The sequence below is a fragment of the Antechinus flavipes genome, chromosome 3 (genome assembly GCF_016432865.1).
Source record: "Antechinus flavipes isolate AdamAnt ecotype Samford, QLD, Australia chromosome 3, AdamAnt_v2, whole genome shotgun sequence".
Lineage (NCBI taxonomy): Eukaryota > Metazoa > Chordata > Mammalia > Dasyuromorphia > Dasyuridae > Antechinus > Antechinus flavipes.
In genome coordinates this window covers 628,595,849-628,714,997 of record NC_067400.1, presented here as the reverse complement: position 1 = coordinate 628,714,997, position 119,149 = coordinate 628,595,849, and the positions used below count along the sequence as shown (strand labels likewise).

At 34.6% G+C, this 119,149-nt stretch overlaps 2 protein-coding genes and 1 pseudogene across 2 annotated transcripts; all 3 read left to right on the top strand.

Annotated features, from left to right (window-relative positions):
* Positions 1-14,223: 14,223 nt before the first annotated feature.
* LOC127557652 (vomeronasal type-2 receptor 26-like) lies at positions 14,224-69,076 on the top strand (annotated as a pseudogene).
* A 25,611-nt stretch (positions 69,077-94,687) lies between these two features.
* Positions 94,688-104,859, top strand: LOC127556681 (vomeronasal type-2 receptor 26-like). The gene is made up of 3 exons (XM_051989981.1): positions 94,688-94,977; positions 96,466-96,754; positions 102,119-104,859. Exons 1-3 carry the CDS (start codon positions 94,754-94,756, stop codon positions 102,359-102,361), a joined length of 756 nt encoding a protein of 251 aa, XP_051845941.1. The 5' UTR covers positions 94,688-94,753; the 3' UTR covers positions 102,362-104,859.
* LOC127557651 (vomeronasal type-2 receptor 26-like) lies at positions 102,628-110,424 on the top strand. Its single transcript, XM_051990962.1, has 3 exons — positions 102,628-102,648; positions 106,030-106,150; positions 108,614-110,424. The coding sequence occupies exons 1-3, from the start codon at positions 102,628-102,630 to the stop codon at positions 109,516-109,518; spliced, it is 1,047 nt and encodes a 348-aa protein (XP_051846922.1). The 3' UTR covers positions 109,519-110,424.
* Positions 110,425-119,149: the final 8,725 nt, after the last annotated feature.

The window sequence follows — 119,149 nt, the reverse complement described above, 5'->3', positions numbered from 1 at the left end:
CACTGAGAAGTGGATCAAAGAGACCATAGCTGATCTGAATAGGGACCAAACGCGAAACTTTTTTCAGTTTCATGAAATCACCATTGTAAAAAATCCCCCCATTCTACCATTACACATCTGAAATTACTCTCTTCACACACACACACACACACACACACACACACACACACTCACACTCACACACACACACACACACACACACACACACACACTCTACCTGAATGGATTTATTCTTCACATTTGCCTGTTAAAGCACTTCTGATCATTTGGACCTCCACTGAGGGGTTATCTCTTTCATTAAACCTTCCCAAAGTGAAATAGCTATAGGTTGTTTCTGTCTTTTTACTTTTTTGTTTCCCAAGAACTGAATACAGAGACTTGCAAATATTAGATGCTTAATAGATATTTGCAGGATTCAATCGCATAATTTCAAAATCTTCATAGGTCAAAATATGCTGCTTGCTTCTAGACATAATGAAGAAAGCAAGTCTGAGCTCATTTTCTGTATTTTCTTTTTCTTTTCTGAGAGTTTTCTAAAGGAAAAACTAAAAACAAGGATCCTCTAAAGCTATTTGGGGGCTGAATTTCTAGTGGTAGACCCTTAAAGCCCTGTCTTTGCTCTCCGACTAGTATTGGCTAAATTCAGCCTATCCTTCCCTACCTGTGGGAATTTATAAAGTTCCAATAGGGTTCCCATAGAAAAAATCATTTCAGAAGTAGCTCCTCCAATGATCCCTACAGATTTGCCCTCCTTCCCACAGCTGTAATTGGGAATGGTCTGTCCCTGGCCTGACAGCCACATGAGGGAACTCTCCAAGGTCCTCTCATCATTGTGATAGGCATTGTAGATGTGAAATCCCAGAGTAAAGTTGGGTAACAGATTGGGGTTCTTGTTGATTTCTTCTACAGCAAACATTAAAGCCAGAACTTGATAATAGTGTTTGGGCAACCACCTGTGGTAGAAGGAACATAGTCAAGGTCAAGAAATATATCTGATTCTACTCGCTAATGAAAAGGAACTGGACATATTGGAAGAAGAATTTCTTCACCCATACAAAGTCACAATTTTAGGTCCACAACATTTAACTACAGCTATCTTTATACATATATATGTTTAAGCACATTGTTATATTCTGAATATTTATTCTAATCTTAACTCTGGACAACAGGGCTTTTATCATCTTATTCGTATTTGGCCTGAAGGCATCAAGTGTAATTTCAGAAACTCTACCACACCCACTTTCAGATTTTTTACCACAATTAAAACTTCTCAGAAGCTCTCTACAAATACCAATTCATCTGGAAATATTTACAAGCAGCTTCTCCAAGAATGAAAAAATTCTTCAGATAATCAATGCATTAAATTTACTACAATCATGAAAAAGACAAATAAATTAATCAAATATTTTGATACACCTTGAAATCAGTTTGGTAGAAAATTGTTCCCTTCAAAATAGTCAATAACTATAATAAAAGTGTTTGACAAATCCAAAGACTCCAATTTTGGGGATAAGAATTCACTGTTTGACAAAAATTGCTGAGCAAATTGGAAATTATTATGGCAGAAACTAGGCATTGACCCACACTTAATACTGTATACTGAGAAAAGGTAAAAAAAAAAAAAAAGGTTCATGATCTAAGCATAAAAAATGGGATTGTAAGATTTCCTCTCAGTTTACCTCTCAGACTTGTGGATGAAGAAGGAATTTGTGACAAAAGAAGAATTAGAAATCATGATTGATCACAAAATAGAAAATTTTATTATATTAAGTTAAAAAGTTTTGGAATAAACAAAACTAATGCAGAGAAGATTATAAGGAAAGCAATAAATGAGGAAAGCATTTTTACAGTCAAAGGTTCTGATAAAGGCCTCATTTCCAAAATATATAGAGAATTGACTCTAATTCATAAGAAATCAAGCCATTCTCCACTTGATAAATGGTCAAAGAATATGAACAGACAATTTTCAGATCAGGAAATGGAAACTATTTCTAGCCATATGAAAACATGTTCCAAATCATAATTGATCAAAAAAATGCAAATTAAGACAACTCTGAGATACCACTACACACCTCTCAGATTAACTAGAATGACAGGAAAAGGTAATAACGAATGTTGGAGGGGATCTGGGAAAACTGGGACACTGATACCTTGTTGGTGGAATTGTGAATGCATCCAGCCGTTCTGGAGAGTGATTTGGAACTATGCTCAAAAAGTTATCAAACTATGCAAACCCTTTGATCCAGCCATGTTAATGCTGGGCATATATCCCAAAGAGACACAAAAGAAGGGAAAGGGAACTGTTGGTGCAAAAAATGTTTGTGGTGGCCCTTGTTGTAGTGGCTAGAAACTGGAATTGAATGGATGCCCATCAATTGGAGAATGGCTGAATAAATTGTGGTATATGAATGTTTTGGAATATTATTTTTCTGTAAGACATGACCAGCAGGATGACTTCTGAAAGGCCTGGAGAGACTTACATGAATTGATACTGAGTGAAATGAACAGGACCAGGAGATCATTATACACTTCAACAACAATATTATATGATGATCAATTCTGATGGACTTGTTTCTCTTAAACAATGAGATGACCCAAATCAGTTCCAATTCTTTAATAATGAAAAGACTCAGCTACACTCAGCAAAAGAACTTAGGAAATGAGTGTGGACACAACAAAACATTTCCACTCCTGTTTTTGTCTGCTTGCATTTTTGTTTTCCTTCTCAGGTTATTTTTTATCTATTTTCTAAATCCAAGTTTTCTTGTGCAGCAAGATAACTGTATAAATATGTATACATTTATTAGATTTAATATATACTTTAACATATTTAACACGTATTGGTCTACCTGCTATCTAGGGGAGAGAGTGGGAGGAAAGGAAGGGAAAAGTTGGAACAAAAAGTTTTGCAAGGGTCAATGCTGAAAAATTACCCATGCATATGTCTTGTAAATAAAGAGCTATATTAAAAAGGGTAAAGAAAAACAAAGAAAATTGGTTCCTTACCTAAAGACATTTTAATAATAGATGAATAGATGAATAACTCCAAATTGATAAATAATTTAGAAATTTAAAAAAATCATTACAATTAGAGAAATGAGGAAGGAATGATTTCCAGCATTTTAAATTGAAGAAGAATTCATGATCAAAAAAGGAATACAGAAAAAGAAGGTAATATAGAATTTTTTTATTACATAAAAACAGAAATCCAATGTAACTAAAGTTGGAAGGGATCCAGTTAAATGAGAAAAAAAATATTTTTGCTACATTTCCCCTTTTATCCTTTTTTATTTCCATGAATGGATAATGATTCTTATTTGTAACAACAAGTGAAATTTTCCAGTGGAGGAATTGTCAATGGACAATTATCAAGGTAAGAAATCCACCTTATCTCTACATATAACCTCCCATTCTTCAAATTGGCAATGTTAACCAGAAAAAAATTAAAAGATACAAGGACATGGAAAGTAACACTCATATCATTGTGCTGTTCATGAAACAATTACTAGGTTTAACATTCTGGAAAGCAATTTGCAGTCATGATTAACATGTATGATGAAGAAATCCCTCAAAGAGGTAAAAACAAAAAAACAAAAAAGAAGAAGAAAAGAAACTACATGTAATGAAATATATAAAGCATTTCCTTTTTGTAGTAACAAAGATCTGGACATGAAGAAGTGATTACAAAATGACTGAATAAATATGGGCATGCTAATATAATTGAATACTATTATGCTGTTGAACTTGAAGCAATATAATATAATATATGCAGAAGACTTGTCGGAACTGATATAATATGAAGAGAGAAGAGGATAATTTAAACTGTAACAGCAATATTATAAAAGTGAACAATGGCAAAAAACAAAACAAAACAGAATCTCTTAGGAACACAGTGCTTTATAAGGATCACAAAGGACTGAGTATGAAGAATGCATCTATATTTAAAGTTAAGAGGTTAATATACAAAATAAGGCATTTATTTTTATTTGTCTATTGTGGAAATGTGTTTTGCTTAATTATATTTGATAATTTTAAAAATTAATTACAAATAAAATAGAATAAGCACTTACTGATAGTCTTTAGTATTGTATTGAGGATGAAACCAAAACATTTTCCAATAGTTTAATTCAATGAACTTATTTATGAATAAAGGGAAAAATCCTCCAACAATAAGATCCCCATCTCTGTAATCTGTGGGACTGAAAGTCCTTTTTAGGTGGCAGAGAGCCCCTTCCTCCCTGCCCACAGAGGATGGCAACTGTAGGAATAGGAAGAAGAAAAGCAGAGAGGACATCAGAGCGATGGTTCTCCAGCTCCCAGCTAAGGCCGACATTTCTTCTAGCCAAATTTTTCAAATGTTGTGGAGGAAGCAGAGCAATAGCAGTTGTAGCAGTTTCAGGTGCCTGGGAAGGGAGAACTTTCCTGGAGTTAATTGTCTCTTTCTTGAGCAGCTGCTTAAAGTTTTGCTCTGCTCCTCACACCCGTGGATACAGGATGCAATATGCCTTGGGCACATGTCCAAGGTAGAAATATTTCTGGGTACGAGAGGGTGTATTTAAGAGCATTTGTTCTGCCTAAAATATCATTGAAATGTCCTTTGTAGTATATGGGGATAGAATTCTGTGTTTACAATGTTCCACCCTGAGAGAAAGAGCATAGTCCACAAGTTACTCTTGGGACCATTGTTGCTTGAGGCTCTACACCTGTCTCCCTATGTCTGAGTGAAAAATTTGTTTTCTCATCCCTCTTTCCCAACACCTGTGTCCTCCACACAGATGATTGGCATAAAGTGGGTAGGAGCCCCGGTGACTTCTGAAGCAGGGGAATTTAGAATACCATGTGAAAACCTGTGTAGTAATGTGGGTACCTCTGGACTGATGCATCACAGTAGAGCCTATGAAAGATGATGTTGTTAGAAAGAGCTAGTGACTGAACAAGATTAAGGATCGATAGCCAGAGAAACTGAAATCTTCTAGCTCTGGCCCACCTCATTAAATATCCATCAATCAGGGCTAATTTTATTATTCTTATTTGCTAGGGCAATCTTTTCCAAAAGTATATTAAGATTTTGTCTTGGTTTTGAGAAAAAAAAACTTCTGAGTATTAATTTACTAATTATTAGTTAGCCTAATTAATTATTGTTTATTATTTACTCAGAAATTCTCAGGTTTTTTTTTCCTGAATTATATCTCAGTTTCCCCAAATTGTAATAACTCAGTTTCCCTGTGTTATTATGCTATATCCTAAATAAAATTATTATGGGTGTCCTACACACATTAAGCTCTGATAACTCTCACATCCCAGTAAGTAATAAAGTTCCAAGTGGCTTATCTCAAATGTCTGCTGGGATTTGTCCCTCAGATACCCTGTCTCCTGCCCTGGACCTCCTTATCTTGACCTCCAATCTGCCAGGACTAAGTTATGATCCTTTCCTGAAATTATGACTTACCCAGTATTCCTCCTCCTTTTCCCTATTTGCCTTTGTTTCCCTGATAACTGGAGCCCTTTAAAAATCTTTGGAATCAATTGCTCAGTGCTGAATGCTTTAAGACAAGTGGCACATTTAGCTGGCTAGTATCAGGTAGACCAAATTCTCCACTATAGAAATATGAAAAATCCAATTTCTGTCTTGTCTCAATTTCTCTGGTATTACAAACTCTGATCAATGAAAATTTAGTTTAGAAAACTACCAGGACAGATGATTGCTGCTTCCAAATACTGAAAGAACTGTTCCAAAGAGGGAATTAGTTTTTCCATATTTAAAACCAATAGAAATATCAATTATTGTGATTTTTAAGAGACCAAAAATAAGGATCTGTAGATGAAAACCAAAAATGAATCCTGTTCAATTTGACTTTTATAATGGTCAGATTTAGCAGCAAAATGAAAGGGCTTTTGGTAGGGAGTGAATTTTTCACAGCAGTAGAGGTTTCTTGATAAAAGTAGCTTCCTTATTGAACAAACACTTGCCATTCAAAGCTGAATGGATTCCCACTGTGTTTGACCAACCCCTCAATGGCCATGATGTTTCCACCAAACTAGTTAATCTGTTAAGTATCACCCCAAAAAGGCATGAGCTTCTTTTTTGCTTCTTTCCTTAAAGGAATAATAATCTATGAACTTTATTTTAAAGTCAATAAATGTCTTCAATTCCACTTCTTGTTAGGATTCTTTACCTCTTGGCAACAATGGGTAATACTACAAACAAGGATCTTTTTTTTATCTCCTCTCACTAGGAAACTATAACAAAAAGTAACTTCTCCATCTGATTCTTCTCAGAAAAAGTTCTAATAGAAAGACAAATATTGACTATTTTTTTTCTTCTTAGCAGCAAGTGAATGTAAGAACTCTTCTCTTTCCTTAGCCAACCATTGCTCCTAGAAACACCTGACAATATGCAGAATGTTATGATTTTTTTTTTGTTAACACACCTGGGTTAAAAATCTCTTATCTTTCTGGACTCATGAATAAAAGTTGTTGAACAAATCAATCTTAGCTTACAGTTAGTAACCAAATTTATGATAACAAAAATTAGCAATTTATAACACCTTCAGTGTTCCCAATGGCCTTATAAGTTTTATCTCATTTCATCCTGATAACAATCCTAGAGGGTACTTGCAATTATTACTCCCATTTTTTATAGCTGTGTAAACTAAGGCAAACAAATTCAATGACTTGTCCAGAGTTATGGAAGCAGGGAATATCTAAGACCACAAATAGTAAAGGAACTCAGGGATGTAGAAGGCTCTTCAGCCCAGAGAGAACCTGCTGATAGTGTCTGGTTTGGCTCTCTATCTCCCCTAAGGGCTCTCAGACTTCCTGAGAAGTCAAGAGGCAGTGACAACATATATTGTAATTAAACAGAGTGATACCAGGTGGATAAGAGACATTTACACACAATAGCGAGTTTTTGTCATTGTTGGTGTTGTTGTTATAATTGTAACTTTTTTTTTTTGTTTGTTTTAAATTTTTTATTTAATAATTACATTATATTGACACTCATTTCTGTTCCGATTTTTTTTTCCCCTCCCTCCCTCCACCCCCTCCCCTAGATGGCAAGCAGTCCTTTATATGTTGGATATGTTGCAGTATATCCTAGATACAATATATGTTTGCAGAACCGAACAGTTCTCTTGTTGCGTAGGGAGAATTGGATTCAGAAGGTATAAATAATCCGGGAAGAAAAACAAAAATGCAGATAGTTCACATTCGTTTCCCAGTGTTCTTTCTTTGGGTGTAGCTGCTTTTGTCCGTCATTTATCAAATGAAACTCAGGTCTCTTTGTCAAAGAAATCCACTTCCATCAAAATATGTCCTCATACAATATCGTTGTCGAAGTGTATAATGATCTCCTGGTTCTGCTCATTTCACTTAGCATCAGTTCATGTAGGTCTCTCCAAGCCTCTCTGTATTCATCCTGCTGGTCATTTCTTACAGAACAATAATATTCCATAACATTCATATACCACAATTTACCCAGCCATTCTCCAATTGATGGGCATCCATTCATTTTCCAGTTTCTAGCCACTACAAACAGGGCTGCCACAAACATTTTGGCACATACAGGTCCCTTTCCCTTCTTTAGTATTTCTTTGGGATATAAGCCCAATAGAAACACTGCTGGGTCAAAGGATATGCACATTTTGATAATTTTTTGGGCATAATTCCAGATTGCTCTCCAGAATGGTTGGATTCGTTCACAACTCCACCAACAATGTATTAGTGTCCCAGTTTTCCCGCATCCCCTCCAACATTCATCATTATTTTTTCCTGTCATCTTAGCCAATCTGACAGGTGTGTAGTGGTATCTCAGAGTTGTCTTAATTTGCATTTCTCTGATCAATAATGATTTGGAACACTCTTTCATATGAGTGGTAATAGTTTCAATCTCATCCTCTGAAAATTGTCTGTTCATATCCTTTGACCATTTATCAATTGGAGAATGGCTTGATTTCTTATAAATTTGAGTCAGTTCTCTATATATTTTGGAAATGAGGCCTTTATCAGAACCTTTAACTGTGAAAATGTTTTCCCAGTTTGTTGCTTCCCTTCTAATCTTGTTTGCATTAGTTTTATTTGTACAAAGGCTTTTTAATTTGATGTAATCGAAATTTTCTATTCTGTGATCAGTAATGGTCTCTAGTTCATCTTTGGTCACAAATTTCTTTCTCCTCCACAAGTCTGAGAGATAAACTATTCTATGTTCCTCTAATTTATTTATAATCTCGTTCTTTATGCCTAGGTCATAGACCCATTTTGATCTTATCTTGGTATATGGTGTTAAGTGTGGGTCCATGCCTAATTTCTGCCATACTAATTTCCAATTATCCCAGCAGTTTTTATCAAATAATGAATTCTTTTCCCAGAAGTTAGGGGCTTTGGGTTTGTCAAACACTAGATTGCTATAATTGACTATTCTGTCTTGTGAGCCTAGCCTTTTCCACTGATCCACTAATCTATTTCTTAGCCAATACCAAATGGTTTTGGTAACTGCTGCTTTATAATATAATTTTAGATCAGGTACAGCTAGGCCACCTTCATTTGATTTTTTTTTCATTAGTTCCCTTGAGATTCTCGACTTTTTATTGTTCCATATGAATTTTGTTGTTATTTTTTCTAGATCAATAAAATATTTTCTTGGAAGTCTGATTGGTATAGCACTAAATAAATAGATTAGTTTAGGGAGTATTGTCATCTTTATTATGTTCGCTCGGCCACTCCAAGAGCACTTAATATTTTTCCAATTATTTAAGTCTGACTTTATTTGTGTGGAGACTTTTTTATAATTTTGCTCATATAATTCCTGACTTTCCTTTGGTAGATAGATTCCCAAATATTTTATGGTATCAACAGTTATTCTGAATGGAATTTCTCTTTGTATCTCTTGCTGTTGGGTTTTGTTGGTGATGTATAAAAATGCTGAGGATTTATGGGGATTTATTTTGTAGCCAGCTACTTTGCTAAAATTATGAATTATTTCCAATAGCTTTTTGGTAGAATCTCTGGGGTTCTCTAGGTATACCATCATATCATCTGCAAAGAGTGATAGTTTGGTTTCCTCATTGCCTACTCTAATTCTTTTTATATCTTTCTCGACTCTTATTGCCGAGGCTAGTGTTTCTAATACGATATTAAATAATAATGGTGATAGTGGGCAACCTTGCTTCACTCCAGATCTTACTGGGAAAGGTTCCAGTTTTTCCCCATTGCATATGATGCTTACTGATGGTTTTAAATATATGCTCCTGACTATTTTAAGGAAAAGTCCATTTATTCCTATGCTCTCAAGTGTTTTTATTAGGAATGGATGTTGGATTTTATCAAATGCTTTTTCTGCATCTATTGAGATGATCATGTGGTTTTTGTTTGTTTGGTTATTGATATAGTCAATTATGCTAATAGTTTTCCTAATATTGAACCAGCCCTGCATTCCTGGTATAAATCCTACTTGGTCATAGTGTATTATCCTGGTGACAATTTTCTGTAATCTTTTTGCTAATATTTTATTTAAGATTTTAGCATCAATATTCATTAGGGAGATTGGTCTATAATTTTCTTTCTCTGTTTTCAGCCTACCTGGTTTAGGTATCAGTACCATATCTGTGTCATAAAAGGAGTTTGGTAGGACTCCTTCAATCCCTATTTTTTCAAATAGTTTATATAACATTGGAGTTAATTGTTCTTTAAATGTTTGGTAGAATTCACATGTAAATCCATCTGGTCCTGGGGATTTTTTCTTAGGGAGTTGATTGATAGTTTGTTCTATTTCTTTTTCTGAGATGGGACTGTTTAGGATATTTACTTCTTCCTCTGTTAGTTTGGGCAAGCTGTATTTTTGGAGGTATTTTTCTATTTCATTTAAGTTGTCGAATTTATTGGCATAAAGTTGAGCAAAGTAACTCCTAATTATTGCTCTAATTTCCTCTTTGTTACTGGTGAGTTCTCCCTTTTCATTTTTAAGACTAACAATTTGATTTTCCTCTTTCCTTTTTTTAATCAGATTTACTAAGGGTTTGTCTATTTTGTTGGTTTTTTCATAGAACCAACTCTTAGTTTTATTAATCATTTCAATAGTTTTTTTACTTTCAATTTTATTGATCTCTCCTTTTATTTTTAGAATTTCAAGTTTAGTGTTTGACTGGGGGTTTTTAATTTGTTCCTTTTCTAGCATTTTTAGTTGCAAACCCAATTCATTGATCTTCTCTTTCTCTATTTTATACAAATAGGCCTCTAGAGATATGAAATTTCCCCTTATTACCGCTTTGGCTGCATCCCATACATTTTGGTATGATGTCTCATTATTATCGTTTTCTTGGGTGAAGTTATTAATTATGTCTATGATTTGCTGTTTTACCCAATCATTCTTTAGTATGAGATTATTTAGTTTCCAATTATTTTTTGGTCTACTTCCCCCTGCTTTTTTGTTGAATGTAATTTTCATTGCATCGTGGTCTGAAAAGGATGCATTTACTATTTCTGCCTTACTACATTTGAGTTTGAGGTTTTTATGTCCTAATATATGGTCAATTTTTGTATAGGTTCCATGAACTGCTGAAAAGAAAGTGTATTCCTTTCTGTCTCCATTACATTTTCTCCAGAGATCTATCATATCTAGCTTTTCTAGTATTCTGTTTACCTCTTTGACTTCTTTCTTATTTATTTTCTGGTTTGATTTATCTAATTCTGAGAGTGCAAGGTTAAGATCTCCCACTATTATAGTTTTACTGTCTATTTCTTCTTGCAGCTCTCTTAGTTTCTCTTTTAAGAATTTAGATGCTACCCCACTTGGTACATATATGTTTAATATAGATAGTGCTTCATTATCCATGCTACCCTTTAGCAAGATATAGTGTCCTTCCTTATCTCTTTTAATTAGGTCAATTTTTGCTTTAGCTTGATCTGAGATCAGGATGGCTACCCCTGCTTTTTTGACTTCACCTGAAGCATAGTAGATTTTGCTCCAACCTTTTACCTTTAACCTGCATGTATCTCCCCGCTTCAGGTGTGTTTCCTGTAAACAACATATTGTAGGATTCTGGCTTTTAATCCATTCTGCTAACCGCTTCCTCTTTATGGGGGAGTTTACCCCGTTCACGTTTATGGTTAGAATGACCAATTCTGTATTACTTGCCATCTTGTTAACCCCGGTTTATGCTTTCCTCCCTTCTTTCCCCTTTCCCCCCCTTCCAAGTATTAAGCTTGTGAGCACCCCTTGCTTCTCACAGCCCTCCCTTTTTAGTGTCCCTCCCCCCGCCTTAGAGTTCCTCCCCCTGTCTTACCCCTTTCCCTCCCAGTTCCCGTATTCCCTTCCCCTTAGCTTATTCCTTCCCTTTCCACTTTTCCCTTCTCACTTTTCAATGAGATGGGAGAAGTTTCACCATAGATTGAATATGTCTTAAGATTTTTCACTTAAAGCCAATTCTGAAGGCAGTAAGATACCCACTATATTCATCCCCCTCCATTCTTTCTCTCAGATATAATAGGTTTCCTATGCCTCTTCATGAGATGTACTACCCCCACTTTACCCTTTTTCTGGTACAATGTCCTTTCCACATCAATTTCTAGAACAAGGTATACAAGTATTCTTTATACATCTATATAGTCAAAATATAGTTCCCAAGATTAATCTTTACCTTTTTAGATTTCTCTTGAGTTCTATATTTGTAGATCAAACTTTTTGTTAAGTTCTGGTTTTTTCATCAGAAATAGATGAAATTCGCTTACTTCATTGAATGTCCATCTTCTTCCCTGGAAAAAGATGCTCATTCTCGCTGGGTAAGTTATTTTTGGTTGCATACCAAGTTCCTTAGCCTTTCGGAATATCATATTCCAGGCCCTTCGATCTTTTAATGTGGATGCTGCCAGATCCTGGGTGATCCTTATTGTGGCTCCTTGATACTTGAATTGGGTTTTTCTAGCCGCTTGCAATATTTTTTCTTTCATCTGAGGGTTCTGGCATTTGGCCACTATATTCCTTGGTGTTTTGATTTTAGGATCCCTTTCAGTGGGTGATCGATGAATCCTTTCAATGTTTATTTTTTCCTCTGTTCCTATGACTTCTGGGCAGTTCTCTTTGATAATTTCCTGGAAGACAGTGTCCAGGCTCTTTTTTTCATCATGTTTTTCTGGGAGTCCAATGATTCTCAGATTGTCTCTCCTGGATCTGTTTTCCAGGTCTGTTGTCTTTCCCAGAAGGTATTTCACATTTTTCTCCATTGTTTGATTTTTTTGGATTTGCTTGACTGATTCTTCTTGTCTCCTCGAGTCATTCAATTCCACTTGTTCAATTCTGATTTTCAGTGAAGTATTCTCTTCACTCACTTTTTTAAAATCTTTCTCTAATTGTCCCATTGAGTTCTTTTGTTCTGTGGAATTTTTTTCCATTTCGCCAATTTTGTTTTCCAGTTCACCAATCCTATTTTTCAAGGATTTTACTTCTTTATCCACTCTCTCTTTAACTTTCTCCAGGCTCTTTTGCCAAGCCTCCCTCTCCTTTTCCCAAGCTTCCTTCTCCTTTTGCCAAGCCTCACTCTGCTTTCCCCATTTTTCTTCTAGCTCCCTTGTGAGAGCCTTTTTAATCACTTCTATGAGGTTCATCTGTGCTGAGGAACAGACGATCTCCTCCTTTGGGGAATCACCTGGGGACTGCCTGTTTTTAGTCTCCTCAGGATTTAGAGTCTGCTCTCTATCTGTGTAGAAGCTGTCAAGGGTTAAAGTCCTCTTCAGCTTCTTGCTCATTCTGTCTATTAATCAGAGACAAACTACCAAAGAAAAACAGAAAAAACTGGAGTCTTTCTTTGGGGGGGGCTGGGTGTGTTATCGAGCTTCCTCTACAGACTGCAGGGGGCAGCAGTGAGGCACTAGCAGGACTGTGCTGCGCCTGCGCTCTGAGATCCCAGAGCGTGCTGAGTCACTGAGGGGGGGGGAAGGGGGGGGCGGCCAGGTCCTGAGAGACTCCAGCTGTTTGCGGTTGTGTTCTTCAGCCCCGGTGTTTTTAGCTTCTCTGCTGGGCTGCTGATTTGCTGCAGGTTCCAAACCTGTAGCGAAGCTCTCCCTGCAGAGACGGCTACGATCACTCCCCACCCCCTCTCCAGTCTGCTCCCGTGCTCTCACTGCCGCTGCCCTCAGCCTGCGCCCGATCTAAAACCGCCCCAGCCCTCCAGTAAAGACAGACCTTTCTTGGCGGATCTCAAGGATGGCTTCTCTTGGTAACTATATGTGGGTTTTTTTCAGTCAAGCATTGATTCAGAGGCTTGTAATGAAGTGGATAGTGAGAGAAAGCGCGGAGCTTATGCAACTGTGAGCCTCCTCTCCGCCATCTTAACCGGAAGTAATTGTAACTTTTTATTGACAGAACATATGCCTGGGTAATATTTTTAAACAACATTATCCCTTGCACTCACTTCTATTCTGACTTTTCCCTTTCCTCCCTCCCCTGGATGGCAAGCAATCTTATACATGTTAAATATGTTATAGTATATCCTAGATACAATATGTATGTGTAGTACCGAACAGTTCTCTTGTTGCACAGAAAAAATCGGATTCAGAAAGTAAAAATAACCTGGGAAGAAAAACAAAAATGCAAACAGTTTACACTCATTTCCCAGTGTTCTTTCTTTAGGTGTAACCACTTCTGTCTATCATTGATCAACTGGAACTGAATTAGATCTTCTCTTTGTCGAAGAAATCCACTTCCATCAGAATACATCCTCATATAGTATCATTGTTGAAGTATATAATGCTCTCCTGGTTCTGCTCATTTCACTTAGCATCAGTTCATGTAAGTCTTGCCAGTCCTCCCTGTATTCATCCTGATGGTCATTTCTTACAGAACAATAATATTCCATAACATTCATATACCACAATTTACCCAACCATTCTCCAATTGATGGGCATCCATTCATTTTCCGGCTTCTAGCCACTACAAACAGAGCCACTGCTGGGTATGTGGCAGTAAAGTGTGTATGTGGCAGAAAAATGGCTGGAAGGACAGGATGTTTATTTAAAAGATTGATAACTAGCTCAGAATAATCTGCAACGTGGCAGGACAAAGGATAAAGGAAATCTAGGCTGGACAGGATGTGAAAGGGGTCTATAAAAGTATTGTAACTGCACCAGAGGGAAGCAGGAGTTTCAGAGGAGTTTTAGAGGAGTTACAGAGGGGAGTCACAGAGAAAAAATGTAGAGCAGATAATAAACATTTACTGTGTAAAACAAACTGGTATGGCCCAGGTATTTTGTGAGAAAGACCACAGCTGGAGGAGAATTGTGCCAGAGACGTCCGAAGACCTGGAATGGTAAGAATCCAATTGAGACCCTCTTGGTGAGTAGAGGGATTCTTATAGACTGCCACAAACATTTTGGCACATACTGGTCCCTTTCCCTTCTTTAGTATTTCTTTAGGATATAAGCCCAGTAGTAGCACTGCTGGATCAAAGAGTATGCAGAGTTTGATAACTTTTTGGGCATAATTCCAGATTGCTCTCCAGAATGGTTGGATTTGTTCACAACTCCACCAATAATGCATCAATGTCCCAGTTTTCCCACATTCCCTCCAACATTCATCATTATTTTTTCCTGTTATCTTAGCCAATCTGACAGGTGTGTAGTGGAATAGCAAGTTGTTTATATACTCCTGCATGAGCAGTATATAGTTAGCACATGCCCAGTGTGCTATGGTTGTATAAAAGTATTAGGGTATATAAGGCTGAGAGAATTTGGAATAAAAAGACTCCTTGTTTGACCATCACTGTGAGCCCCACCTCTTATTCCTTTTCTAAGACCAAAGACTGAGGCTGGTATCAAGATCCTTCAGAGAGCAAGTCTAGACACAATATTTGTACTTTTAACTCTTTCCAGTCTGATGTTTGACATTATTCAAATGAATTTTTTTAGAAGTTACCCATGATCACCTGGTGGTCAAATTTAATGACATTTTCTCAGTTCTCATCTTTGACTTCTTTGCAGCTTTTGACACTGTCAATCAATCAATCAATCAACATTTGTTAAGTATCTACATTGTGCCAGGCACTGTGCATCACCCCTTTTCCTTAATACTCTCTCTTCTCTAAATGGCCATTAAACTGTGAAAACATAGATTTCTTTCTGTCTGTTTGCTTATTTCCATTCTCCTTTGCTAGTTATTCATTGAAGTCATTCCCAAAAGCCTTGCATATTTAACAAGATCTATGACCTGGGCCTTCATCCATTTTACTTTTATATACTTAGTATAATTTGATTAAACTCTACATAATCTAAATCGAACTCATTATCATCTCCCTCTCTACTCCCAATTTTCCCTCTGAATTTTCCTATTATTGTCAGTGTCATCACTATCTTCCCAGTCACCCAAGCTCATCACCTGGGGAATGTCCTTTGGGGGAATGTACATTTTTGTTGCTGTTTCCACAGGTGGTGCTGGGTCTTTCTTCCAAATAACTTGTCAAAAGCTTGTGGAAATTAACTCAAAATGAAGTTTACAATGGAAGTGCTGAGAGACCTTTAAATCTAGTATCATAAATTAGCAATGCCATAATCCTTCACCTCTTACTTCAAAGACAATAAGTGAATGTTATTAACATGCTCCCAGAGTTCATTTTAGACAAACTAATATATAATGTAGATATAGTAGGTGTTAAGTTGTATGTAAATATCAGAATAAATCTTGATTTAGGAACTAGAGTTATTTTTTTAAAATTTTCCTGGTCTATTCTCAGACGAAGAAATTGAAACTATTTCTAGCTATATGAAAAAGTGCTCCAAGTCATTATTAATCAGAGAAATGCAAATTAAGACAATTCTGAGATACCACTACATACCTGACAGATTGGCTAGAATGACAGGGAAAGATAATGAGGGATGTTCGAGGGCATGTGGGAAAACTGGGACACTGATACATTGTTGGTGAAATTGTGAATATATCCAGCCATTCTGGAGAGTAATTTGGAACTATGCTCAAAAAGTTATCAAATTGTACATACCCTTTGATCCAGCAATGTTACTACTGGGCATATATCCCAAAGAGATTTTTTAAAAGGGAAAGGGACCTGTATGTGCAAGAATCTTTGTGGCAGCCCTCTTTGTAGTGGCCAGAAACTGGAAACTGAGTAGATATCCATCAATTGGAGAATGGCTAAATAAATTGTGATATATGAATATTATGTATTTTATCTTTCTGTATGAAATGACCAGCAGGATGATTTCAATAGGGCCTGGAGAGACTTACATGAACTGATGCTAAGTGAAATGAGCAAGACCAGAAGATCATTATGTACTTCAACAACAATACTATATGATGATCAATTCTCATGGATGTGGCCCTCTTCAACAATGAGATGAACCAAATCAGTTCCAATAGAGCTATAATGAACTGAACCAGCTACACGCAGTGAAAGAACTTTGGGAGATGACTAGGAACCATTACATAGAATTCCCAATCCCTCATTTTTGTCCACTTGCATTGTTATTTCCTTTAAAGGCTAATTGGACACTATTTCAAAGTCCAATTCTTTTTGTATAGCAAAATAACTGTTTGGACATGTATACATATATTGTATTTAACTTATACTTTAACATATTTAACATGTATCGGTCAACCTGCCATCTGGGGGAAGGGGGGAAAAGTCAGAACAAAAGATTTTGCAATTGTCAATGCTGAAAAATTACCCATGCATATATCTTGTAAATAAAAAGCTATAATAACAATAAAAAAACAAAGAAAAGTTTTCCTGGTGTTCCTGTGGAGCTGCAGAAGGATCACATAGCATTTGGGGATGAAGATGCAGCCTAACAAGCCAGGGCTGGAGCTAAAGATGGAGATCTCCATGGCCACCATTATCTTCCCCTTGGTGCTCAAGTACATGGAGGAGGAGACTAGACACTGCAGAATGCCAGCTTGCTGAAAGTGAAGAACTTGGCTTCCTTGAAAATAGCAGGGAGATTTCTGGCTAGAAAAGCCACAGTGACGCTTACCATGGCCAAGACTCCCATTAGCTCAGGAAAAATTAGAAGGCAATGAAGGAACTACATAACCATATAAATGCAAATCTTTTTTACAAATAATATTCACAAAGTGCTTTTTAAATATGAGATGTTATTCTTAGTAGTAAGGACAATAATAAAAAGTAATAAAAAGAATAAATATGAAAGTAGCATGTCAAAGTCAAAAAAGGAGGTTTATTGATGACTTCATTTCCTGGATTTGGGCCATCCTCATCTCTCTAAGTGTTCATTTCCTTACCTTGGTGTTCTCTGTTCTTTGCAGGTTCTTCTCAACCAAATATGATTCTATTGCACTTAACATGGTTCCTTTACTGATCAGTGACTATTGCAATAATTTTCTTCATATTTTCCTTGAGGCCTTGTTCTAGGTCAGAGTGGTTCATCATTATGCATTTTTTTTCCTTATTTTCCCCTCACATTCGCAGTAATTCCCCAAATTTCTTCCTATTTATTCACTTTGTCAGCTTAAACTATATGCATCTTCCCACAAATCAGATTCTTATGTTCAAAGAATTGAATTTTAGGCTCAAAAGAAGACACTGTCAAGCAGAAAGACAAGGAATTTCATGAGGGACAGATGAGATCAGGGTAGATATATTGGTGCCTTCTTGGCATGCATCATGTAGCATATGAATAAACATCCAGGAAAGAATCTGGAGATAAATTGGAAAATATGATAGATTACAGTCTTATGCCCTGGCTGGAATCCCAGCAGTCTTTAATATCTATCTGACTTGGATGGTCACTTTATTTACTCTTTTGTTGTATATATGTATGTATGTATGTATGTGTGTGTATTTTTATTTTGCCCTTGCTCTCTTGATAGGATAGAATTGTTGAAAACACTTAAGCCCTACCTAAATGTAAGAGATCATTGTAAATAAGTATTTCTTCCAGCAATCTATCACTGAACAATTGAGCTACAGAAAAACTGGGCAAGAAAATGCTAATTTAATGGACCTTGAATCCATAAACTCTCAATAATATGGATCACTGTGGACATTCAATTTATTTGACCTTTCTTCCACACTTTCCTGAAACTCTGGACATTTTGTTCTGTAGAGGGCGGTAGATAGTGGGGGAACTCTGGGTACGATATAAAACTCTTCAGCCCAGTGGGAACTGCTGAAAATGTCTGGTTTGGCTCCCCATCTTCCCTAAGGGCTCTCAGCCTTCCTGAGAAGTCAAGAAGGGCAGGCCACCTGTGTTCTACTTGAAGCAAGGTATACTCACAGGAAAAAGAGGCATTTCCATATCAATAGCAGGGTGCTTATAGTTAGCACTACCTCAGTATGATGTGATGATGTAAAGGTTCTCTAGTTGGCATATGCTTTGTGTGCTGTGATGATGTAATCATACTAAGGTATTGAAGAGCTGAGAGGACTTGAAATAAAGGAACTCCATCTTTGACCATCCTGCTAAGTCTCCTGCCTCCTTCACTCCTCCAAAGACTTAGGCTGGTCCCAAGATTCTCCAGTGAGCTTGTTTGGATAGCATATTTTGGGACCACAATTTGGGGGCTCTAGAAAGCACACTACATTTTAGCACCTAAACATGAGGCTCTAGACACGAGGCCCTACACTCAGTAGTTTGACTGATGTGATTGTGCAGTTCAGTGGAGAAGTCCCAGTGACCCAGAAATTGGGTAAGAATAATAATAGGCAAGTAGGAAAATTCAGTAAGGGCTAAATTAGTCACTTTCATTTTTCAGCTGAAATTTTCCATTGTCTGATTGTAACCAGGAAGAATTATTCAGCTTTCTTTTGCTATTCTAGATCCATGTTTGATGAGGAGGAATAGAAGTGTCCTCACAGACTTACCTGTCCTTCTGGATAGGGGACTCAATCAAAATAGTATCCAGACTTTCCTCCCTGGGCTTTCATCTGGAATCTAAGATCATAGCTTCTAATGTCACTGGAGTAAGGAGGTACACAAAGAAGTATCCAAAGGCTTTTGAAGCAGCATTATTCATGAGTTACCAATGCTTAGTTTGTATTAGCAACATACACAATCTGATTGTTCTGCAAAAACCCCCAATTCTGTTTTTTTTTACTTTAATTTTTCTTTTATTTGATGATTTGCCTAGAAACAAATGGTTGATGCAGCAAGTCCACATTAACAACTAGCTATTTCCTCTTAGTAATATAATCAATTTGACTTTTTTGTGGCAATGTTCAATGTTTGCCAAATCTTGTTCCTTTTTTTTAAAAACAATGAATATTTAGTTTTTCATTAAAGCTTTTTATTTCAAAAACATGTGCATGGATAATTTTTCAACATTAACCTTTGTAAAACTTTGTGTTCCAGTTTTCCCACACTGCATCCCCTCAGTTTCCAATTTCTTGCCACTACAAAAAGGGCTGCTGCAAACATTCGGTGTCCATGTGAGTATACCAGTCATTTCAACAAAGCTTGGATTACTTTTCTTGCAAAAAGTCCCAGATAATTAAAAATCCTACAAGTTGTATTTCTTCCCTATTGCAGAAGAGATCTTGCTTTTAGGGTCAGAAGAAATAGTTGAGGTTTTCATAATTAGTCAATATAAATAAATAGACGAAAATAATAGAATGGGAAATATAAGAGAGGTGTTGGAAAAATAGATATTAAGGGAAACTTTCATGTAATAATGATAAGAGTTTAACAGAAGCAGAACATAATCTGAACAGCTGGGAAGAAAACACAGAAGAATAATACAACCAAGGTCTTCACATTGCCAATAACCATGAATCAAACACCTTGGAGAATAAAATCAAGTGTGGCTTAGGAAGTATTGCTAATAATAATGCTAGTGGAAATAATAGAATTCTGCCAGTGCTTTTTAAAACTCTAAAATATGTTTTTAAAATGTTGCATTCAATATGCCAGTCAATTTGAAAAGCCCAACAGTGGCCAGTGAATTGAAAGATTAGTCTACGTGCCCATTTTAAAGAAGGAAAATCGCAAGGAATTTTTAAATTCTTGAACAATTGCACTATTTCACAAGCCAATAAGCTCATATTTATGATTTTTAACCTAGGCTTCAACAATATGTGAAACCCGTGTTACCCAAACAACAGGCTGGTTTTCAAAGAAGCAGAAGAACTAGAGATCAAAAGGCCAACATTTATTGGATTTTTCAGAATGCAAGGGAGATTTAGTGAAAAAAAAATCTATCTGAATTTTCAGAGGATGAAATTGAAACTATTACCACTCATATGAAAGAGTGTTCCAAATCATTATTGATCAGAGAAATGAAAATTAAGACAACTCTGAGATACCACTACACACCTGTCAGATTGGCTAAGATGACAGGAAAAAATAATGATGAATGTTGGAGGGGATGCGGGAAAACTGGGACACTAATGCATTGTTGGTGGAGTTGTGAACGAATCCAACCATTCTGGAGAGCAATCTGGAATTATGCCCAAAAAATTATCAAATTGTGCATACCCTTTGATCCAGCAGTGTTTCTATTGGGCTTATATCCCAAAGAAATACTAAAGAAGGGAAAGGGACCTGTATGTGCCAAAATATTTGTAGCAGTCCTGTTTGTAGTGGCTAGAAACTGGAAAATGAATGGATGCCCATCAATTGGAGAATGGCTGGGTAAATTGTGGTATATGAATGTTATGGAATATTATTGTTCTGTAAGAAATGACCAGCAGGATGAATACAGAGAGGACTGGTGAGACTTACATGAACTGATGCTAAGTGAAATGAGCAGAACCAGGAGATCATTATACACTTCGACAACGATATTGTATGAGGACATATTTTGATGGAAGTGGATTTCTTTGACAAAGAGACCTGAGTTTCAATTGATAAATGACAGACAGAAGCAGCTACACCCAAAGAAAGAACACTGGGAAATGAATGTGAACTATCTGCATTTTTGTTTTTCTTCCCGGGTTATTTATATCTTCTGAATCCAATTCTCCCTGTGCAACAAGAGAACTGTTTGGTTCTGCAAACATATATTGTATCTAGGATATATTGCAACATATCTAACATATATAGGACTGCTTGCCATCTAGGGGAGGGGGTGGAGGGAGGGAGGGGAAAAATCGGAACAGAAATGAGTGCAAGGGATAATGTTGTAAAAAAATTACCCTGGCATGGATTCTGTCAATATAAAGTAATTATTAAATAAAAATTTAAAATAAAAAATAAATAAATAAGAATGATGAAAAAAAAATCTGTCTGCTACATTGACTACATGTTGACCTTTTGATTTACCACAAATGTGGCAAGTGACCAAAGAAATGGGAAAACGGATCATCTTACTTGTCTCCCAAGCAAATTGTGTATGAGCCAAGATGCAACAATTAGAACTAAGCATACAACAACTGATTTGTTGAAAATTGAAAAAAAAATATGAGAAGACTGTATGTTATCAACTTATTTATTTAATTTATATGCAAGGTACATCATGAGAAACAGAAGGCTGGATGAAAGAAAAACTGAAATTAAGTTTTCCAGGAGAAGTACAAATAATCTCAGATATGTGGACAACAACTTTCTTAGGGGAAAAATGAAGAAGAATGAAAAAGTCTCTTGCTTAGAATGAAACAATTGGCTTCAAGGTGAAAATTAAAGAAAAACAAGATCTTGGACACTGATTTCATTACTCTGTTGTCAACAGAGGGAAAATGAATGGAAATTGTGGCTTTTTATTTTCTTAACTTCAAAGATCACTGCAGATAGTGACTGCAACCATGAAATTAAGACACTTGCTCCTTGGAAGAAAAGCCATGGCAAGTCTAGAAAGCATATTAAAATCAGAGACATCACTTTGTCAACAAAAATTCGTACAGGTAAAGCTATTTTTTTCCTATTAACAATATATGGCTATGAGAATAGGAATAGCAGGAAAGCTGAATTCTATAGAATCAACACTTTCAAATTCTGGCATTATAGATTTTTGAAAGTTCCTGCATTAGCAAAAATGATTGAATTAATTAAACATTTACAAAAAGCAATACAGTGTATTCAATTGAAAGATCAAATAATAATAATGCCTCAGTTCTTCAGGCACAAACTAAGAAGAGACTTACTGGAAAAGACTTTGATGTTGTGAAAGATTAAAGACAAAAGCAAAGAGTTATTGCAGAGGATGAGATATATGATGAAATTATGGGGGAAAATAATCATAGATTTGGAATAACTTCAAGAAATAGCACTGGATAGAATGGCCTGGTGTGCTACATTCCATGGAGTCACATATATTTGGATAAGACTGAATGACAGAGGAATAACAACAGGAGGTGGTGCTGTATTTTCTCCCAGTACTGAAATTTTAAATCTTCTGGGAAGGAGAAAATGTTAATTATCAGTATTTATTACCAATGATGATTTTCCCAAGTCTCTTTAATTAAGTATAAAGTATTTTAAAAGGATAATAAAGATTTCATAAGTCATAAAAAAATCTGAGGTCTAAACTTTGTTAAATACTCCAGTGAATATCTTCACAACAACAAATACTAAAACCCCTTTTCATGTGTCTGTGTATGCACTCATTCATGTGTCTCTGTATGTGCAGAGTGTAACAGTATCATCATTGATTATTCTTTCCACATAAAAGTGATCACCGTTATTAAGTAACACTGTGCAAATGATTCTGACTGAATCGAGTGTGAACAGTAGCTATCCATTTCCTTGAATCATTTAAAGTTATCATTTGAGAGACTTGGTCATAAACAAAGGAATTTATATAAAGGTCAGTAACTTTTTCAGAATTAAAATTTCTGAGGATCTGGAAGTGGAGATACTGGAACAAGCTTGGTATTTCAATATTCCTCTGGAGAGCAAAGTGAAGAGTGAGTTATCAGTTCTACACAAAACATTTTTCAGCAAAAGCCCTAGAGTAATGGAAGTGCTGAGAAAATTTTAGCTCCTTTTCTAATTCCCATTCCTATCCCCTATCTATTTACAGAGAGCATAAAAAAAAAAAAAAAAAAAACATGGTTTTTCGGTACAAAAATGTTTCTAGGAACCTGAATTTTGCCTCAATTATGAAAAGGTCAAAGAAGCAAAGTAACATTATAAGAAAAAAAATAAGGCAATGAATGAGTGATAGGAAATTTTGAAAAAAATGGAGATGACTATAGTCTATCATGTGAGAATTGCTTGATGAAATCTGAAATTGTAAATTTGAGCAGAACAGATAGAAATTGGGCATATAACCTGGTTATAATTACTTATGAATTTATCACATTAAAGGAAAACAGACATTCTGTTTAGTCCCAGAAGGAAGGCTCAGTGTAATGATAATGATGATGATGATGATGATAGTGGTGGTAGGATTGTTCAAAAGTTTGGAATACACTACCAGGAAGAGTTACTTAATTCCAAAATTATTTCCTGGATGTTGGCATCCTTCAAGCAGCAGCAGCTAGATGATCAATTACCAGTTATATTATACTGGGGATTTATTTTGGCAAGGCTCTATCTAAATGGCTATAATTGTAAACTCTCCAGCTCTTTAGCTCTGTGTTTCAATAATGTACATGTTTATGGAGAAAGTGCAACACCTAACACATTTTAAAGGAGTGGTGAGGTCAATTTTCAAGTTACCTGAAGAAGGAAAAATATAAAATGTAGAAAATCTCAATTTTTGTTTATCAAAAAGACAATGTAGAAAATATCAGTCTTTGTTAATCCATATTGCTATTTTCCCCACCTATGCTGAATTATTTTTAAGAATAGTCTCTACCTGTGAAGAAAATCCTTGATCACTGAAGGATATACATAGACTTTTACAAGAAACAAGTTCACATTAAATAGCATTGTTACTATGGCAATTTATTGAAATATATTGAGAATAGATTTTATTCTGATCAATTGTTCATTAGATTTTTATAATTCCAGAGCCAACCACTGCCATAAATGTTTCTCATACCCATTTTAAAATTGTCATTAAATGTCACAAATCATCTTTTTTGATGACCTCTGATCATTAATCTCATGTGGTATAAAACAGAAACATATATGCTCACCAATGTTCTTTGTCACTTTTATTTTTTTTTTAAAACCAGTTAAGTGTTCAAGTATGACAATATTAGCATTAAAAATGATGATAATTTACCTGTGTATAACATGTCAAACACTGAACTGAGCACTTTAGATTCATTTTCTTATTTGGTCCTCATAATAACACTGGGAGGCAGGTGCTATTTTAATATCTGTTTTAGAAATAAGAAAACTAAACCAAAGTGAGATTTAGTTATTTGTCCAAGGTCATCAGCTAGTGTTTGAGATCATATGCAAACTCAGGTCATCCAGACCCTAGAAATTATAAGAACTCTGAATTATTCTGCTAGAAATGGTCCTAATTTAACAACAACCACAATACCAATTCTGGAAATGAAATATTAGCTAGACAAGAACATGATTAAGTTTGAATTACTAAGAAATACAAATGTAAAAGATAATTATTTAATATGTTTTAATTTGTGCTTTAAGGAAATACAGTTGAGAAATATAGCAGGGCAACCAAAATCTAATAGACTCATTGTCTGGTTTGACATAGTTGTTTCCCATATTTCACTGTCCTGAATAGACCACCTTTGGTCTATTTGGAGTATCCATATATATTATTTGGAGTATCCATATATCCTGAGTACTTTCTGGAAAAAATGAGATTCGCAAGCTAAAAGACATCCAGAGGAGGACATTCATTATTGTGAGAGGACTGAAAATAAATGGAAAAATCACAATCTCATTAAAGTAAAGGTTGAAAACTATTTTTAAAAAGAAAAGAAAGAAAATATTGACTATTATAAAATATATAAGTTGATTTTAAAATGTGGCTTTTACATCTTAATGAAAAGTCAACTATCAGGTATTCTCAAAATGGGTCATTTTAATTTATAAGTACAGGATAAAAGAAATGTTAACAGTGAGGGATACATCAGGAAAGATATTCAAGCCCTAAATGGAGATTAGTGCAATTTTGCTGTTTAAAATAAATATTCCTACTTCAACAATGATACTGTATGAGGATGTATTCTGATGGAAGTGGATTTCTTCAACAAAGAGAAGATCTAACTCAGTTTCAATTGATCAGTGATGGACAGATGAAGCTACATCCAAAGAAAGATGATTCTGGGAAATGAATGTAAACTGTTTGCATTTTTGTTTTTCTTCCTAAGTTATTTTTACCTTCTGAATCCAATTCTTCCTGTGCAACAAGAGAACTGTTTGGTTCTGAACACATATATTGTATCTAGGATATACTGTGACATATTTAACATGTATAGGACTGCTTGCCATCTGGGAGGGGAGTGGAGGGAGGGAGGGGAAAAGTCAGAACAGAAGTGAGTGTAAGGGATAATGTTGTAAAAAATTACATGGACATGGATTCTGTCAATAAAAACTTATAATTATTAAACAAAAAAGAGAATAAAATAATAAAATAAAATAAAAATTCCTGGTACTGTAATTCATTATTCTATTGATCTTTGATTATGGGGATAATTATATGGATTGTCATGAAGCCAACAGTAGAAAGTATCATGTCCTGTAGTTTAGGAAGTGCTAAAAAATTGTACCTGGAAAAGGTTTTAGGGATGATCTTAGACTTGTCTTAGTAGGATCCTCCTGACTGTCTTTCCATATTTTATCATTTTCTTGCTATAAAGGAAAATTTCCCCTCCTGTAGGTACTCTAAAGTTTTGCCTTTAACGCTTTGTGACTATATGATTGGCTGTCAGATATTACTCATGCCTAGAACAAAGCTAAGGGAACTTTTTCTTCTAAGAGAGAAAGTTTTTTTTTTTCCCCCTTGTTATGGTATATTGATATGACATTGTTATAACTATGTTCCTCTTTTACTTTTTATAGAAAATTTCTATAAACAAGATGTTTTGTAAGTACAAAACTAAATCTATCAAATACTATAGTGATACTGAAATATCTCTGAGTTACTATAATAGAATATAAGTATGACCATCTTACAATTTTAACATACATAAATTATAATTTGGTGATTACATCTTTCTAAGGGGAAAATGATTAGAAAAAGTAATAAGAAAGGTGTAATATTAAAGTTCTGCAATTAAATGGAATGGTAAATTTTGAGAAAAGCTGTAGAATTAGACTATTTTTTCTCAAAAATCTCTCTCTAATTATGTATCTATTTCTAGAATGATAAATATCTATCATAGAAGTTCATGCTTTGAGTATATTTTCATAATAACATCTCAGAATTGGGTTAAGGATTTATTAGTTTAGCATCAAGGACTTTACACAAACTGTTTTTGATAATGGTAAAGAAAGTAAGATTATTTCCCCATTTTTAAAGTACATGTCTGATGGCTTTAGAAGAACAGGCTACAAATGAGTTTCCTAAGAAAAAAGCTCAAGGATCAGATAAATTTGCAAGTAAATTACATCAAACATTTAAAGATCAACTAATTACAATATTAAGTAAATTATTTAGAATAAATAGGCAAAGAAGGGTTTCTATCAAACTTTTTTATGAAAGAAATATGACAGTGATACATAATCAGGAAAATTAAAAACAGAAAAAGAACATTGTAGATCAATTTCATTAATGAATACAGATGATGAAAATTGTACCTTCTGACCTAGTGATTTATACCAGAGATACAATGATAATTCAACATAAGGAAAACAAGGAAAATAATTGATCTTAGGAGATGCAGAAAAATACATGCAGAAAAAGTTTTTGATAAAGAACAATACTCATTTCTATTTAAAAATTTGAAAATAACAGCATAAACAGATTTTTTCTTAAATTGATGAAAATCGTGTTTATCCAGAACCATAAGGAAGCATCATTTGTAATGGGCATAAACTAGAAACCTTCCTAGTAATGTGAAACAAGGATGCCCACTGTTTCCAATATTATTCATATTGCATTGGAAATTCAATCAATGGCAAGCAGAGGATTACTAAAACTATCTGGTGATTGCTAAGAAATAGAAAATAATTCATAAGTTAAAACAAAAGATGCGATAGATACAGGATTTAGGTAATGATAGAAACAACAAATGATATATAAACTAAAATTCTTTGAAGTTTCAAAATTGAAAAGCCAAAATCAAGTGAATGCATTAGATTATGCCGAGTGCTTTTAGATTTAGAAGCAAAGAAGCAAAGCCACTTTTTTGAGATGTTCTGAAATAAAGCCTATTATCCAAGAAAAGATAACGAGGAACCAGATAATTACATGCAACATCTGAGACTTAAAATCATGAATATTGATAATGGGTTACTAGGATACAAGGAGACTTGATTTTAGTTAACATTGGTGATAACTATTTTGCTTCTTTTGTTGTTGTTTTGTTTGTTTCAAGATGTTTCTGTTTAAGCTTTCATGCTGACGTGTAAATCTTTTTTCAGAATTAGTTCATTTTGAGTCCTCTAAGTAGTTTGATCTGTATCCAAATTAATGCAATTATGAAATTATGGGAGTTGTTGCAAAAAGCATTGTTAGAATCAAAGGTTGTATAGCTGGAAAACTGGATCATCTATGTGAACAATTGTACATTTTAAGCAACTCATATCTTATCTGAAAACTGTCAATAAGTCATGGTTTTAAAGGGCCCTAACAGGTCATTCTAACTATTCCCACAGCTATCAAACTTGTGGGTATTTAATTATTTGCCCTATCATCAAGGTTCTGATTCAAGCATATGTTGTTTTTTATTCCACCTACATTCCTGACCTGTCACTTTTTCTGCTTGCAAGCAGACATTGGTTAGCAATGATACCCGGGATATATATCCCCGCTGGATCAGATACTACACTCCTATTTCCACTCCACTAACTCCTGTTTTTATAAAATTGGATTTGGTTCTGTACTTCACTGAATGAAAACAAGGCTCAGCAAATCTTAAGACTTGAGATAATCAACTTGGGAATTGCAACCAACACAGTTGCTGTCTTCTTGGAAGAGATAAAAACTCCTTTTATTATACAGAAAAAGGAAAGAACAAATAACATATCTTTTTGACATAGTAATTTTGTGAGGCTAACAAAATAGATATTTGTGAGGTATCTTAGGACATACTGGAATGGCAGATAGCTATTTTTATTTTAATTTTAACTATTTTTTTTCTTAGCTCGTCTGGATTTCTGAATTCCACTTAATCCAGATGGATGCAGACCTTCCTAAAATTAACTTAAGCCCAGTGGATGAAGATCCAGTTATAAAATTAATAGAAAATAAAATCAACAATATATCAATATAGAATAATCACTGCTAATCTTAATTTTGATGTTTTCAAAATAGATATTTATCATAAATATTTCAGAAAGAAGGGAACGTGATACTTGCTTATCAATGGCATGTGGTTAAAATTGTAATAGACTAGAGAGTGAGTCCAAAAAAAAATTATGATGTAACAGCAAACTAAAGTTATTGTTACTAAATAAATATTTAATATTTTTTATGTATAAAGCCCTTTTAACTTCAAAAATAACCTTGTAAAGACTTTACAAGTCTTCTTATAACAATTCTACATATAAGAAAACAAATTCAAGAAAGTTTAAGATGTTACAAATGTTATGGTGCTCCTAAATTACAGAGGCAGGATTCCTAAATATCCCTATATCTAACATCAGGAACTTGTTTTCTACACCATTTTTCTTCACAACTATTTGGAGGCCTTTACAAGTAGCAGAATTCAAGGTGAGGAGAAAAAAAAAAGCAAGATATTCTCCACACAACATAAAAACTAGTAGGGTCTAATGCATAGGTATCAAATACTTCTGAGTGTGATTTGAACAGTATTAAAATGTAATTTGAAGTAGTTAACAAAATTAATGGGTATGCAATAAATCACTGATAATGTTAACATTAAGCAAGAACCCTTAGGTATAGCTTAGTGTCCTCTATTTCTATTTTTATTTGACTTTAGATCAGTTACTGGTCTAATGGAAAGAAAGTAGATTTGAAATCACCAGATATTAGTTTTAAAAAAATGTCACTTGTAAATTATGTCACACAATATCTGGAATATGATTCTCTGTTCTAGAAGATAAAAAGATTTACATACATACATGATTGTAGAAGTCCTTCCTAGTTGTAGGTCCTAAAATAATTGGATTCTAATATTCTTGCCCCTCTCCTATCTGTTTCTAAAAGATATTTGTTTCTCATAGTGTTAGGGCAGAGTGCTGATGGAGATTTGGTTCAGGACAGCATGGGATAGGAGACAGCAATGTTGCCTATGCCACAGAGTGTACCAATATTTGAGGAGTTGGGAGTCACAGTAGATCAGCACAAAAGGGCTGATGGCTGGGAACCATGCGGCTAGGAAGTCACACATAGCCCCAAGCCAATGCTGATATTGGTCTATCTTAAAGAGGTAAAATGACAAACTAGAATTAATGGAATAAAAGAATACATATGTGCTCATGAGTAGAAGAATAGCCTGGGTGGCTCTTTTCTCAGGAAAAGTTCTGGGAGAAAGATGATAACTGTGAATATGTTGTACTTGCTGATGGTGTCTATGCAGGAGAAACACTAAGTAGGCACTGGACCAGATCATGAAGGCTACACACATAATATCAGGAATAGAAAAGACAATTGCAAAAAGTACAGCATTAAAAGAGGCAGGAGCTGTAATTAAACAATATCCCAAATGCCATGTCTTTGTATGATTAGTAATGTACCTTGAGTTATGCATAGTACCAAACAAAATAAAATTTATCAGCAGCTGGAAGAACCAGCAGAGGAAACAGAAAGGGACAGTACACCTTGGGGCTTGGATTTTGAGTTCTGCCCACCTAGAGTTATGGGGACTGATAGTGATGACCTGAAAACCACTCAAGAGGCAAGTGATACTCAGGGAAACACTTCGAGCCATGCTATGAAGGTAAAGGATAAGTTTACACTTAAAATGATCAAAGAAATTTTTGATGCCCAAACAGACAATTATCTGAGGGATTCCCTTGGAGAGAAGCACTTCTGAGTTGGCTAAGGCTAAGTGGATAAAAATACATTCTTTGGGCCTCAGCTTGTGCCCACTGAATAAAGAGGAAGTGTATAGACCCAGAAGGAAGAAATTCCCAAGGATACCAACTCCCATCTGAATAAGGAAGAGAATACCCAATAGCAGGTAACTAAACATCATTTTCCCCAAGTGTTAGGAAAAAGTGTGGCCGATGCTGACAACTCTTGGGGGAAAAAGAGAAATGTTATTTGTAAAGGGTGTTACAGAAGAATATAAGGTTTTATTTGGGGAACACCGGAATAACTTGGGTGTTGAGCTTGATTCTGATATAATTGAGCTGGAAATGAGTGGGGTGCACCACTGAGACTAATTAGCATTTCTTATATTTTTCTTGGTTACCAGAATGTGAAAATTAGTCAAATTGAAGAAAAGAAGACAGTTATGACACCAGAAGTTCACCTTCCGATATGGAACCTTTTTTCTCTTAGTTATTTTGATCCAATTCCTGGAAGAATGAATTTACAAGTTCAGTCCTAAAAGCCTAGGGTAGGAATGTTTTCATAATACATTATTAAGATATGATTGCTTATAAAAATGATAACTTTACATGAGAAATTATCACAGAAAATCATGTGACTCTGAGCAATCAACTTCTCTCATTTTCAGTTTCCTGTCACATTAAATGAAATAAAAGTAGCTACTTAACCAGGTTTTTGTAGGGATCAAATGAGATAATATAGCAAATGGATTGCAAACTTTAAGGCATTGTTAAAAACTATTCATTTATTATTATTATTATAATTGGGTATATTTTTATTCATTACAATTCTACTACTTAACTTGGGAAAAGGATGATATTTGACAGCTTAGATGTAAGGGAAAAGATGTTGCAATAAAGATCATGAGAATTATTTGGAATCCTATGCTGAAAATGGTTTAGGAATCACAAAATTCTTCCAGCCAGTTAAACAAATGAAATATATTTAAAAACAAAAACATTCCTGCTTACTGCCAAAATATAAGGAAATGTATAGAACATATGATATGATAAAGATGCGATAAAACTAAAATCAACAAATCTTGTTAATAGATCAAAGAGGAAGGGTGAGAGACAATAGGTAAAAAAGGAAGAAACCTAGTTATGAGCCTATATGACCAGGAAGATGTTGGTATACGCAACAATATGATTTATCTTAATTAAATCATAAAGTAACAAAAAAATCAGAATTTCTAAATTTTTGTACATTAATATAAAAGAATTGCATAGTTCTATAAAAGAGACAAATATTAAGAATCAGATACTTAATAAATAAGTATCTATCAAATTATATTCCAGGTAATGTCCAAGATCCTATCCTATGAATACAATAAAATAGAGATAATTCCTATCTTCAATTAACTTTAGTTCTACCAAGAACACAAGATTTTATGAAAGTGAAATAAATGAAAATCAAAACAATATACTCATTGTCTATTTTTTTAAAACAGAAATAGAAGGGAGGAAAATATGGGAAAGTAATAATAAATACAATAATAAAAGAAGAGCAACAAAAAAAGAACAGCTAAAAAATAAGTACAACAATAATATGAAGCCTTTAAACAATGCCAATCATTTGTCGATCACTATATTAAGTGTTTTATAAATAATATCTATTTTTAAAAAAATAGCTTTTTATTTACTAGTTATATGCATGGATAATTTTACAGCATTGACAATTGCCAAACCTTTTGTTCTAATTTTTCCCTTCTTTTCCCCACCGCCTCCCATAGATGGCAGAATAACCAATACATGTTAAACATATTAAAGTATAAATTAAATACAAAACAAATATACATGTCCAAACCATTATTTTGCTGTACAAAAAGAATCGGACTCTGAAATATTGTACAATTATCTTGTGAAGGAAATAAAAAATGTAGGCGGGCAAAAATATAGGGATTGGGAATTCAATTACAAATAATATCTTAACACTGAACAAATGCAAAGTGTGTGTGTGTGTGTGTGTGTGTGTGTGTATAGGTGTATATAATGAAGATTTTATTATTTTTTCCATATAATTACTTTTAAATTGCTCATTATGATTCTGGTGAAAAAGTATTTCTGGCTTTTTCTCTTTGAAGATTGGACACATCTTGCTGATTTCACAGCTCTGACCAAACTTTAAATAGGGTTTTGAAAATAGAATGAATCTTTTGTTTGGTCATGACAACCCAGAAAATAAAGGAAAAACAAAATGTCCTCATTACTGTCCAACTATTTCCATTTCCATGGATTAACAAAAATGTGAAGGACAGTGGGGCTAAATATGTTTTAAAATATTATATATGTTTTAGCAAATTTGGAATCATCATTTCATCTTTTTATTCTCAAAGTGAAAGCTCATGGCAATGATTTAGAAAAGGATTTCAGTACTGATGGAAAGGGATTGTGCCAATTTTCATATTCTTGCTATAAATTAAACCAAAAGAAAAAAGGAAATTGGAGATAAAAGAAAGACTAATTCAAAGGTTCTTCATGAACATATCAATGAAGTAAATGTATCCAGGAACAAGTAATATCATATCATGGCACATGTAATCATCATGTGAGTACTCACAAAATAACAAGATCATAATAAAACAATTGGAACTTGTATATTAGTTATCAAGAACAGCTAAATATTTATGTGAAACAAAACAGAAGCCATTTAGTCAGTCATTCATTCAATAAACATTTATTCAGAATGAATTATTTCCTAGACACTGTGCTAAGAGCTAGGGATGACAAGAAAAACTAATATAGTCCTTGTCTTCAAGTAGCTTACAGTCTAATGGAGAAGATGATGTGCAAATGACTATGTTGGTACACTAAAAAACAATTTTTTTGTTTGTTTGTTTTTGGAAATGAGTGGGGTGCACCACTGAGACTAGTTTGCATTTCCTATATTTTGCAAATGTACAAATCAAAAACAATCACCAAAGGGAAAGCACCAGAATCTAAGGGAATGTGGAAAGGAAGCAGGTACTTCCTGTAAATTCCCACTTGATGTAATTTTGTTGAAATTTGAAGTAGTGCACTGAAGCAAAGAGACAGAAGAGAAGAACAGTAACTCCAGGAATGGAGAATAGATAGTAAAATGTGCAGAGTAATGAGCTTGAATGTCCGAGAAAAAATAAAGGGGCCATCTCACAGAATCACAGAGTACCAGTAGAAGGAAAACAGAAGGTATGGACATGTGAAAGCTGAAAATATAGGAAGAGGAAATTATAATGGACTTGGAATAATAAAGAATGGATTTCATATTTTAATCCAGGAGGTCATGGTTAAACCCCTAGTTTCTATGGAATAGAAGAGAGACATAGTCAGGCCTATGATTTAGGAAAGTATGGTTATAAACAGAGTGGAAGAGGAATGGGAGTATAGAAAGACTTTTGGCAGGGTGACCAACTTGCACATTTTGTAATAATCCAACTGTGAGTTCCTATCCAAGTGATTAAAATATTAGAGGAAAGAAGTTGTATGGAACATGTGATGTGACAAAGATGTGATAAAACTAAAATCCACAAAACTTGGCAATAGATCAGATAAGAGGGAGAGAGACTATAGGTAAAAAGAGAAGAAACCTAGTTTTACACTTATGTGACCAGGAAGATGTCACTCAAAAATGACAGGGAAGTTCTAGAGTGGGGAAAGTTTTGAAAGAAAACTAATGGGTTCAAGTTGCAAAATGCCCAAAAGGTAAATGCAGAGGTAAAATGAAAGATTAGCAGAAAGATTAGCCCTGGAATAGTCAATTTATCACCATCAGCAGAGATAATATAATCTATAAGAGCTGATAAGATCACCAAATAAATATTATGATGGTAGAAGAAAAGTGAGCTCTTGAAAGAGATCTGTGGTGTGCCAGTTTTCATCAGGGAAGGCCTGAATAAAGATTCAACAAAGAAGACTGAGAAGAAGCAGTCAGGTCAATAGGACAACCAACAGGAAAAAAAGTCATGGAAACATAAAGGAATATGAAGGAGAAGAAGGTCATCTAACATTTGCTTAGATAGCTATAAGGATTGAGAAGTCTATTCTAAATAGTAAAATTTTAGTAACTTTAGAGAGAGCAGATTCATTTTAATAAGATTAGAAGCAAAAATATAGAGTTAGGAAGTGAGAAAGAATAGAACAGAAGAGACTTTCTATGGATAGTCTTATTGTAAAGGTTATCAAAAAACAGGAGATAAAGAATGATCCCCAACAAAAATGGATAGATAAAATGAGTTTTGTTGTTGTATTGTTAATGATATATTTGTTTGAAGATATGTTTTTAGGTATTATAAAGGCAGTGAGAACATAAGGAAGTATTAAATATAAATGAGAAAATAAGGTGATAGAAGATATAAACTGCTATAGAAGACAAGATGCAATGAGACTACTTGTGCATGTAGAAATTTTTGCTTTAACAAGGAGAGAGGCTATGTCTTAATACAAGATGAATAAAGAGAAGAGAAAAGTGGAAAGTATCCGAGTTCTTTGAGATGAAGAAGAGAGGGTAAGAATAAATGGTTTTGGACAATTGTGTCTTTTCCAATCAAATAGGAGGCAAAATTCTCATCAGAAAGAAAAGGGAAGAGGTGCTATAGGAGGTATGAGGGGAGTTGAAAAGTTCAAGAAATAACACTGTAGAGAGAGGTAAAGCAAGTCAATTAGGGAAGTATGAAAAGATTGACTTGCCACAATCCCAGTTGAGATTACATAACATAAATGAGTAGGAGCTAAAACTGAATAGCCTTCTTTCATTTTGTTCAGTCCCTTTGTTTTATAAAAATGGAAAATGACAAAGGTTAAGTGACTTGTTTAATTACATACAATTAGGAACATAATTATCAATTAGCAAACTTGAAAATTCAAACAAAACTAGAAGAAAGAATTAAAATTAGAATTAAATCTATGTTTTGAGAGAAAATTAATTAAAATAATCCTAAAACACTTTAATTATTATTATTATTATAGCTAACATTTATATAGTGCCTTCTTATTTCATTTGATCCCACAACAATCCTGGGTGGTGGATGCTATTTTTATCATTATTTTACAGATGGAGAAATTGAAGCAAATAGGCTAAATGACTTGCTCAGAGTAACATTACTAGTAAGTGTGTCTTGCTATATTTGAATTTATCTATTCCTAATTTTATACCCAGTATTCTGCCTTGTATCTTTTGTCTAAGTTTACCTTAATGATGAAAAAATCAGAAATGGTTAGAATGAAAATTTATCTTAGTTATGGCAACTGTAAAATACAATTTTGGTTCTGAATAAATTGCCATGACAGAAAGGCAGAAAGACTCAAAAAGGAGAGGAAAGAGGAGCAGAAAAAATAAAATGTTCAATCTGTCTGTCAGGAATGAAAGTAAAAGGAAGAAAGATGTTGATATACCAGTCAGAATCTAGAATAGATAAGAACAGAGACTGTCAAAAACCAAAACGACCAGTGAAGTGATGTCAGGAGAATAGAGTTTGGAAAAATGCTCCTGATCACATATGCTGAATAAATGTGGTGAGAATTCTCAAGTCAGGGACAAAAGTTAAGTTGAAAAAAAAAAGTCAAGTTGAAATATCACTGATGAGGGAGTAAGTCATGGAGTAAGAGAGAAGATCTCAATAATGATAGTAATGTATTAACTTATCAAGAAAAAAAAATCTAAGACCTTTTCCATAGCCTTTTCAAAGTCCCTTTACTGTCCCTACATAGATAGGAACTGAATGACAATCTAGTCTTATTATATTTCCTGGAACAGTTTTCTGCTTCAAAGCTCATAGATGTAAAACATATTTAAGACATGCTCACCTGGTTGTTCTGTGCTTCTAGAATGAAAAGAAGGTTGCACCAAACAGAATCTCAATCTCTCTCTCTCTCTCTCTCTCTCTCTCTCTCTCTCTCTCTCTCTCTGTCTCTTTGCATGTGTTTGTGTGTGTGTGTGTGTGTGTGTGTGTGTGTGTGTGTGTGTGATGGCACAGGCAGGTCCTAGTTATATCCACAGGATTTTCTGAGTCTCTGTCTCTAGAGCTGTGATTATCATGTCATAGACAGGAGCAGTGACATTAATCTTCTAAGGGAAAAAGGGATGTGTCTAAAAGTCTGAACTTTTTCCCACATGAAAAGATCTTCAAGGATTCCTACTGATTAAGAATTCTCTATCTGCAATTAGTAATTCATAATAACTGGCCAAGTCATCAACTAATCACAAAAAGGAAAGATGCTTTCCTGGGCTTCAAGAGACCAGATGTGCAGCTGTCAAAACTATCTTTGTATGTATGTGGAAAAATAATGTACTATTCAAAAATAAACAATATACCTGAAAAGTGGGGGTTAAAAGAAAGAAATTAGCTCCAATCACCAGGTGGAGATCTTTGTCAGGCAATAAGCACAGAAAAAATGTCAATGGGTTGTAAGAAGAACTAGTGAAAAGATATCTGATACAGGACCTATGTCAGAGAATATTATTTATTTAGGCGTCAGTGCTTCCTGGTTTGAGATTATGGATAACAGGAAGTTGAGATCTCCTAAATCATTTAATCAGTACTACTTTCTGATCTCATCACCTCTCATAGACTTTATTCTGATGCATCAGAACAGAATTACCTAGTTTCTATTGGATTTCACATGGAATGAAATTTCCCTGCCTCTGGAGAGGTCACTGGGGCTTCTATCCCACTTGATGCCATTTAACATGGCTGAGGATAGAAGAGTTGGGAAAGAGAATTGAGAAAAACAAATTTTCCACTCATAGAAAGACACAGATGTATAGCAAAAAAGAAAACAAAAAAGTCTCAAAAGTCCTGCATGGACTAAAGTCCCTCTCAGGGAGGAGGAATGAGAACACAAGATTCTGCACACAGGGACATTTCAGTAGTCTAGGAACAAGTCAAATCCTCATAAATACACTCTGGCATTGTAATATCCCTGTCTTACCTATGGGCTAAAGTCCCATATCCCAAACATCCCAAAAATATTACATTCTGTCTCCACAAATGTAAGAGACAGAGCAAAATCTGAGCAACTGCTCAAAAATGAAATCATATATTTGTGGGTGTTTTCCCATTCCAAGGCACCTAAAGCTGCAATAGCTGCAGTTGTCCTGCTTCTTCTCCAGGCTAGAAGACAGTCGGATCTTGACTGGGAACTGGAGAGCAATCTCCCTGAAGTTCTCCCTGCTTTTCTTCTTGATTTTGCAGCTGCCATTCAAATTGGGACTAGAGAAAAGGGCCCTCTGCCAACTAGAAAGGACTTTCAGACCCACATACATACTGAGAACTGGGCAAATCTCTTTTCCCTTGCAGCCTTAGTTACTCCACTGTGTCATAGTATAATGAACATAGTTCTTGTTCTAAAGTCAGAGAAACTGGGTTCTAATCCTCCCTCTAACACTTATTCCCTAGGTGCCACTGAATAAATTATTTGAATTTTCCACGTTTTACCTGTAAATAAGTAAAATTGAATTAAATAACATCTAAGGTCCCTTTCAGCTTTACACCTAACTTTTTTTTCTTTTTTTCTTTTTTGCAAGAAAATCAGAATTAAGGGCCACATAACTAGTATCTTAGGCCAGATTTAAACTTAAGTCCTCCATCTATTCTATCCACTGAGCCATCTAGATGATCGTTTCACTGTAAATCTTAATATCAGATGTTAAATCTTAAAACAAGGATTTATATATTGGCTTTGCTAAAATATAAGCTCCTTCAGGACAGGGATTTTTTACTTTGTGCTTTGTCTCCAGCACTAGCATGACACCTAGACCACTTGGGAAGTTGTTGAATGGAAAAACATTTTAACTGCCCTCTTAGATTCTTTTTTCTTTTATCTTCAACTCATAATTTACAGAGCTTTCAATCCATCAACAAATGGGCATTTAAAATAGTTCTACTCAGGAAAAAGTAATATGATATGCATTGGAGAAGACAGAAACACAAAGAAGAAAAAATTCAAGAACTTAAACATGGAAAAGGCAACATGAGTATGTGTATAGACATATTTTATATACATATATATACATAATATATGTATTGTGAATATATTTATAAATTAAATATAATTTCACATTACATACATATACAGTATTTGTGTGTATCTATAAAATACAAAATTATAAGTACCAAAAAGTCCACAATTTTTTTTTGGGGGGGAAGCCAAAGATCAACAAATTTTTCTAAAGAACATCTGAGCATGTCCCTCTCCTCACCCAATATGAGCTCTTGGCTAGTAATCATAAATTGCTTCCTGTAACTTTTAAGAATTTTAAAAATCCTCACCTTGGCATTAAAATCCTGCATTTTCTGATTCTATTTTTCAAGGCTAATTTCACACTACACTCTTAATATGGTATGTTTTTCAGCAAAACTACTCAATTGGATTTATATTATCCAACTCCATTCTTTTGCACAGGTATTCAAGCCTAAGCCATGTTGTTATCTCCCCTATGAATTCTAGAATCTTTAGTTTCCTTATGGACTCAGATTCCAAACTGCCATTTAAAAATACTTTCTGAATTTGCTTATCAAATGTTGTTTGTCCTTCATTCTTGATGAGAGCCATGACATAAGGGAGATGTAGCCAAGATATGCAATTGGATGGTATTTAACTGAAGGGAAGGCTGTGCAAGGCCACCTATCTCATTTTCTTCTCCAGAGAAAGGTTTCATATACACCAAGTCAACTGGAAATAAGAAAATATTGGTAAAATGTATCTCAGTATATGGCAAATAAAAGATGCTATATAAATACTTATTCTTTCTTTTCCAATCTGGTAGCATTTTTGTCCTCCCAGAATCATTCTCTCTCTCTCTCTCTCTCTCTCTCTTCTCTCTCTCTCTCTCTCTCTTTCTGTTTCTCTCCCTCTCTCTTTCTCTCTCTCTCTGTCTCATTCTCTCTCTCTTTATATATATATATATTATATATATATATATATATATATATATATAATATATATATATGTGCAAGTAGCTACTAATTTCTATTTTATACCTTAAGGACAGAATTCAGTGTCTTGAAAATAGTGGATACATAACAAATGTTTATTTGGACTTTTTGGTTTGTATTGGACATAGTCTGATTACAGAAATTGGTTCTGCAGCATCCTATCTACTCTAAACCAGTATTGCAAAACTCTTTTTAGGTGCCTTCATTCCCACTTTCACTCTCATCAAAGAAAAAGTCTTTCTGACCTTTTCTTGCAGGTTGAAAAATTTCTACTTTCATTGACATTTCTATTTTCACCTTGAAATTTGACCCAAGTATTTGGCCTAGTGACAGCTTTTGAGATCCTGGTTAGGTTATCCAATTTATAATTCTGTGATACTTGAAAAATCTTAGTATTATATAATCCCTTCTCATGCCAAGGCATTTAAACCAATGTTAGCTTAGAATCTAGCAAACATTTCTAAAGACTACTGAAAACTTCCAACTTTCACCTTTAACTCCATTCTCTTTCTGAAGAACATGCAATTTAACAATAGGGCTGGGAAGCTACTTGTCTTGGATAAGAAGAGGAAATCTGTGGCAAGCTAGGATATTCTCAACTCTAGGGCCTTGGGGAATGATTCCAAAACCCTTGTGAAAATAGGAGAGTTTATTCCTCAGGCTCCACTTGGACAAGATTTCACCATCCAGGAGAAGATTATAGTGTGGCCCACATGGAATGGAAAGGTAAAGATTAATTCAAATGTTGATTTTATGAAAGCAGTAAACATAAAGAAAATAGCCCATCAGAATAGTCATCTGCATTTTCAAACTTGGGACAAATTCCACAAAACCTGCTTAGAGGAAAAAACTTGCAAATCAAGTTTTTTGTGCTCAATTAAGTCCAGTTATGGTAAAGAGAAAGGCCCATAAAAAGTGCATAACTGGGACAATAAAGGAATCATTTGGTTGATGGCAAACGAGGGAGATGGAAGTGGGAACATTCAGGAGCTTCCTAATAGATCTAATGATGCTTGGTCATTTTCTACTAAACACAGTAAACATTCTACATTATTGCAATGCCCTGATTGACATCAGGGATTTAAATACTTTGGAGCTCTGGAGCAAAATCCTGGATTATCCCATGTCTTATCTCTTGATCCCATTAACAAGAAAAACATTCTGCCATTTTATGTCATACTATGTTACACATTTGTAAATGTTCCAACTCTCTCTTCTAGATGGATCCCTTTCCTTATACAATGATACAATTAAAAAACAAAATACACAATCAACAAAGGATATTTAACACATCCAAATGTTTATCTTCATGGAATAGATCAAAACAGCTGATCAGCATAGTATAAAGTACTTAGTCACTTATAGGCTTTAGTTTGATGAAGCTAAACAATTCAGGGAAAGTAAATTTTATTAAAATTGGGTAACAAGAAGGGCTGCGGGAGAGACTGATCTCTATTATTATAAAACACAATCTCTTTGTCACTATTGATTCATCTTTTTAGTCATTCAAAAATTATTTTAGATGAATTAAGTATTGCATTGGATGTTTGGGTAGATACAAAGAGAGGATCAATATGTTTCAACTGTGGTTCCTTTTCCTTGGCTATATTAGATCCACTGCTTAACTTTACTTTGCATCACTGGCCTCTTCATGATTGAAGCAACATACAGGTTCCTAGAAACATTAGAGTAACCAAAGACCATTTGTATTTATATTTTCTTTTAATAGACTGGAAGGTAGAAGAAATTGGAAAAGGAGTTGACATTTTCTCAGGATTTATCTCAGTCTAGACCTTCTGCTCCAACATTTGTTTAGAGCTAATGATTCTCCTGACTTCTCCCTTCTCTGCCATAACTCATTCTTGACCCCTGAAAAGTATGCTGAAATACCAAACTTACTCCAGTCTCTCCATTTCTAGACTCTTAGAATCTTTCTTTCTGAAAAAGCTACTGCCTTTTATATACATTTCTTTGGTTTTTACTGTTTCTCAATTGATAATTATAAATGAGTCAAGGAAGTGGATAAGTACTATTTACATAGTTCTGATAAAATAATTGCATGTTACTCTTAATAAAAGTAATCGCTTTAAAATGGAAGAAGTATTAATAAGCACTATCTTTACACTGTACACACACACACAGAGAGAGAGAGAGAGAGAGAGAGAGAGAGAGAGAGAGAGAGAGAGGGTTTTAATGTGTTGCCCTGAGGAAATGTGTTGCTGTGAGTGTATTTAGCAAATTCTATAATCTCAAAACTCAGGTGATTTTTAAGCAATTTAGGCAGTTATGTCATCATTTTTAACACTTCTCAAATAAGTATTGTATTAAAGAGTCTTAGAAAAGATCTCAATAACAAATTCTAATAACTTATATTTTCCTCCCTTAAAATTCTATTGTAGTAGAAGAAAGTACAATTCAACCCTTCCTCCCTTAAAATCCCCCTGTAATAGAAAAAAAGTACAACTCAATCCTTGTTTGTTGAAATTGCTCAATCTTCTCCAACAACTATGATCCCATAGAAAATAGCACAAAGGCCCTTTCATCCTCCCCTACCTCTCAAAGTTGAGTCAATTTTATGGCTTTTATGATATTATGATATTATTATAATATATTACTTATAAATATTTTCCTCTATAATTCCCTTATCGTTTTTATTTAACCTTTCACAATATTTGGTTTTTCCAATGAGTCTTCTCAATATGTGATCAAAATATTTAAGCTTCAGCTTCACTATTTGAACTTCCAGGTGAATTAGCCTGAATAAATTTATGCAAGCATTGACCAATATGATTTGCTGTCCCAGACATTCTCAAAAATCTTCTTCAGTATCACAATTCAAAAATATTGTTTCTGCAGTGTTCAGCTTTCTTTCTTATCCAACCATCTCTCACAGAGACTGTTACTGGGGAAACTACAGTTTTACTATGTAGACATTTATTGATCTCTTCTGTCTAGATTTGCCATCGTTTTCCTTCCAAAGAAGAATTATCTTTTAATTTCATGGTTGCAGTAACCATCTGCACTAATCTTTGAGTCAAATAATATTAAATTTTTGCTTCCATTTTCTACCCATATTTTCTTCTTTTTCCCCTCTTTTTTATTATAGCTTGTTATTGACAGAACATATGCATGGGTAATTTTTCAACATTGTCCCTTGCAATCACTTCTGTTCCAACTTTTCTCTTCCCTCCCTCCACCTCCTCCCCCAGATGGTAAGCAGTCTCATACATGTTAAACATGTCAAAGTACATTTTAAATACAATGTATGTGTACACATCTATACAGTTCTCATGTTGCACAAGAAAAATCAGATTCAGAAAGGTAAAAATAACCTGGGAAGCAAAACAAAAATGCAGGTTGTCCACATTCATTTCCCAGTTCTTTCTCTGTCTACTCATATTTTCAAGAAAATAATGGAACTAGTTGTCAAACTCTTAGGTTTTTTTCTTTTAGTTTTAAGCTTGAAAACACCTTTTCACCTTAATCATGAGGTTTCTTAATTTGTGTTCCCTTTATGCTATCATAAAAGTGTGTCTTCATATCTGGGATTGTTAATATTTTTCCCAGCTCTTATTTCATCAGCCAGGATTTTGATAGGATGTATTCTGTTCATAATTTAAATAAATAAGAAGACAGTATACAGCATTGTCATACGTCTTTTCCTATATGAAAAGAATCAGTTGTATTTTAATTCTTAAATGTTACTTCTTAACCCACATTCATGTTTCTCAGAAGCCACGTAAGATAATCTGGTATTCCATCTCTTTGAGGAACTTGCTACATTTGTTGTGAATCACAATGTGAAGTCACTGAAGCAGACAGAAATGGTTTTTGTGGAACTCCCTTGCATTCTCCATAATCCAAAGAATGTTAGCAACTTGATCTCTAGTTTTTCTGCCTTCTGCCTTCTGAAAGCCAGCCTACTCTTCTGGTAATTCTTAGTGTACTTACTATTGAAGACTTGAAGACTTCCTTGAAAAAAAATATTAAATATAACCTTGCTGGCACATAAAATGAGTACAATTAGTCACCTATTTAAACATTCCTTAGCATTGTCCTTCTTTAGAATTGACATGTAAACTGATCTTTCTAAGCCAGTGGAAACTGTTGTGCTTTCCAAATTGGCTGACACATCAAGTGCAGCACTTGTAAGTAAGATCATTTAGAGTTTTCAATAGCTAAGCTGGAATTACATTACTTCCACTGGCCTTATTATTAGCAATGCTTACTAAATCACATTGACTTCATTCTCTAGGATATCTCATTTTTGAGAGTAACCACAGCATTGTGGTCATTGATGATGTTAAAACCATCCCTGTATAGTCCTATTGTGTCATCTTCCTAACCCTTCAGATTATATTGTTTCTATTAAATCCCCAACATTGCTTCTATCATGTCCGTATTTACATGAAACTTTCCCTTGATATCTCAGATTATCTTGAAGAGATTTTTTTTTATCTTTTCCATGCAATTTTTTTTTCTATTTCTTTGCATCGCTTATTTTAAAAATTCACAACTTTTTGTTCTGAATTAAAAAAGTACCTTCTCTTCTGCAGCTGGAAAGAAATACAACTCCTAGTATCTTTGGCAATATGGGCCTCCTTGCAAGAAAACTGATCCACGTTTTGACAGAATTACTCATATCCTCATGTGAAAATAGCATTAATATGTATTGGTCTACCTGCCATCTTGGGGAGGGGAGAGAGGGAAGGAGAGGAAAAGTTGGAACAGAAGGTTTTGCAAAGGTCAATGCTGAAAAATTACCCATGCATATATCTTGTAAATAAAAAACTATAATAAAAAAAGAAAAAGAAAGAAAATAGCATTGATAGGCTTTACGGATAGATTGCATATATATTGCTACAAATAAACTTAGCATAGGTAACAAATTATATTAATTCATGAATAATGCTACTTCAAAAACATTGTATAGCTTCTCCCGAAGCTGTGGTCCTGAATTCCAGATAAAAGTCAAAGAAGGAAAACCTATCTATTTCTTTGACTGTATCCCATGCCCAGAAGGACAGATTTCCAACTGGACAGGTAAGTCTGAGGATACTTTTTTTGTTCCTCAGGGAACACAGATCCATGCTAACAAAACTAAGCTGAATGAATCAGGCAATGGAAAAATTATCTATGGAACATGATGTCCAGAGGCCAAGGAAGTTTAAAATAAAAAAGAGAAAAATCAAACAGATAGGAGGGCCAGAATTATTAATATTAGTGAGAGTTGGTGAGTCTGAGGTCCACAGAATTAGGAATTTCTTTCCCAGTTTCTCTATGGCCCAATAGCACAATTATAGATTGCTGGAAAGAATATCTATTTAGAAAACTCTCTCATCTTTATAAAAGGCTTTAGAATTTTCAACAAGTCCTTTCCATCAAGATAGCAGTGACAAAATGCAAATATTTCTGTACTAGTTTTACAGAAAAGAAAGATGAGTTCACTTATTCATAGTAAAACAGCTATTATAGAACTAGAATTCCAGTCAGGGGATTGTACAACAATGCATTGCATTTTTTGATTCATCCCAAATGGCTCTCCTGAATGTTTATTCGCATGATGCACAATGGGTAGCATTAAGGCAAACCTTCATCTGCCCTAATTCTATCTATGACATAAAGTTTCTTGTTTTCTGCTTTATAGTAATGTATTTTAAGATAATATTTCCATTTATACAACAGAAAAATATGATTTTGAAGATGATATATATATAGATAGATAGATAGATAGATAGATAGATAGATATTTTATTTTTTAGGTTATACATGTGCTTTTTTACATATTTCCATATTGGGAGAGGAAAATCACAACAAAAGACAAAAAAAAAAACAATAAGAAAAAAACCATTTTAAAAAAGGTGAAAATACTATGCTTCAATCTGCATTGTCTCTTTAGTTCTCTTGCTGGATGTGAATTTGCCATCCAGAGTTTATTGAAATTGTCTTAAAGCATTGAATTACTGAGAAAAGCCAAGTTTATGGTAGTTGATTATCAAACAATTTTGTTGCAGTGAACAATGTTTACCTGTTTCTACTTGCTCTACTCAGCACTAATTCATGTAAACCATTCCAGACTTTTCTAAAATGAACCTGTTCATCATCTCTTGTAATACAATAATATTCCATTACATTCATATACCATAACTTACTCAGTCATTCCCCAATTGATGGGTATCTACTCATTTTCCAAATTTTTACTAAAGGTTTTTATTTTCAAAACATATGCAAGTTATAATTTTTCAACATCAACCCTTGCAAAACCTTGTGTTCCAAAATTTCCTCCATTACCCCACTCCCTACCTTGGATGGCAAGTAATCCAATATATATTAAACATATTATATTCTTGCATACATATTTCTACAATGATAATGCTACATAAGAAAAAATCAGATAAAAAAGGGAAAATGAGAAAGAAAACAAAATGCAAGCAAACAACAAAAACAGTAAAAATGCTATGTTGTAAACCACCTCAGTTCCCACATCCTCTCTCTGAATGTAGATGGCTCTCCCCTCACAACACTATTGGAACTGGCCTCAATCATCTCATTGTTGAAAACAGTGAGGTTCATCAGAATTGAATATCATATAATCTTCTTATTGCTGTGTCCAATGTTTTCCTGGTTCTGCTCATTTCAATTAGCATCAATTCTTGTAAGTCTCTGCAGGCCTTTCTGAAATCATCCTGATGATCATTTTTTAAAGAACAATAACATTCTATAACATTTATATACCACAACTTACTCATTCATTCTCCAACTGATGGGCATCCACTCAGTTTCCAGTTTCTGGCCACTACAAAAAGGGTTGCCACAAACATTTTTGTGCATGTGTGTCCCTTTCTTGAGGAGAGGACTTTGGAGAGTTCCCTCATCTGGTTGTCAGGCCAGGTTCAAAACATAAGAAATTACAACTGAGAAAGGAAGAGTCAGTCTGTAGTGATAACTGGAGTCAATTTTGAATTGACTATCTCCATGGAAATGCTACTAGAACTCTATGAGTTCTCACAGGTAAGAAATCATAGGTTCAATTTATTCTTTACTGATTTGAGTTTTTTCAACATTTAATTATCTTTTGCTTAAAATGAACCCCCCAAATACATCTGGGGAATTCTAGTGCCTAATTTTCTTTTCAAGTGATTTTCTGAGTAGAAAAAGAAAAGATATAGATTGAGAAGATATGAGTTCTTCTCTAAAACACATTTTGTAATAAAAAGCATATTCTGAATTACAGGCCTGTACTTTCTGAAGGATCTCTAGATGGGCCTTGGTCTTTAGATGGAGAATTGATGAAGGCAGGAAAGCCACTATGAGGCTGGTCAAAGATGGAGTTCAGAGTCTGGAGTCTGGAGTGTGGAATATGATGTCTTCTCTGTGTCTGTGGCTGAGAATCTCCCTGATCCCAGTTCTCTCAACCCTTAAATACCTCAGTACGATTAAATCACTACAGCAACTAAGCATGTGCCAATTGTAGCCATTACATCACCATGTTACATTAAGTATATGCCAACTAGAGTGATTACATCATTCCATCACATTAAGTATATGTTTAACTAGATTATCCCATCAATCACACTGAGTAGGGGCTTAACTATAAGCACCTTGCTGTCCTTGATTCAAGTATACCTTTCTAGAGTTCCAGCCCTCTACAGAGGCTTTTTGAAATTGAAATTGCAATTGAATCATGAAAATATTTATTAAGTATCTAATATTTGCAAATCCCTGTATTCAATGCTAGGGATACAAAGAAATAAAAAGTCAAAAAACATTTACATCTGTTCCTGCAAGGGCAGATTTTCTAAAATATATAACAGCTGAATGGAGGCCTGAATGATCAGAAGTACATTAACAGAGATGAAGATTGAATCCATTCTAGAAACAGGGGAATGAAGATAAATGGGTTGATATGGATGTAGGTATTTCTTAGTTTGGGTTCCAAAGGAGAGGGGAGAACTGATGAAAGACCTGAAGCCAAACACATTATCCCCTACATCCCATGACTAGAGTTTATTACACTAAGAAACTTGTAATGGGCTGAGGCTTGAGTTGATGCACTGAGGTCCCAAGCACATGAGGTTAAATAGTAATTAGACCATAATCTATTAATATATAAGCTTGGAGAAAGAATGGCCCCCGCCCACTCTTTGTGCAAGTCCTGATGTGTTGTATAGGAAATGACGATTTTGGTGGATGGAGGCAGGGGAGTGGAAAAGGAAGGGGAAGGAGAAACTTTTGGCATTGCGATTGCCATGGTTTGCTCAGCTCAGATCGCTCTCTGTTAGCTGGCTTCCTGTCGCAGCTGCCCATATTGCTATAGCAATCTTTCTTGCCCATATTGCTATCGCAATCTTTATTCACCTCTTCACTTCAATAAATATTGAAGATTTTTCCTTTAACCTGAATTCCTGACTCCGGCTGATTTTAAATACGCGGTCATTACAGAAACTGCTACAAATATTTTTAATGAACAAGCAAAGTAGAAATAATCTAACCATAGAACATTGGCATAGTAATAGAGAAGACTGGGGTTCATCTTCAGAGGAGGATATTAAAGTAAAAAGAGCCATTCCTACTTCAAAGAATAATAATAAAAAAAAAAGATCACCTTCCTAAAAGAGTTCATAGAAGAGCTAAAATTTGACTTTAAAAATCAAATGAGAAGAGGTTGATGGAAAACAAATTTAAATAAGAGCAATCAGAGAAAAACAAAAAGTTTATAAAAGTCAAACAACTTGAAAAATTGATCCAGAATGTTAAGGAAAATGAATCCTTGAAAACTAGAAGTGGGCAAGGAGAATGCAGCAAAGTTATGACCAAGAAATGATAAAATGTAAAGAATGAAATATAGAAGAGAATGTGAAACGTCCCATAAGAAAAACAGCTGATCTAGAAAAAAATAGCAAAAGACAAAACATAACAATAATCTGACCACCTGAAAGAAAAGGGATCCTGATACAATAATATGATTAATAAAGAAAAATAGTCCTGAAGTTATAAAACAAAAAGAGAAAATAAAAATAAAAAAAATCCACCAATAACTACTTGAAAAAGATCCTACAATAAAAACTTATGGGAACATCATAGCAAAATTCCAAAAATCCTAAGTAAAAGAGAAAATATTATAAAAACAAGAGGAAAAAATTCAAATATGGCAGAATCAATATTAGAATCACACAACACCTAGCTACAATAAGAGATCACAGGTCTTGCGCCACTATATATCACAGAGCAAAAGAACTGGGGTTGCAATAAAAAATATCATACCCAACAAAGTTAAGCCTAATCCTGAATGGAAAAATTGTCAGACTTTCAGGATTTTTTTGCAAAAAGACCTAAACTTAAAATAAAATTTGATATATATTGATGGGATGTGGAAAAACTGGGACATTAATGCATTGTTGGTAGACTTGTAAACTAATCTGACCATTCTAGAGAACAATTTAGAACTCTTCCCAAAGGGCTATAAAACTGTGTATACACTTTGATCCAGCAGTGGCAATACTGAGTCTGGATAACAAGGAAATCATCAATGAGGGAAAAGGACTCACATGTGCAAAAATGTTTATAGCAGCTCCTTTTATTGGAGCAGAAAATTAGAGAATGGGTAGATGTTTATTAATTGAGGAATGGCTGAATAATTTGTGGCATATGAAAGTAATGGAATATTATTATTCTGTAAAAATGATGAACAAGTTGATTTTTAAAAGGGCTGTAAAAATTTATGTTAACATATGCTGAGTGAAACAAGCAAAACCAGAAATACATTGTATACCATAAGAACAAGATTGTAAGATAATCAACTATAAAAGACTTGGTTCTTCTATGTGATTCAGTGATCCAAAGAAATTCCAATAAACTTTGGAAAGAAAACACCATCTGGATTTAGAAAGAAAGCTTTGGAAATTGAATATAAATCAATAGATGCTATGTTCACTTCTTTTTTGTTTTATTTTTCCTCTCCTGTGATTTTTTTCTCTTTTGTTCTGATTTTTCTCTCTCAACATGAATCATAAAGAAATGTATACTAAAAAATTAATATACACGTATAACCAGAAAAAATAAATAAAAATATTTTTAAAAAAGAAAATCTGACATATAAGATTTAAGCTAAATATAAAGTAAGCATTATGTACTAATTATAAGGGACTCAATAAAAACATTATATTTATGTTTATGCTATCTTTTGGAAATATAAGTCATAAGTCTAAGATTGTCATTAGTTGTAGAGGGCCAGAACTCTGAAAAAGTCTACTTGAATCAAGTATCAGCATGGTACCATGGTACTTGTGGTTGAGCACCTACTCGGTGTGAGATAATGGTTCTCTATGGTGATGTAATGGTTGCACGTGCTCAATGTGTTGTAGTGATGTAATCTTACTGAGGTATTTAAGGGAGTCTCAGACACAGAAGACTCTCTCAGCCATAATTCTCAGCACAGAGACAGAGAAGACTCCAGGCTGTAGACTCCAGATTACAGATTCGATCTTTGACCAGACTCATGGTGGCCCTCCTACCTCTTTTACTTCTCCCTAGCTCCTCCAGAGAGCTAGTCTGGACAATACAATTAGTAAATAGATAATTTGAACAAAAGATTGAGACAGAGATGAGTATGCAGTAATTCTAAAAAGCAATTATCATTCAAAAGAGTAATTGTCTTATACAAATGAGTTGCAAGAGAAAGAACTGACAAAAAGAAATTAGATGGGAGAGGAAGTCTGGAAGTTCTGGAAATCTACTCTCATTGGGAGTGGACTTAAAAGGAAACAATTTCTAGAAGGTTATAAATAACATATATAATAAGGTTATAAAATAATATATATAATAATATATGTATATATAATATATATATATATAATATAAAATATTTAAAAGGTTATAAAAGACTTGTAAATTCAGAAAGAAATAAGAAAGGAAGGGGAAGAGAAAGGCAAAGAGTAGAAGACTAGGGATGTATTTTTAGAAGGAATCCTACTTAAATCACATCTGGGTTAAAGAGAGAACAATATGCACATTTAAAAGAGAACAAAAGCCTTACGAATTTATTAAAAAATGGATGAGGAAATAGACTAAGATGAGACAGGGAAGGATGTATAGATGAAGGGGAATAGGATAAAGAGAAAGGGAAGGGGTGGAGAGAAAGAATAAAGAAATGATTGCTGGAGAGGAAGGTAGGGTAAGTAATAGGAAGGCAAGAAGTAGAAAGATCAGGAGTAGAATAGGTTAAAAAGTGGAGTTAGTTATCATTCATCTCTAAGTTAAAGTTAAAATAGATTTACTCAAAAAAGAAAAAATAGGAAAATTATACTATATGTCTACTATATTAACTGTAATGACCGCATATTTAAAATCAGACGGAGTCAGGAATTCAGGTTAAGGGAAAAATCTTCAATCTTTATTGAAGTGAAAAGGTGAATGAGGATTGCAATAGCAATATGGGCAAGAAAGATTGCCATAGCAATATGGGCAGCTGCTGACAGGAAGCCAGCTAGCAGAGAGAGAGAGATCTGAGCTGAAAAGCCGTTGCAATCGCAATTGCAAAATGCTAGCAATCTCTCCTTCCCCTTCCATTTCCACTCCCCTGCCTCCACCCACCAAAATTGTCATTTCCTATACAACACATCAGGACTTGCACAAAGTGGGGAGGGGCATTCTTTCTCCAAGCTTATATATTAATAAGCGTATGGTCCAATTACTATTTAGCCTCATGTGCTTGGGACCTCAGTGCATCAACTCAAGCCTCAGCCCATTACAATTAACCAACATTGTTTTAGAATATTTAAAGTAACTAGACAGTATAAGTTTGAAGCACTGCTGTATTGTAGGAAATAATGAATTGGTAGACTTAAATAAATATAGAAAAACATGGATGAATGAAGGAACATATTAATAGATAGTACATCCTACTATATGCTATATGCTATATATACATATATATGAATGCATAGGTGTATATATGCATATAATTACAGATTTATATATATGTGTGTGTGTACACACACATGATGTATGTGTATTGTGTATTTATATATATATACAATACATCCTTGCTTAATTATAACCTTCTTGAGGGAGGTAAAAGGGAATAAAAGAGGAAAAAAAGAATAAAGTTTATATATATATATATATATATATATATATATATATGGGGGGTGTGAGTGTGTGTGGGGTGTGTGTGTGTGTGTGTGTGTGTGTGTGTGTGTATGTATGTATGTACAGCAGAGAACAAAAGAACAACTTACAAGTAGTAAAGAAAGAAAAAATTCATATTTACAACATGAATAAACATTCATGAATATATTTCTTCTACTATTATATATCCTTTCTTGAACTGGTATTTTATTGTTATATATTTTGAATCCTGCCTGATGTTGTGCTGTGTACCTGACAATGTTCTGTTTTGTTTTATTTTTGGCTTTTGTTTCTGTTTTTCTATTCTGTTTTTTTTTAAGAAAATAAACTAAAAAATTAATAAATAGATAAAGTATATAATACTATTATTTTATTAAAATATTGATGTGTGGGCAAGAATGTGATACAAGGAAATGGAATTGAAATTGTTTGAATGGATAGACTCAAAAAGAAATTATTAATAATCTAAATCAATTTGGAAAAATATTTCTCATGGATGTATATTTTGACATTGATGTTGTACATATAAGTGAATGAAAAGAAGTTATAATTGGCATTCTTGCCAAAGAAAAAAGATCCTAAAAGGTATAAACAAGGATGTCAATCTAAGAAGATGGAATTCAATAAAAATATATGTAAACTCTTATACAAGTTCAAAAATACCATTTCACAGATACAAGACTGGTGCAGGATATAAAAATCAGTGAAATTTACTCAAATTTCTGGGGAATATTCTGTAATGAGGGATTAGAAAATGTTTTCTGCATATCCAGAAAAAAAATTATTCAAAATGGTTTGTGGTGAAACTGGTGGCACAGTTGCCTGACAGAGAACTGATGGGCTCAAAATTAAAACTCAAATATATTATTTTTGGAAATGACAAATAGAAGAATTTGTTTTGCTTGACTATTCAGACTTCTAACAAAAGTTTTGTTTTTCTCTATTTTCTATTGGAAAAAACATACCAGCAATATGAATGAAAGGTTTAGGTTATCCAACAGATGAAATTGAAAATGGGTCAAAAGAATGACATGACAGATAAAAAGGTCTTGTGATTCTAAGCCATAATTAGAGGGACATAACTGAAAAATAAGGTGATAGTCCCATTGCACACTGCCCTTGTCACACAAAATTTGTTGCACTGTATTCATTCTTAATGCCACAGTCTAAATTAAACATTGACAAGTTGGGAGAGTTTAAATAAGAGACCAGATAGAAAATTGAAGCATCCAGGCCAAAGAATGATGCAAAGACATAGACAAAAATTTCATCAAGATATTTGTTATAAGAAAAGATTGATCATTTGCTCTTGAAAAAAAATGAAGGAAAAAAAAAAAAAAAACTACAATTCTCTCATCAAGTACTCCCACTGTTGGACCCATCTTTAAAAAAAGAAACAGTAGCCCATATTTCATATTTTCTCGAGATGGAAGTTAAATTTTTCATTCTTCTCAAGAATTTTCCTCAGAAAGTTCACAATTAAATTACAGTGAACAAAAATTCAACTCTAATTGGAGATGGAAAAGAATTTAATGACATTTCAGTAACAAAATACACTTCTGAAAGAAATATAGCTTGAATGATCTCAGTCTCTCCAGAGTACCTCAAAGATGATAGTTACCACTAAGGAAACTAGAATCATGATCAAACTGATCAAAGTTAAACTGTTTTTGATATACTTTAAAGAACTTTACAGGCATAAAATAATTATCATTAGCAAGTTCTTTCTTCCATATGTGCCTTAGTCTCTGCCTTTACAATGAGAATAATGTCACACAAGTTAAATTAAGGAATTATTTGAAACCATGCCAATATACAAAAGAAATATTATATAAATGCAAGTCATTTCATTTCATCATATTTTTTCTTCCTTTTCTCTATTTTAGTCTCATCCTTCTTTTCTTTCTAAATCTTTGTTTTTAGTTACAATATCAATTCCCTCATCAGAATCATCATCATTATTTTATCATTTTCCTGTTATTTTTCTTCTCCTATTATTTCTTTTTATTCTCTCTACTTCCCTTCCTTTTGTCCTTCTCCTTTATTCTCATTTTCTTTACTTTGCAAAGATTATTTTCTTACCCATAATTTTTATCATCATACTAGTTACCCCATCTGGAATTGAAAAAGGTATTTCTGACTACAAGGAGCACAATATTCCTCATTGCAACTATGCTGTGACATTATTCCCTGGTCTGAATATTATGAGCACATCTACAATTTTAGAGAAGAGAATACCCGACTTAGTGTGGTGGGGAAAAGCACAAAACAACTCATTATGGACTTGCTACCACAATAACATCAGGTTTAAAGCATCATCACAGATTGAAGCAAAGAAGCAACTGTTTCTCCTTATGTCTGTTTTTCTTAGTAGACTGAAAATTCCTTTATAGAAGGGACTATTTGGATTTTTGTTTTTGGAACCCTAGCCCACTGAATATACAGTTTAGGATTAGAGACTATACCCATGAATTTATGGACACAAAAGTACTCTGCCACTGAAGGAGTAAATTGTTAATATTTATTTTACATTATTGAATTCTGTCTTAAATATAAATGACTCATTTAATTATATAACTGATCCTCAAAGTATAACCCTCTAAAGCATTTAAGAAAATGTAGCAAGATTATATGGTCCTATTTTAGGAAAAGAATTGAAATATGACATATTTAGTTCAAAATTAGGCATGCTTTAAATTGAAGATCTGAGTATCGACTGACTACAGCAATAAAAGGAGGGTTCTTCTGTAGCAAAACTTGTTAGAAATCACTCTGAAATCATCATGTAGAGTCTTTGTCAATCAATAATGGCAGGAAAAATTTCTATGTGCTGCTGGAAGAATAAATGAAAAAATACTTAGAACAGGACCTATGTCAGAGATCATTATTTAAAAAAAATAATTCTGAGAGGCAGGGCTTCCTGATTTGAGAATATGGGTAAGAGGAATTTAAGATGATCTAAATCTTGCCCATTCAGTCAATACTACTTTCTGACCTTGTCACCTTTCCTCTGATACACCTGAGCAGAGTTGCCTGGGTTTCTCCACAGATTCTCACATAGAATAAAATTCCCCTCCTCTGGAGAGGTCACTGGGACTCCATCCACTTGACACTAATTAGCAGAGAGGAGAACAAAGGAGCTGTAAAGGAGGACTGAGAAAAACAAGTTTTTTACTCAGACACAGGGATACAGGTGCAGAGCCTCAAGCAGCAAAGGTCCCAAGGGTCCTTCATGGATTAAGCTCTCCCTCTCTGCTTGGGGGATGCAAACACAGGATCCTATCCACATAGACAAACCAGGGTGTTTCAATGATCTTTTAGCCAGGGCAAATCCTTATAAATACACTTTGGCCTAACTAGCAATGCCTCCATCTCTGACATGTGCCAAAGTCATGTTACATTCTGAGTGAGTGAGCAGCATTAAGTGTGTGAGAAGCAGAATTAAGCTTGAGAAGCTGTTCAAGTGCCGTTCACTTGCAGGAGTGTTTTCTCATCCCAAGGCACCTGAAGCTGCTACAGCTGTTGTTGCCCTGCTTCCTCCATAGCCCATCACAAACTTGGCTAGAAGGCAGGTTGGCCTTGTCTAGGAGCTGAACAGGAATCTCCTTGATGTTCTCCCTGCTATTCTTCTTCCTGATTTCACAACTGTCATTCTCTGTGAGTAAGGAGAAAGGGACTCTCTGCTGCCTAGAAAGAACTTTCAGCCGCACATATTATAGAGATGGTGATCTTATTATTGGAGGATTTTTTCCTTTAGTTCTTCATAAAATGAACAAACTTCCACATTGGAAAAGGTTTTTCATTCATCCTCAACACAATTTTGAAGACTGTCAGTAAGTACTTATTCCATTCTACTTTTAATTAATATTTTCAATGATCAATGATTCATTTTTTAGTATCACCTTAGAAAAAAGGAAAAGAAAAATATGTAACAATTAAGCATAATCAAACAAGAAAATTGTATAAATAAATTGTAAATAATTGTATAAATTGGTATTTATAACAGTATATTTATATATTTATTTAACAGTTTAAATGTGTGTGTAAATATAAAACTATATATATATATATATATATTCATTCTTCAAACTATATTAATTCCTACAAGTTTTCTGTGGATTCTATAAAGGCATATTGCTTAATTTTCAAGAACATAATAATATTCAATACATTCATATGTAATTATTCAGCCATTTCCTAATCAGTGGGTAACAATTTCATGTCCAGATTTTTGTCCAACAAAAAGAAATACTAAGTATATTTCACTTCATAGTTTTCTCTATTTTTAAATACTTTGAGAGATCTTACTCGAAAATCCCTACAATTCAGTCAATTTTTGGTCATAGATATAAATTGCTTTCCACAAAGTCTAAATTAATGAATAATTCCATCAATAGCATATTAATTGGGACTGTTACCCTACATTCCTATAACATTTCTCTATTTAACAATAAATTTTGTAAATATGATGGGTGTGAGGTCATGATTCAAAGTTGGTTTTATTGTCATTACTATTATTAGCATTTGGAGCATTATTTCATATGTCTAGGGATAGTCTGAATTTCTTACATTGATAACTGTATTTAAATTCTTTAAAAACCCATCAATTAGAAAATGGCATTGTTTTTACAAATATGAAACAATTCTTTATGTATCTTAGATGTAAGAACATTTAAATTAGTATTGTAATTTTTTAAAAAGACTGACTAAATTTACATGCATTGGATTCTTGTGGAGAAGAAAAAAGGCCTTTTATCAAAATGTTATATGGGCCACTAGTTGATGCAGTAGATAGAGAACCAGCCCTGAAGTCAGGAGGACCTAAATTCAAATCTTGCCTCAGATACTACTTAACACTTCCTAACTGTGTGATTCTGGGCAAGTCACTTAACCCCAATTGCCTCAGCAATATATACATAAATTTTCTGTTACATACTAGATCTATAACCCCTTTTTTGGTCATGAATTCTTCTCCAATTATAATCCTGAAAAATAATTTCTTCATTGTGCCTCTAATTTTTTAAAATGTTATTTGTTTTCATTTTAAAATTAATTAACATTTGAAAATTATATTGAGAAATATATTCAGGTGGGAGACATCCTATCTACCAAATTGGTGGCCATTTTCCCCAACAATTTTCATCTTATTTTTTATACTTTTCTCAATTTGCTCCACTTTTTAAAAATTTAAGAATTGATTTTGTAAAGAATTTGGTAAAGAAATTGGTTGTAATTTTTGGAGATGAGTTGGTAACTCAGCTCTCTGGTAGAGAGCTGCTCTGGTGTTCTAAATATGATACTAAAATTTAATAGGGATGGTACAGTCTGTCAGGCCATATAAAGGAAGATGGTAAAAACTCTTTATTATTGCTAGTAACAGAATAAAGTTTTCAGAATAAAACAATGTCATTAAAAAAGAGAATAAAATTATAACTTCACATGACTTGAATAAATTCTTCTTAAATTTTCAGTTCTAATTCAGAGGAAGGTAAATAGGAAGATTTAAAAAAGGAAATATTCTTTTTCCCTGACAAACTCTCTTCTACTGCAGGTGGCTGATCAAACACTATTATCAAGTCCTGGCATTAATGCTTGCTATAGAAGACATCAACAGGAACCTCAATCTGTTACCCAATATTACTCTGGGATTCCACATCTACAATGCCTATGCCAATGATGACAGGACCTTGGAGAGTTCCCTCATGTGGCTCTCAGGCCAGGGTCAGACCATTCCAAATTACAGCTGTGACAAGGGGAAGTCGGTGGTGGTCATTGGAGGAGCCACTTCTGATTTAACTGTCTCCATGGGAAGCCTACTGGAGCTCTATAAGTTCCCACAGGTAAGACATAAATCCAATTTAGCCTATCCTGGTTGGAGGATAGAGGTAGGTTTTTGAGGGTCTGCTACTTTATATTCAACTACTAAAGAGTTTTGAAGATTTCTAGTGTCTAATTTACCTTTCAAGTGATTATCAGAGAAATAAGAGAAATCACAGAGTTTGAGGAAATCAGACTTGTTCCCTTTATCGTGTCTTGCAGCAAGCAGCATATCTTGACCTAACAAGATTTTGAAATTATGCAATTGAATGCTGCTAATATTGATTAAGCATCTAACATTTGCAAGTCCCTTATTCAATGCTAGGGAAACAAAGAAGTAAAAAAGACAAAAAAAACACACTTATATCTGTTGCAGCTGCAGCAGTTATTATGAAGGAGATGACCCCTGTGTAAAGGTCTGGATGACAAGAAATGAAGGATAAGGGGATGAAGAGAGTAGTTTCAGATGTGGAATGGTGGAGAGGGAGAATCTTTCTTTTATTATTAATTCATTAAACTGAAAAAGGCTCATGTTTGATTCCTCTTCAGATCACCTATGGTCTCTTTGATCCACTTCTAAGTGACCCACTTCAGTTTCCTGCTGTTTATCAGATGGCCCCCACAAACACCTATCTTATACGTGGTATGGTCCAATTAATGCTGCATTTCAAATGGAACTGGGTGGGTCTTGTTACCTCAGATGATTCAAGAAGTGAAAAATTCCTGAGAGATCTTCAAGAAGAAATGTCCAGAAATGATGTCTGTGTGGCCTTTATAGAAAAGATCATCACTAGTTGGTCACTGGATATTGACTTTTATAAGAAATTTATAATGAACATATTAATGTCAACAGCCAAGGTGATTGTCATTTATGGAAATACAAATTCACTCTTGAGCTGGATGTTTACCAAGAATTCTTATGTCTTTGTAACAAGAATATGGATCACCAGCAGTCATTGGGATATTTCCAAAAAACCCAGTTACGTCTATTTCAATAATTTCCATGGAGCTCTGGTGTTTTCAGACAGGACAAGTAAGATTCCTGGTTTCAAACATTTTCTGAAAACCATTCACCCAAGCAAATACCCAGAGGATATCTTTCTTAAAAATTTCTGGGAAACAGCATTTGGGTGTACATATAAACATGAAGAGGGAGATGAAGGGGTCTGCTCACCAAATGCTTCTTTGGACACACTACAGTTGAGCTATTTAGACATGACTATGTCTGACCAGAGTTACACTGTCTACACTGCTGTGTATGCTGTGGCCTGGGCCCTTCATAAAATGTTCTTGGTGAGATCAGAAATGGAATCCTATATAGATGGAGACAAGAAGGTTTTTCACCCCTGGAAGGTAAGGTCCCCTTTATAAGAACCAATACCTAAATCTCTGATTGTGAGAACTGCTATATTCAGAAGAGAAATAAAGGATTAGTAACTCAGCTTCCACTTTTTTCATTGAGTAACCCCTGTACAACAAACTGAGAATATCAATTCTAGTCATTTCAGAAATAGGATCATTTCAGACCCTTGTAAAAGATGCAGAAATGAAAAATCCAGATCAAGTGGTTCCTGGGGGTCTTTGATGAGCAAGACATCAAGGAAGAGTAAGATTATCAACACTAGAGGTGCCTTGCCTTCACCATGGGCGAAATCAGAACCAAGCATTTCTTCTTACCCTGGAAGTATTAGTCGCTCCACTATACCATAATACAATGGAGAGAGCTCTTGTGCTAAAATCAAAAAAACTGGATTCAAATCCTGACACTAGTACTATGTTCTATGTACTAAGTACTATGTTACTTGATTTTCCTAGGATTTATCTATTAATAAATTAAGGTGAATTAAGTATCTAGTGAGGTTCCTTCCAACTTTAGATATAATTTCTTTTCTTTCTGCGAGACAATGGGAGTTAAGTGACTTACTAGGATCCCACAGCTAGGAAGTGTCAAGTGTGTGAAGCCAGATTTAAATTCAGTACCTCCAGACTTCAGGGCAGTGCTCTATCTATTTTGCTCTCTGACTAATCCTTTTTATTACATCTTAATATGGGGTGTTAAATCTCAATACAAAAATTTATATATCACTTTTCTAAACAATTAGCTTCTTTAAAAAAAGGGATTTCTCTTATCTTTGTCTTCAGTCTCCAGTACTAGTAGAATACCTATACTATTTAGGAGGCATTGATAGGTGCTAGTTGAATAGAAAAGCATTTTAATTGGCCTATTCATTTCTTGTTTCTCCTTTCTGCAAATCATCATTTACAGAGCTGCCACACAATCAAGAAATATGCATTTAGAATGAAAAAGGATATACAATAGGATATGAACACAGAATTAAAAAAAAACTTTCCTTTAAAGAATTTGACATAGAAGGCAACATAAATATATATGTAAATATTTATATTTATATATAGTTGTATAAAATTATATATGTATTATGAATATGTAAATAATGAAGGTAATGTATAGAGAGATATTACAGGTACATAGTAGTTATATAGATATGTAAAATAAATTTAAATATATAATACAAAAATATAATAAACACATCACAAGATTTTGGAGAACAGAAGACCAACAAAATAACATCTAAAAACATCTGAACATGTCTCTCTTTTGATGTAATAGCATAACATACTCAAAAAACAGAATTCAGCTCATTATAGCCTCTAATAGAAAATGAAAAAATGCTCAGTTTGGAATTTAAAATCCTTCATTCTTTGATTTCACTTATACAAGCTTATTTCACTCTTCGACGCTTAACATATTATGTTTCAGCAAAACTACCTTACTGGATGTACTATGAGTTAGAATTACATCACCAAACTGCAAACTTTTGCACAGTCACGTAAGTCTAAGACATACTGCTACCTCACCTCTGGCTCCTAGAATCTCTAACTTCCTTATAGGCTTGGATTTTTTGCTATCACTTAAGAAATCCTGTTTGAATTCCCTCATCAAATAAGATAATATTGGTAAAAACAAAAACAAAAACTGTATTGCACATAGTAGGTACTATATAAATAATTACCCTTTTACTTCCAATTTGGTAATATTTTCTTTCTCCATAAAGCATACAGTATTTATTCTTCTAGTTTGCTGATATATCACCCAAAAGAACGTAGACTCCTTGAAGGCACATGATTGTGATTTTCATAGTATACCTTAAGCATCAAGTAAAGGGACTTGAAAATAGTGGGTATTCAAAGAGATTTTAAAGAAGGGAAAGGGCCTGTAAGAATGTTTGTGGCAGCACTCTTAGTAGTGGCTAGAAACTGGAAACTGAGTGGATGCCCATCAATTGGAGAATGGCTGAATAAATTGTGGTATGAATAATATGGATTATTATTATTCTGTAAGAAATGACCAGCAGGATGATTTCAGAAAGGCCTGGAGAGATTTACATGAACTGATGCTGAGAGAAATGAGTAGGACCAGGAGATCATTATATATTTCAATAACAATACCATATGATGATCAATTCTGATGGACATGGCCATCTCCAGCAATGAGATGAACCAAATCAGTTCCAATAAAACAGTAATGAATTGAACCAGCTGCACCCAGTGAAAGAACTCTGGGAGATGACTATTAACCATGACATTGAATTCCCAATCCCTCTATTTTTGCATTTTTTATTTCCTTCACAGGCTAATAGTACACTATTTCAAAGTCCAATTCTTTTTGTACAGCAAAATAACTGTTTGGACACATGTACTTATATTGTATGTAATTTATACTTCAACATATTTAACATGTATTGGTTAACCTGCCATCTAGGGGAGGGGATGGGGGGAAGGAGGAGGAAAATTGGAACAAAAGGTTTGGCAATTGTCAATGCTGTAAAATTACCCATGCATATAACTTGTAAATAAAAAGCTATAATAATAATAAAAATAAAGAAAATAGTGGGTATTAATTAAAGTTTTAAATTCATCAAAGGCTTGATGGATTGCATTAGAAGCAGTCTGATTAACTGTAGCAGTGAGAACTGTAGCATCCCACCTACTCTAAACCTATATTGCAAGCACTGTTTTTCTATCTTCTTTCCCAAATTTCACAAAATTTCACGAAAAAAGACCTTTCCACGGGGTTGAAAATTTTTTGCTTTAGTCTTGAGATTTGGCTCAATTTCTAGACAGGTAAGAACATTTTATATCCTAGTTCTCTCTTCCAAATTATTAGCAGTCCATCCCAGTTCTGTGACACTTGAAAAATCTTAGGATTGTACTGTCCTTGCTTATTAGAAGATGGTGGGGATTCTACCAAATATTCCTGGGAGACTCTAGTAATGAACTTCCAATTAATTTTCTTGACTTTCAGCTCCATTCCTTTCTGAAGAATATCCACTTCAACACTAGTGCTGGAAAACAGGTGGTCTTGGATAAGAAGAGGAAATCAGTGGCAAACTATGATATTCTCAACTATGTAACCTTTCATAATGATACCGAAATCTTGGTGAAAGTGGGAGAGTTTAATCCTCAGGCTACAGATGCTGAAAATTTCACCATCCAAGAGAAGGCAGTAGTATGGGCTACAAGGCAGAGAAAGGTAAAGAATGATTAAAATGTTGGTTTTATGAAAGATAGAAACTTAAAAATATCCAGTGGTCCTCAAAGTGTAGTCCAAAGAATTGTTGAGGTCTCTGAAACCCTTTCAGAGGGTCTACAAATTCAAAATTCTTTTTTATTTCTAATATAGTAAATAGATATAAATATAACCAATGTGAACAAAAACTCTTCGAACAGATCCTCGATAGTTTTTTAACAATATAAAAATACTGAGAACAAACGTTTGAGAACCACTGACATAGGCCATCACAATAATTACTTGCATTTTCAAATGGGGCAAATGCCACACACAAAGTTATTTGGAGAAAATAACTTACAAATCAAGTTTTTATACACAATTCAATTCAGAAAGGGCAAAAAAGCCCTAGAATATGTGCTCCTTTGGGAGAAGAGCCCAAGAAATCATGAGATTTCCCAACTGTGTAGTTGAGGCAATAGGAGAATCATTTGATCCATGGATTCCAAAGGAGAAGAAGTGGGAACATTCAGAAACTTCCTATGAGATCTCATGATTTTTGACCATTTGCTGCTAAACCAAATAAAGCTGCCATGAAGCTTGCAGTGGCCTGATTGACATGTGGGCTCTAAATACACTAGAATTCTTGGATCAAATCCTAGATTTTCTCATATCTGGCTCAAGACCCCATTAATAAGAATTATGTTTTTTTTCTCATTTTGGTCAATCATTTCATACATTTATAAATATACCAATTCCTCTGTTAGGGGGATCCCCCTCCTTATATGAGCAATGACAAAATGAAAAGACAAAATATATGATCAATAAAGGAAATTTGAGAAATCTAAAAATTTAGTATAATGAAATAAACCACAATACCTGATCAAATCAGTACAAACAAATTATGGACATGAAGCTAAATTATTCAAGGAATCTAAATTTTGCAAAAATTGAATAGATCTTCTTGTTCTAAAACAATTCCTTTCTCTCTCATACGTTTATTCTCATATTCATTCAAGTAGAATTTCAGGACTGGGTAAATGTTTAGGGAGATACAAAGATAGAATCAATATCCTTCTCATGTGGCTCCTCCTTCTTGACATTCGACTAAAAGTTATGTGTTCAGATACAATTGCTCTAAACTTATAGGTAGGAAAATTACAGATTTTAGGCTGCAGTTATGTTCCCTATTTAACTTGACTTTGGCTCACTGTTCTCTTTATAGTTGAGGCAAAATTTAATTTCTTAGCATCATGTGGTAACCAAACACAGTATGTTTTTATACTCTGTTAATAGATTGGAGGTATAGGAAGTTGAAATAACTGATTTTTTCTCACGATTTCCTTCAGTGTAGGACTTCTGTTTTAAAATTTTCTAAAATAGAGTTATTGGTGGCAGCTAGATGGTGCAGTGTATAGAGAACCAGCCTTTCAATCAGGAGGACTTGAGTTCAAATCTGGCCTCAGATACATCCTAGCTGTGTGTGACCCTGGGTGAGTCACTTAACCCCAATTGCCTCAGCAAAAAAAAAAAAAAAAAAAAAAAAAAAAAAAATTACGTTATTGATTCTCCTGGCTTCTCCCTTTTCTGCAATAGTTGGGTTTTTGTTTGTGTGTTTGTTTGTTTTTGCTCCTGAGAGAGTTATTAGAGTCTTACATTTATTGAAGTAGTTCCACTTCAGGACCCTCAGAATCTTTATTTCAGAAAAAATTACTGCTTTTCATATAAATTCATTTGGTTATTAGCAAGCCTCTCATACAATGGTTTTAAATAATTCTAAGAAATGGATAGGAGAGAATCAAATGCATAACCTCTTTTTAAATAAAAGTGATCACTATTAACTGGTAGAAATAACTGGTAGAAGCACTACCTTTACACTTTACATACACACATACACACACACACACACACACACACACATTTGTTGTACTGAGGAAATTCACTGGAATGTATTCAGAAAAGTCTGTAGTCTCCAACTTCTAATACATTTTAAGTGACTTGGAAAATGATTCCATTATATTTTTAAAATACTTCTTCAATACATTATACTAAATAGTCTTAGCAAAAGTCTCTGTTGGTAACAACTTCTGCTAATTAATTTTTCTTCCCCAGGAGATTTTAAAATTCTTATGTAGTGGAAAAGCTACAGTTCCACACACTGATATCGCTGTTGTTCATCCACTTAGTTATATCCATGGGACACTGTGGAATATACCCACCATGCAGTTCTCTTCTTACCATCTAACGAAATTGGTACAGTTGTTTAATTTCTGTGATGATATATATCCATCTCTTTCTCTATAATTCTCTTTTCTTTTATATTTAACTCTTTGCCACATTGGTATATTTTCCAATTTCTTAGTATGGGGCCAAATTATTTAGGCTACAGCTTCATCTTCCAAATGATTAGCCTGGAATCATTTTGTAAGTATTAATTGGTTTCATATTTGTGCTGTTTTATGGATTGTCAATAATCTCCAGCACCACAATTCAAAATTGTTGATTATGCTATGTTACTCTTTCCTCCTAGTCTAAATCTCAAGACCATGCATTATTACTTGAAAAACTACAACTTTTCCTGTACAGATTTTTACTACTTTTTAATATATTGTTCAGATTTATCTACTTCCATTTCTTCCCCCACTATTAACAAGGAAGTTATGGGACTAGTCAACAAGAGCCAAGCTGTTTCTTTGTTTTTATTTTTATTGTAAATTTCTAGCTTCTATTGTAAACTTTTTTCATTCTATCAAGAGGTTTCTTGATTCTTCTTCCCTGCTTTGTCCTCAAAAATTTTGTCTTAATATCTGAGATTGTTGGTATTTCTCCCAGAAAACTTAATTCCAGATAATATAAAACCTAGACATACTTAATGTCCATTTCAAAACCATTAAATTTTTTCCAGCTTTAATCCTATCAGTTATTTCTTGACCTACTACAGGATCCTCAAGAGACAAATAAGATGGTCTGTTATTCCAATCTCATTAAAGACTTGACATATTTGTTATGGGTCACACAATCAATATGTAATCAATGAAGCAGACATAGAGGTTTGTTTTTATTTTTGGAACGCCCTTCCTTTTTCCATAATCCAGTGAATGTTGATAATTTCATCTCTAGTTTCTCTACCTATCTGAAAACCAGCCTCCTTTTTCTTGATTCACTTATTATAGAACCCTAGCTTTAAAATCTTGAATATAAACTTGCAGGTATATGTAATGAGTGTGATTGCTCAGTAATTTGTATATTCCCTAGTATTGTACTTATTTAGAATTCATACATATACTGATCTTTCCAATCCAGTTACCAATGTCAGATTTCCCAAATTGGCTGCCATTTCAGTGCAGTACTTAAATGATTCTATTTTCAGATTTTTTAATAGTTCAGCTGGGATTCCATTTTTTTCTATCAGCCTTCTCATTGGCAATGCTTCCTAAGGAACACTTGGTTTCATTCTCCAGGATATCTCCCTTTTGAGAATATCCACAATGCTTTGGTTATTGGTAATATGAAGAATTTCCTTTGCATAGTTAACATTTTGTATTCTTCCCAACTCTTCAGATTATGTTATGCTTCCATGAAATCACTAACATTTTGTCTTTTATCATGTTTCTATTTGCATGAAATTTCCCTCCAGAAGACATCTCTTAGCTTTCCCATTCTACTATTTTCTTTTATTTCTTTGTATTGCTAACTTAAGAAAATTTCAGCTATTTGTTCTGATCCTAATATCAGCCTCTTTTCGGCAAGTGGGAAGAAATACAATTTCTTGGATGCTTAACAATTTGGGTCCCTTTTGAAAGGAAACTGATCCAATCTTTGGCAGCATAACTATTTTACTGACACCATTGATAGACTTTGCAATACAGTCGAATTGTTACAAACAAACTAAGCAAAGTAATGAACAATACTGCTTCAAAGACCTTTGGATATTTCTCTGTGTAGCCTCCTCAGTCGAGATGCAGTAACTGTAGTCCAGGATTCCAGAAGAAATCCCAAGAAGGAAAGCCTGTCTGCTGTTTTGACTGTGTACCCTGCACAGAGGGGCATATTTCCTCCAAAATAGGTAAGTCTGTGAGAACAGTTTTGTTTTCTTTCAGCAAACACAGACAAAGGTGACCAAACAAAGCTGAATGAGTCTCCCAGGTGAAAACAAGGCAATGGAAACCTGTTAGATATGGAATATGGTGTCTCCAGAGACCAAGAAAAGCCTAGAATAAGAGTCAGAAAGGTCAAAGAAACTGAAAATCCAAAATGATTAATATCAGGAGTGTTTCTGGATTTGAAGTCCATCAAAGTAGGAATTTCTTGCCCAATATCTTTGTAATTCAATTGCTCAGAGTTAGCTTGATAGAAATATTTATTTACTAAGTTGTCTTCCATTGATATAGGGACTGAGAATTTTCAGCAAGTCTTTCTCATCAAGACATCAATTGCAAAATGCAAATACTGCTGTACCAGTTTTAAAGAATGATGAAGGGATCATTCATAGGAGCACAGCTAATTAAGACAGGGAAGACATTAGCCAGGGTACTGAAATGCAATCTATTGCGATTTTGAATTCATTTCAACTGTCCTGATGTTTACCCATTTGATGCACAATGGGGGCCAAGAAGGCACAAATTTATATAACTAAAATCAAATCAGAAAATTTCTTGGATCTCTCTTGACAATTACCTTTTTAAGCCCCAACTTCCACTTACTCAAGGCAAAGCTATGATTCTGGTGAAGATCCAGATATATTTGAAACATAGCTTAAGCTAAAAAAGGTTTTTTTTTTCCAAGTAGGCCAAAATATGGCAAATTATTAGAATATGAAGACAAGGAAAATAATTCATAATGTAGAAATAATTTAACCTAGAGCAATGTCTCCAGGAATAAGATCCCTGGGAAGGAAATTCATGCAAATATCATTGATCTAATGATCTAAAGAAAGTGGGAGAATGGTCTCTCCTTGACACAGGAGGTTAGTGAAAGTACTAGCTTAGGAGGAGTTATTCAACTTCTCTCAAATGTATACAGGATATTTTCATCCTTACCTGATATAGAAGGAGTAGAACAGGAATATACCTAAAACACAGCAGGAAGAAAATTTTCAGCATAAAACTAAAATATATCTCTATCTCCTCCACTGAACTTTTAGTAAAAATATCATTAGAACATATCTTCTCTATGAAGGGAAGTACAGCTGAATATTTATAAGATCAGAGACTCTGACAACCATTACACATCAAAATTAAATTTCCTCTTCTCATTCCTAGTCTGCTTTAAGGTTTGTATTCTAGCACTAAATATAGTAAGTCAAGTCCCTCCTCCAGCTATAAGTGCTTTGAATAAATACATCATATCAGCTATTATATTCATTCAGAAGTTTCTCTTCTCCAGGCAAATTATACTCAATTCTTTCAATTCATATTCCTAGAGTATTCAGAGTCAATGTCCATCAAAATAACTTAAGGGTCATGTTGATAAAGTCCAGAAGGAAATATGTAAATAGCCGTATACAGACATAACCTTGTATATCCAAAATGTCAGCAGGAAAGAGAAACACATCAACATTTTGAAAAGTTGTAGTGTAGTTATCTTCACACACATTTTAGAAAGAATCATGTATTCAGAAGAATAGAATCATTTTTCTTGTGAGAAGAAAATACAAAGAACAGAGGCCTCTAAACTAAAAAGATGAACCATTTAAAAGATTATGGTGCAAATCCAGGAAATAAACACAGTAATAATTTGATTTCTTCACTTTGTGACAAATAACTGCTACATTTATTGTTATTGTTATTACTAAGAATAATATCTCATATTTCACCAGTACTCTGAAAATATTATTCATATAAGAGCTAGCAATTATGTGGAAGCTTTTTGGAAGATGGATCAGAAGGCCTGTACAGGGCCTGATGTCATCTTCCTGTGTTGAAATCTAGCCTCAGAAACATGCTAGCCATATGGTTCTGAGAAATTCACTTAACCCTGCTGACCTCAGTTTCCTCACCAGAAAAAATGGACTTGAGAAAGAAATACCAACAACACCAGATTCTTTGACAAAAAAAAACTCCAAATGGAGTTTATGAAGAGTCATGCACAAAACAAAATTCATATAATTGATATATACTTTCAGATTTGCTCAACTCTTTCCAAATGTAAAATCATATGATTTAACCTCATCATATTCTGGGAGGTTGCATAATTATTCCCATTCTACCGATGGTGAAATTGAAGTAGAAAGAAGACAATTGACTAGGCTAGCATCACAAAGTCACAGAGCTATCTGAAGCAGAATTAAAACTCAAGTCTTCCAAGTCTTCTGTTTTATCCACTACCATCAGATTCTGATGTCCATGCAAGCAAATTGAGCAATATTTATTATTTTTTAACAATGCCTGTCCTCTGATAGAAAGATTTGCTAAGGCTAAAATACTGACACTTCATGTATTCTCTTCAGATGCAGATCAATGTGTGAAATGCCCTGAAGATCAACATCCCAATAAGGAGAAGAATCAGTGCCTCCCTAAAGTGGTGATCTTCCTGGCCTATGAAGAGCCCATGGGGATGGCTTTTGCTTCCATAGTTGCTTGCTTATCTTTTCTCACAGCTCTGGTTCTTTGGGTCTTTGTGGGACACAAAAACACCCCTATAGTCAGAGCCAATAACCGGGATCTCAGCTACATCCTCCTCATCTCTCTTATCTTCTGCTTCCTCTGCTCTCTGCTCTTCATTGGCCGCCCAACTGCAATGAATTGCCTTCTTCGACAAGCAACATTTGCAGTCATGTTCACTGTGGCCGTCTCCTCAGTTTTGGCCAAAACCATCATTGTGGTTTTGGCCTTCAGAGCCACCAGACCAGGCAGCAGGGGAAGGAAATGGATGGGAAGCAGAGCCCCCATTTCTGTTGTTCTCTTTTGCACCTTGACTCAGGTTCTGCTCTGTGCAATCTGGCTGCTGCTCTCTCCCCCATTCCCAGAAACAGACACACAGTCTGACCATGAGCACATCCTCTTGGGGTGCAATGAGGGCTCTCTCATTGCCTTCTATTTTATCCTGGGCTACATGGGAGTCTTGGCCCTGGGGAGCTTCACTGTGGCTTTTCTAGCCAGAAATCTCCCTGACACTTTCAATGAAGCCAAGTTCATCACCTTCAGCATGCTGGTCTTCTGCAGTGTCTGGGTCTCCTTCCTCCCCACATACCAGAGCACCAAGGGGAAAATGATGGTGGCTGTGGAGATCTTCTGCATCTTAAGTTCCAGCACTGGATTACTAGGCTGCATTTTCATCCCCAAATGCTATGTGATCCTTCTGCAGCCCCACAGGAACACCAGAAAAACTTTAAAAGATAATTCCAATTCCTGAATCAAGAATCATCTTGAAATGTTCTGTATGTTTCACTAATAACATGAGATTGAAAATAATTAACACAAATTAATATTGCTACTAAATTCCCAATGAAATTCGTAAGACTTTTGAAATCTACATTCCTTAAACAAGACCTTCTTGTCTATTCCAGAACCAAGCAGCGCAACACTTTCATCCAACTTCATGGACCCAATGCCAACTTTCATACTAATCTCTCCTTTTTCCCATTTGAACTATCTTTGAGTTAAAAACCTTCTTCCGTGACATCTGCAAAAACACCAGCTTCTTTTCCATGCCATCACCCATAAAATGTGTAATCTTCTACACTTGGTTACTGAGAAAGCACACTTTTTGTTTTTACTTTTATTTTCCCATAATCTTTAGCCTATGTAAAAGGAAGATTAAAGAGTTATTTTTAAAATTATTTGCATCACATAATTTATTTGTATTATGCCATGATTGATATATATTGCCTTTTTGTATGTAGTAGTATCCAAGGATCAGAAGATAGAGTCAGAACAGATACAAATGATAAATATGTTTACATACATATACATATACATATATATATTATATGTGACTGTGCATGTAAGAGTTAATTATAAGAGTTAATCAAATGACTTACAAAATCTAGGCATTTATTTATACTCTCAAAATGGAAGGCAAGCCTAAGTAAATCACTAAGGTTGCCTAGCTAGCTGGTAATTGACTAGAGCACCAGGTCGGGAGTAAGACTTGAATTCAAGTCTGGTTTCAGACATTCACCATGATCCTTTGAATGTCACTGAACCCTGTTTGCCTCAATTTCTTCATCTGTAAAATAAGCCGGAGAAGGAAATGACAAACTACTCCAATATCTTTGCCAAGAAAACCCCAAAGGCATTTATAAGGAATCAACCATGATTAGAATGATAGAAGAAGTAAAACTCTTAACAGTTACTAGCGGTCTAACTTTGAGAAAGAAGCTAAATCCTGATTGCCTCACAAAAAGAAAGAAAGAAAAAAAAAAGAATGATTAATTAACATTCTCAATTTTATTTTATTATTTATTATAATTGTTTATTGTGATTTATTTATTACATTTATTTTATTAATATAATATTATAATATTACATATGATTATAATACTAGCATGTCACAATTTATTTCCCCATTATGTTTTAATCTAATTTAATCTACAGTGGGGCTAGCTGCCAGCCATACTTCTACAGCAGTCTATTTGACACCTCTGTACAAGACAAACAAGAAAATAATAATATTTTCATCAAAATTGTTGGGAAGATCAAATGAGATATGATGACTTCTTCCAAACATGAAAGCACTGTATTTGTGCATTTACAAGTATCTTTACAATTTTCATTTTAATAGAGGAAGCATTCTGAGATTCTAGAATAGATCAGAAATTTCTGGCTCTCTAATATTTCCTGCATAAACAGAAATAGCCAAAATTGAACTTATTACAGCAAAAACTAAAGGGTTTTAGCACTTGTCTTCATCAGACACTTTGAGAAAATTTCAGAGAAAACTTTTGGGCCTTAGACTTGGTCTGACTGCAGTGTAAACACATCCTGGTAGCCCCTGAGGGAAGCCTACTAGGCCTTGAGAAATTTCACCTCAATTTTTAAATCATGTATTGCCTCCTGAAATTTAAAGTCAGGAACATTCAATAACTTTCATTTTTTTTAAGATGGAAAGAAAATGAGGAGAGGAAAGTTTGAAGGAACCCCTACTATTTCTGGGAACTAGACTTAGTACTGCTAACCAGAAATGATCCCAGGCTATGAGTGGGCAAGGACGGAGTAAGTACTGGATCAATGATGGCAGGGCCATAGATAACAAGAACATTTGGGGAACAGGGTGGCGTGCTTTGGGACTGGTAAGAAGTAGTCCTTGAGTTTGAGTCCCCAGACAGAATTCAGGAAAAAACCCTAAGAACTAGGGAATCATTATCCACAAAAGAGGATTAAAACTTGTTAATGATAATATTAAGCTGATAAAAATAAAATAAGACAAATGAAAAATAAAAATGAGTAAGCAAAAAGAAGAAAAACTGACTTTTGATAGCTATTTTGGTGTGATGGGTACATATGGGTACATATTCAGTACATCGTACTATGGGTACATATTCAGACAATGATAGTGAGGTGAAAAAAGCCACTTCTACACCTAAAGAATATTCAACCTAGACACAGGGAAAAATCTCAGGATAATTTAAAAAGGAATTAAAAAATCAAAAGAAAGAAAGGAAAATTAGACAAGAAAAGCCATCCAAGAAAATTCTGGAAGGAAAATTATCCGATTAGAAATATAAAATAAAATCTTAAGGGAAAAAATAACTCCTTGAAAATTAGAATCGGCAAGTGGAATCAAATGACATTTCCAAAATATTATAATATCTAAAAAAAATTCAGAGAATGTGAAATACCTCATTAGAAAAAAAAAAAAACTTATCTGGAAAACACATCAAATATAAGATTACTCAGACTACCTGAAAGTTATGAATAAAAAAATCTGGATGCTACTTTACTAGAAATAATTAAGAAAAACTTTCCTGAAATTTGAAAAAGGAAAAATACTTAAAGGATGAATCCAACCATCACCACATGAAAGATAAACCTTATAGAAATGCCATAACCAACTTTCAAAACTCTGAGATAAAAGACAAAAGATTGAAAACAGCAACAGATAACAATAACAAAAACAATTTAAATACTGTGGGAAAACAATCAGGATTTTCCAAGACCTAGTAGCTTTTACCCTTAAAGACCATGGGCCTTGGAACATTTTATTTGTTGGACAAAATCTGTGGTGCAAATAAAAATTACTTATTCAGCAAAATGGAGTATAATCTTGATTGACAAAAAAATATAGATATTTGATTAGCTAAAGGACTAGCTTCTTTTACTTTTTTCCTCATCCTCTGGAAACAGAACAAATACTGGTATGAAAGTTCCCTACATTTATAGTACTTCCATTTGTCTACATTTGCAATTCATTTAAGATTTCTTTTAAAAATTTAAACACTGTAGTATTTGGTGAATATAGGTTCAGTATTGTTTCATTGTCTGTGGGGTCTTTTATCAAAATGTAATCACCTTGTTTATCTCTTTTAATTACATCTATTTTATTCATAATTTTGCTTGGGCTCATAATTGTTGATCTGGTCTTTCTTTTTTCCCATGACAACACATAACATATTTAATTCCAACTCTCCATTTACTTATCATTTTAAAAAATATTATTAACAATCAGATAATACTGACAGTACCAGTATTTTTAACACTATTATCATTACAAAGGTATTTTGGAAGAAGAGTTTGGGCTTACTTGTGTATGATGTGGTTATTCTAAAAAAAATTGTAGGATAAACTTAAAAGTAGAAATTATCATAAAAATGGGAGAAAAAAAGAAAAATTAATGCAGAGGAAGTAGCTTGGGGGGGAACAGATATTGGAAGCTTATTCTCATCTAGGTTGAAGATGAAATGATATATAAATCTGAAGATGTTTAGAAGTCTTCTAAATCACTAGGTGTAAAGAAAACTGGCAGATAAGGTGTAAGAAGGACTTTTAGAAAAGGGTTTTGATTAGCATTAGGAAAGTGGTGTGAAGAGCTAAGGAAGGGATTTTAAACAAGAGGTTAACAAGGGAAGAAGATAAAGTAATAGAGGATGAAAAGAAAGGGTGAAAAAAATAATGAGTAAAAATAAAATGAAGAAAATGCACAAAAAGCAATTATAACTGAATGTAAATTGATTGAATTCCTCCATTAGACAGAAATGGACAGCATATCCAGAAGAGAGATAAGGGATTAGTAAATCAGCTTTCACTTTTTTCAGGGAGAACAAACTCAAAATGTATTACTTCATTTCTAGTCATTTCAAAATTAGAGTCATTTGAGATTACTGTGACAGGACTAGTTCCTGAGAGTCTATAAAAAGAAAAATGTCAGTTTGTATCAACACTACAGATGCCTTGCCTATACCAGAGACTGAGGAAATCAGAACCACGTATTTCTCCTACCCTAGTAGTCTTAGTTACTCCACCACAGCATAGTAAATGGAGATGACTCTTGCTCTAAAGTCAGAGAACATGAATTCAAATCCTGCCTCTAGAACATATTACTTGATTTTCCTAGATTTCATCTGTAGATCAGGAAAGTTGAATAACAGTTGAAGTTCCTTCCAGCTTTATATAAAATTTCTTTCTCTTTTTTTGCAAGACAATCAGAGTTAAGTAACTTACCAAAGATTTCACAGGGAGGAAGTGTCAAATGTCTGAAGCCAAATTTAAATTGTCTTCCAGACTCCAGGGCAGTGCTCTATTTACTTTCCTACCCAGCTGATCCTGTCTGTAAATCTTAACATGAGATATTAAATCTCAATACACTAATTTATGTATCACAATTTCTAAAACATTAGCTTCTTTAAAATAGGGATTTCTCTTATCTTTGTCTTGTCTAAAGTACTACTATTTTGGAGACACTTAATAGATGCTTGTTGAATGAAAAAGTATCTCCAACTCATCATTTACACAGTTGCCAATCAATCAAGATATATGCATTTAGAATGTTTCTAAAAAGATAATATACAATAGGATATAAATTCAGAGGTTTTTTTTTAACTCTTTCCTCTAAAGAAATTTATAATGGAGGAAGGTAACGCAAATACATGTGTGTAAATATATATATATATATATATATATACATATATATATATATATGTGTATATATATATATACCCATATATAATAGTATATAGTTATACATAAATGCATTATGAATATATAAACTATGAAGGTAAAATAAAGAGATATTGAAAGTACATAGTACACACATACATAAATAATAAAGGTAAATATAGAGAGAGATTGAAAGACGTTGGTAGATGAAATAAATTGAAATATATAACACAATTATAAATACCAATATTTATAAGATTTGGGGGAAAGGAAGATTAATAAGATCATGCGAAAGAATATATGAACATATCCCTCTCTTGGTCTAATATGATGACATACTCTTGGTCACAAACCATAATCAGTTCATTATAACCTCTAAGAGAAAATGAAAAAGTGCTCAGTTTGGAATTAAAAGTCCTGTATTCTCTGATTCCACTTATCTAAGTTCATTTCACTCTTTGACTCTAAACATATTATTGTTATAGGCCAGAACTCTATACTTAAAACAAGGATGCTTACAAGGTGCTAATTCAGTTAGAATTATGCTCTATTCTGAATATAAACCAATTAATATATCAATAGGAAACCATTATTTGTTGTAAGATTAAATCAATCATACTGAACTAGAGAACTATTAATCTCCATGATAAACTAGATAACCATTATCTTTATCAATTCCACTGACTTAACATCTTGTAAGAATCCTTGTTTCACTTCCAGTTAAGATGGCGGAGAGGAGGCTCACAGCTGCATAAGCTCCGCGCTTTCTCTCACTATCCACTTCATTACAAGCCTCTGAATTAATGCTTGACTGAAAAAAAACCCACATATAGTTACCAAGAGAAGCCATCCTTGAGATTCGCCAAGAAAGGTCTGTCTTTACTGGAGGGCTGGGACGGTTTTAGATTGGGCGCAGGCTGAGGGCAGCGGCAGTGAGAGCACGGGAGCAGACAGGAGAGGAGGTGGGGAGTGACCGCAGCCATCTCTGCGGGTAGAGCTTCGCTATAGGATTAGATACTTTGCTCCGGCAGCAAGTCAGCAGCCCAGCAGAGAAGCTAAAAACACCGGGGGTGAAGAATACAACCCCAAACAGCTGGAGTCTCTCGGGACCTGGCTGCCCCCCCCCTCTTCCTCCCCCCACAGTGAGTCAGCACGCTCTGGGATCTCAGAGCGCAGGCGCAGCACAGTCCTGCTACTGCCTCACTGCTGCCCCCTGCAGTCTGGAGAGGAAGCTCGGTAACACACCCAGCCACTCCCCTAAAGAAAGACTCCAGTTTTTTCTGTTTTTCTTTGGTAGTTTGTCTCTGATTATTAGACAGAATGAGCAAGAAACTGAAAAGGACTTTAACCCTTGACAGCTTCTCTACAGATAGAGAGCAGACTCTAAATCCTGAGGAGACTAAAAACAGACAGTCTCCAGGTGAATCCCCAAGGGAGGAGATCATCTGTTCCTCAGCACAGATGAACCTCATAGAAGTAATTTAAAAAGCTCTCACAAGGGAGCTAGAAGAAAAATGGGAAAAGCAGAGTGAGGCTTGGCAAAAGGAGAGGGAGGCTTGGGAAAAGGAGAGGGAGGCTTAGCAAAAGAGCCTGGAGAAGTCAGTTAAAGAGAGAGTGGATAAAGAAGTAAAATCCTTGAAAAATAGGATTAGTGAACTGGAAACAGAAAATAGCTCTCTAAAAAACAAAATTGGCGAAATGGAAAAAAATTCCACAGAACAAAAGAACTCAATTGGACAATTAGAAAAATATCTTAAAAAAGTGAGTGAAGAAAATACTTCACTGAAAATCAGGGTCGAACAAATGGAATTGAATGACTCGAGGAGACAAGAAGAATCAGTCAAGCAAATCCAAAAAAATCAAATAATGGAAAAGAATGTGAAATACCTTCTGGGGAAGACAACAGACCTGGAAAACAGATCCAGGAGAGACAATCTGAGAATCATTGGACTCCCAGAAAAACATGATGAAAAAAAGAGCCTGGACACTATTTTCCAGGAAATAATCAAAGAGAACTGCCCAGAAGTCATAGGAACAGAGGAAAAAATAAACATTGACAGGATTCATCGATCACCCACTGAAAGGGATCCTAAAATCAAAACACCAAGGAATATAGTGGCCAAATGCCAGAACCCTCAGATGAAGGAAAAAAATATTGCAAGTGGCTAGAAAAACCCAATTCAAGTATCAAGGAGCCACAATAAGGATCACCCAGGATCTGGCAGCATCCACATTAAAAGATCGAAGGGCCTGGAATATGATATTCCGAAAGGCTAAGGAACTTGGTATGCAACCAAAAATAACTTACCCAGCGAGAATGAGCATCTTTTTCCAGGGAAGAAGATGGACATTCAACGAAGTAAGCGAATTTCATCTATTTCTGATGAAAAAGCCAGAACTTAACATAAAGTTTGATCTACAAATATAGAACTCAAGAGAAATCTAAAAAGGTAAAGATTAATCTTGGGAACTATATTTTGACTATATAGATGTATAAAGAATACATGTATACCTTGTTCTAGAAATTGATGTGGAAAGGACATTGTAACAGAAAAAGGGTAAAGTGGGGGTAATACATCTTATGAAGAGGCATAGGAAACCTATTATATCTGAGAGAAAGAAGGGAGGGGGATGAATATAGTGGATATATTACTGCCTTCAGAATTGGTTTTAAGTGAAAAATCTTAAGACATATTCAATCTATGGTGAAACTTCTCCCACCTCATTGAAAAGTGAGAAGGGAAAAGTGAAAAGGGAAGGAATAAGCTAAGCGGAAGGGAATACAGAAACGGGGAGGGAAAGGGGTAAGATAGGGGGAGGAACTCTAAGGCAGGGGGAGGAACTCTAAGGCGGGGGGAGGGATACTAAAAAGGGAAGGCTGTGAGAAGCAACTGGTGCTCACAAGCTTAATACTGGGAAGGGGGGGAAAGGGGAAAGAAGGGAGAAAAGCATAAACCGGGGTTAACAAGATGGCAAGTAATACAGAATTGGTCATTCTAACCATAAATGTGAACGGGGTAAACTCCCCCATAAAGAGGAAGCGGTTAGCAGAATGGATTAAAAGCCAGAATCCTACAATATGTTGTTTACAGGAAACACACCTGAAGCGGGGAGATACATGCAGGTTAAAGGTAAAAGGTTGGAGCAAAATCTACTATGCTTCAGGTGAAGTCAAAAAAGCAGGGGTAGCCATCCTGATCTCAGATCAAGCTAAAGCAAAAATTGATCTAATTAAAAGAGATAAGGAAGGGCACTATATCTTGCTAAAGGGTAGCATGGATAATGAAGCACTATCTATATTAAACATATATGCACCAAGTGGGGTAGCATCTAAATTCTTAAAAGAGAAACTAAGAGAGCTGCAAGAAGAAATAGACAGTAAAACTATAATAGTGGGAGATCTTAACCTTGCACTCTCAGAATTAGATAAATCAAACCACAAAATAAATAAGAAAGAAGTCAAAGAGGTAAATAGAATACTAGAAAAGTTAGATATGATAGATCTCTGGAGAAAATGTAATGGAGACAGAAAGGAATACACTTTCTTTTCAGCAGTTCATGGAACCTATACAAAAACTGACCATATATTAGGACATAAAAACCTCAAACTCAAATGCAGTAAGGCAGAAATAGTAAATGCATCCTTTTCAGACCACGATGCAATGAAAATTACATTCAACAAAAAACCAGGGGGAAGTAGACCAAAAAATAATTGGAAACTACATAATCTCATACTAAAGAATGATTGGGTGAAACAGCAAATCATAGACATAATTAATAACTTCACCCAAGAAAACGATAATAATGAGACATCATACCAAAATGTATGGGATGCAGCCAAAGCGGTAATAAGGGGAAATTTCATATCTCTAGAGGCCTATTTGTATAAAATAGAGAAAGAGAAGGTCAATGAATTGGGTTTGCAAGTAAAAATGCTAGAAAAGGAACAAATTAAAAACCCCCAGTCAAACACTAAACTTGAAATTCTAAAAATTAAAAGGAGAGATCAATAAAATTGAAAGTAAAAAAAAAAACTATTGAATTGATTAATAAAACTAAGAGTTGGTTTTATGAAAAAACCAACAAAATAGACAAACCCTTAGTAAATCTGATTAAAAAAAGGAAAGAGGAAAATCAAATTGTTAGTCTTAAAAATGAAAAGGGAGAACTCACCACTAACGAAGAGGAAATTAGAGCAATAATTAGGAGTTACTTTGCTCAACTTTATGCCAATAAATTCGACAACTTAAATGAAATAGAAAAATACCTCAAAAAATATAGCTTGCCCAAACTAACAGAGGAAGAAGTAAATATCCTAAACAGTCCCATCTCAGAAAAAGAAATAGAACAAACTATTACTCAACTCCCTAAGAAAAAATCCCCAGGACCAGATGGATTTACATGTGAATTCTACCAAACATTTAAAGAACAATTAACTCCAATGCTAAATAAACTATTTGAAAAAATAGGGATTGAAGGAGTCCTACCAAACTCCTTTTATGACACAGACATGGTACTGATACCTAAACCAGGTAGGATGAAAACAGAGAAAGAAAATTATAGACCAATCTCCCTAATGAATATTGATGCTAAAATCTTAAATAAAATATTAGCAAAAAGATTACAGAAAATCATCCCCAGGATAATACACTATGACCAAGTAGGATTTATACCAGGAATGCAGGGCTGGTTCAATAGTAGGAAAACTGTTAGCATAATTGAATATATCAATAACTAAACAAACAAAAATCATATGATCATCTCAATAGATGCAGAAAAAGCATTTGATAAAATCCAACATCCATTCCTAATGAAAACACTTGAGAGCATAGGAATAAATGGACTTTTCCTTAAAATAGTCAGGAGCATATATTTAAAACCATCAGTAAGCATCATATGCAATGGGGAAAAAATGGAACCTTTCCCAGTAAGATGTGGAGTGAAGCAAGGTTGCCCTCTATCACCATTATTATTTAATATCGTATTAGAAACACTAGCCTCGGCAATAAGAGTCGAGAAAGAGATTAAAGGAATTAGAGTAGGCAATGAAGAAACCAAACTATCACTCTTTGCAGATGATATGATGGTTTACCTAGAGAACCCCAGAGATTCTACTAAAAAGCTATTAGAAATAATTCATAACTTTAGCAAAGTAGCTGGCTACAAAATAAATCCCCATAAATCCTCAGCATTTTTATACATCTCCAACAAAACTCAACAGCAAGAGATACAAAGAGAAATTCCATTCAGAATAACTGTTGATACCATAAAATTTTTGGGAATCTATCTACCAAAGGAAAGTCAGGAATTATATGAGCAAAATTATAAAAAAGTCTCCACACAAATAAATTCAGACTTAAATAATTGGAAAAATATTAAGTGCTCTTGGATCGGCCGAGTGAACATAATAAAGATGACAATACTCCCTAAACTAATCTATTTATTTAGTGCTATACCAATCAGACTTCCAAGAAAATATTTTAATGATCTAGAAAAAATAACAACAAAATTCATATGGAACAATAAAAAGTCGAGAATCTCAAGGGAATTAATGAAAAAAAAAATCAAATGAAGGTGGCCTAGCTGTACCTGATCTAAAATTATATTATAAAGCAGCAGTCACCAAAACCATTTGGTATTGGCTAAGAAATAGATTAGTGGATCAGTGGAAAAGGTTAGGTTCACAAGACAGAATAGTCAACTATAGCAATCTAGTGTTTGACAAGTCCAAAGCCCCTAACTTCTGGGAAAAGAATTCATTATTTGATAAAAACTGCTGGGACAATTGGAAATTAGTATGGCAGAAATTAGGCATGGACCCACACTTAACACCATATACCAAGATAAGATCAAAATGGGTCCATGACTTAGGCATAAAGAACGAGATTATAAATAAATTAGAGGAACATAGAATAGTTTATCTCTCAGACTTGTGGAGGAGAAAGAAATTTGTGACCAAAGATGAATTAGAGACCATTACTGATCACAAAATAGAAAATTTTGATTACATCAAATTAAAAAGCCTTTGTACAAACAGAACGAATGCAAACAAGATTAGAAGGGAAGCAACAAACTGGGAAAACATCTTCACAGTTAAAGGTTCTGATAAAGGCCTCATTTCTAAAATATATAGAGAACTGACTCAAATTTATAAGAAATCAAGCCATTCTCCAATTGATAAATGGTCAAAGGATATGAACAGACAATTTTCAGAGGATGAAATTGAAACTATTACCACTCATATGAAAGAGTGTTCCAAATCATTATTGATCAGAGAAATGCAAATTAAGACAACTCTGAGATACCACTACACACCTGTCAGATTGGCTAAGATGACAGGAAAAAATAATGATGAATGTTGGAGGGGATGCGGGAAAACTGGGACACTGATGCATTGTTGGTGGAGTTGTGAATGAATCCAACCATTCTGGAGAGCAATCTGGAATTATGCCCAAAAATTATCAAATTGTGCATACCCTTTGATCCAGCAGTGTTTCTATTGGGCTTATATCCCAAAGAAATACTAAAGAAGGGAAAGGGACCTGTATGTGCCAAAATGTTTGTAGCAGCCCTATTTGTAGTGGCTAGAAACTGGAAAATGAATGGATGCCCATCAATTGGAGAATGGCTGGGTAAATTGTGGTATATGAATGTTATGGAATATTATTGTTCTGTAAGAAATGACCAGCAGGATGAATACAGAGAGGACTGGCGAGACTTACATGAACTGATGCTAAGTGAAATGAGCAGAACCAGGAGATCATTATACACTTCGACAACGATACTGTATGAGGGCATATTTTGATGGAAGTGGATTTCTTTGACAATAAGACCTAACTGAGTTTCAATTGATAAATGACGGACAAAAGCAGCTACACCCAAAGAATGAACACTGGGAAACGAATGTGAACTATCTGCATTTTTGTTTTTCTTCCCGGGTTATTTATACCTTCTGAATCCAATTCTCCCTATGCAACAAGAGAACTGTTCGGTTCTGCAAACATATATTGTATCTAGGATATACTGCAACATATCCAACATATAAAGGACTGCTTGCCATCTATGGGAGGGGGTGGAGGGAGGGAGGGGAAAAAAATCGGAAAAGAAACGAGTGCAAGGGATAATGTTGTCAATATAAAGTAATCATTAAATAAAAATTAAAAAAAAAAAGAATCCTTATTTCAGGTTCAGAGTTCTGGTCCATAACATATTATGTTTCAGCAAAATATCTTATTGGAGGTACTATGAGTTAGAATGACAATAACCAATTGCAAACTTTTGCTCAATCATTTAAGCCTAAGAAATACAGCTGCCTCACCTTTGACTCCTAGAATCTCTAACTTGGGCTCAGATTTTATGCTGCTTCTTAAGAAAACCTGTTTGAATTCCCTCATCACATAAGATAATATTGATTTTTTAAAAAGTAATACTCAACACAATATATTGCACATGATGCTATATAAATATTTACCATTTCCCTTTAAATTTGGTAATATTGACTTTCTCCTTGAATCATACAGTATTTCTTTTTCTAATTCATTGATATATCAAAATAATGTAGACTTCTTGAAAGCACATGGTTATTATTTTTCATAATATTTTCATATTATGCCTTAAGCCCTCAGTATAGGGACTTGAAAATAGTGGGCACTTAATAAATGGTTAGAAAGACTTGACGTATTGCATTAGAATCAGTCTGTTTAACCATACGGATGAGTTCTGTATACTGCACCTACAATAAACCACTATTTCTTTTTTTTTTTTAATTTTATTTTATTTAATTAATAACTTTGTATTGACAGAATCCATGCCAGGATAATTTTTATACAACATTATCCCTTGCAATTGCTTATGTTTCGTTTTTTCCCCTCTCTCCCTCCACCCCCCCCGAGATGGCAAGCAGTCCTATATATGTTAAATATGTTGCAGTATATCCTAGATACAATACATATTTGCAGAACCGAACAGTTCTCCTGCTGCACAGGGAGAATTGGATTCAGAAGGTTAAAAATAACTCGGGAAGAAAATCAAAAATGCAAATAGTTCACATTCATTTCCCAGTATTCCTTCTTTGGGTATAGCTGTTTCTGTCCATCATTTGTCCATTGAAACTCAGTTAAGTCTCTTTGTCATAGAAATCCACTTCCATCAGAATACATCCTCATACAATATCGTTGTCGAAGTGTATAATGATTTCCTGGTTCTGCTCATCTCACTTAGCATCAGTCCATGTAGGTCTCTCCAAGCCTCTCTGTATTCATCCTGCTGGTCATTCCTTACAGAGCAATAATATTCCATAACATTCATATACCACAATTTCCCCAGCCATTCTCCAATTGATGGGCATCCATTCATTTTCCAGTTTCTAGCCACTACAAACAGGGCTGCCACAAACATTCTGGCACATACAGGTCCCTTTCCCTTCTTTAGTATCTCTTTGGGGTATAAGCCCAGTAGAAACACTGCTGGATCAAAGGGCATGCACAGCTTGATAACTTTTTGGGCATAATTCCAGATTGCTCTCCAGAATGGCTGGATTCGTTCACAACTCCACCAACAATGCATCAGTGTCCCCGAATAAACCACTATTTCGACCTCCCTTTTTCTCTCATTCACTCCAATCAAAAAGATTAAAAAAAAAACTTTCTGGCCTTTTCTGCCTAGTTAAAACTTTTTCTTCCACCTTGAGATTTGGCTAAAGTTCTAGCCAGATGAGAATTTTTTGTATCCTGATTCTGTTATCCAGTTTATTAGCAATCCATTCCAATTATATGACACTTGAAAAATCTTAGGATTGTACTATACGTGTTCATTAGAATTTATTAGGGAAGATATGAGAAAGTATAGATTCTACCAAACATCACTGAGACACTCTGTTAGTGAACTTTAAAATATTTTTTTTCCATTTTCAGCTCCATTCCTTTCTGAAGAACATTGCTGGAAAACAGGGGGTCTTGGATTAAAAGGCAAACTCAGTGGCATTTGAATTCTCCACTATGTGACCTTTGATAATGATACTGAAATCTTGGTGAAAGTGGGAGAGTTTAACCCTCAGGTTACAGATGGTGAAAATTTCACCATCCAAGAGAAGACTGTACTGTGGGCCACAGGGAAGAGAAAGGTAAAGAATGATTAAATTGTTGGCTTTATGAGGGAAACATTACAATATAGGCCTCCACAATAGTCACTTGCCTTTTCAAATGGGGCAAATGCCGCAAAAGCTATTTGGAGTAAACAACTTACAAATCAAGTTTTTATACACAATCCAGTCCACAAAAGGCAAAGAAAAAACATCAAAACATGTGTTCTTTGATGAAGAGTCCAAGAAATCATGAGATTTTCCAACTGTATAGCTATGGCAGTAGTAGAATCATCTGTTTGATGGCATTCAAAGGAGAACTGGGAACATTCAGAACCTTCCTATGAGATCTCATGACTTCTTTGCTAACCCCAGTAAAATTGTCATGAAGGTGCAATGGCCTGATTGACATCTGGGTTCAAAATGCACTGGAACTCTAGAAACAATTCCCAAATTTTCTCATATCTAGCTCAAAACCCCATTAATGGGCATAGTGTTATCCCAGTTTTTGTCATATGATGTCACACATTAATAAATATACTAATTCCTCTCCTCAGGGGATCCCTTTCCTTATCTGGGCAAAGACACAATTATAAGACAAAGAATACAGTCAACAAAGGAAATTTGACAAATCTAAAATTTACAAGGAAATAAACCACAATATGTGATCAAGTCAGTATAAACAAATTATGGGTGTTAGGCTATATTATTCTAAAATTGAATACTCTGTAAGGCTGAAGAAGAGATTGTACTTTCTTTTGATAAAACAATCCCTTTCTCATACATTTATACTTGTATTGACTCAAATAGAACTTCAGGACTAGGTAAATATTTGGGGCGATAAAAAAATAGCATCAATGTCCTTCACATGTGGCTCCTTCTTCTTGACATTTAACTAAAATTATGTGTTCAAATACAGTTACTATAAACTCATGGTTAGGAAAATTTCAAACTTTAGTCTGCAGTTAAGCTCCCCATATAACTTGACTTTCCTTCACTGCCCTTTCTTTATAGTAGAAGAAAAATTCAGTTTCCTAGAAATACATGGGGAACCAAATAGAATGTGTATTTATACTCTCTACTAATAGGGCAGTATGGAAAGTTAATGAAATAGCTGACCTTTTCTCAGATTTCCTTCAGTGTAAGGCTTCTGCTCCAAAATGTGTGTAGTTATTGATTCTTCTGGTTTTTCCCTTCTCTGCAAAAGCTTGGTCTTTATTTTGGTCTCCTTAAAGTTACTGAAATACTAAGCTTAATGCACATCTAGCCCTTAGAATCTTTACTTCAGAAAAAAAATCACTGCTTTTTATATGAATTCTTTGGTTATTAACAAATCTCTTAAACAATGGATTCAAATAATTCTAGGGAATGGATAGACTTCCACATAGTTCTGACAGAATCAAATGCATAATGCACTTACATAAAGTGATCACTTTTAAGTGGGAGCAAAAAACAATGAAGTACTACCTTTACACTATACAAACACACATACATACACTCACACATGAGTTTTACTATTTGTTTTATTTCTGTGATATTAACTATCCATTTCTTCTTCTGTAATTCCCTTTTCTTTTTGTCTTTAATCTTTTGCACCATCAGGAAGTTTCCAATGGTTCTCATTTTCTCAGTATGGGACCAAAGTAAAACTACAGCTTCATTGCTTGACTTTCCAAATGATTAGCCTGGACTCATTTTTGTCAGTACTGACTTGTTTCAGTTTTGTGTTGTGCTGTTTTATGGATTGTCAACAATCTTCTCCAGAACTATGATTCAAAACTGTTTATTATACAGTGCTCACCTGTCCTCATAGTCCAAATCTCAAAATCACACAATGCTACTAGAAAAAACATAGCTTTTCCTGGTTTTTTTTGGCTGCTTTTTAGAATGTTATGTAGATGTGTCTAATTCCATTTCTTCTCTCTCTGTTAACAAGGAAGTGATGGGACCAGTCAGCAAAATTATCATTGTCATTTTGATGTTGTTTTTTATTGTGAATGTCTAGCTTCAATTCTAAACTTTTTTCATGCTGATCAAAAGATTTCTTGATTCTTCTCCCCTTTTTGTTCTCACAAAGTTTTGTCTTAATATCTGAGATTGTTGGTATTTCTTCCAGAAAATGCAATTGCAGATAATATGCACCCTGGTCATATTTAATCTCCATTTTGAAACCATTAACTTTTTGCAGGTTTAATTCTATGTTATCTCTTGGCCTGCATACAGGTTTTCAAGGAGACAAGTAAGATGATCTGTTATTTCCACCTTCTTAAGGACTTGACACATTTGCTGTGGGTCACATAATAAATGTGTAGTCAATGAAGCAGACATAGAAATTTGTTTTTTTTTTTTTCTGGAATGCCCATTTTCCATGATCCAGGGAAAGTTGACAATTTCATCCCTAGTTCCTCTGCCTATTTAAAAATCAGACTATTATTCTTGATTCACTTATTCTAAAAGTCTAATATAAAAATCTTGAATAAAACCCTGCAGGCATAAGAAATGAGTGAAATTGCTCAGAACTTGGAACATTCCTTGGTATTGTACTTCTCAGAATTCACATGTAAATTTACCTTTCCAATCCATTCACCACTGTCAAGTTTTCCAAATTGGCTGGCATTTGAACGCACCATTTAAATAATATCATCTTTTAGACTTTTAAATATGTCAGCTGGAATTTCATTTCTTCTACCAACCTTCTCATTGACAAAACTTTCTAAGGAATACTTGATTTCAATCTTCAGGATATCTCCCTCCTGAGACTAACCACACTACTGTGGTTATTGGTCATGAAAAGATCTTCCTTGGAGAGTTACATTTTGTATTCTTCCTGACACTTCAGATTATATTATGCTTCTATTAAATCACTAACATTTTGTCTTTTATTATATTTATATTAGCATGAAACTGCCCTGATATCTCTAATTTTCTGGAAAACATATCTTATCTTACTCATTGTAATATTTGTTTTCTTTGAATTTCTTACTTAAGAAAATCTCAGCTATATGTTCTGATCTTAATATCATCTTCTATTCTACAACTAGGAAGAAATATAACTTCTTAGATGTTTAGTGAATTGGGTCCCTTTTTAAGGAAATTCATCCAATCTTTGGCAGAATAGTATTGGTAGAATTACAGAACACTCAAATTGTGTATATATTCCTACAAACAAAGCATAGGTAACAAATACTGCTTCAAAAGGCTTTGAACGTTTCTCTGAGTAGCCTCCTCAGTCAAGATGCAATAGTTGGGGTCCTGGATTCCAGATGAAATCCCAAGAGGGAAAGCCCGACTGCTGTTTTGACTGTGTATCCTGCCCAGAGAGACATATTTCCTACAAGATAAGTAAGTCTCTAAAAACTGTCTTGTTCTCCTTTACTAAACACAGACTGAGGGCTATCAAACAAAGCTGAATGAGTCTCCTAGGTGACAATGAGGTAATAAAAACTTTTTACCTATGGAATATAGTGTCCAGACACTAAGAAAAGCCTAAAAGGTCAAAAACTTGAAAGAGACTGAAAGCCAAAGTGATCAATATCAGGAGTGTTTGTGGGTGTCAGTCTACAAAAATAGGAATTTCTTGCCCAATATCTCTATAAACCAATTGCTATGAGATAGAATAATGGAAATACATATTTTACCAACTTATACTGATATAGGGCTTGAGAGTTTTCAGCAAGTCTTTCTCATCAAGACAATAATTACAAATTGCAAATACTGACTTATTAGTTTTAGAGAAAGATTGAAGTCACAGTAGCACAGCTAATAGAGGAAGAACTCTAGCCAGGGCACTGAAATGGAATCCCTTGCAATTTTCAACTCATCTCAACTGTCTCTACTGATTTTTATCAATTTTACAATTGAGTGCAATGGGTGCCAAGAAGGCACCAATCTACCTAACCCCAAACCAACTGTCACTCCAAAAATTTCTTGAATTCTGCATGACAAGAACCTCTTTAAGCCCCAATTTCCACTTACTCAATACAAAACTATAATTTGGGGGAAGATGCAAATATGGTTAAAGATAGCGTAAGCTGGAAAAGCTTGGCAAATATGCCGAATATGGCAAATTACTTCCAATACAAAGAAAAGGCAAATAATGCATAATGTGAAGTAATTAACCTAGAGCAATAACTCCAGGAATAATATCTCTGGGAAGGAAGCTCTTGCAATTATCATTGCTCATTAAAGGAAAATGAAAGCATAGTTTCTCCTCAGCAATTTAGTGAAAATGATAGATTCAACATCTCTCAAATATATACTAAGCATTTTCTTCCTTGCCTGATATAGGAGTAGAGTAGGGCTATGCCTAAGACAAAGCAAGAAGAAATTTTTCATCCTAAAACTGAAATATACTTCTATCTCCTCCATTGTTCTTTTAGTAAAAACATCTCATTAGAATATGTTTTCTTTATGAAGGGAAGTATGGCTGCATAGTAATAAATTCATGGGCTCTGACAATCATTGTATTTCAGAATGAAAAGACCCTCAGCAGTCATAAGGTTCACTATATCACATACTCAAAAAATGATCATCTAGCCTCTTCAAGAAGGTGCCCAAGGAGGGGAATATTATTCCTCTTAATGGAGCCCCGCAAATTTCTAGAGCATTCTCATAAGAAATAACATACCCTGCCTCTAAGCTAAATCACCTCTTCTCAATTCCCAGGCCACTTTAGGATTTGTCCTCTAGCATCAAACAAAGTAAGTCCAGTTACTCTTTGGCTATACGTGCTTTGAAGAAATACATCCCACCAGCTGCCATGTTCATTCACAAGCTTCTCTTATCCAGGCAAACCTTACTCAGCTCCTTCAATTAATATTCCTAGAGCAATAAAAGTTGATGACCATCAAAAAAAAAAAAACTTGAGGGTCATGTTAGTAATATTCAGAAAATAGCAATAAATAGTATACAGACACATCATTGATATCCAGTGCTTCAGTAGGAAAGAGGAACACATCAAGATCTTGAAAAGTTGTGGGGGAATTATCTTCACACACATTCTAGAAAGACGCATGTGTTGAAAACAATAGAATTATATTTCTGTGAGAAGAAAACCAAAAGGATAGAGTGCTCTAAACTGAGAAGATGAAAAATTAAAAAGATAATAGTCCATGTCCAGGAAATGAACTCAACAATAATTTGATTACTTTACTTTGTGACAAATAGCTGTCATATTTATGGTTGTTATTATTATTACTAAGAATTATTGTTGCTATTACTAAGAATAATACCTCAAATTTCATAAGTACTCTGAGACTATTACTTATAAAGAACTAGCATTTAGGGAGTGGCTATTTAATAGATGAAGTAGAAGGACTGAACATGACCTGCCATGAGCAAGATGAATCTTCCTTAATTCAAGTCTAGACTTAGAAACTTACTAGCCATTGTGATCCTGGGAAACTCACTTAATCCTATTGACCTTAGCTTACTTATCAGAAAAATGGGCTGAAGGAAAAAATACCAGTTTTTATTTTGCCAAGAAAACCTCAAATGGGATTATGAAGTGTCAGACACAAATCAAAATTCCTGAAATGTATATAGTGCTTAAGATTTGCCAAACTCTTTCCATATTAAATCATGTGATCTTCATAATACTCTGTGAGATTGGCACAATTATTATTCCCATTTTACGGATGGTGAAATTGAAGTAGAAAGAAAGCAGATGAATAAGCCAGCATCACAAAGCCATGGAACTATATGAAGTAGAATTCAAACTCAGTTCTTCCAAGTCCTCTATTCAACTCACTCCCACAAGATTTTGATGCTCATGGAAGCAAATGGAGCAATTTGTATTGTTTTTTAAACTATTACTGGTCTTATTTTTTAAACTATTATTAGGAAAAATTTTCTGAGACTAAAATATTGAGACTTCATTTGTTTTCTTCAGACACAAATGAATGTGTGAAATTCCCTCAAGATCAACATCCCAATAAGGAGAGGAATCAGTGCCTCCCAAAATTGGTGACGATCCTGGCCTATGAAGAGCCCTTGGGGATGGCTTTGGCTTCTATAGCTGCTTGCTTGTCTCTCCTCACAGCTCTGGTCCTCTGGGTCTTTGGGAAGCACAAAAACACCCCCATAGTTAGAGCCAATAACCGGGATCTCAGCTACATCCTCCTCATCTCCCTTATCTTCTGCTTCCTCTGCTCTCTGCTCTTCATTGGCGGCACAACTGCAATGAATTGTCTTTTTCAACAAGCAACACCTGAAGTCATGTTCACGGTGGCCATCTCCTTGGTTTTGGCCAAAACCATCATTGTAATTCTGGCCTTCAGAGGCACCAGACCAGGCAGCAGGAGCAGGAAATGGATGATGGGAGGCAGAACCCCCATTTCTGTTGTTCTTTTTTGCACCCTGATTCAGATTCAGCTCTGTGCAATCTGGCTGCTGCTCTCTCCCCCATTTCCAGAGGCAGACACACTCTGACCATGAGCATATCATCCTGGGGTACCATGAGGGCTCTCTCATTGCTTTCTATTTTGGCCTGTGTTACATGAGATTCTTGGCCCTGGGGAGCATCACTGTGGCTTTTTGAGCCAGAAATCTTCCTGACACTTTCAATGAAGCCAAGTTCATCACCTTCAGCATGTTGGTCTTCTGCAGTGTCTAGGTCTCCTTTCTCCCCACGTACCAGAGCACCAAGGGGAAGATGATGGTGGCAGTAGAGATCTTCTGCATCTTAAGTTCCAGAACTGGATTACTAAGCTGTATCTTCATCCCCAAATGTTATGTGATCCTTCTGCAGCCCCATAGGAACACCAAGAAAACTTTAAAAGATAATTCCAGTTCCTGAGTCAAGAATCATTCTGAAATAGTCTATGTGCCGTTCACTGATAGGATGATATTGAAAACAATTAACACAAATTAATTTAGCTTCAAAATTCCCAATGAAATCTGCATGAAATCTACATTCACTACCTAAATGCTTCTTGCCTATTCCAAAAGTTGCCGGGGCAACACTTTCAAGCTCTCAATCTTACTGAGAAGTCAGCAGGTGGGGGACAACCTGTGCTGTAGTTGAAGCAGAGTGATACCAAGTGGCAAAGAGTCATTTCAGTACAATAGCAAGTTGTTTATATAGTCCCCATGCCCAGTATTGCTTTGGTTACACAAGGGTATTAGGGTATATAAAGCTGAGAGAATTTGGAACAAACACACTCCATCCATATGACTATCCACATGAGTCTCACTTCATCATTTCTTCATTAAGATCAAGGACTTGGGCTGGTACTGATATCTTCCAGAGAGTTCATCTGGACACAACATAATATAATCCAAATTATCTATTTTGTGATCAATAATGATCTCTAGTTCTTCTTTGGTCACAAATTCCTTCCTCCTTCACAGATCTGAGTGGTAAACTATCCTACGGTCTTCTAATTTGTTTACAAACCTAGATCTTTACATCTAGATCATGAACTTATATCAACCTTATCTTGGTATGCGATGTTAGACATGGGCCAATGCCTCATTTCTATTATGCTATTTTCCAATATTCCCAGCAAGATTTGTTGTTATCCCAAAAGCTGGGATCTTTGGGTTTGTCAAACACTAGATTGCTATAGTCATTGCCTATTTTGTCCTGTAAACCTAACCTATTCCACTAATCAACTAGTCTATTCCTTAGCCAGTCCCAAATGGTTTTGATGACCATAGCTTTATAATATAGTTTTAGATCTGGTACAACTAGGCCACTTTTATTTCCTTTTTTGCCACTACTTCCCTTGAAATTCTCAACCTTTTGTTCTTTCAGATGAATTTTGTTGTTATTTTTTTCTAGGTCAGTAAAATACTTTCTTGGGAGTTTGATTGTTATGCACTAAATAAATAGATTTATTTGAGCAGCATTGACATCTTTATTATATTCACTCGACCTATCCAAGAGCACTTGATATTTTTACAATTGTTTATATCAGACTTTGTGTAGAAAATGTTGTGTGGTTTTGCTCATATAGTTCCTGAGTTTCTCTTGGCAGATAGATTCCCAAATATTTTATGCTAATAACATATATTTCCAATGGAATTTCTCCTGCACACACAAAAAAGAAAATAGCCATGAAATGAACTTATTGCCTCAAAAATAAAGGCATTAAGCAATTGTCCTCATCAGAAAGCTTGAGAAAACCTCAGAGAAAATTCTCGGAGTTTAGGTTTTGTTTAAGTACAGTTGAAACACCTCCACTGAATTAACAAATATTAGGCCCAGATGGAAGCCAACGAGGCTTTGACAAATTTCACATTAATTTTCATATCATTTATGATCTCCTGAAATTTCAGCTCAGGAACATTCACCTCAACAAATTTTATCTTTAAAAAGATGGAAAGGAAATGCAGGGGAAAGATTGAAGGAGTCCCTACTATTTTGGAAGTTACACTTGATAGTACTAATTAGAAACAATTCCAGGCTGTGGCTGTGGGCAAGGAGGGAGTGAGCACAATGGTAGTGACTGCAGAATCACAGGGAACCAGAGCATTCTTGGAAGAGATTGGCTGTTCTTTGGGACAGGTGAGGAGTTGTCCTTGTGGTTCAGTCCTTAGACAGAATTCAGAAAACAACCAGAGGACTAGGAAATCATTATTCACAAAAGGAGATTAAAACTTGATAATGATAATGTTAAGCTTATACAAATAAAAATATAAAAATGAGTAAGAAGAGAAAAAAAGAAACTGCATTTTGATAGCCATTTGGATATGAAAGAAAATATGGCCTCATATTCAGAGGATGATAGATGAAAAAAGCCACTTCTACCCCCAAAGACTATGGGAAGTGGTCATAGTTCCAAAATCAATCTCAGAAAAATTTAAAAAGGAACTAAAAAATCAAAAGAGATAACAAGAAAAATTAGAAAAGAAAAGCAATCTAAAATAATTGTGGGAGGAGAGTTATCCAATTAGAAATGGAAAACAAAATCTTACAGAAAAAATAACTCCTTGAAAATTAAAACTGGCAAGTGGAATCAAATGACATTCCCAAAATATTATAATGTCAAAAAAAGTAAGAGAATTTGAAATACCTCATCAGAAAAAAAAAGCAAATCTAGAAAAGCAGTCAATAAAAGACAATATAAGAATGCTCAGACTACAGGAAAGTTATGATTTTCAAAAATCTGGACCCCCTATTGCAAGAACTTATTAAGAAAATTTTCCTGAATTTCTAACATGAAAAAGTAGCAAAGGGAAGAATCCATGTGAAAGAGATCCTAGCAAGAAATCTTACAGCAACCTATTTAACATGTATAGGATTGCTTGCCATCTTGGGGAGGGGGTGGAGGGAGGGAGGAGAAAAATCAGAACAGAAGTGAGTGTAAGGATAATGTTGTAAAAAATTACCCTGGTATGGGTTCTGTCAATAAAAAGTTATTTAAAAAACAAACAAATAAATAAATAAAATAAAGTTAGCTACAAAGAAAGAAAGAAAGAAAGAAAGAAAGAAAGAAAGAAAGAAAGAAAGAAAGAAAGAAAGAAAGAAAGAAAGAAAGAAAGAAATGTTATAGCAATGTGATGAGCAACTTTTAAAACTCTGGGGTTAAAGACAAAAGATTCCAAGCCGCAACAACAACAAGAACCAAAACAATTTAAATAGTGTGGAGAAATAATCAGGATTTCTCAAACTTAGTACTTTCTGCCCTCAAAGTCCACGTGTCTTGGAACATTTTATTTCTAAGAACAAAAGCTTGGGTTGTATCCCAGAATTACTTATCTAGCAAAATGGAAACTAATACTGATTGAAAACAAAAAAGACGGATATTTAATAAAGTGAAGGACTGTGAGGAAAATGTTGATGTAAGAGAGCCAGGAGAAATAAAAGGTAATGATTTTTAATGATTTTAATGATAAAAGGTACTCATTAAAAATTATTTAGGAGGCACTAGTTAAGTTCAAACTATTTATTTTTGTAATATGAAAATGTTATTCATATTAGTAATTATTAGCTACTACAAGCAATAGCAGTATTCTTAAAGCTATTATCATTACTAAAGTAGTTTGAAAGGAAGGTTTGAGCTTAGTTGTGAGTGATGTGGCAATTCTAAAAAAATCATAGAATAGTTAAAAGGAGAAAAAAATCACAAAACTGGGAGAAAAAAAGGAAGAACTAGTACAAAAGAAGCAAGTTGGGGTGAAGGATATTGGAAGTATATTCTCAATTAGACTGAAGAAGAAATGGTGTATACATCTGAAGATGTTTAGAGGTCTTCTCAACCATTAGAGTGGTAAGAAAACTGGCAGAGAAGATGTAGGAAGGACTTTTTAGAAAGGGGTTTTGATTATAATCAGGAAGATGGTGTGAATAGATAAGGGAAGGATTTTAGACAAAAAGGCAAAATAAAGAAGAAGAGGGAAGGAGAGAAGATAAGGACCTGGAGAGAGCTTTAAAAAGAGGATGAGAAGAAAAATAAGTAAAGTAAAAATAAAATGAAAGAAAATTCACAAAAAGCCATTATAAATGAAGGTGAATTGATCGCACACACCCATAAGACAGAAGTCGATAGCAGGAAGGACTAAAAATCGGAATGTGAGAACATGTTATTTATTTAAAACTCATTTAAAAATGAGACATAAGTGGAGAGTTGGATTAAAATATTTAATGTATTAACTGATGCAAAAAAGATCACAGCAAGAGTTCCAAGCAAAATTATAGATAAAATAGATATAATTAAAGGAAACAAACAAGGTGATTACATTTTGATTAAAGGCACCATAGACAATAAAATAATATCAATACTGAATCAATATTCACCAAATATTACATATGTTTAAAATTTTAAAGAAATGTTAAATGGATTTCAGGTGAAGATAAATGGAAATGCTATAGAAGTAGAGAACTTGAAAACCAGTACTTGCTCTATTTCAAAACAGGATGAGGGAAAAAGGAAAAGAAACTGTGTTCTAAATGTTTATAGCTGTTCTTTATGTTTACAAAGATGGTAATTTGCAGTGGTGTTTTCCAACTGGAGTACAAGAGTACGGAAGTATGGAGTATGGAGATCTTGGAGTATGCAAGATCCAAGCAGAGAAGCATCTGTTCCTTTTTACATCTTTTTTTCTCAGTAGATGGGAAATTCCTTAACAGAAGGGACTACCAATTCAGATTTTTGGCTTTGGATCCCTAGATCACTGAATATAAAGATTAGGATTAGAGAACAGATACATGAATGCAATGGTATAAAGTCCTCTCCATTAAAGAAAACTCTGTCTGCCATTGCAGTAGTAAGTTGTTAATTTTTTTAGTTTATTAAATTCTGTCATAGATTTAAATGATTCATTTTAATTACATAAACTGTTCATCCAGTATAAAGATTTATAGTACTTAAAAAAATGGAGCAATATCATGCTGTCCTGTTTTAGGAACAGAATTGAGATATGACATGACTGGTTCAAAATTAGGCATTCATTAAGTTGAGGCACTGAGTATTGACTGACTACATTAATAAAAGCAGGGTACTTCTCATGCAAAAGCTGTTAGAAATCAATCTATTTCTGGGGTCTTTGTCAACCAATAATGGCAAGAAACATTTCTATGTGATGCTAGAAGAATGAGTGAAAAGATACTTGGGAAAGGAGCTATGTAAGAGATAATTATTTAGAGAATAACCTCTGGCTGCAGGGCTTCCTGATTTGAGGATATGGGGAAGAGGAGTTCAAGATCATTTAAATCTTGCCTGCTCAGTCATTACCACTTTCTGACGTGGTCACCTCTCATACACTCTACTATGATGCACCAGACCAGAATTACCCAAGTTCCTACATACATTCTCACTTGGCATGATATTGCTCTGCCTCTGGGGAGGTCACTGGGGCTCCAACCCACTTGATGCCAATTAGTATGAGGAGAACAGAGGAACTGGGAAGGAGGACTGAGAAAAACAAGTTCTTTCCTCAGACACAGGGACACAGGTGCACAGCCCCAAGCAACAAAGTTCCCAAGAGTCCCTGATGGCCTAAGCTCCCTCTCTAGGCTGGAGGGATACAAACACAGGATCCTATCAACAGAGACAAACAAGGACTTGAATGCTATTTTACCCAGGGACAATCATCATAAATAAACTCTGATCTAACTGGCAATGCCTGTCTGTGCTATGTGCCAGAGTCATATTTCCAGAGTCATATTACAGTCTATCTGCACAAGAATGAGGAGCAGAATTAAGCTTGAGAAGCTATCTAAGAGATTGTTTGCCTGCAGAAGAGCTTTCCCTTCCTAAGTCACCAGAAGTTGACATATTTGCTATTGCCCTGCTTCCTCCACCACATATCACAAACCTGGCTAAAAGGCAGATTGACCTTGGCTGGGAGTTGGACAGCAGTCTCCCTGATGTTCTCCCTGTTCTTCTTCTTCCTGTTCTCAAAAGTGTCATTTTTGGAGTGTAAGGAGGAAGGGACCTTCTGCTGCCTAAAAAGGACTTTCAGTTCCACATACTACAGAGATGGTGATCTTGTTATTGGAGGATTTTTTCCTTTAGTTCTCCGTAAATTGAACAAATTTCCAGTTTGGAAAAAGTTTGAGTTGAACCCTCAAAACAACACTAAGGAGTATGAGTAAGTACTTATTGCCTTATATTTTAACTAAACTTTCAGTGATCAAAGATTAAGTTTTTCTATATCACCTGCAATTAATCTTTAGAAAAAAGAAAAGAAAAGAAAAAGCCAAGTAACACTTAAGCATAATCAAACAAGAATATTCCCTTAGGGGAAAATCAACAATAAGCGTCTTATTTTGCACATCAGTACATCAGTTTTCTGTAATGGGGGATGCATATTCCTCATAATCTGTCTTTTACAATCATTGGTGGATCTTTATTTTTTTCAGACTTCTGATGACTTTGGACTTGTGTTATTTTTACAATATTCCTGTTAAAGTATAAATTGTTATTTGTAACAATACATTTACATAAAGGAATATATATATTTTATATACATAGATTAAATTTTTGAAAAATCATCATAATATATTTGTTCGTACAAATTTTATACTGATTCTATGAAATCATATTGATTCAATTTCAATAGCAAAAGAGTATTCAATACGTTGGTATGTAATTGTTCAGCCATTCCCTAATCAGAGGCCAACTCTTTCAAGTCCATATTTTTTGTCACTTCAAAAAGAAGTACTTCATTTCATAGAGGTGCTATTTCTCTATTTTCAACACTTTAAGAGTTTATTTATTCAAGAGATCATCAAAATTCAGTCAATTGTTCACCATAAATACAAATTGCTTTCCAGAATATCAAAGTTTATTAATACCTCTATCAATAATACATTAGTGTGACTGTTACCCAACATTTTAATACATATTTCTCTCTTTAATAGTTAATCTTATCATTATGATATGTGGGAAGTCAAGATTCAGATTTTTATTTTATTTGGGTTTTGTTTTCATTATTGTAATTATTAGCTATTTGGAGCATTTTTCTATATATGTAGGGATAGGTTAGATTCCTTGTATGGATAGTTTGTATTTAAAACCTTTAAAAATTTATCAATTGGAAAATGGCAGTGGTACTTACAAACATGGAAAAATTACTTATATATTTATAAATAAGAAAGTTTCAATTAGAAGTGTAATAGAGTTTTACTCATGAATATTTTGGTCATGAATTATTGTCTAGCTCTTAACCCTGGAAAAAATGTCTTCCTTGTGCCACTCTTTCTTTAAGATGTTATTGGTTTTTGTTTTCTAAGTTATGTTAGATTTGAAGATTATAATGAGATATGTTTTTAGGTGAGGGACTTCATATCTACAAACTGATGACCATTTTCCCCAATAATTTCTTATCCTCTATATACTTGGTATTCATTTTTTTTAATTTAAGAAATGATTTTCTAAAAAGTTTGGCAAACCAGAGAAATTGGCAATTTTGCAGATGAGCTGATAACTGGTAGAGAGCCATTTTATGTTCTAAATATGATAGTAAATTTGAATGAGAGGGAGAGAATCTCTAGTACAGTACCTAATGTCTTCAAGCCAGAAACAGGTAAGATGGGAAAAACCATTATAGCTGGGTTATATCTCCCTCCCACTGCAGGTGGCTGCTCAAACACTATTATCAAGTCTTGGCATTAATGTTTGCCATTGAAGAAATCAACAGGAACCCCAATCTGTTACCCAACATTACTCTGGGATTCCACATCTACAATGCCTATGCCAATGATGACAAGACTTTGGAGAGTTCCCTCATGTGGCTCTCAGGCCAGGGACAGACCATTCCAAATTACAGCTGTGACAAGGGGAAGTCGGTGGTGGTCATTGGAGGGGACACTTCTGATTTAACTATCGCCATGGGAAGCCTACTGGAGCTCTATAAGTTCCCACAGGTAAGAAATTATAAGTTCAATTTACCCTATCCTGGTTGAGGGCAGAGGCAAGTTGTTGAAGGTTTACCAATTTAAGTTCCACTTCCAAACAGTATTGGACAATTCTAGTGGCAAATGTATCTTTCAATGCCTCTCAAAGAAGAAATAGAAAACAAAGAGTTTGCAGAAATCAGACTTGTTCCCTTCATTATCTCTTGTAGCAAGTGGCATGTTTCGCCCTACCAAGATTTTGAAATTAGGCAATTGAATGCTGTTAATATATATCAAATATTTCCAAATCCCTGGATTCAGTCGTAGGGAAACAAGTAAAAAAAACAAAAAAACAAAAAATATATATTGAGTGCATCTGGAGCAGTTATTATGAAGGAGAGGACCCCTGGCTGAAGCCCTGAATAATAATAAGTTTTGTACCAGATAGAAATCAAGGAGTTAATTCTACATAGAGTGAGGATGAAGAAAATAGGTTCAGAGGTGGAATGGTGGAGCTATGAAATCTATTCTTACCATGAATTCATTAAATTGAAAAAGGCTCCTGTTTCATTCCTATTTAGATCAGCTCTGGTCTCTTTGATCCACTCCTAAGTGACCCACTTCAGTATCCTTCTGTTTATCAGATGGCTGCCACGGACACCTATCTTGTACGTGGCATGGTCCAATTAATGCTGCATTTCAAATGGAACTGGGTAGGTCTTGTTGCCTCAGATGATTCAAGAAGTGAAAAATTCCTGAGAGATATTCAAGAAGAAATGGCCAGAAATGTTGTCTGTGTGGCCTTTATAGAAAAGATCATCACTGGTTGGTCACTGGATATTGCCGTTTATAATAAATTTATAGTGAACATATTAATGTCAACAGCCAAGGTGATTGTCATTTATGGAAATACAAATTCACTCTTGAGCTGGAGGTTTACCAAGATTCCTCATGTCATTGTAACAAAAGTGTGGATCACCAGCAGTCACTGGGATATTGCCAAAAAACCCAGTTACATCTATTTCAATAATTTCCATGGAGCTCTGGTATTTTCAGATCAGACAAGTAAGATTCCTGGGTTCAAACATTTTCTGAAAACCATTCACCCAAGCAAATACCCAGAGGATATCTTTCTTAAAAAATTCTGGGAAAAAGCATTTGGGTGTACATATGAACAGGGAGAGGGAGATGAAGGGATCTGTTCATCAAATGCTTCTTTGGACACGCTACGTTTGAGCTATTTAGACATCACTATGTCTGACAAGAGTTATACTGTCTACTCTGCTGTATATGCTGTGGCCTGGGCCCTTCATAAAATGTTCTTGCTGAGATCAGAAAAGGAATCTAATATATTTGGAGACGAGGGGGCTTTTCATCCTTGGAAGGTAAGATTGCCCCCTACCTAAGCATTAATGCTTAAATCTCGTATTGTGGGAAAGCCATATACAGAAAAGATATAAGAGACTAGGAAATCAGCTTCCCACTTTTTCAATGAGTGTCTTCTGCACAACAAACTGAGAATTTCACCTCATTTCAAGTCATTTCAGATCCTGTGGCAGAATGCAGGAGTGAGAATCCAGGTAAAGTGGTACCTGAGGGTTTTTGATGAGGAGGGTATCAGGGAAGGGTAAGACCATCAACACTACAAAGTCCTGCCTTCACCATAGGCTAAGTGAGAACCAGGCATTTCTACCCACTCTGGCAGTCTTAGTACACTCCACTACAACATAGTACAATGGACAGAACTTTGTTCTATACCCAGAGAAACTGTACTCAAATCCTGACTCTAGAACATATTTCCTGATTTTTCCAAAGTTTAATCTGTAAATTTAAAAAATTTGAATTAAATAGCCATAGACGTTGTTTCCAGCTTTAGATCTAATTTCTTTCCTTTTTTGCAAGACAATGAGAGTTAAAGTGTCTTACCCAGGGTCCCACAATTACAAAATGTCAAGTGTCTGAAGTCAGATTTAAATTCATGTCCTCCAGACTCCAGGGGAGTCCTCTATCTTATTTGCTACCTAGTTGATCCTTCTTATGTAATTATTAACATGAGATTTTCAATCTCAGTAAAAGAATTTATATATCATCATTTCTAAAAATATTAGCTTCTTAAAAATAGAAAGTTCCCTTATCTTTGTCTTCAGTCCCCAGTACAAACAGCATATTTACATGATGTGGGAGGCACGTGATAGGTGCTTGTTGAATGAAAAAGCATCTAAACTATTAGATTTTTATTAATCCTGTCTCCCACTCATCACTTACAGAGCTTCCAATCAGTCAAGAAATATGCATTTAGAATGGTTCTAAATGAAAAGATGTTACACAATAGGATATAAACACAGAGATTTTTAAAAATTTCTCTAAAGGATCTGACAGGGCAAGAAAGCAACATAAATATGGGTGTATAAATGCATCTATATGTATAGCTCTATAAAGTTATATATATATGTATATTTATTATGAATATATAAATAATAAAGATGAAATTTAGAAAGATATAGGAACATAGTGCTTATATATGTATATAAACTAAATTTAATATATATAACACAATAATATAAATCCTAATAATTACAAGATTTGGGGGAAAGGAAGATCAACAAGATCATCATAAAGAATATCTGAATATGTCCCTCTCTTGGTCTAAAGGTAAAACACTCTTGGTCAGAAATTATGATCAGCTCACTATTACCTCTAAAAGAAAATGAAAAAAAAATGCTCAGCTTGGAATCAAAAGTCCTGCATTGTCTGATTCCACTTATACAAACTCATTTCACTCTTTGACTCAACATATTGTTTCAGCATAAAACCTTACTGAATGTATTATGAGTTAGAATTACATCACCAAACTACAAACTTTTGCCCAGTCATTTAAACCTAAGATATACTGCAACCTTACCACTGACTCTACTTTCCTTATGGCTCAAATGCTTACTGCCACTTAAGAAATCCTTTTTAAATTCCCTCATCTATAAGACCACATTGATTAAAAATAATACTCAGTATAGTGTATTGCATATAGTAGGTGCTATATAAATATTTGACCTTTTCCTTGAATCACACAGTAGTTATTGTTCAAGTTCAATGAAATATCATGCAAAAAAAACATAGTTTCCTTGAAGGTACATGCTTATTTTTTTCATATCAGACCCCATGCACCCAATATAGCGACATGAAAATAGTGGGCACTGAATAAATCATTACAGTTCTATGGGTAAGCTCTGTTGTACCCCACCTACAATAAACTACTATTGCAAGCTTCCCTTTTCTGTCTTCTTTCCAACTCCACCCTCATTGAACAGAGAAAAAACATTTCTGGCCTGTTCCACTGGGTTAAAAACTTTTACTTCAATCTTGAGATTTGGCTAAAGCTCTAGCCAGATTAAATACTCTTGGATTGGGTGAGCAAATATAAGAAAGATGACAATACTACCTAAACTAATTTATTTAGCTCTATACCTATCAGACTCCCAAAAAACTATTTTGATGACCTAGAAAAAATAACAACAAAGTTCATATGAAAAAACAAAAGGTCCAGAATTTCAAGGGAATTAATGAAAAAAAATCAAATGAAGGTGGACTACCTGTATCAGATCTAAAATTATTTTAAAAAGCAGCAGTTACTAAAACCATCTGGTATTGGCTAAGAAATAGACTAGTTGATCAATGGAATAGGTTAAGTTCAAAAGACAAAACAGTCAATAACTTTAATAATCTAGTGTTTGACAAACCCAAAGACCCCAGTTTTGTGGATAAAAACACATTATTTGACAAAAATTGCTGGGAAAACTGGAAATTAGTATGAGAAAAACTAGGCATTGATCCACACTTAACATCGTACACCAAGATAAAGTCAAAATGGGTTCATGACCTAGGCATAAAGAATGAGATTATAAATAAATTGGAAGAGCATAGGATACTTTATCTCTCAGACCTGGGAACAGGAAGGAATTTATGACCAAAAAAGAACTAGAGATCACTATTGACCACAAAATAGAAAATTTTGATTATATCAAATTGAAAAGTTGTTGTACAAACAAAACTAATGCAGACAAGATTAGAAGGGAAACAATAAACTGGGAAAACATTTTTACAATCAAAGGTTCTGATAAAGGCCTCATTTCCAAAATATAGAGAGAATTGACTCCAATTTAAAAGAAATCAAGCCATTCTCCAAAAGATAAATGGCCAAAGGATATGAACAGACAATTCTTAGACGAAAAAATTAAAATTATTTATAGACATATGAAAATATGCTCCAAATCACTATTAATCAGAGAAATGCAAATTAAGACAACTCTGAGATACCACTACACACCTGTCAGATTGGCTAGAATGACAGGGAAAGATAATGCAGAATGTTGGAGGGGATGTGGGAAAACAGGGACACTGATACATTGTTGGTGGAATTGTGAACACATCCGGCCATTCTGGAGAGCAATTTGGAATTATGCTCAAAAATTATCAAACTGTGCATACCCTTTGATCCAGCAGTATTTCTACTGGGCTTATACCCCAAAGAGATACTAAAGAAGGGAAAGGCTCCTGTAGGTGCCAAAATGTTTTTGGCAGCCCTGCTTGTAATGGCTAGAAGCTGGAAAATGAATGGATGCTCATCAATTGGAGAATGGTTGAGTAAATTGTTGTATATGAACGTTATAGAATATTATTGTTCTGTAAGAAATGACCAGCAGGATGAATAAATTGGGGACTGGCGAGACTTGCATAAACTGATGCTACATGAAATGAGAAGAACCAGGAAATTATTATATACTTCGTCAATGATACTGTATGAGGATGTATTATGATGGAAGTGGATCTCTTTGATAAAGAAATCTAATTCAGTTTCAATTGATCAAGTATGGACAGAAGCAGCTACACCCAAAGAAAGAACAGTGGGAAATGAATATAAACTGTGTGCATTTTTGGTTTTCTTCCTAGGTTATTTATAGCTTCTGAATTCAATTCTCCCTGCGCAACAAGAGAACTGTTCGGTTCTACACACATATATTGTATCTAGGATATAGTGTAACCTCTTGAACATGTATAAGAATGCTTGCCATCTAAGGGAGGGAGTGCAAGGAGGGAGGGAAAAAATCGGAACCGAACTGAGTGCAAGGGATAATATAAAAAAAATTACCCTGGCATGTGTTCTGTCAATAAAAAGTTATTTAAAAATAAAAATAAAAAAAAAAAAGCTCTAGCCAAGTGAAAACTTTTTGGATCTTGGTTCTGTTATCCAATTTATTAGCAATCCATTCCAATTCCATGACACTTGAAAAACCATAGGATTTAACTCTCTTTGCTCATTAGAAAATATTGGGGGAAATAATAGAAAGTATAGATTCTACAAAATATCCCTGAATGACTCATTATTTTCTTCATTTTCAGCTCCATTCCTTTCTGAAGAACATCCACTTCAACAATAGTGCTGGAAAGCAGGTGGTCTTGGATGCAAAGAGGAAGTCTATGGCAAACTATGACATTCTCAACTATGTGACCTTTAGCAATGATACCGAAGTCCTGGTAAAAGTGGGAAAGTTTACTCCTCAGGCTACAGATGGTGAAGAATTCACCATCCAAGAGAAGGCAGTAGTATGGGCCACAAGGCTTAGAAAGGTGAAGGATAATTAAAATGTTAGCTTTGTGAAACATCTAAATATAAAAATATAGACCATCAAAATATTCACTAGCCTTTTTAAAAGAGGCAAATGCCACAAAAACAGTTTGGAGAAAACAGCTTACAAATCAAGACTTCATACACAATTCAGTCTAGAAAGGGCAAAGAAAAAATTAAAAAAAAAAAAAAAACAGAGCATGTGTTTCTTTGGATGAAAAGCCCAAGAAATAGTGAGGTTTCCCAATTGCATAGCTGAGAAAGTAGGAAAAGCATCTGATCCATGGCTTCCAAAGGAGAAAAAGTGGGAACATTCTAAACCTTCTCATGATTTTTGACCATTTCCTGCTAAACCCAGGAAAGTTGCCATGAAGTTGCAGTGTCCTGATTAACATCTCAGCTGTCAATACACTAGACTTCTAGTATAATATTCTAGATTTTCTCATGCCTAGCTCGAGACCCCATTATTTGGAAAATATTTCCCAATTTTTATCATATATTTCAAACATGATATCAAACAGACATAAATTTGTCAAACATTTATAAACTAATTTCTCTGCTGGGGGATCCCTTTTCTTATCTGGGCATTGACACAATTAAAGAACAAAATACACAGGGACAAATGGAATTAGACAAATCTATAATTTTACTATAGTGAAACAAACCACAATATCTGATCAAGTCAGTATAAATATATTAGTCACTTTCAGGTTTTCTAGTGATAAGGGTATACTATTATAGGAATGTAAATTGTGCTAAAATTGAACAACCAGTAGGGCTGAAGAAGAAATTGATCTTCTTTTTATAAAACAATCCCTTTCTCCCTCAAAAAAATATAATATACAAGATACAATAATCGTGTATTCATTCAAATAGAACTTAATGACTTGGTAAATATTTGGGGAGATACAAAGATACCATCAATATCCTTCACAAGTGGCTCCTTCTTGTTGACATTTCACTAAAACTTGTGGGTTCGAATATAATTGTGCTGAACACATGTTTATTTCAATCTGCAGATAAGTTCAGTATCCAACTTCACTTTCCAGCACAGCCCTCTTCATTCTTGAGATAAAATTCAGTTTCCTAGAAAGATGCAGGGAATCAAAATCATTAAACAGAATGTGTATTTGTACTATCTGTTAATATATAGGGCAGTATAGAAAGTTGAAGAAATAGCTGACTTTTTCACAGGATTTCCTGCAAGGTAGAGCTTCTACTCCAAAATGTATATAGAGTTATTGATTCTCCTGGCTTCTTCCTTTTCTGCAAATGCTCAGTCTTTACTTTGCTCCTGAAAATTATTGAAATACTAAGATTATTCAATCCCTCCACATCCAGACCCTCAAAATCTTTACGTCAGAAAAAGATTACTGCTTTTTGTACAAATTATTTGTTTGTTAGCAAGTCTCTCAAATAATAGCTTTAAATATTTTTAAGAAATCTATAGGTACTTTCACATTCAGTTCTGATAATAAAATGCATAATACTCTAACTTAATAAAAGTGATCACTTTTAAGTGGGAGAAATAATCAATGAAGCACTATCTTTACATTCTACACACAGAAACACACAAACACACACATACATACACACACACAAACACAAATACTAGTTTTAATATTTGTTTTCCTGAGAAATTAATGAGAATTTATTCAGAAAAAAGTCTTTAGTCTCCAAATCTGATATTTTTAAGTGATTTGGAAAATGACTGCATTAACTTTTAAATACTTCTCCAATACACTGTACTAAAATACTATTAGCAAAAGCCTCTTTTGGTCATAAATTCTGCTATTTCCCCCCCAGGAGATTGATAAATTCTTATACAGTAAGAAAAAACTGCAATTTCAGCCTCGGATATTGTTATTCTTCATGTTTTCCCAACTCTTTGAGACACCACAAAAGATACCACACCATGGTCTTTTCTCCTCAACATCTCATGAATACTACTATTGTTTTCTTTCTTTTATAGTATCTATCTATCTCTTCCTCTGTAATTCACTTTTCTTTTTGTCAGAGCAGGAACTTTTCCAGTGGGTCCCATTTTCTCAATATGGAGACAAAATATTTAGGCTACAGTTTCATCGCTTGACTTTCCAAATGTTTTGCCTGGATTCGTTTTTGCCAGTACTGACTGGTTTCATCTCTGTGCTGTTTTAGGCAGTGTCAAGAATCTTCTCCAGCACCACAATTCAAAACTGTTGATTTTGCAGGGTTCAGATTTCCCCAGTCTAAATCTCAAAACCATTGTTGACAGAAAAGCCACAGCTTTGTCTGTACAGATTTTTGCTGTTTTTTCTCTGCTGTTCAGATATATCTGCTTCAATTCCTTCTCTGTTTGTTAACAAGAAAGTGATGCCGGCAATCAGCAAGATTTTTGCTGTTATTTTGTTGATTTTATTGTATACTTCTAGCTTTAAATGTAATTTTTTTCATTCAAATCAAGAGGGTTTTTGATTTTTCTTTGCTTTTCTCCTCACAAAGTTTTGTCTTATTATCTGAGATTGTTGGTATTTCTCTCAGAAAAGTTAATTCTAGATAATATGCAACCTGTTCATATGGAATCTACATTTTAACACCATTAAGGTTTCTCTGATTTAATTATATCTGTTATTGACCTGCATACAGGTTACTCAAGTGACAGGAAGGTGATTTGTTAGTTTCACCTCTTGAAGGATTACACACATTTGTTATGAGTAATCCAATTCATATATAGTCCATGAAGCAGGCAGAGAAGGTTACATGTTTGTTTTCTGGAACTCCCTTCCATTTTCCACAGTCAAGAGAATATTGACAATTTCATCCATCGTTCCTCTGCATACATGAAAAGCAGAAGACTCTTCTTTATTCCCATATTATAGAAACCTAACTTGAAAATCTTGAATAAAAACTTTCAGGGATATGAAACAAGTGCAATAGCTCAGTAATCTGAACATTCTTTGGCTTTATAATGCTTTGGAATAAACATGTAAATGGATCTTTCCAATCCAGTCACCACTATCAGGTTTTCCAAATTGGCTGGCATTGAAGTGCAGCACTTAAAAATGGTGCTATTTTTTAAGATTTTTAAACAGCTCAGCTGGAATTCCATTTCTTCTACCAGTCTTCTCAATGGCAATGCTTCCAGAGGAACATTTCATTTCATTCTCTAGGATATCTCCCTCTTAAAACAAATCCCCCATTGCTGCAATTATTGGTGGTGTGAAAGCCTTCCTTGGATAGTTACATTCTGTATTCTTTCCAACTCTTCAGATTATGTCATGTTTCTATTAAATCACTAAGATTTTCTCTTTTATCATATTTATATTTGCATGAAAATGTCCCTGATATCTCATATTTTCTGCAAGAAATCTCCTCTTTCCCATTCTACTGTTTTATTTTCTTATTGCTTAAGAAAATGTCAGCTATTTCTTCTGATCCTAATATCAAATAGGATGTAAGTAGGAAGAAATATCACTTCTTAAATGTTTAGTAATCTACGTCTTTTTTGAAAAAAACAAAACAAAAACAACTGAATCAGTCTTTGGCAGAATGACTATTTTACTGATGTAAAATAGCATTGGCAGACTTTATCAAACCATCAAATACTGTATATATTGCTACAAACAAACTAAGCTTAGGTAAGAAATTGTGCTAAGTAATGATCAATACTGCTTCAAAAGCCTTTGGATCTTTACCTGTGTAGCCTCCTCAGTCAAGGTGCAGTAGTTGTGGTCCTGGATTCCAGAAGAAATCCCAAGAGGGAAAGGCTGTCTGCTGTTATGGCTGTGTCCCCTGCACAGACAGGCACATTGCTAACCAGACAGGTGAGTCTGTGTGAATACTTTTGTTTTCTTTTACTAAACACAGATGAAGGATGACCAAATAAAGCTGAATGAGTCTCCCAGGTGACAACCAGGCAAAGGAAACTTATTAATCCAAAGACCAAGAAAACACTAGAGGAAAGGTAAAAAAGATCAAAGACACTGAAAGCCTAAAATGATCGCTATCAGGACTGTTTGTGGGCTTGAGGCGCAACAAAGAAGGAATTTCTTGCCTAGGATTTCTGTAATTCATTGGTAGAAATACATATTTAAAATGTGTTTTCCCATTGATGTAGAACTTTAGAGTTTTCCACACAAATCTTTTCCATCAAGACAGCAATTACAAAATGCAATTCTTGACTTACTACTGGTAGAGAAATATTAAGTGACCGTTCGTGGCAACACAGCTAATGAAGTGATGTGGAACATTAGCCAGGGTACTGAAATGCCATCCATCATAATTTTCAGTTCACCTCAGCTGTCTCACCTGACTGTTACTCATTTGATGTGCAATGGCTGCCAAGACAGCACAAATTTATCTAATTCAAAACCAACTGTCATTCACAACATTTCTTGGAATGTGCTTCACACTAACCTCTTTAAGCCCCAACTTTTACTTACTCAATACAAAACTATGATTTTGGAGAAGATGCAGATATGATTTGAAGATAGCTTAAACAGAAAAGGCTTTGCAAGTAAGCTGAAATAAGGCGATTCACTGCTAAAATGAAGTAAAGGAAAATAATGTATGTTGTGGAAATAATGTAACTTAGAGCACTACCTCCAGGAATAAGATCTCTGGGAAGAAAGATCTTGCAGTCGTCTTTGATCATTAAGAGAAAGTGGGAGCATGGTCTTTCCTCAGCAGATCAGGGAAAATCATAGCTTATGTGGGCTTATTCTACATCTCTCCAATATACATCAGACATTTTTCTCTTTGCCTGATATAGAAGGAGTAGAGCAAGGAAATGCCTAAGACACAACAGGTAGAAATTTTATTTTCTAGAACTAAAATATACCTCTATCTCCTCCATTGTTCTTTTAGTAAAAACATCTCATTAGAACATCTTCTTTATGAAGAGAAGTATAGCTGCATATTTATAAGTTCATGGGCTCCGACAATCATTGTACTTCAAAATTGGACGGCCCTCCACAGTCATAAGCGTCACCATGTCACCATGGTAATCAAAAAGTAATCATCCAGCATCTTCAGGAAGATGCCCCAGGAGAGGATCTCAGGGCATTTCTAGAGCACTCACATTACAACAAATTTACCCTGACACAAAAACTAAATTGCCTTCGCAGAGTGCTTTAGAGTTTGTCCTCTAGCATCCACAAAGCAAATCCATTCCCTCCTCTAGCTATAAGTACTTTCTTTGAATAAAGACATCCCATCAGCTACCAGGTTTACTCAGAAGCTTCTCTTCTCCAGGCAAATCATCCTCAGTACCTTCCATTCATATTCCTAGATCAATCAGAGTTGATGTCCATCAAAACAACCTGAGCATCATGTGGGTAAAGTCTAGAAGAAAATGTCACTAAGTACTTGTATACAGACATGTCATTGATATCCAAAGAATCAACAGAAAGAAAAAGACATCAAGATCTTTAAAAGTTGCAAGGAAGTTATCTTCACACACATTCCAGAAAGAATAATATTTTCAGGACAATGGAGTCGTTTTCCTCTGAGAAAAGACCTATAAGGAACAGAGAGCTCTAAGCTGAGGAGCTGAACCATTAAAAAGATTATGGTACAATTCCTGGAAATAAATTCAGCAATAACTTGACTTGATAAATAGCTGTCACATTAATTTTTATTGTTGTTATTATTACTAAGAAAAATACCTCATATTTTACAAGAATTCTGATAATATTATTCATAAAAGAGCTATAATTTATGTAGCAGCTATTTGGTAAATAGTTCAGAAGGTGGAGTCAGGAAGATTCATTTTCCAACTTCAAATCTAGCCTCAGAAATGTACTAGCCATGTGATTCTGGGAAACTCACTTAACCCGGTTGACCTCAGCTTCCTCATCAGATAAATGGGATGGAGGAGAAAAGGAGAAATACCAATTTCTTTGCCAAGAAAACCTTAAATGGGAATATGAAGAGCCACATAAATCAAAATTGCTGAAATGTATATAGTACTTAAGATTGTCAAACACTTTCCATATATTAAATCATGTGATCTTCATAACACTCCATGAGATTGACACAAATATTATTTCCATTTTCCAGGTAGGGAAATTTAAATAGAAACAAGAAAATTGATTAAATATACATCATAAAGTCAAAGAACTATCTGAAGCAGAAATCAAACTCAGACCTTCCAAGTCCTCTGTTTATAACAAGCAGATTCCGGAATCAAATTGAGCAATTTGAATTATTTTTTATACTATTTTTGGTCCACTGATAGGAAAAATTTTCTGAAAATAAAATATGAACACTTTATTTCTTCTTTTCAGACACAGATCAATGTATGAAATGCCTCGAAGATCAATATCCCAATCAGGAGAGGAATCAGTGCCTCCCCAAAGTGGTGACCTTCCTGGCCTATGAAGAGCCCTTGGGGATGGCTTTGGCTTCTGTAGCTGCTTGCTTGTCTTTCCTCACAGCTCTGGTTCTCTGGGTCTTTGTGAGACACAAAAACACCCCCATCGTCAGAGCCAATAACCGGGATCTCAGCTACATCCTCCTCATCTCCCTTATCTTCTGCTTTCTCTGCTCTCTGCTCTTCATTGGCCGCCCAACTGCAATGAATTGCCTCCTTCGACAAGCAACATTTGCAGTCATGTTCACGATGGCCGTCTCCTCGGTTTTGGCCAAAACCATCATTGTGGTTCTGGCCTTCAGAGCCACCAGACCGGGCAGCAGGAACAGGAAATGGATGGGATCCAGGACCCCCATTTCTGTTGTTCTCTTTTGCACCTTGATTCAGATTCTGCTCTGTGCAATCTGGCTGCTGCTCTCTCCCCCATTCCCAGAAGCAGACACACACTCTGACCGTAAGCATAATATCCTGGGATGCAATGAGGGCTCTCTCATTGCCTTCTATTTTGTCCTGGGCTACATGGGAGTCTTGGCCCTGGGGAGCTTCACTGTGGCTTTTCTAGCCAGAAATCTCCCTGACACTTTCAATGAAGCCAAGTTCATCACCTTCAGCATGCTGGTCTTCTGCAGTGTCTGGGTCTCCTTCCTCCCCACATATCAGAGCACCAAGGGGAAGATGATGGTGGCCGTGGAGATCTTCTGCATCTTAAGCTCCAGCACTGGCTTACTAAGCTGTATCTTCATCCCCAAATGCTATGTGATCCTTCTGCAACCCCACAGAAACATCAAGAAAACTTTAAAAGATAATTCCACTTCCTGAGTCAAGCATCATTCTGAAATATTCTATAGGTCTTTCACTGATAGTATGATATTGAAAACAATTAACACAAATCAATTTAGCTTCAAAATTCCCAATGAAATCTTCATGAAATCTACATTCACTAATCCTACATCAAGGTGTTAACACAGTGGAATTATGCATGCACCTATTTCCTTGAATGCCCATCTTCTTCCCTGGAAGAAAATGCTCAGTTTAGTGGAAAAGTTTATCATGGGCTACAATCCAAATTCTTTGCTTTTTGGAATTATTTAGAATAAATAATAATAAATGATAATAAATAAATAAATAATAATAAATAATTTGGAATTATTAGATTCCAGGCTCTGCGATTCCTTCTGGTAGAAACTGCTAAGTCCTGAGTAATCCTTTATGTAGCTCCTCAGTATTAGAATTGTAATTTGATATTGTAATTTGTCATTGTAATTCAGTATATTGTAATTCAATATTGTTTGTAACATTTTTTCATTGCTCTGATGTTATAGGCCAGAACTCTGTACTTGAAACAAGGATTCTTTCAAGGTACTAAGTAAGTGGAATTGATAATACAATGGTTATTTAGTTTAGCATGGTGATTAATAGTTCTCTAGTTCAGTATGACTGATTTAATCTTACAACAAATAATGGTTCCCTGGTGATATTATTATTGGTTTAAACTCAGTATACTGTAAATGATCTAATTATAATAGAGCATATAAACTGGGACAAACTCAGTCAGGGTCAGATTCAGAGAAGACAGAAGACTGGAGGTGGGAACTCAAGCTCTCAGAGCCAAGAAGAGAGATTCACTTCATCTCACACCACCATGGTGGCTGACCTATCCTTCTGCATTTCTTCCACTGAGACCAAGCAAGCAAGGAGATAATAAAGAATTTGGACTTTAACAAACCTGGCTATTGTTGTGGTGATTAATCTGCTGAAAGGAAGGCTGCTCCAAGACCTCCAGAAAACCAACAAGAACACTAGAGTCCGATAGTTCTAAAGTTTAGCCACAATATTACTTGCAGTTTTAATTTTGGGGGCATTTTAAGGAGATGCTCGATGATTTCTTTCAATGATTATTTTACCTACTGAGTCTATGACATCTGGGCAGTTCTCTTTGATCATTTTCTGAAAAATAATGTCTATGCTCTTTTTTTCATCATGGTTTTCAGGAAGTCCAGGAATTCTTAGATTATATCTTCTAGATCTATTTTTAGGACAATTGTTTTCCCAAAAAGATATTTTACTTTTTTTCTATGTTTTTCATTTCTTTTGGTTTTCTTTGATTGATTTTTGAGGTCTCATTGAGTCATTTATTTCCATTTCTTCAGTTCTGATTTTTAGTGAATTATTTTGTTTACGTTTTAAAAATTTGGTCATCAACTGATCATGGGTAACTTCAACAAGAACAACCAAAAACTAGTTTCTTTTGAGTAGTGAGGTCAAAAACTAGACTGCATTTAATTTTAAAAAATGAGAAGGAAAGAAAGCACTGGATGTAGTATAATGACTTTATATCATAACAATGTCTCTAGATAGTTCACTTGTCTGGAAAACAAATATGCTTTTGATTTTGTCAGCTTTGATACTTGAAGAGCCTGATACATAGATCTATCCATGTGGAGTTCTGAAAAGAAGTTATTCAAGGTAAGTCTAACGCAGTTCTAAAAGAGTAGCTATCCTTTTAAATGTGAAATACTGGTAAGTGAAAGGTGAATGCAGAATGAGAGAAATTCTAAGTTAAAAACTGGGAAAATACAAATGAGCTCTAATGCTTTCATATAATTGTTTAATAAGTATAAGTTCTTTCTTCCATATTTGCCTCAATCTCTGCCTTTAAAATGAGACTCATGATTCACAGGTTAAGTTACAAAATTGTTTGCAACAATACCAATATATAAAAGAAGTACTGCATAAATGCAAATTATTTCATTTCATCTTATCTTTTTTTCTTCCTCTTCCCCTATATTAGTCCCATCCTTCTTCCTTTCTTTCTAAATTTTTATTCTTCTCTATACTACCAAGTACAACATCATCATCAATGTTATTTTATTCTTTTCATATTATTCTTTTTCTCTCTCCTCCTCAAATTTTACGTTCTTCTTTGCATTTTATTTTTTATTCTATACAAATTATCTTCTTACCATCATCTTTGTCATCATATTTGTTATCCCATATGGAATTGTAAAAGGTATTTCTGGCTACAAAGAACAAATATTCCTCACTTCAACTCTCCTCCAACATTACGCTAAGGCTGCATCTTTTGAGCCCATCTGCAATTTAAGTAGGATTGAATGCCCAAATTAGGATGGTGGGAAAAGACACAAAACAGCTCAGGGAGCCCTTCCTTCCACATTAGCATCAGTCTTAAAAAATCATCACAGATCCAAGCAAAGAAGCAAATGTTCCTCTTACAACTTTTATCTCAGTAGACTAAAAATTCCTTAATAGAAGGAATTAATGATTCAGATTTTTGTCTTTGGTTCCCTAGACCACTGAATATAAAGGTTAGGATTAGAGACTAAACCCATGAATTCATTAGTAAAAATTCCTCTCCATTAAGAAAACTCCATCTGCCATTTAGTAGCAAGTTGTTTATTATTTTTAGTTTATTGAATTCTATCAGGAGTTTAATGGCTCATTTTAATTATATCAGTGATCTTTAAGGACAAATACTACAGCATTTAAAAATTGGAGGAATATTATATTGTCCTATTTTAAGACAGTATAATATAGGCCCAATATTCTAGAAACAGAAGAGGAAATTCTCCTAGACAGAACCATGAATCACCTTCAGAAAGAGTTCCTACAAGGAAAACCTTAAATAACACTGTTGTAAATCTCTAGAACTGTAATTTCAAAGAAAAAATATTGTAAGTTGCCAGGCAAAAGCAACTCAAATATCAGGGAGAAACAGTCAGGATTACCTAGAATCTGGGTGCTTCTACAATAAAGCAAACAAAGAAAGCCTGGAATACCATCTTTGAGAAGGCAAAGCACCTGGGATTACAACTAAGAATTAATTAAACAGTGATACTCTGTATCATCTTTCAGAGGAGGCAATTGGAGCTTCAATAAAGTAAGAGGCTTTCAAATATTTCTGTTGAAAAAAAACAATAGAAAAAAACACAATTTTCTACACAGAAAATTTAATCTGCAAACATAAGAATGAAGAGAAGCATAGAAAAATAAACAGGGGAAAATGTATGTTATTTAAAGGTTAAACAGTTTATGCCCCCATATGGGGAAATGATATTTGTAACTCTGGAGGACTGTGTCTGGCACTGAGGCAGACAGAGGTGGGTCATCACATAGACAGAGGGTGTGTTTGGGAATTGACTCAGATGTGATGAAATCAAAGAAAAAGTCATTAAGGTGTAAGAAAAGACCTGTACTAACAAAAGAGGAAAGGAAAGATATAATGGGACAGTTTAGATCACATGAAGAGGCAAAGGCATATTACAATCCATGGAAGAAGGGAAGGGGATAAGCATTTTCTGAAGCTAGATCCCATCAGTTTTGGCTCTAAGAGGAAAGAATTTAATTATTCAGATAGGTATAAACATTCATTTAATCTTATTAAAAAAAAGTAGGAGGAGAAAGAGGGAACAAAATGGGAGAATGGGATAGAAGAGACGGCATAAACCCAAGGGGAAAGCACACAAGAGAATAGGTGAGGGTGATGGAAGATAAGATAATAGTCAGGGTAGATAAAAAAAAAACACTACTAAGAGAAGAGGGATGGAATGATAATGGATAAAATAGGCCATGGAATGGGTCAAAACATAAAACACTACTGAAGTTAGGATGGAAAGAGAGAACAAAAGTATATAGAGGATGGAAAATAACGTAGAGGGAAATACAGAGCTGGTAATCATAACTGAATAGGAATACAAATGAACACTCCCATAATAGAAAAGCAAATAACAGAAAGGATTAAAAAAACCAGAATCTTAAAATACCTTGTTTAAAAAAAAAAACACATGCAACATACAGAGTAAAGATAAAGGCCTGGAACATAATTTATTGTGCTTCATCTGAAAAAAAGAAAAGCAGGGGTGGGAATTCCGATCTCAGTAAAACAAAAGTAAAAATTGATCTACTTAAAAGAGATAAGGAAGAAAAGTACATCTTGAAAAAGGGTACCACAAACAATGAAGTAGTAACGATATTAAATGTATATGTACCAAGTAGAGCATGGAAATTCTTTGAAAAGATATTGAGCCAGTTACTGGGAAAAATGGAAAGCAAAACTCTATTAGTGTGGGAACTTAACCTTTCCCTCTCAGAATCAGAGAAATCAAATCACAAAATAAACAAGAAAGAAACTAAAGAGGTTAAGAAATATCCCAGAAAAGCTAGATATGATAGATCTCTGGAAAAAATTGAATAGGGATAGAAAGAAATACACCTTTTTCACAATACCACATGGCACCTACAAAGAAATTGACCATATAGTAGAGCATAATAACCTCACAATCAAATGCAGAAAGGCAAAAATAGTAAATGCTTCCTTTTCAGACCAGGATGCAATAAAAATGGTAAATGGAGGGATTTTTTTTGCTTGACTACAGACTTGTTGAAACAGTTTTGTCTTTCTCTCTTCTTCACCAGTAAGCAATGTGAATGAAAGTCTTAGGTATTCCAATATACTGCCATTCAAAAAGGATGACATGGCAAACAAAAAGCTCTTGTGATTCTCAGCCATAATAAGAGAGGCGTAATTGAGTAATAAGGATTCTCCCATTTCACAACACCCTTATGTGACTAACTATGTTGTACTATGTCCATTCTTAGTTCAACAGTTCAGATTAAACATTAATAAGTTGGGAGAGTTTGAATAAGAGACCACGTAGAATCCTGAAGCACCATGAGTCCAGGCTAAAGAATGATTCAAAGATGTAGATAAATTTCAACAAGACATTGGTTATAAGAATGGATTGATGCTCCGCTCTTGAAAATGATGACATTTTCAACTCGAATTTTCTCATCAAGTACTTCCACTTTTGGAACTTCCAGAACAACAGAAAAACAGCCCAATATATGAAGTTTTCTCAAGATGGAAGTTAAAATTTCCATTCTCCTCAGAAGGTTCTCAAAAAGATTACAGTTAAGAAAGTTCACCTCTCATTGGGAACGAAAAAAGAATTCAATTATATTTCAAGAACAAAATACAGTTCCCACAGAAATGTAGCTAAAGTGAGTTGTCTCAGATTATGTCTTCAGAATGTGTCAAAAATGTGAGTTACAGCTAAGTTCAACCATGATTTAATGTCTTTCAATTGATCAACTGAGTGACATTAACAGGCAATGTGGAATGCTGGAGGAAGTTCTGAACTTGTAATCAAGACACAGACTTGAATTCTGTTCTGAAATAATTACTATGAGATCATGAGCAAGTTCATTCTTCCATGCATGCCTTAGTCTCTGCTTTTAACATAAGAGTAATGTTAAACAAGTTAGATTACAAAATTGTTTAGAACAATATCAATATATAAAAGAAATACGATATAAACACAGCATTTCATTTCATCTTATCAGCTTGTCTTCCTTTGCTTCTATTTTAGTATCATCTTTCTCTCTTTCTTTCTAAATCTTTATTCTCCTCTACACTACCAATCACATCAACGTCATCATTATTTTATTTTTTTCCTGTATTCTTCTTCTTTTATTGCTTCTCTTTTTCTCTCTAATTCTCTAAATTTCCTTTTTTCCCTATCCTTCTATACATTTTTCTTTACTTTGCACAATGTACTCTCTTATCCATCATTTTTCACGTCATACTAGTTATCCCATCTGGAATTGTAAAACATATTTCTGACAACAAGGAGCAGAATATTCCTAACTGCAACTAGGATGCAACATTATTCCTTCTTCTGGATATTATTAGGAGCACAGCTACAAGTTTAGTAGAAGAGAATGTCCAATTTAGTGTGATGGGGAAAAGCATGAAACAACTCACTGTGGCCGTGTTACCACAATCCCATCAGGCTGAAATAACTATCGTAATTCCAAGAAAATTTTTTCTCAATAGACTGAAAATTCCTTAACAGAAGGGACTAACAATACAGATTTTTTGGCTTTGGATCCCTAGATCACTGAATATACAGGTTAGGATTAGAGAATAGATGCATGAATTCATTAGAATAAAGTCCTCTCCATTAAGGAAAATCCATCTGCCATTGCAGGATTAAGTTAATTATTTTTACCTTATTGAATGCTATCATAAATTTAAATGACTCATTTTAATTACATAACTGAACTTCAAGTAAAAATACTTATACCATTTAAGAAAATGGAGCAATATCGTGCTGTCCTCTTTTAGGAACAGAACTGAGATATGACATGCCTGGTTCAAAATTAGGCGTTGATTCAGTTGAGGAGCTGAGTATTGACTGACTACATGAATAAAAACAGGATTCTTCTCAAGCAAAAGTTCTTAGAAATCAATCTTTTTCTGGGGTCTTTGTCAACCAGTAATGGCAGGAAACATTTCTATGTGCTGCTAGAAGAATGTGTGAAAAGATACTTGGGAAAGGAGCTATGTAAGAGATAATTATTTAGAGAATACCCCCTGGCTGCAGGACTTCATGATTTGAGGATATGGGGAAGAGGAGTTTAAGATTATTTAAATTTTGGTAGCTCAGTCACTACCACTTTCTGACCTTGTCACCTCTCATACACTCTACTATGATTCACCAGACCAGAATTACCTACATACATTCTCATGTGGCATGATATTTCTCTGCCTCTGGGGAGGTCACTGGGGCTCCAACCCACTTGATGACAATTAGGAATGAGTTGAACAGAGGAACTGGGAAGGAGGACTGAGAAAAACAAGTTCTTTACTTAGACACGGGGACACAGGTGCACAGCCCCAAGCAACAAAGTCCTCAAGAATCCCTGCTGGACTAAGCTCCCTCTCTGGGCTAGAGGGATACAAACACAGGATCTCATCAACAGAGACAAACAAGAACATCAATGATATTTTAGCCAGGGACAATCCTCCTAAATAAACTCTGATCTAACTGGCAATGCCTGTCTGTGATATGTGCCAGGGTCATATTACATTCTATCTCCACAAGAGTAAGGAGCAGAATTTAGCTTGAGAAACTATCTAAGAGACTGTTTGCCTGCAGGAGAGCTTTCCCTTCCTAAGGCACCAGAAGTTGACATATTTGCTATTGCCCTGCTTCCTCCACCATATATCACAAACCTGTCTAAAAGGCAGATTGACCTTGGCTGGGAGTTGGACAGCAGTCTCCCTGATGTTCTCCCTGTTCTTCTTCTTCCTGTTCTCAAAAGTGTCATTTTTGGAGTGTAAGGAGGAAGGGACCCTCTGCTGCCTAAAAAGGACTTTCAGTTCCACATACTACAGAGATGGTGATCTTGTTATTGGAGGATTTTTTCCTTTAGTTCTCCGTAAATTGAACAAATTTCCAGCTTGGAAAAGGTTTTGGTTCAACCCTCAAAACAACACTAAGGAGTATGAGTAAGTACTTATTGCCTTATATTTTAACTAAACTTTCAGTGATCAAAATTAACTTTTTCTGTATCACCTGCAATTTATCTTTAGAAAAAAAAAGAAAAGAAAAAACCATTAAGCATAATCAAACAAGAATATTCCCTTAGTGGAAAATCAACAATAAATGTCTTATTTTGCACATCAGTACATCAGTTTTCTGTAATGATGGATGTATATTCCTCATAATAATGCCTTTACAATCATTTGTGGATGTTTACATTTTTCAGAGTTCTGATATCTTTGGACTTGTGTTATTTTTTACAATATTGCTGTTAAAGTATAAATTGTTATTATAACAATACATTTACCTAAAGGAATATATATTTATATATACATAGAATACATTTTTGAACAATCATCATACTATATTTGTTCATAAAAATTTTGTACTGATTCTATGAAATCATATTGCTTCATTTTCAACAGCAAAAGAGTATTCAATACATTCATATGTAATTGTTCAGCCATTCCCTAATCTGTGGGCAACACTTTCAAGTCCATATTTTTGTCACTTCAAAAAGAAGTACTTCATTTCATAGAGGTCCTATTTCTCTATTTTCAACATTTTGAGAGATTACTTACTCAAGAGATCATCAAAATTCAGTCAATTGCTCACCATAAATACAAATTGCTTTCCAGAATGTCAAAGTTTATTAATATGTCTATCAACAATACATTAGTGTCACTATTACCCAACATTTTAATACATATTTCTCTCTTTAATAGTTAATCTTAACATTAGGATACATGTGAGGTCAAGATTCAGATTGGGTTTTATTTTCATAATGGTAATTATTAGCCATTTGGAGCATTTTTCCATATAGGTAGGGATAGATTAGATTCCTTGTCTTGATAGTTATATTTAAAACCTTTAAAAAATTATCAATTAGAAAATGGCAGTGGTAGTTACAAACATGGAAAAATTACTTATATATCTTAGAAATAAGAATATTTAAATTAGAAGTGTAATAAATAGAGTTTTATTCATGAACATTTTGGTCATGAATTCTTCTCCAGCTCTTAACCTTGGGAAAGAAATGTCTTCCTTGTGCCTCTCTTTCTTTAAGATGTTATTGGTTTTTGTTTCTAAGTTGTGTAAGATATAAAGGTTATACTGAGATATGTTTTCAGGTGAGGGACCTCATATCTACAAACTGATGGCAATTTTCCCCAATATTTTTTTTTATTCTCTGTATGCTTGATCTTCATTTTTTAAATTTAAGAATTGATTTTCTAAAACGTTTAGCAAACCAAAGAAATTGGTATTTTTGGACATGAGCAGGTAAAGGGTAGAGAGCTATTTTGTGTTCTAAATATGATAGTAAATTTGAATGAGAGTCGGAGAGAATCTCTAGTACAGTACCTAATGTCTTCAAGCCAGAAACAAGTAAGATGGGAAAAAACATTATAGCTGGGTTATATCTCCCTCCCACTGCAGGTGGTTGCTCAAAAACTATTATCAAGTCCTGGCATTAATGTTTGCCATAGAAGAAATCAACAGGAACCCCAATCTGTTACCCAACATTACTCTGGGATTCCACATCTACAGTGCCTATGCCAATGATGACAGGACCTTGGAGAGTTCCCTCATGTGGCTCTCAGGCCAGGGACAGACCATTCCAAATTACAGCTGTGACAAGGGGAAGTCGGTGGTGGTCATTGGAGGAGCCACTTCTGATTTAACTGTCTCCATGGGAAGCCTACTGGAGCTCTATAAGTTCCCACAGGTAAGAAATTATAAGTTCAATTTACCCTATCCTGGTTGGAGAACAGAGGCAAATTTTTGACAGTCTAAGAATTTATATTCTGCTTCCAAAGAGTTTTGGAGAATTCTAGTGGCAAATTTATCTTTCAAGTGCCTCTTAAAGAATAAATAGAAAACAAAGAGTTTGAAGAAATCAGACTTGTTGCCTTCATCATGTCTTGTAGCAAGTGACATGTTTTGCCCTACCAAGATTTTGAAATTACGCAAAATTGAATGCTGTTAATATATATTAAATATTTCCAAATCCCTAGATTAAATGGTAGGGAAACAAGTTAAAAAAAACACATATCTCTTGCACCTAGAGCAGTTATTATGAAGGAGAGGACCCCTGGCTGAAGCCC

Excerpts from the sequence above, each read along its gene's own strand:
- LOC127556681 (XM_051989981.1), top strand. The coding sequence starts at position 94,754 with ATGTTCTCCCTGTTCTTCTTCTTCCTGTTCTCAAAAGTGTCATTTTTG. Across the intron at positions 94,978-96,465 it reads AACAACACTAAGGAGTATGA|GTGGCTGCTCAAACACTATT; the intron begins GTAAGTACTTAT and ends CTCCCACTGCAG. Across the intron at positions 96,755-102,118 it reads AGCTCTATAAGTTCCCACAG|CTCCATTCCTTTCTGAAGAA; the intron begins GTAAGAAATTAT and ends CTTCATTTTCAG.
- LOC127557651 (XM_051990962.1), top strand. The coding sequence starts at position 102,628 with ATGGCTTCCAAAGGAGAAAAA. Across the intron at positions 102,649-106,029 it reads TGGCTTCCAAAGGAGAAAAA|CCTCCTCAGTCAAGGTGCAG; the intron begins GTGGGAACATTC and ends TTACCTGTGTAG. Across the intron at positions 106,151-108,613 it reads GCACATTGCTAACCAGACAG|ACACAGATCAATGTATGAAA; the intron begins GTGAGTCTGTGT and ends TCTTCTTTTCAG.